The 144179-nt window shown below is 36.6% G+C and overlaps 1 long non-coding RNA gene across 1 annotated transcript; it reads left to right on the top strand.

Moving 5' to 3' along the window:
• Nucleotides 1–69821: 69821 nt before the first annotated feature.
• LOC141423063 (uncharacterized) lies at nucleotides 69822–96994 on the top strand. The gene is made up of 4 exons (XR_012447720.1): nucleotides 69822–69910; nucleotides 75614–75734; nucleotides 94226–94272; nucleotides 96876–96994. It is a non-coding gene; the product is annotated as an uncharacterized lncRNA (long non-coding RNA).
• Nucleotides 96995–144179: the final 47185 nt, after the last annotated feature.

Here is a 144179-nt window from a genome sequence, read left to right as displayed (position 1 = left end):
TGAAAGATAATTTATTTCATAAATCCCCTCATTTACAATTTAAAACTCAGTGGTTTTAATATATTTACAATGTTGTGAGATTTTCAACATACTCCAACTTTAGAACATTTTCATCACCCCCAAAAGATACCCCATACTTATTATCAGCAACTTCTCAGCCCCACCCTCTCATCTCTAGCCTGACAACCACTAGTGTACTTTCTGTTTAGATTTACCTGTGTTGGAATTTCATACAGTGTGTGCTCTTCTGTGACTGGCTTCCTTTACTTGGAATCATATTTTTGAAGTTTGCCCATGTTGTACCATGTATTCATATGTCATTCCATTTTTCTTCAATTTTTTATTATGGTAAAAGACACATGGTAAGAAATGTAATATCTTTACCATATTTAAATTTATAGTTTAAATTTAAATTTATAGTGGAATTAAGTAATCCATATTTTCATGAAAACTTTACCACCGTATCAACAGATTTTTTCATCTTGAAGCACTGAACTTCTATACACATTAAACAGTTACTTCCCGTTCTTCCCTCTTTACACCAACAACTGGCAACCTCCATTATACTTTCTTTCTCTATGAATTTGAATACTTGTGGGTACCTCATTAGAATAGAATCATAGTATTTGTCCTTTCTTGATTGACTTATTTACCTTCAAGTTTCATTCAAAATTTCCTTCCTTTTTAAGATTAATGGTATTTTATTGCATGCATATACCACATTTACCTATCTATTCATCGTCATTGGACACCTGCAATACTTCCACATTTTAGCTATTGTGAACAGTGGTATTATGAACATGAATGTTTGGATTTAAAAGTATTTTTTTTGAGATTCTGCTTTTAATCTATTTTGAGTATATACCCAGAGAGAATCACATGACTGTTCTATTTTTAATTTTTTGAGGAACAACCAAACTGCTTTTCAGAGTATGTTCACCATTTTACATTTCCACCAACAATGCACAAAGGTTTCAACTTCACTACATCTTCTTTTTTATTTTATTAAAAATATTAGCTATCCTCATGCATATGTGCTAGTACCTCACTGTGGCTTTCATTTACACTTTCCTGATGATTAATGATATTAGCATCTTTTCATGTACTTATTGGTCATTCATATATCTTCTTTGAAGAAATTTCCAATTACATTCTCACCCATTTTTAGATTAGCCTGTTTCTTTTATTGAGGTTTAGGAGTTATAAGAGTTTTAGGAGACTCCTCATATTTCATTCCTTCCGTTGGAAAATACTTTTCTATTGTATAGTTAAGTATATATTCTATTTTAGTCTTTTTAAATTAAAAGGTATTTTACAGTATTAGTAGTAACACAAAGAGATAGCCTATAACTTTCCTTCTTTAGTCATCATGAAACCACTGATTCATTCAACAAACATCTGTCAACCAACTATATGCTAAGTACTGTGCTGAGCATACAGTTTCATAAACACCAGGACTTGGGGGCCATAATATACACAACACTCAACATCTAGCGCTTGCACAAATAATGTATGCTCTACGGCCTTTGTTTTTAATACCTGCAAGTGTATACTTTAAACAATTTCAGATCAATGCAAATAGTATGCCAGATTCTTTGAATAAAATTTTTCTAAACTCTGAGCAAGATAAAATAATAGCATCTGTACAGGCATAGTATGAATCTTTTCATTATGTAGTACCTGAAAATGGATAGACAAAGGAATGGGAAAATGTCATTATAAACCTGAGGAATCTGCCCAATTAATTTTTACTAAAAAATGAGAAACCATAAAGAATGTATATATTGCTTTTGTAAAATAAAAAAAAAAGATATGAAGTACTAGGTCAGGCATGATGGCTCACGCCTGTAATTCCACTTTTTTGGGAAGCAGAGATAAGAGGATCACTGCTTGAGGTCAGGTAGAGCAAAAAAGCCAGCAAGATACTATCTCAAAGAACAAGCTAGGTGTGGTGGTACACGTCTGTAGTCCCAGCTAAACAGGAGATATAGGTAGGAGAATTGAGTCCAGGCTAGCCCAGGCAAAATGACCAAGACTTTATCTGAAAAATAAATAAAACAAAATGAACTGGAGACATGGCTTAACTGGCAGGGTACTGACCTCATAAGTGTGATGCCCTGAATTCAAAACCAGGTACTGCCAAAAAATTATGACCTACCATGAAAGATTTAAAACATCTACATAGTTTTCTGAATAGACAAGTCATATAAATGCACACTACCGTTAACAAAACTTTCACATTATTCAGACAGAATATGCAGTCCCTTTTAATAGCATGATTCAATTAAATAGTTTAAGAGAATCCAAATATAATAAACTCCCAAATCAATGTACCTATAAAGTCATACTGTCTTTAAGTCAACAAGAAAGGCAATTAATAGAACAGGAAGCTTGTCCCAAAACAAAGAAAAAAATAGAGCAACATCTCTGAAAAGGGATGGATACAGAGCAGCTCCTCTACACAAATGCATTAGGAAGCTATTCAAGTACGCAAAAACATTTGATGCCCTTCCTTCTACCACTCCCCATGTGTACCATAAGCCAGCCTCTAAACCAAGCATTACCTATTTCTACTTTTCTTTACTTCTTCTTCACTTTAGTCCAGGACCCCAATAATGCTCATGTGGAGCACAGCAAGTTCCTTAACCAACTGCTTCCTTCCACTGTTACTGTTTCCACACACTCCATTTCAGCAATAGCAGAATTATCTTCTTAAGATGTAAATTAGATCTTATAGAAGTCTTTCTATGGTCTTGCACTTCAGATCTTTTCCAAGGTTCTATATTGTCTGGCCCATGCAACAGCCTCATCTTGCTCACTAAATTCCAACCATGCTTAGCAGTTCCCATCTAGGGCTCTTGCACATGCCATCCCTTCAGCCAGGATGCCTGTCCCTACTCACCTTTCCTATTACTGGACCTTTTAGGTCTGACTTCCTCAGAAAGCCCTTACCAAATTAATCTATCCACAGTGGCATCCCAGTCCTCATTTAGGATTATTAGCACATTGTTGCTTTTCTCAAAGTTTATTCTATTTGCAATTATTTTTATTCATTTGAGTGTTAATTTCTTCATCACTTGGAATGTCCTACTAGAGTAAATGCTCCATAAAACCATCTCTTGCTCATTTGCCTTTGGATTCCAAGAGATTAGCACAATGCCTAGCATCTAAGTAATATCAATAATTTTTATTAGTGGATATTTTATGATGACTATGTTTTCTGGGTTTACCTTCAGAACTCCCTCAATATTATAGCCAATTTTTCATAACATCTAAATCATATATTATTTTCAGACATTTTACTGAATAATCCAGACAAACAAACTCTTTTGGAGAATATGTGCCATTGCTGACAACCAAATTGTTTTTGTTTCATAAGGTGTTTACTTCCTATTTTTCTGAACTTGAAGACAAATACCTATGGCTGAAAATTTGTTTGTCCTGAAAATTAAAATCAGTGACATGAAACTATTTGACAATCAGCACCATTGAATTTTGTTCCATCTCTGAACCACCACAGTAGATATGGCAAGTTAGTCATTTGAAAAGGGCTAGCCATGTGGCTCAAGTGATAGAGTATTTGTCTTATAATCACAAGGCCCTGAATTGAAACCCCAGTACGGCCAAAAAAAATAGATATTTGAAAACAACTTTTATATAAGTAATTATAGCACTGAGGCTATATTTACCAAGATCTCAAAAGAAATGGCATATTCAGGGCTTGTGACACAAACCCTACATCTTAGAGTTATTCGTCTGAGACAGTAGTACAGTTGTCAGCAGATCTTTGCACAAAGCTATCTTTTTCCTGCTTCTTGTTTACATTACAGTCTGTCATCTTAGTTATCCCACAGAAGAAATCAGTCTATTTTGTAGTAAGACCTGAAATTAAAAATATAAATGAGAACACAATAAGGTGACATAAGAAAGAAACAGGAACTAAATACAGTGATTGATCCCAGGAAGAGACCAAATTCTCTAAACATCATGGGTTTTAATCAATGATTGATTTTGTTTTCTTTTCTTTCTTCCATTTTTAATACTTTTCTGAAAATGACTTACTCATTCTAAGAGATGTTTATTAAATTAGTCAGTTTATAATTCTATTTGTAATAAAATTTGAAAACTCACAAAACTAAACTCAATTAGTGAATCTGTAACCATTATCAAAAATGACTTTTTCTCTTAGAGTTAATAGTCTAGGAGCTAACCAAGGGATATTTGTGTTTGTGTGTGTGTGTGTGTGTGAGTGTGTGTGTGTGAGTGTGCGTGAGTGTGAGTGTGAGTGTGTGCATGAGTGTGTGTGCGAGTGTGTGCATGTTATCATGAGGTAACATCCCAACAAGCCTATCACAATTTAAAAACACCAGAAGTCAAAATGCTTTTAATACACCCACCCAACTGAGCACTCTTGGATAGTAACACAGTACCTTGTGCAGAATTGGTTTTTTATCCTCACAGTTATGAGACTGACTGGGAACTGTGGCTCTCCCCACTAGCCAGCATCATGAGATCACCATGAGACTGCCTGCATATGGCTACACTGAGAAAAGTTCACCATTCCAGCTTGGAAGTGTGGTTTCTACTGACTGCTATTGCTTTTGCACCATCCTAAAGCCAAGCAATCAATCATTAAGTGGATCCACAACATGCCAAGGACTGTTTCTATATTTTACATTCCTAAACAATTCAAATGACCCATCAGTGACTATGGAAAGAAGCTATAAAAATTACAAATTTTCTTAAATTTCATTATTTCCCCAAAACTAGACATGACTCATAATGGCAGGATTTCATATACTTCTCAACTTACCGTCACCTTTGACAACTGAGACCAAATTGTACCATGATTCTTAGATTTAGCAAGTAAAATCTTCAGGTTTTCTTATGCTGTGCAATTATAGAATGATTTTCTGACACAGGTGACAGAGAAGTTCATCTTTTTGTTAAAATAAAAAAAAGTGATTCAAAGTGTTTGGGATAAAGGAGGATGCAAATCCACATGAAATGTAACACATGAAAGAAACTAAGCTTTATTACCTTCAACTGTCCAGAGACAGCTCAAATCTGAAAATGTATATCCAAGAACTGGCTCTACGAATGAATAAATTGTGACTGAGGAATGCTTTATGATGAACAATTCAAGTGCCAGCTCAAATTAGCTTTGGCTTTTCTTTATGTCTCAATTATATTTATTTATAAGTAAGCTGCCTTTCAGTTCTCTTAAATGGAAAAATCATTCCCTCAGCTAAGTGCTTGTTCTTTTCACTCCCCTTACCAGCTTAACCTCTTCATGAAGAAGAAAGTCTCCTACATGCATTCCAGTTAGTTGGAAGTTGGAGTTGATAATGCCTTTGATCCTTACCTTAGGTAAAGTACAGCAAAACTTGAATGTCTACTAGTACTCAGAATCCGAGTTAAAGCATTCTCTTGTACTTTCTATGACTAAACATTTCTCTAGTCTTTGACACAAATACTAAAATTTGCTGTTATAGTACGTTAGGAGTCATAGAACAAGGGTGAGGAAGTAGCCTGTGTGCTAATAAACCTTTATTTATAAAAATCAGGTTGTGGGCTGGAATTGCCTGGCAGGCCACAGTTTGCCTATATTTACACTTGAAGCATAACCTGTGTAGTCAGAAATGCATTTCTGACTGGAAGTGCTAACTGAATCAGCACTAACCAAATCCAAATAGGAGTCCATTATAATTTAGTCCCTGTGAAAGACTTCTTCATACACATCTCAACTTGCTACTCCTGAAGTCACTTCAGTCCATCACATGGTTTCTTCTAGGTACCTTACATATAATTGTTGGTCAATCCTACAAGATTACAGAGAATTTATGATACCTTTTATAATGTCAAGGTTCTCCTAACAATTGGAAATGCCTGTTTTCTCTTTCTCTTTATTCTTGATCATTTCCTTGAAGAGGTCTAGAACAGCCTCCGCAAAACCTGTGTGTTGCACATCACTGTAGTCCTTGCACAAGAAAAACATTAAGTATAGAGATTTTGGTGCCTATCAGAGTCTCAAACTATTGTGCAGGAGACAACAATGACGAAAAGATAAGCGAGAGCTCAGAAAACATCCATATTAATTATTGTAATTCACCTAAGGGCATTGTAGAAGTGTCCTCAGTGATTGAGAATATTTGCAATAAAATATCCTAACTTCATTAGCCAAAGGTACACAACTGTGTTGGCTTTCAGTGGCCAAGAGAAAATATAGCCATAAAATTATATATATATATATATATATATATCAATATGTGCAGTATTGTGAATGTACTTTTATATACGTATCCCATTTTTTCTCAGAAATTATTTCAGATCCAATATGATCCAATATGTTGTATTGGATCAGCGCTGTGCAAAGACAAATAAATAGACATATGTATATTTCATTTCACGGAATTCATCTAATATCAGATTTTTTAAACTTATGGTACTTGTAATATAGAAGCCTTTAAAAAGGCAGAGTATATTTAAATATATGTAAAAATATTTATTTAACACTTCAGAAGTTTGCAGTCAGTGTAAATGTAACCGTTTCAGGAAGAATCAGGTAATGTATACACAAATATGCACATCTGTTTTTTAGTAAGGGGACTGATGTTTAGATATGGAGTGTAGCACATTGATAGATTTTGCCTAAATTCAGGTGAGGTGATTTAGGTGAGGCAGGTCAGAGGTCAGTGTGCTTCCGCTAGAATTCTGTGGCACTGTTCAAGCAAAGCAGTTAAGGAGTTGTAGAGTATATAGCAAGTTTTACCTAAGGGAGGATAGATGGATGGGTCCAGTTAAGTATGATTCCCAAGGACACATACATAAAACACAAGAGTGGCCAAACTTGAATGTACAAGGAGGGAGGTGGACACACATGAATCCATTATAGCAGCTAACTTGTAAATGCAGTCATTTCTTCACACTTAAGATGAAACCTCAAGGAATCCAAAGAAAACTAAAACTTTATTTCAAAATTTGCCCCTAACTTTGAAAATAAAACAAGAAAATGTATCTCAAACTGTGAAAGAATTGTTCTAAAATGCTAGTTAGTCCTACTGTTAAAGGATGATAATATGGAATCATGATTATTCTGGTGCCCTTAATCAAACAAAGAACAGTGTGTAAATGAGCAACAGATCTCCAGCCAGTCCAGTATCTCAGAACAGAACATATGAGACTCTATTTGTCAGCCTTTCTTTTCCGTTGCTTTGCTCATCTTCCGGGCTCTTAGCTCTTTATATTTCTTGGGGATGCAGGTGCTCATTGAATGTGTGTTCACCTTTAGTTTTGGCACTGCCTACATACTCACTCTCCCTCCCTTCTTCCTCATTGTTCTGAATTTCACCTTTCCACTCCTAATTTCTTTTTTATATCACCAGCGTTCCATCCTTCTTATGTCTCTCCTTTGTCTTTTTTTCCAACTCCCTTGACCTTCTCTGAGTATTTTTCTCTTTCTAACTTTAAAGCCATACAATAAAACTGAACTATATACTATAAATTGTAATTATTCCTGGTAATTACTGAATTTATTGTCTGAACTTGGCTTCCAATTTTTTTTTTTTTTTTGCAGTACTGTTGATTAAATTCAGTTGAGACATGGCCCCATCCTTTTGCTTTTAGCTTGTTTTTCAGGTAAGGTCTTGCACTATCTTTGCCTGGACCAAAGTTGGACTGTGATCCTCCTATCACTGCCTCCTGAGAAACTGGGATTACAATGTACCCCATCATACTTGGCCCCTGGTTTCTAATTTTGAAGTAAATGATGTTGATGTTCTACATACACACACACACATACACATGTGCATTGCACATACAACCATTTTATATATATATATATATATATATATGCACATCTGTACATAATGTTATGCTGTTCTTTAGAAACAAAAGTAACAAAATGTAGTTGAGTTTATACCTGGAACATTCTTTTGTTTTTTATTTATTGTTTCATTGTTATTTCTTCTTGTGATTCTTCCCCTCACATAGCATCTTGGCTCTTCAGAAGTGGCACCTTGACCTATGAATCTGTTCCTGACCTTTCCAAAGAGCAATACATGTCTACATTAGCCTTTTTTTATCCTTTGAAATGAATGGAAACTAATGCCAAACTTTCCCTTTGCAAGCCTAAGCATTTTTGGAAGGTGAGAGGAAAGGAACTACTCAGTCTTATACTCTGCACTATTAAATAACCTGCCAACTTGGCATAGCACACTGGGAAAATATATTATGCTGCGAATAGTTTCTTTCTAATGTCATTATCTGCTCTGGCAACTCAGTGTCCAAACTCCCCCTCCGTCAGGACAGTCCAGGTCCCTGTGCACAGCATAGAGCTCTATCACGTTACACCATTTCTTATCTCACAACCTATTTCTGGGCTCATTTGTTTGTATGCAAAAGTGGGTTTCTGTCCTCTGGAGAGCTGGCAGGCCCCCTGCGGTCTGGATCCTCTTGTCCCTCAGCATTAGACACTGCTGTCAACGAAAAGCCGCCAGAGAAATCACCAGATCGACAGTCTTAGAAATTCTACTTTTATCTCAGTCTATTAGCATGTTTTTTTCCTCTTCCTACTGTCAGCACAGAAAGATGACAAGTTAAGGAAAATGTAAAGTTAATGCTGAGGGAAAGGCAACTCAGAAATAGAGAATTATACAGTTCAGTTTGCAATAGTAAAAAGACACAATTCTGACACATACAGAAGTTCAAGAAAACATTGCAGGGGAGTGAAAGTCTCTTAGACGAATCTCAGTTTTTATTGTTTTATTATGAAATAAGGGGTAGATTGCATTTGCACACTCCAAGTTCACTTCTTTTGGTGCTGAAGCTCTTAAGCTAGGGACCCATATTAACTACCTTCACATTCCCACCTCAGTACTCCTGCAGCTTGCTCCCACCCTTCCCATGCTGTTGAAGTCTTCCTCAAATGTTGCCAGTATCCTCTAGCTTATTAGAGCATAACTCTCCTCAGTTTCCATTCTCCCAGTCTCTTTGTGGCTCTGACATTGCTGAGCACCTGCCTCTTCTCTCTCAGTGTTCTTTGGTTTTCCATGGCACTGTTCTTTGTTCTATAACCTTGGTGGATGAATCTTTATCTTCATTGCTGCCTCTTCTCTCTCTTTTCATAGTCAAACTGTGGATTTCTACCAAAGTCATGACCCTAATTTTCTGCTTTTCTTCATCTACAATCATTCCATCAATTCATCATTAATATACATAATATATTTATATATAGATTATGTAGATTTATATATGTGGGATATATATATGTGTATATATATCTCACCAACACCAATGATGCTCATTCAAAATCCAGTATCTAAATTCAAATTGTTTACAAAGCATACTTACCTAGATAACTACTGACTGACATCTTAAATGTACTTTATAGTCAATGCACTCAAAGTTTATCTACTTATTTTCTCTTCTTTCTTTCCATTTGGTACACTGAGATAATTAATTTTATCTGTTGACTGTCTTGAAGACAGACAGTTATGTAATAATCAGCTATCACCTGACAATATTCAGTGATTTTTATAGGAGGTCATGTATCCTATTGGTTAAGAGCTCAGCCTTGAGAATCAGTCAGGGCTGTGATGAAACTTCTGTTCTGCTACTGCCTCGCGGTGTGATTTTGGAGAAGTTATGGACCTTCTCTAGGTTCATAACACATAAAGTGGGAAAGATAGATTACCTACCATGTAAGGTTGTTGGAGGAATACATGAAATACTGCCTATGAACAACAGCATGGAGCCCACCCCTTAAGTGCTCAATAATGTTAGCTATTGTAATTTTCAGTGCATCTGTCTTCATCATGCTGAACCCAATTTCATAGTTTGCTTAACAGATCAACCTTTGTGGAAATGAACACAACTTCAGCATGCACTGAAGACTGAAAAAGTGCTAATGCTGGATGTTAACAAGTTGCCAGCTACTGGAGGATCGTACAGGCAAAGAATGGTAGACAGATTGATGACACCACAAAGACATGCTCGCTGTCTCTCTCTCTCTGTTTTGCTTGCTGTTGTAGCCAAGCTGGAACTTAGTGACTAGAAAACAGTTGGCTCTTCATGCATGTATGTTGAATGAACTACAGAGAATCCTCAAATTTGAAATATAAGTCAAAAATTGAGTACATTTCTCAAATTAAATCTAAATAAATTTCTATAAGGTCAAATAGACCCTCTTTAGAAACTGGTCTAGGGCTCTTCCTCATTGTGGATCACAAGGAGCTCCTCCTAGGGGAGGGAGACAAAGCAGAGAGGAGGAATCAGGAAAGGTTTACAGTTTGGGATCTTCATTCACTAGCTACTAGCTTGGCCTCTACCTTCCCCTGCATATTGATAAGAGGGTCTCCTTAAAAACTAATCTAGCAGTAATGCCTTATAAATGATTATTAGTTTCAAGTAGTCAATTGCAGAAATGTTTATGATAAAGTACCAGTGGGAAGAGGAAGGTGAATACAGTGCAAACACTGTGTACACATATATGTAACTGCAAAAATAATACATCTTGAAACTATTCCAGGAATGGGGGAGTGGGGATGAAGGAGAGCAGTGAAGGGGGTAAATTCAAGTGTGATATAATTGAAACATTGTAAGAACTTTTGTAAATGCCACAATGTACCCACACCCAGTACAACAATTAAAAGAATTTTAATAATTCTATAACACTTTTTGTCCATCAAATTATCTTCAAGATTAATATAGTAATATATTTTCACTGCTTTTCTAATTGTATGTAGATAGGTATTTCATCAATATATAAACAGGTCTGTTCTCTAGATAAAATTGTGAAGAGAAACAAATTTCCTTGATATCCTCTACATAACTTTTTGGGGTCCTTTTGCACATCTTAAAAATAACTTTTTTTTCCCTTTGACTCATTCTTAACACACAACTCTTAGGAAGCACAGCCAAAGGAAGGCCACACACAGAGTCCCCCACTTCCAAAGTTTTTCAGTCCAAGATCCCAAAAATCTCTCTTTCATCCTCCCATTCTCCTTTTGCAGCTGAACAAAAAGTCATCTGATTATCTTGTTAAAACCTGTACCCATAAAACAAAAATGGAAACAAACAAAATATCCTGTGCCCACTGAGGTATGAATAGCTCAGAAACTCAGAGATTCTTTTAACATACTTATTGATTAACACACTTAAACTCTGTAGTTTGGGCTGTCAGAACCTTAGACTTGGATATTTTATATATGCTCTCAATAGTCAAATAGCTCCTCAAGGCTTCAGAGCACCTCAAGGCACAAGAAGGTTTTTATCACATATGATGCTTTGATGGGCGAGTAGATAATAGCATTAATTGTTTTCAAACATTCATTTTAATAGTCTATTTAGTGATGGGCAGTTGCGGTCACCAAGCCGCCCCTCCTCCCAGGTGCCATCTTTTTCTGCCAATTCAACGCCCTACATGTTTCTGTTCACAAAGGTATTTTTCTAAATACTATTAAACACAATTATTTTAAAAGTAATAAAAAGACAGCTCCTACTCTCAGAAACGTTAGTCAGTTTTCTACTCTCATTGTTTTATATGGTGAGAATTAGCCAACACTTTTCTTAAAAGATTCAGATTATAAATATTTCAGGTTTTGTTGACCAAGAGGCAAAACCAAAGGTATTGTGTAGGTACATATGTAATAAGAGATAAAATGAACTTCCTAACAGACTTCACTCATGAAATTAAGAACCTTATTTATGAACAGTAAAATTTGAATTTCCTATGATTTTTATATACCACAAAATATTCTATTTTCCCTGGCCATTTAAAAATGTAAAATCCATCCTTAGTTTATGGATCTTATAAAAAAAAAAAAGAGTGGGAGGGATGGATGGGAACCTGGGTGGGAATGGCTGTTTGGTTGAATTTTAACAAAATGTGTATTAAGAAATAAATTCAATGACCCAAATTTATTAATTTACATCCCTATCGTCAAAAGAACATAAAATTTACCATCAAGTGTTTTTTTTGTTTTTTTTTTTTTGTCGTCTGTGTCTGGTTTATTTATTTTTTTTCATTTTTCTTTTATTATTCATATGTGTATACAAGGCTTGGTTCATTTCTCCCCCCTGCCCCCACCCCCTCCCTTACCACCCACTCCACCCTCTCCCTCCCCCCCAATACCCAGCAGAAACTATTTTGCCCTTATCTCTAATTTTGTTGTGGAGAGAGTATAAGCAATAATAGGAAGAGACAAGGGTTTTTGCTGGTTGAGATAAGGATAGCTATACAGGGCATTGACTCACATTAATTTCCTGTGCGTGGGTGTTACCTTCTAGGTTAATTCTTTTTGATCTAACCTTTTCTCTAGTTCCTGGTCCCCTTTTCCTATTGGCCTCAGTTGCTTTAAGGTATCTGCTTTAGTTTCTCTGTGTTAAGGGCAACAAATGCTAGCTAGTTTTTTAGGTGTCTTACCTATCCTCACCCCTTCCTTGTGTGCTCTCGCTTTTATCATGTGCTCATAGTCCAATCCCATTGTTGTGTTTGCCCTTGACCTAATGTCCACATATGAGGGAGAACATACGATTTTTGGTCTTTTGGGCCAGGCTAACTTCACTCAGAATGATGTTCTCCAATTCCATCCATTTACCAGCGAATGATAACATTTCGTTCTTCTTCATGGCTGCATAAAATTCCATTGTGTATAGATACCACATTTTCTTAATCCATTCGTCAGTGGTGGGGCATCTTGGCTGTTTCCATAACTTGGCTATTGTGTTAGTGCCGCAATAAACATGGGTGTGCAGGTGTCTCTGGAGCAACCTGTGTCACAGTCTTTTGGGTATATCCCCAAGAGTGGTATTGCTGGATCAAATGGTAGATCGATGTTTAGCTTTTTAAGTAGCCTCCAAATTTTTTTCCAGAGTGGTTGTACTAGTTTACTTTCCCACCAACAGTGTAAGAGGGTTCCTTTTTCCCCGCATCCTCGCCAACACCTGTAGTTGGTGGTGTTGCTGATGATGGCTATTCTAACAGGGGTGAGGTGGAATCTTAGCATGGTTTTAATTTGCATTTCCTTTATTGCTAGAGATGGTGAGCATTTTTTCATGTGTTTTCTGGCCATTTGAATTTCTTCTTTTGAGAAAGTTCTGTTTAGTTCACTTGCCCATTTCTTTATTGGTTCATTAGTTTTGGGAGAATTTCATTTTTTAAGTTCCCTGTATATTCTGGTTATCAGTCCTTAGTCTGATGTATAGTTGGCAAATATTTTCTCCCACTCTGTGGGTGTTCTCTTCAGTTTAGAGACCATTTCTTTTGATGAACAGAAGCTTTTTAGTTTTATGAGGTCCCATTTATCTATGCTATCTCTTAGTTGCTGTGCTGCTGGGGTTTCATTGAGAAAGTTCTTACCTATACCTACTAACTCCAGAGTATTTCCTACTCTTTCTTGTATCAACTTAAGAGTTTGGGGTCTGATATTAAGATCCTTCCATCAAGTGTTTTTAAATGACCTACTAGTTTACCATTAGTAGAGATACTAATGGTAAGTAGATATACTGCATTCAAGGTCCAGGCTATCTTCAGTTGTTACAAAAAGCTAAATCAAATCAGCAGAAGCAAAAGCCAAAAAGGCAGGGTATATACATTGACTAAAAGAAAAGGAGCAGTGGTAGAACTGACGTAAAGGATGTTTTCAAACAAGACCTGAAGCCCAGTCAGGGTTTTCAATCTCTGTCTCCTCTCAACTTTTCTCTGAGTGCAAATTTCATTCTCAGCCACTGCAAAAAGGTCTTCCACACATCATGGAGCTACAGGCAACTTGAGGATCACTTCCTACCAACCTGCCCATCTCAAGAGGATGGTTTCTCCATCCCTGGTTCAGTATACAAAATCCCAGGGTGTGTGGCAGTGACAGATGCTGCTAGCGCCTCATCTCTATCCCCTTAGGGCAGGACCATTTTTCATGCATGAATCTCCCAGTGAGCTGTCACTCCCAACAGCCAGCACCTGCATTTCTTTGTTGGAGGACTTGCCCTCAGGCAGCTGGAACCAGCTTGGCTACACACACAGATTGCTAAAAGTGCCTGGAAATCTATCTTCCTGGTAGGTGTCCTTTAAATAATGACTGACAGGTGTGGAAATATAGCTGTCTTGCCCAAAAGTGAATTGTAGTCTCCATGGTTTTCAGAGCTTTCCTACAGAATGGAGCCAGAAGCACCTGTGCAGAAAAGAGTTAACCATGGCAAGATTGAAACTGCTAGCCTTAGAAAGGCTTGCTCAAGTTTGACCCTTGACTGACATTTGGGAATGTGGATTTTAGGAGAGTTTCCATCATTCTCTGATAAAGTCACTATACCTAATCCATTTGGACAAACAAAGTAGTTTATACTGAATACCTGCTTTCCTTCAGAGAGCTTGAAAATTTGGGTATTTGTTAGGCAGAAAGTGCCTATGTGACCAGCCCCCAGAAAAAACCTACAGCACTGAGCAGCTAATGTGCTTTTCTGGTTTCATGAATTGTCATAATAACTTTACAGTAGGAATTAAAGTATCCTGTGTGACTCCTCTGGTTTTGTGGTTGCTGATAAACAGAAAATCCAGATTCTTATATCCCATGTGGATGCATCTAGGCAGGATGATAAAAAAAAAAGTTTATTAAAAGTTAAGGGAAAAGTTACAAACAACCATGATAGGCCAGGTATGAGGCAGAAGCAGAGAGAGGTCTTCCTGTATCGCGGTGCTTTAAAAAACCTGTGCTAACCTATGGGAGGGGAAAAACCTGAGTAACTCTTGATCACCAATAATCAATGAGTGGGGAAGGGTTTGAGCTGTCCCTGGGCTAGGATGGAAAAATCTGCACATATTTGTCATTGAAAAGAAGGCTCAGAGAGAGAGAGAAAAATGGTCAAACTGAAATATAATATGAAGTCATATATGTTATAAGAGTTCTGAACTTTTCCTATCTTAGCCTGTCTCACTGGGAGATGGCCTTTGAAAGATTTTGCCTCATTTTCTTTGAACTTCACCTCATGTACCTTTTCTCTTTGATGATTTTACTTTGCATTTGTAAATAAAGCAGCCATAAGTACAACTGTATCTAAATCCTGTGATTCCTCCTATTGAAACACTGAACCATGAATGGTCTTGGGGACCCCTGACACAGTATTCTTAAAGGACCCTCATGATACCATACCTTTGTATGGCTTTCTCTTCTTTATATCAATGCCCTCCTCCAACTCTCCTCCAGTTTCTTGGGAACATTTCCTAATAAATCACATCCATACTACTCCCTGTAATAGATGGACTTCCACTTTCATCTCATACCATAAGCATTTTCTCAATAGATGTTTCCTTTATACCCTCACCAGCACTCCCAGAATATCTGCCTCCCCTCTTCATAACTAGAATTTCTTTCATTCTTTTATGAAGTATGATTATAAAAAATACATTCAAATTGAAAACATTTAAAAAATACAGGTATGTTCAAAGTAAAAAATCATTCATAATCTCAGCTACCAGAAGTAAGCATTATTAAGGCTTCTTAAAGAAGATATGTTTGCTTGCTACAAACAGCATCTTTTACATCACTTTTAACATTTAAAAAACATATTATGAATATAGTCCGAGGTCCTAACAATTACCAAGAAATCTACCTTACTGTGACAATGGCCACATAGCTTTCCATGTTATAATCATTGTCATTCATTGAACTATTTCTGCAGGAACAGAGCATTTAGGTGGTTTCTAATTTTTCACAACCCAAACAATTATGCAATAAAATATCATGGTAAATATTTCTCTGTGAATTTGTGAGAGTTTCTATAGAGTAAAGTTGAATAAATTCCTATAAGTTGATTGGCTGAATCAAACCATAGACATATTTAAATTTTTGAAGATAATTTTTAAATTGGGTCAAAAGAGTCTTCCCATCTTTCTCTTTGCATCATTTGATTTCTTCTTTGAAGTCTCATTTTTAAAATATGTATCCCTTATCATCAAATTCCGCTTAATCATCACTTAGTCTAGCTAAGTACATTTCTTTCCTTTCATCTTCGCTGAAAGCCAGTCTTCCATTCTCAAAAATTCCTTATCTGAATTTTACTCAATTTGCCTAATTGGTTCCTCTGTATCCTCCTAAGGCTTTAGGGAGCCAGCACACTTTTTCAGGTGCAGACTCATTAGTTACATGCGGAAGATGAGTTCTGCCCTTTTCACACAATGCTTTCCTCTCCACCTAAATTACAGGAACCATGTTTCCCACGGGATCACACAAATTCCTACTTCCCTCATGCCTCACACTTCTCCTTAAATGAATGAGGTATGCCAAAAATTAAAGCACTGACATGTTTGCACTTTCCCCTCACAGTGGGTGTTCCCTCTTGGCTTCCTTACTTGCATTAAAGGCATCTAGTTACCTGATGTATTAGTTTCCTGGGGATGCCATAGCAAAGCACGATGAAATTGAGTGGCTTAAACAATAGAAATTTATTGTCCCATAGTTCTAGAAATTACAAGTCCAAAATCAAGATGTGAGCAGAGTTGGTTCATCTGAAGGCTGTGAGACAAAAGTCTATTCCCTCCTTCCTCCTTAGCTTCTGGTGGGTTGGTGGTACTCTTTGGCTTTCTTAAGCTTCAGTAGCATCACTCCAAGTGCTACCCTCATCTTAATATGCTGTGTGTCATCTATATTCAAATTTTCTCTTCTTATAAGGAAAATAATCACATTGGATTAGGGGCCAGCTCAACTCCAGTATGACCTCATCTTAACTAAGTATACCTTCAGACACCCTATTTCAAGTAAGGCAATATTCTGAAGGAGGTTAGGACTTCAACATATGAATTTGGGGTAGGGTGGGGACACAATTCAACATATAATACCTAGGCTTCACAACTAAGATCAACATAATAGAGTTAAAATACAAAACATTTCCATTCTTTTCTATTGCTGAGTAGTATTTCATGGTGTGAATTTACTTTAGTTTGCTTACCATTCACCATATGTCTTGTTTCCAGTTTTGGCTATTATGAAAAAAACAACAATAAACAATGGTATCAAGTTTTTATGTAAACATATCTTCATTTCTCTGGGACAAATGCCTAGGTGTGAAATTGTTGGTTCATATAGTACTTACATGTTGACTTGTTTTGTTTTGTTTCATTTTTTGCTTTTGTTTTTGTTTCAGTGGGTCTGGGGTTTGAACTCAGAGCTTTGTGCTTGCAAACAGGAGCTCTTCCTCTTGAGTCACTCCTCCAGTTCATTTTGTTCTGTTTTTTTTTGGAGATGGGGGTCTCATCTTCAAAAATTTCTCTGGGCTGGGCCTTGAACCATGATCTTCCCAATCTCAGCCTCCCAGGTAACAATGATTACAGGTATGAGCCACTGGCACCTGGGTCTCAAGTTTAGTTTTTTAAGGAACTTCAAAATTGAGTGATTGTACCTTATTATATTTATACTGGAAATTAATGAATTATTCAGGCTTTTCCAAATCCTTGTGTGAATTTGGACTTCATGCAAAATTTTGCTTTAGTCATTCTGACAGGTATGTAGTGATGTCTTACTGTGGTTTTAATTTGCATTTCTATGATTGTTCATGGTGTTGTACATTTTTCCATGTTCTTATTTGCCTTATGAAAATTTTCTTTGGTAAAATATCTTTTTGTCTTCTGCTTATGTTCCAATTGTACTATTTACTTTTACACTATAGAATTTTGTGAGTTCATTATATATATTAGGCACCGCATACCCAAACATGTGATTTGAAAGATTTTCTCCTACTCTTTAGTGTGTCCTTTTATCCACTTAATAATAGGGAAGTGCAATATATATATATATATATATATATATATATACACACACACACATATATGCATACGCACACATATGAAGATAGCATAATGAAACCCAACAGACACTGTTTACAAAAGGGGGGAATAAGGGGAATGAAACTATAATAGAGGAGGTGAACTTATTCAAGGTATACTGTATGCATGTATAGAATTATCACAATGAAATTCCTTGTATTATTAATACATGATAATTCAAAAATTTTAATTTCAAATTTTAAAATAATAAGATCTATTATAGATCAAAACTTAAAATTTTTGATGAAGTACAATTAAGTTTTTTTCTTCTTTTGTGGTGCTTTGGTGTCAAATTTAAGAACACTTTGCCAAGTCCTACATAATGAAGAGGTTTTATTATATGTTTGTTTCTAAAAATGTTCTAATTTTATATTTAACATAGGACTCTGATCCATTTTTTTTCCTTTTTGAGACAGGGTCTTGCTATATATCCTAAGGTAGCCTTAAACTCACAGTCCTCCTGCCTTAAGTGCTTGGATTACAGGAGTGTTGTTAACTATGTCCATCTTTCTGATCCATTTTGAGTTAAATTTTTTATAACATGCAAGACTTAGATCAACTTCCATTTTTTTTCTTCTTGCCTCTGGATGTGTACTTGCTATATCGTCAGTTATTAAATCTTGTTTGATTTCTTTTATCAAAGTTGTATAGTTTCCATCATTCAGGTTCTACTCATGTTTTCTTAGGTTTTCACCTTAGTATATCATGTATTGAGCAAACATAAATGGTATTATGTTTTTAATTTTAGTGCTAATACATAGAAACACAATGCATGTTTGCATAGCTTGTTAGTTGTGCAATCTTGCCAAACTCATTTATTAGTTCCAAAATTCATTATTGTTTTTCTCTGTAAAGTCCTTGTGAATTTTTTACATAGAAAATCATATAATTTGCAAATAGAAATTTACTTTTTGTTTTTGTCATATTACACCAGACAGAAATTCTAGCACTCTATTATAGAGTTATAAAGAGTATACATCATTGTTCCAGATCTTAGGGACAGAACATTCTGTCTTTTCCCATGAAGTATAATGGTAATATGTCATTTTCTTATAAATGTTCTTTATTGAGAAAGCTCTTATTTGCTCGTATTTTTCTAAGTGGTTTGATTATGAATGGATGTTGAGTGAAGTCCATAACTGTAAATATTTAGTTCTTAACATGTTATACTCATTGTATACAATCACAAAAATACTTGTGAAAAATGTAGGGACAAAGTAAAGTCTCAAGGAGGAAAGATGGCAGGGAGAGATGAATAAATCCAAGTGTGAGGAAACTCTGAGCAATAATTTAGGAGAAGTAAGGCACTGAGAGGTGAAAAGAAATTTTCTTTCACTTGTTTATCTTGACTGTGCATGCATTAATCAACATTAATTTGCCAGACGCCACTGCCTGTATTATGGCCTTCAGAGTTTCCCCAAGCCAAGTGACTTTGGATGAATCATTAAAATAGAGTAATTTAATAGAGACAGAATGAATGGGGAACCCAAAGGGTAAAGTGTAGACACCACAGGTAAGACTCATGTTCCCTTGACCCACAATAATATTCTCCCTGCAGGATCCTGAAGAATATCAAATGAGACTATTTATTAGACATAGGTCATATTCTTAAAAACATTATCAGTTATTTGGTCATTTTTTCAAAATATTTTGCACTGTGTACACTCTTCTATGCTTTTCAAAATTGTTCAAATTCTATTTGTATGTTTTTTTTCTAATCTAAAACATACAAAACAAGGTTTTGAAAATAAGAGAAAAAGTATACTGCTTATTCTGCATTCTTTTCCCAGTGTTGCACTACTTATTTCAAGTTTACTTTTCAGTATTGGGAGGTGGATTTGCTCCTCCCCTCCCTTATTCAATGTTCTGTGATGCATTTATGATGAAATTAATGCTATTAGTATGAAAATAATCTAACTTTCTTTATAAAACAAAGCAATTTGTGAAAGAGGAAAGAGAAAAAGGAAGTACTCTCTATAAAATATAAATTATACCAATTTTCAATTACAAAAGGCAGCATGAGGATGGGGTGGTTTTATTCTCAGGTAGAATAAATGTTTAACACCTACCTTCTAACCAGAGACAATCTCGTCTTGTGTCAGGTTTACACTGTGTATTGACATTATAACTTCTCTTTTTGCTTCTGCCTTGTGGAAGGAAGGAATGGGTAATCTGAGAGAGGGAATTGAAACCCATGTAGAATTAAATTAACAGTGATCTACATCAACAGAATGACTGAAACCAATATATGCTCAATATGTAATATCTTATAACAGAGGAGTGTCAAGTGTTTTAGTTACCAAAATAACCTGGACTTTCACATCTACATATCTCCTCAGTATGTACCCCCATCTCTCTTTCCTCAACATTTAGAACAGTGCCTGGCAAATCATGGACTTTTTTTTTTGTTGTTTAGTATATTAATATTTCACTTGGTTTTGCTACTGGTAATACCAAAATCCTAGATCAACCATTGTTTTTTTTTCCTTTTATTATTCATATGTGCATACAAGGCTTGGTCCATTTCCCCCCCTGCCCCCACTCCCTCCCTTACCACCCACTCTGCCCACTCCCTCTCCCCCCACCCCCTCAATACCCAGCAGGAACTATTTTGCGCTTATTTCTAATTTTGTTGTAGAGAGAGTATAAGCAATAATAGGAAGGAACAAGGGTTTTTGCTGATTGAGATAAGGATAGCTATACAGGGCATTGACTCACATTGATTTCCTGTGTGTGTGTGTTACCTTCTAGGTTAATTGTTTTTGATCTAACCTTTTCTCTAGTTCCTGGTCCCCTTTTCCTATTGGCCTCAGTTGCTTTTAAGGTATCTGCTTTAGTTTCTCTGTGTTAATGGCAACAAATGCTAGCTAATTTTTTAGGTGTCTTACCTATCCTCACCCCTTCCTTGTGTGCTCTCGCTTTTATCATGTGCTCAAAGTCTAATCCCATTGTTGTGTTTGCCCTTGATCTAATGTCCACATATGAGGGAGAACATATGATTTTTGATCTTTTGGGCCAGGCTAACCTCACTCAGAATGATGTTCTCCAATTCCATCCATTTACCAGCGAATGATAACATTTCGTTCTTCTTCATGGCTGCATAAAATTCCATTGTGTATAGATACCACATTTTCTTAATCCATTCATCAGTGGTGGGGTATCTTGGCTGTTTCCATAACTTGGCTATTGTGAATAGTGCCGCAATAAACATGTGTGTGCAGGTGCCTCTGGAGTAACCTGTGTCACAGTCTTTTGGGTATATCCCAAAGAGTGGTATTGCTGGATCAAATGGTAGATCAATGTTTAGCTTTTTAAGTAGCCTCCAAATTTTTTTCCAGAGTGGTTGTACTAATTTACATTCCCACCAATAGTGTAAGAGGGTTCCTTTTTCTCTGCATCCTTGCCAACACCTGTAGTTGGTGGTGTTGCTGATGATGGCTATTCTAACAGGAGTGAGGTGGAATCTTAGCATGGTTTTAATTTGCATTTCCTTTATTGCTAGAGATGGTGAGCATTTTTTCATGTGTTTTTTGGCCATTTGAATTTCTTCTTTTGAGAAAATTCTGTTTAGTTCACTTGCCCATTTCTTTATTGGTTCATTAGTTTTGAGAGAATTTACTTTTTTAAGTTCCCTATATATTCTGGTTATCAGTCCTTTGTCTGATGTGTCGCTGGCAAATATTTTCTCCCACTCTGTGGGTGTTCTTTTCAGTTTAGAGACCATTTCTTTTGATGAACAGAAGCTTTTTGGCTTTATGAGGTCCCATTTATCTATGCTATCTCTTAGTTGCTGTGCTGCTGGGGTTTCGTTGAGAAAGTTCTTACCTATACCTACTAATTCCAGAGTATTTCCTACTCTTTCCTGTATCAACTTTAGAGTTTGTAGTCTGATATTAAGATCCTTGATCCATGTTGAGTTAATATTGGTATAGGTTGATATACATGGATCTAGTTTCAGTTTTTTGCAGACTGCTAACCAGTTTTCCCAGCAGTTTTTGTTGAAGAGGCTGCTATTTCTCCATCGTATATTTTTAGCTCCTTTGTCAAAGACAAGTTGCTTATAGTTTTGTGGCTTCATATCTGGGTCCTCTATTCTGTTCCACTGGTCTTCATGTCTGTTTTTGTGCCAGTACCATGCTGTTTTTATTGTTATTGCTTTGTAATATAGTTTGAAGTCAGGTATTGTGATACCTCCTGCATTGTTCTTTTGACTGAGTATTGCCTTGGCTATTTGTGGCTTCCTGTGTTTCCAAATAAATTTCACTGTAGATTTTTTGATCTCTTTAATGAATGTCATTGGAATTTTGATGGGAATTGCATTAAACATGTAGATTACTTTAGGGAGTATCGACATTTTTACTATGTTGATTCTACCAATCCATGAGCATGGGAGATCTCTCCACTTTCTATAGTCTTCCTCAATCTCTTTCTTCAGAAGTGTATAGTTTCCTTGTAGAGGTCTTTCACATCTTTTGTTAGGTTTACACCTAGGTATTTAATTTTTTTTGAGGCTATTGTAAATGGAATTATTTTCATGTATTCTTTTTCAGTTTGCTCATTATTAGTGTATAGAAATGCTAATGATTTTTCTATGTTGATTTTATATCCTGCTACCTTGCTATAGCTATTGATGATGTCTAGAAGCTTCTGAGTAGAGTTTTTTGGGTCTTTAAGGTATAGGATCTTGCAACCAGCGACTGGTTGCAATAATTGCTAGTTATTGGTGACTTGCTGGAAGCAGAGTGTGGACTTTTATGAAAGCAAGAAACTTCCAGAAGTTACATTTTTAAGGGGACCTTCACCCAGATCCAACACAGTAACTGTGGATTTTAGCTGAAAGAACTGTAAGATTTGGGTGTTATTTTAAAAAGAAATTTTAGGCAACCCTAAAGGGAACAGGAGAGAAAAACATAAGAACATTAGAAGCATTTGAACTTATAGCTACAGCAGATATTAACTGCTAGCTGTATATAACGACTAGCTCACGCTAACGAAAGCCTCACTCTAAAGGCCTATTTACCTCAGTTCCTAATGTATTTCCCAATATATCATGTCCACCTTGCAACACAAAAAAGGATACAACATACTAAAGGCAAGTTAAAAAGAATTTGGAAAGAGAAGGCAAGTATCTCAACCAGACTCAGATATAATACAGATTTTGGAAATACCATACAGACACAGAATTTACTACCTGTATAATTACTATGTTAAGGGTTCCAGTGGAAAAAGTAGACAACATGCAGACTGGCATATGCAAAGAGAAATGAAAACTCTAAGAAAGGATAAAACAGAACAAAACATACTGTGGAAAAAAATGACAAATGCTTTTAGATTGGAGTAGCTGAAGAAAGACTCAATGAACTGAAAAATATGTAGATAGAAACTTTCCAGATTAAAATACAAAATGGAAAAATAATTTTAACAGAATACAATATCCAAGAGCCAATGGATAATTTCAAAAGCTGTAAAAGTGCATAATTGAAATACTAAAAGGAAGAGAGAATGGAATATAAAAAAAATTTGAATTTAAAAATTTTAATGACAGACACTAAACCACAAATCCGGAAAGCTCAAAGAATATCACACAGAATACATACCCCAAAAAACTATATCCAGTAATATCATATTCAGACTGTAGAAAATCAAACAAAAAGTGTATTTTAAAAGATGCCAGGGGTATAGAATGAACATCTTACATACAAAGAAAAACAAATGATAAATATTCGATTTCAACAGAAACCATGCAAGCACAAAGAGAATGGGGGTAAAAAAGTGCTAAAATAAATGGACTCCTAACTTATAATTCTCTATCCATTGTAGTTATTCCTTGAAAGCCAAGGAAAAATAAAGCCTTTCTTAGAAAAACAAAAACTGAGGGAACTCATTGCCAGTAAATCTGCCCCACAAAAAATGTCAAAAGAAATTCTTGAAGGAGAAGAAAACTGGTATTGGTCAGAAGCCTGGATCTACACAAAGGAAAAACATAAAAGATGAAATAAGAGTATAATAAAAGCTTCTAATTTTCCTGTTCTTAATTAATCTAATTGATAACTAAAAATAATAACAAATAATATGTGAAATACAAAATATAAATTTAAAAATAAAAAATAATAATACTACAATGTATTGTGTTACTATAGAACATTAAATGGATCTAACAATTAATTTCTCAAGGTATGGGAAGGATGAATTGAGAAAACACTGTCGAAAGGTACCTGCATGACCTGTGAAGTATTATAGTGTTATTTTAAAGGTGTATTTAGTGTATTTAGAGTACTTGTAAACTTATATTGCAAACTCAGACAACTACTAAAAATTTTATATGAATTTTAGTTGATATGCTAAAAGAGGAAATATAATTATAAAAATATTTAGTTAAAACCAGAGCAATCACAAAAATAAAGAATACAAAAGAAAGAAAGAACAAGTACAAAGAATACTAAACAGTTAATCTAGATATATCAACATTTTAAACTGTGAATGGACTAAATCTATTAATTAAAGACAGAAAGTGTCAGAGTGGTTTAAAAAGTTCAGAAAGAAAAATACCATGTTTTCACTCATCTGACATGATTACAAGAGGGGAGGAGGAAAAGAGAGGGTGATGTGGGAATAAATAGATTGAAAACACTATATATGTAAGAAAATAGCACATTGAAGCCCACTGAAATGATCTAGAAGTGAGAAGGAGTGCTAAAAAGAATAATATAAGGTATGAATTTAATCAAAGTACAATATATATATATATGTGTGGAATTATCACAATAAAAAGAAAAGATAAAAACAAAATTACCAGGCCAGAATCCCTTATTATTTCTTATTCAGGCTTGAATCCTTCCAAAGGTAGCCACTATTCTAACTTCTAATACCATGGATTAGCTTCACCTCTTTTAATATTTAAAATGAAATTAAACATCATAAAAGAACTAGCTCCAACTATATATGTGTCTATAAGAAACATAATTTAAACATAAAGACACATATAAGTTTTTAAACTGATAAAAGAGTGGAGAATTTGTAGGAGAGAACTATATTAATTTCAAACAAAGCAGAACTCAGCAAAAGACTTATCAGAGATAAAATGAGGAATTGCATACGATAAAGGTCAATTCTTCAAGAAGACATAACTATCCTTAATGTATATGCTCCTAAGTGTCAAAATACACGAGGAAAGATCTGACAGAACAACAAAGAGACAAAAAATAATCCACTATTGTAAGTGGAAAGTCAACACCCTTCTTGCAGTAATTGGTAGATCAAACAGGAAAAAATCAGTTAAGGATGGAGTTGACCCAAACAGCACTATCAGCCAACTTGATCTCACTGACATTTATTGAATTCCCTATCCAACAACAGCAGAATACACACTCTTCTTAAGCTCATATGGAAAATTCATCATGATAGACCACATTCTGAGCCACAGAACACACCTTCACAGATTTAAAAGAATAGAAATGATACATAGTATGCTCTTAGATCTTAAGTGAATGAACATAGAAATCAATAACAGGAAGATGGCTGGAAAATTTCAAAATATTTGAAGATTTAGCAAAACAATTCTAAATAATACATATATCAAAAAAGATATCTTAAGAACACTTTGAAGTAAATGAAAATGAAAAAACTTACCAAAATTATATGGGATATAGTAAAGCAATGCCTAGAGGGAGATTTATGGCATTAAATCAATATTTGAAAAAGATTGCAAATGAATAGTCTAAGTTTCTACTTTAGAGAAGAAAAAGCAGAAAGAAGAAAAAGGAAGAGGGGGAAGAGGAAGGAGGAAGTAAGCAGAAGAAAAACTAATAAAAATTAGAGTAGAAATCAACAAAAATAAAAACAGGAAAAAAATAGACAAAATTAACAAAACAAAGCCTAATTATTTGAGCATATTATTAAGTTGATAAAATCTCTACTTAGTCTAACCAAGAAGAAAAGTGAGCTGAGACATGAGTTTTACTATCAGAAATGAAAGATAAAGTCATCTCTCCTGATAGCATAGATGTTATAAGGAGAATAAAGGGACACTTTAAAACATTCTATAGACACATTTGATAAGTCAGGGGAAATGGACAATTTCTTGAAAGCCACAAACAGCCAAACCTCAAAATAAATAATTCAAATCAGTATACATCTCTTAAAATATTGACTCAATAAATAATAAACTTCCTAAAGAGGAAGTCCTACATCCAGATGGTTAATGTATAAATTCTACAAAATGCTTAAGAAAGATATATTTCAGGAATCAGAAGGAGCACTTACTTCCTATTTCATGCTATACAGCTAGCATTACCCGAATACTCAAGCCAGATAAGGACATAACAAGTGTGAAAGGCCATAGACAATATAAATACAATAATTCTCAACAAAATATTATCAAATAAAATCCTACAATGTATAAAAAGAATTTTGCATCACCACCAAAAATAGTTTGCTGTAGGTATGTAATGCTTGTCAGCATTTAAAAATTGTAAATTAACAAAATCCCATTGGAAATGAAAAAAAACAGCATATCAACATGCTAATGAAAAAAGCCATATGATCATATCAATTGATAAGAAAAGACATTTGACAAAATTCAGAATGTTTTCATTATAAAAACTCTTAGCAAACCAGGAATAGAAGGGAATTTCCTCAAATTATTGAAGAACACCTATTAAAGGCCAGGGTTGTAGCTCAGGAGTAGAGTGTTTGTCTAGTATCCACAAAGCTATGGTTTGGTTCCTAGTGCCACAAAAAAATTAGAATTTGGATTCCAAAATGGCGACTAGAGGGAGGAAGCAGAAAGCGTGCTTCCTAAAGTAAACTCTTGGAGAGATGCTGGAGATATACCTGGCAGGAAAAACCACCAAGAAAAGGCAAAAATCCAACACCTCCACACCCCCAGCCCACACATAAGCATCCCAATGCCACATTAAACGGAGAAACCAGGAGGGCTCCCAAGTTGCCAGACACCAGCTTCTAATCTTCTCGGAGAAGCAGACCAACAGTACAGGAACCAGAGGAAAATGAAGAAAACAGATGCCCAGATCCAGACTTCAACAAAACAAAGATAAACTATGCCAAAGAACCCAATGAAGCCCACAAGAACAATCTGAAGAAGAACTCTGCGAAGTAATCAATGAGAATTTTCTAGAGATGATACTGGATATGGTCAACCAAAATGTACAGGAGACACTCAAGAAATTCCAAGACAACAAAAATGGAGAATTTGAGAAAGCACAAGAACAAAGAAAAGAAACTATAGAAGCACTGTATTAACATCAAAGTGAAACAAAGAACACCATAAATAGAGAGATAAATGAACTCAGGAGGAAAATAGACAATGTTGAAGAGGAAGAAACTCAGGATATGGAAAACCTCAGAAAAAAGAACAAAACAGAAATGCAAAACAAAATGGAAGGCCAATCCAGCAGACTAGAACAAGCAGAAGACAGAATTTCAGAACTCAAAGATGAAGTGGTAATTAAAGGAAAAACCAAAGAACAATTAGTTAAACAACTCAAAACCTGTGAAAAAAAAAATGCAAGAACTTACTGACTGCATCAAAAGCCTGAACCTGAGAATCATGGGCATTTCAGAAGGAGAAGAGGTGCAAGCAAAAGGAATGTGTAATATATTCAAAAAAATAATAACAGAAAATTTCCCAAATCTAGAGAAAACTATGCCCATAAAGGAACAGGAAGACTCCAGAACATCAAACAAACCTGACCAAACTAGAACTACCCCACAACATATTATCATTAAACCAACAAGTACAGAGACTAGAGAAAGAATAGTGAAGGCTGTGAGAGAGGAAAAACAAGTAACATACAATGGTAAACCCATCAAAATCAGAGCAGACTTCTCAACAGAAACATTAAAAGCAAGAAGAGCTTTGGGAGGTCTTCTGGGCACTGAATGAAAATAACTTCAACCCTAGGATACTCTACCCAGCAAAACTATCATTCAAAATAGATGGAGCAAAAAAAGTCTTCCATGATAAGCAGAAACTAAAACAATATGTGACCACAAAGCCACCACTACAAAAGATTCTTCAGGGATTCTATACACAGAAAGTGAAACCCAACACCATGAAAGGGCAGGCAGTACCAAACTACAAGAAAAGAAAAAGCAAGAAAGTAGAGAGTAACATCGATTTAGCTACACACAATTAAACCCTCAAACAACTAAGACAACTAAATGACAGGAATCACCACAAACCTATCAATACTAACACTTAATGTTAACAGACTTAACTCCCCCACCAAAAGACACTGTTTGACAAACTGGATTAAAAAGGAAGATCCAACAATTTGTTGTTTACAGGAGACCCATCTCATCGATAAAAATAAGCATAGGCTTAAGATGAAAGGCTGGAAGAAGATTTACTAAGCCAATGGCCCCCCAAAATAGGCAGGAGTAGTAATACTTATCTCTGACAAAGTAGACTTCAAACCTACATTGATCAAACGAGATAAAGAAGGACATTCCATACTAATAAAAGGGAAAATAGACCAAAAGAAAATAACCTCTGTGCACCCAATGTCAACACACCCAATTTCATCAAACATACCCTGAAGGACCTAAAAGCATATATTAACTCCAACACAGTAATAGTGGGAGACTTTAATACCCAACTATCATCAGTAGATAGGTCATCCAAATGAAAAATCAATAAAGAAATCCTAGGTCTAAAACATACCATAGATCAAATGGACCTAGTTGATGTCTACAGAACATTTCATCCAACTTCTACACAACACACATTTTTCTCAGCAGCCCATAGAACCTTCTCCAAAATAGATCATATCCTAGGGCACAAAGCAAGCCTCAGCAAATATAACAAAATGGAAATTATACCATACATTCTATCTGATCACAATGCATTAAAACTAGAACTCAACAACAAAAATAAAGACAAAAACCATGCAAACAGCTTGAAACTGAACAATTCATTACTTAATGAATAATGGGTCATTGATGAAATAAAAGGAAATTAAAAGGTTCCTGGAAGTTAATAAAAATGAAAACACAACCTACTGGAACCTATGGGACACAGCAAAGGCAGTCCTGAGAGGAAAGTTTATAGCCATGAGTGCATATATTAAAAACACTGAAAGATCCCAAATCAATGACCTAATGATACATCTCAAACTCCTAGAAAAACAAGAACAAGCAAATCCCAAAACAAATAGAAGGAGAGAAATAATAAAAATAAGAGCTGAAATCAATGAAGTAGAAACCAAAAAAAATATGCAAAGAATTAATGAAATAAAAAGTTGGTTCTTTGAAAAAATAAACAAGATCGATAGACCCTGACAAACCTGACTAAAATGAGGAGAGAAAAAACCCAAATCAGTAAAATCAGGAATGCAAAAGGGGAGATAACAACAAACACCACAGAAGTCCAGGAAATCATCAGAGACCACTTTGAGAACCTATATTCAAATAAATTTGAAAATCTTGAACAAATGAACAGATTTCTAGATACTTATGATCACTCAAAACTGAACCAAGAAGACATTAATCACCTGAATAGATCTATAACACAAAATGAAATTGAAGCAGCAATCAAGAGTCTCCCCAAAAAAGAAAATTCCAGGACCTGATGGATTCTCTGCTGAATTCTATCAGACCTTTAAAGAAGAACTAACACCAATGCTACATAAACTGTTCCATGAAATAGAAAGGGAAGGAAAAGTGCCTAACACATTTTATGAAGCCAGTATTACACTTATCCCAAAACCAGGCAAAGGCACCTCCAAAAAGGAGAACTATAGGCCAATTTCCTTAATGAACATTGATGCAAAAATCCTCAATAGATAATGGCAAACTGAATTCAACAACACATCAAAAAGATCATTCACCATGACCAAGTTGGCTTCATCTCAGGAATGCAGGGGTGGTTCAACATACAAAAATCAATAAATGTAATACACCACATTAACAGAAGCAAAGACAAAAACCACTTGATCATCTCAATAGATGCAGAAAAAGCCTTTGATAAGATTCAACACCATTTCATGATAAAAGCTCTAAGAAAACTAGGAATAGAAGGAAAGTACCTCAACATTATAAAAGCTATATATGACAAACCTACAACCAGCATTGTACTTAATGGCGAAAAACTGAAACCATTCCCTCTAAAATCAGGAACTAGAAAAGGATGCCCATTATCTCCACTCCTATTCAACATAGTACTGGAATTCCTAGCCAGAGCAATTAGGCAAGAAGAAGGAATAAAAGGAATACAAATAGGTAAAGAAACTGACAAAATATACCTATTTGCAAATGATATGATCCTATACCTTACAGACCCAAAAAACTCCACTCAAAAGCTCCTAGGCACCCATCAACAGTTATAGCAAGGTAGCAGGATATAAAATCAACATAGAAAAATCATTAGCATTTCTATACACTAATAATGAACAAACTGAAAAAGGATATATGAAAACAATTCCATTTACAATAGCCTCAAAAAAAATCAAATACCTAGGTGTAAACCTAACAAAGGATGTGAATGACCCCTATAAGAAAAACTATAAACTTCTGAAGAAAGAGATTGAGGAAGACTATAGAAAGTGGAGAGATCTCCCATGCTCATGGACTGGTAGAATCAACATAGTAAAAATGTCTATACTTCCAAAAGCAATCTACATGTTCAATGCAATTCCCATCAAAATCCCAATGACATTCATCAAAGAGACTGAAAAATCTACTGTTAAATTTATTTGGAATCACAAGAGACCAAGAATAGCCAAGGCAATACTCAGCAAAAAGAACAACGCTGGAGGTATCACGATACCTGACTTCAAACTATGTTACAAAGCAATAGCAATAAAAACAGCATGGTACTGGCACAAAAACAGACACGAAGACCAGTGGAACAGAATAGAGGACCCAGATATGAAGCCACACAACTATAACCAACTTGTCTTTGACAAAGGTGCTAAAAATATACAATGGAGAAAAGACAGCCTCTTCAACAAAAACTGCTGGGAAAACTGGTTAGCAGTCTGCCAAAAACTGAAACTAGATCCATGTATATCACCCCATACCAATATTAACTCAAAATGGATCAAGGATATTAATATCAGATCCCAAACTCTAAAGTTGATATAGGAAAGAGTAGGAAATACTCTGGAATTAGTAGGTATAGGGAAGAACTTTCTCAATGGAACCCCAGCAGCACAGCAACTAAGAGATAGCATAGATAAATGGGACTTCATAAAACTAAAAAACTTCTGCTCAACAAAAAAATGGTCTCTAAACTGAAGAGACCACCCACAGTGTGGGAGAAAATATTTGCTAGGTACACATCAGACAAAGGACTGATAACCAGAATATATAGGGAACTTAAAAAACTAAATTCTCCCAAAATTAACCAATAAAGAAATGGGCAAGTGAACTAAACAGAAGTTTCTCAAAAGAAGAAATTCAAATGGCCAAAAAACACATGAAAAAATGTTCACCATCTCTAGCCATTAAGGAAATGCTCATCAAAACCACACTAATATTCCACCTCACCCCTGTTAGAATAGCCATCATTAGCAACACCACCAACAACAGGTGTTGGCGAGGATGCAGGGAAAAAGGAACCCTCTTACACTGCTGGTGGGAATGCAAACTAGTACAACCTCTCTGGAAAAAAAATTTGGAGGCTACTTAAAAAGCTAAACATTGATCTACCATATGATCCAGCAATACCACTCTTGGGGATATACCCAAAAGACTGTGACACAGGTTACTCCAGAGGCACCTGCACACCCATGTTTATTGCAGCGCTATTCACAATAGCCAAGTTATGGAAACAGCCAAGATGCTCCATTACTGATGAATGGATTAAGAAAATGTGGTGTTTATATACAACAGAATACTACTCAGCCATGAAGAAGAATGAAATGTTATCATTTGCAGGTAACTAGGTGGAACTGGAGAACATCATGCTGAGCGAGGTTAGTCAGGCCCAGAAGACCAAAAATCATATGTTCTCCCTCATATGTGGACTTTAGATCAAGGACAAACACAACAAGGGGATTGGACTTTGATCACATGATGAGGTGAGAGCACACAAGGGAGGTATGAGGATAGGCAAGAAACACCCAAAAAACAAGATAGCATTTGATGTCCCCAATGCAAAGGAACTAATGCAGAAACTTTAAAGTGACAGAGGCCAATAGGAGAAGGGGACCAGGAACTAGAGAAAAGGTTAGTTCTAGAAGAATTAATTTAGAATGTAACACATATGTACAGGAAAGCAATGTGAGTCAAATCCCTGTATAGCTAACCTTACCTCAACTAGCAAAAACCCTTGTTTCTTCTTACTATTGCTTATACTCTCTTTTCAACAAAATTAGAGATAGTAATTAGAGATAGTTTCTGCCTGGTAGTGAGGGGGTAGGGGAAGAGGGGGAGGGGGTCGGGGAAAGGGAGGGGGTTGGGGGAAGGGGGGAGAAGTGACCCAAACATTTATGCACATATGAATAAAATAAATAAATAAACTTAATTTGGCAATCAAAAAAAATTACCAAAAATCTGCAGGTAATGTCATATTGAATAATTTAAAATTTTTAAGTTTTCTCTCTGAATGTTAAAAAATGAAAATGTTTCCTTTCACCACTCCTGTTCAACAGCATGCTGGATGTTCTAGTCAAGGCAGGCAGTAATCCAAGAAAAGAACACAGAGATGGTATACAGATTTGGAGTAAATAGACAAAATGCAGCTGCTCCCAGATGCCACCATTGTCTATGTTGAAAACCTCCAACTCTGAAAAACTAAAAGCATGGAACTAGTAATAAGGTTCAGGACACAAGTTTAATATGTAAAAGTCAACAGGTTTTCTTTGTGTCAACAATGGGCAATTGTAATTTGAAATTAAGAACATAGTATCATTTAAAATAGTAATTAAAACTGAAAGTTTTAGGTATAAACCTAGTGAAATATATACATACCTATAATTAGAAAGGTACAGAATTCTGATGAAATAAAGGTGATCTAAATGTATGGAGGTATGTTCCATGTTTATGGATTAAAAGGCTAAATATTGTTAAGACATCACTTCTTCCCAATTCATCTATGCATTCAATGCAATCCAACTCAAATTCTCAGCAAGCTATTTTGCAGGTATCAACATATTTATTTTTAAGTTTATATGGTGTCTTAGCCCATTTTGTGTGGCTATAACAGAATACACGAGACTAAGTAATTCATAACGAAATAGAAATTCATTTTCTCATAATTGTAGAGATTGGGAAGTCTAAGATTGAGACAGCAGCAATTGGTGAGGGCCTTCTTGCCGTATCATCACATCACAGATTGCAGAAAGGCAAGAGCACAATGGAACAAACCTATTCCTGTGAGCCCTTTGCTCATACCCGTGTGCAAAACTATAGACAATGAACAACATTGGTCAATAGGCGTTTGAGGGAAGAAGAAAAGGACTGATTAGAAAAGCACAGGGGAAACAATTCTTTATAATGCCAGATTAATCTATTTATGAAGGTAGAACCCTGCCTCTCAATACTGTTACATTGGATATTAAGTTTTCAACATATGAATTTTGGGAGACATATTCAAGTCATAGCACATGGAGAAGAAAAAGATCCAGCATACCCAACACAGTACTGAAAAAGAACAAAGTTTGAAGACTGACACTACCCAACTCCAAGACTCGGTATAAATCAATAGTGATCATATGCTATGGTATTGTTAAAAGAACAAAATAGATTCTCCCCTTACAAATAGTCAATTAATCTTTGACAAACACAGAAAGACAACTTAATGAAGAAAATATAGTCTATACACCAAACAATACTCAGCATTATGTTTATACCATTTGCATAAAAATTAAACAGAACTTAAGATGTTTACAATTTAATTCAATATGGAATATATCCTTAGATGTAAAATGCATAGCTATAAAACTAGGAAAAACATAAGAGAAAATTGAAATGACCTTGGGTTTAATAATAAATTTTTAAATAAAATACCAAAAACATGATTAATAAAGAAAAAATAAGTTGTCCTTTATCCAAATTATAATCTTCTGCTCTGTAAAAGACACTATTAAGAGAACTAAATGACAAGCCAGAGAATTGAAGAAAAATCCTAATAAAACACACACCAAGTATAAGTAGTGCATCCAAAATAGAAATATTAATACTCAAAATTTTAAACCTGTTGAAGTCACCAAAAGGGGACCAAGGTAGAAAGGAAAAAAATAGAGGAGATGAACCAATTTGGGTTATAATACATATATATATATGTATATATTATATATATATATATACATATATATATATATATATAAATAACCCAAATATATATATATATATATGTATATATATATATATATGTATATATATGTATGGAAATGTCACAAGGAAACTCCCTGTATAGATAATAGATAGCTTAAACAAACAAAAATGTCATTTTTTTTTCTTTTACAAAACCAGAGGAAGATAAAGCAGGTCCTATATGGGGGATTGGTACCAATGGGAGGGGGAGGATATGGGGAAAGGATGTAGGAGGGTGAATATGGTGCAAATACTGTGTACACATGTATGTAAATGGATAAATGACACCTGTTGAAATTATTCCAGGAATGGAGAGGGCGGGGGGGATAAAGGAGAATGATGGAGGAAGTGAATTCAAATATGATACATTTGATATATTGTAAGAACTTTTGCAAATGCTGCAATGTACCCCCAGAACAATAAAAGAAAAGAAACTTTAAAAAAATGTAAAAGAAAAACAACTCAATTAAAAATGAGCAAAATATTTAAAAAGACATCACATTTAAAAAAAAAAAGATATACACATGGTTTAAAGTTAGCCTGGGCAAATAGTTTGCAAGATCCTATCTCGAAAATACCCAACACAAAAAAGGTCTGGTGGAATGGGTTAAGTGATAGAGTGCCTGCTTAGAAGTTTGAGGTTCAGAGTTCAAACCCCAGTACCACACACACACACACACACACACACACACACATACACACAAAGCTCCAGAATAAGTAGATGAAGAGGCTCAACATCATGAACGTCATGTACCATCAGAGAATTGTAAAGTAAAACAACAACGAGACACTACCCTTCGCTTATTAGAATGGCTAAAATCCAAAACAACACTTAATGGTAGCAAGGATGCAGAGCAACAGGAATTCTCATTCATTGCTGATGGGAATGCAAATAGTTCAGCCATAAGAAAGACAGTTTGGCAATGTTTCACAAAGCTAAATGTAGTCTTACCATAAGATCCAGCAAATGAACTTCTACAGATTTTCCCAACTGATTTGAAAGAGTATGTGCATACAAAAATCTGCACATAAAGGTTTATAGCAGCTTTATTCATAAGTGCTAGAGAACAAATGTAACCAAGATATTCTTTAATTTTAAATTAACAAACAAGCAAGCCATACAATAGAATATTATTCAGCAATAAAAGCAAGTGAGCTATCAAGATATGAAAAGAACTTGAGAAACCTTAAATGTATATGGCCAAGTGACGACAGCCAGTGTGAAAAAGTTGCACATTAAACAATTCCAATTACATAACATTCTAGAAAAGACATCCTTGGTCAATAAGAGTTTGGGAGAAGAAGAAAAGGACTGAAAAGGTGAAGCACAGGATTTTAGCAGTGAAACCATTCTATATAATGCCAGACATAATGTTTTTTCAAAATCTGCATAACTTTCAGCACAAAGAGTACATTATTATGTAAAATTTTAAACTTTTTAAGGAAGATCTCATAAAGGAATGCAGAATGTGATTGCCTCACGAGGATTTAACTATAGCACAAGTGTATCAGAACCTTACTGAAGGGTGACCAGACTTAGTGACAGTGTACTGTATAATCCAAAAAGGAGAGGATTTTGAAAGGTTTTACCATTAGGAAATGGCAAATATTTGAGAAGGAAGACATGTTTAACCTGATTAAAACATTATACAATGTATACATGTGTTTAAATGTATCATTTTTATATATTATATATAATTTAGAAAATATTTTATATATTTATATATGATTTTTATATATTAGCTAAAAATAAATTTACAAAACTAAAGGCAAAAGGAACTGTACATAAGCACTGCACTGTACTCATGGTGGTATGGATTGAAAATTCTGAAAATGTTTTATATGTAAGCAGGTGGTAGTTGGTGGGGAACAGGTTTCTTACTGCTGGATTGTTAATTTTCACATAAATAAGAGGGAGAAACAAGAAGGATTCATGCAGTAATAGATGAGAATTGGAGTTGTACATATATTCTCAAATTTAGCTTAATAAAGATACGGATATTTACACATGGGACTATTTCAAGATAAGTACATATGCATGGGTCAAGAAACATACAAGTAATTCTTTGGTATGTCAGCAGACAGGGTCTAGAAACAACATTCCAGCAACAATGAGCAACACCTAACACTCAGATCTTGGATTCTAATACTGTTTTTTAATAAAAAGTCCTTGGACTTCTTGGAGAAAAGGTTGAGTCTGATAGAGTTGTAGCAAAGAGACCAAGGGGACAAGTGAAAGAATCCCAATCAAAGCTGGGGCAATTTGAGGAACAAAAGAAAGTAGTATCATTCTACAACACAAAATATAAAATAAATATCTATATCTATAAATGATATCTATACTTACAGATAAATTAATTGATGATAGAGAAGAAAGAAATCTCCTTTGCAGAAGGAATTCCAAAAAATTTTGTTGATACTTTGCCCTCAAGGAGAAGAACCATAAGTCCCCATTCACTAAGTGTAGGCTGCACATAGCGACTTTCTCCCAAATAATATAGTGTGGAAAGGGAACAGGGAGTAACTTAAAGATTGTGAAACCTGAAAAACAGTAACTCATAGAGGTGATCAAAGTCAACACCAACAGTGATAATTCGTATCAATACAGGTATCTTTGATATGACATATCAAAATGTCATTTTACCCATTAGATTTTCCTCCCAAAGACCCATAACTCAGTCTAACAGGGGGAACATCAGGCAAATGCCTGTAGACGAGAATTCTACAAAGAAGTTGGCCAGTACTAAAAAATGTCAAGGGTATTAAAAACAAGAGAAATTTGAGACAACCAACAAGAGCCTAAGTAGATATGAAAACTGTGATATGGCCTTATGCAAGAGACCATGGGACAGAAAAAGGTATTTGGTAGAAACAAAGGAAAACTGAATAAACTACACATTTCAGCTAACAATAATATATCAACACTGATTCACTGATTGCAGCATTTATTTATAATAATGTAAGCAGGGAAGTTAGTACAGGATATGTGGGAACTCTCTATAGTATCTTTTTAATTTCTCTGTAAACCTAAAACTGTCCTTCAAACTGAGATCTATTTTAAAAATCTGATTTTAGAACTAAATCTGTTCCACATGGATGGCATGTAATTGAGATTTTTTAATTAATTATATATTTTTGTGGAAAAAGGAACAAGCCTAGTTTGAGAGGTTTCTAACTGCTAGGAAAAGGTTTTAGACAAATAACAAAAGAACAAAATATAAGGAGAGTAGCAATCAATACAAACAGATGTAAAAAATGGGAAAGGTGATGCTTAATTTTAGGTGTCAATTGACTAAACTAAGGAATACCTAGAAAACTGATAAAGCATTTCTGGGATTGTCTGTGAGGGTGTTTCCAAAAGACATGGCTTTTATCAGGGGCTCCCACCATGTCAGGTCTTTGGCCTTAGACTAAAAATTACACCACAGGCTTTCCTTGTTCTGAAGCTTTGAAACCTGAAGTGAGCCATGCTAGTGGCATCCCAGGATCTCCATGTTCAGATAGGCTATTGTGGGAATTCTTAGCCTCCATAATCATGTGAGCCATTTTCCCCAATGCCCCTTCTTATACATCTATGTCTCTGTATATTCTATTAGTTCCATCTCTGGAGAACCCTAATATAGATGGGGATTAACAGGACAGAAGATATTCCATAGAAAACAAAGAAATGTGATCTGGAGACTAGTTTTGCTGAAGAATAGTTCTGTGTAGTGAAGGAAAAAAAGAAACTGCATAGATCATCAAGTGCCTAATTGGAAGTTCGATAATTTATCAAGACCATTGTATTTGGGCTGGGTGCAGTGGTACATCTATAATCCCAGCTACTCAGCAGCTCGAGATAGGTGCGGGTATGGTGGCCCACACCTATGGACCCAACTCCTTTTGGGAGGCAGAGGTAGGAGGATCACCATCTGTGACCAGCCCAGGCAAAGTTAGCATGATACACTAACTGAAAAACAAACAAATACTGTTTGATTCCACTGCCATGAAGTAGTGAGAACAGACAAATTCATAAAGATAGAAAGTAGAGCAACAGTTTTCAGGGGCTGGGGGAATCAGTGTTCAAAGTGTACAGAGTTTAAGCTGGGGAAGATGAAAAGTTTCCAAAGATGGATAATTTTGATGGTTGCACAGTGATGTGAATATACTTAATGCCACAGAGCTGTTCACTCAAAAAGAGATAAAGTGTGTGTTGTGCATAATTAACCATAATAAATCCACCATAAATAAATAAATACATAGGAAAAAAGATATTGTGCAGAGTGTGATTAAGGGAAGTTAAGTACACATTGATTCCAAAAATATGGGGTGATAATTTAGGTCTAAACTTGTTTTGAAAACCCAGCACCTCAGAAATAATGGGACCATGAGTGGTTTGAATTAGAGGAGATATCACACCAGATGATGCCCATGGTTTTGCTATTTTAATGTCCAGTGAAAGATCAGTGTTCCGGAACCAATGAACAATACAGAATAAAAAAAAAAAGGAGCTTTTCAGTATTATGAAAAACAGGTCATGCTAAAGAGAGGGGGAGGGTAAGAGAAGGAAGTTAAGAAGGTTAATATGGTTGATGTACTTTCTATAGAAGAATGAATACAGAATTTTTTTAAGCCTATTGAAGGCACCATAAAAAGGGGACTAAAGTAGAAGGAAGAAAAATAGAGGAGATGAACCAATTTGGGTTACATTACATATATACATGGAAATGTGACAATGAAACTCCTGGTGTAGCTATCTTAAACAAACAAAAATGTCATTTTTTTTTTCAGTTAAGAAATTGGAGAACAGGAGGGTGGAATCGGGCACATTGCTGCCTAGGGGGGTTGGTACCAGTGGGATGGAGGAGGAGGTGGGGAAAGGGCGATTATGTGAATATGGTGCAAATACTGTGTGCACATGTGTGTAAATGGAAAAATGAGACCTGCTGAAACTATTCCAGGAATGGAGGCAGGGGGATAAAGGAGAGCAGTGGAGGAGATGAATTCAAGTATGATATATTGTAAGACCTTTTACAAAAGCCACAATGTATCCCCACCAAGCACAACAATAAAAATAAATAAATAAAATAAAATAAGTAAAAAAATAAACAAGTATTTTCTGGAAAAAGAAAGAAGAGCTCTTGATATAGTACTTTAGGCTTAAACAAGATCCCTCGTTCCATATCCTCTCATTTTGACTCAATTCACCAAATACTCAGAAGATGATTCCATGCACAAAGTAAGGACAAAGGCGGGGGAGTAGTGCTGGAATGGACACTTTACATTTGTAGTTGCAGTTTACTAACCGCATGCTAATCTTATCAATGTAGGAGGGCAGAGCTACCTAGGCAATTACTACAGAGCACAAAATAGAACAGGAGGAAGCTTTGACACGGTGAAAGAATGCTCCCTATGTTAAGGAATAATGGTGAAAATAGGAAATGAAATACAGGAAACTTAGGAGAGAACTTTTTCTAAAGAGGTAATTAAAGAGATTCAATGGAATGAGTCTGAGGCAGAAGTGCTGACAACGTCTGAGTGCATGGGCACACACACATGCTGTGCCTGAGACACAAGACAACAGAGAGAAAAAAAGAACGAACAAGAAAAGAAAGAGCATGCGTAAAAGGAGACTACATTTTTTAAATTGAAGCAATAAATTATACCTGGGAATCTCCCCACAGACCTGTAAAGAGGAAACTGAAAGCATTTCCTTCTATTTATTTTATAAGTACAATAAACTTTATCAGCTTTTAGTATTGGGAGCTTGTACAATATTTATAGGCTGCTTACTTTCAATGTTATTCAGGAGATGGTATCAAGAGGCTAATGAAAAAGAAAATAGGGGTAGGGTTTGGGGTCTTTTTCCCTCATGTCCAGGATTTATCATAGTGATTTATCATTTTGCTTCCTGGCCCATTCACCAGAGCCAACAGAAGGTGCCCTGTCTAGCCTGTGATATAATTGGGTTGGCCACAGGCACACAGCTTCCTGGCTCTATAGGAGGTCATTACAGACATATTTCTTGCACTATTGCAATAACAACTGTCTTCTAGGACTCCGATGAAGAGAACTAATACAGGAAAGGCTTGAAGTGGATCTATGTCACACATAGCCAGATCAATAAGTAAAGGTTCTTTGAAAAGCCCCATCCAACAGAAATCTTTGACCACCTTGTCAATGGCACCCGTTGATGTGGTGCTCTGTACCTTAAGGGCAGACAAGGTTTAGACTTTGAAATGATAAAGGCCAGTTCATCAAGGATTTAAATTTCTTTATAATAAGCACATTGCAAATTGTGGATCAAGGGCTATAAATGAAAAACTTAGGTATTGTCAACCTTTAAAAAATTCTTTCCAGTGTCCCTACATTACTGGTGTTTCAAAAATTTTCCTACCAGCAACATGTATTTATGAGTATTTCACAGATTTCCCAAACTTTCTGCTCCCACCCACAAATCTTTATAGAATTTTTTACAGATTAATCATCTGCTTTCCCCTTTTCATCCACACATATGCTGTTGTCAAGCACAAAGCAAAATTGCTCACCATTTTGTCTCAAACTGTTCCTAATCTCACTTAATATGCTTATTTCTTATATTTTAGTAAAGATCATTGTTTTAATATGTATAATAATTATTATATAAATTTATAAATTCAAAACAACACTAAACCCTTGCTTTAACATTTTATATAACTGCCAGATATTTACAAAGACAATTCAAAAATAACACTTGGAAATCTCAATCCTTTTTTGAAGATAGCAGATTGCTGACAGTAACCACATTCCTGGGACTTCGTAAACTTGAAGAAAAAAAAAAATAAAACCTCTCAGGTTCATGGCTGCAAGGGTAGTTAAGATAGTTAGTGTCCTAAAAAAGAGGTTGCCTCTATAAGGATAGACATTAGCTAGAGTTACCACTGCTAACTTGGCCTCTAAAAGTACAGATCCACCACCCTTTCCTGGGCACCAAGTGTGACCTCTCCATCCCATATCACTGGTTAAATTTTATTCTTTGGGTTTTTGTTTTTGTCTTTTTTTTTTTTTCTGTCCAGACCTGAGTTGCTTCCCATTCACAGGGACCACCCAGCATAATAAACATCAATAGGGAGGGCTGACAGCCTGGCCTGACCCCAAGACAGTAGCTGACTGTGGATCTCCACCTCTTCAGATAGCAGCAAGATGATTCTGTAAACCAATTGGGTGAGTTAGCTGATTTCAGTCCTGTGGGCTATAGCACAGAGAAACTCAGCTCTCAAGAAATAATCCATCTGACCTCCAAGAAACCTGGTGTCTAAGCAGGCTGATCTGACTTCCACCTACCTACCTCCCCCACTGCCAGAAAGCAATTGGCTAAGCAGTCTGATTAAAGGCTCCCAGACAGTCCTGGCAGAGGTATCTAAAACCACTTAGCACATCGTCTTTATCAAAGGAGGGGCAAAGAGTGAGCAGGCTGTTTGACTAGAGCTCAGCATTCAGGTCTCTATCCCAAAACAAGAAAGGTACACAGGGGAGCTGGCCAGCTAGCTACAGCCCTTAAGCTACTGCCCAATCCAGTAGTGTACACACATACACAAGTGACGGTAATTTTGACCCCTCACTCTCCAAAGGAAACATTAAATTGGAAGTCTAGATGGAAAAGGGGAGAAATCCAAAAGAGCTCATTGGGACAAGCCTGAGCAGCCATTAATTCCCTGAACAGGGAAAAGTGCAGGCTACGAAAGCAGCAGAGTGCTTTCTCATCTACCTGCTGTGCTCAGAAAACCCATAACTGACCCACAGTGCTACCTCACACACCTGGAGCTGTCCCATCTCACTCTGGCATATGCCCTAATCTAGAATCCCCATCCCCAGGTTACACCTGGGCATTTCAGGGCACTTTGTATTTACTTTGTGAGTAAATACAACAGGAAAGTAGCAGACAAAAACCTGAGGACTGATAGAGCACAGAAAACATCCACTCTGCTCTTCAAAAAGAAAGACAAACTTTTGCTGGTGGTTCATGTCTGTAATCCTAGCTATTCATGAGACAGAGATTAGGAGGATCATGGTTTAAAGCTAGCCCAGGCAAATAGTTCCACGAGACCCTATCTCAAAAACAACCTTCACCAAAAAAGGGCTGGCAGAGTAGCTGGAGGTATAGGCCCTGAGTTCAAGCCCCAGTACCACACACACACACACACACACACACACACACACACACAAAAGAAGGAAATAAAGACTTTTAAAAAGTTTTTGTTAAAGTTTTAATTTATCTATACCTCTTACATTGTCAATTTTTCTCATTCCCTCTTCTCCATCCCCCAATTTCTTGTCTTTCCTTTTTGTCTTCTCTTTTGTTAACTCTCTCTTGTTTATATACCATTCAACTGGAGGTTCATTCTACCTCCTTCTCATATTACTATCAACCTTTCCATCACTCTGCAATTCCTGACAATAGCAACCTTCTCAACAACAATTAAACTATATCTCTACACACTACACACACTAGGGTCATGTTTACCTATAGCGCTCACACTTCACACCTCTTTTTCCCATCTTCCTTCTTCTTTATCTACTTCTCTATCTTCCACCATTTTTGCTACCTATATTTTAACTTCTAGGAAAACAAGTTTCTTTTTTTTTCATATCCCACTTTATATAGATAATACTGTCAAAGGTATTATACTTCCTATAAATATCTGGTTTGGTATTGAATGGGTGAATTTCTTATTGCTAGGTTATATTTTTAGGCAAGTGGTCAGAAATGATAACAACCTAGCCAATAACCAGTCCTGCCAGAACATAGAAATTAATTCAAATGAAAGACTTCAAGTGACTAAAACCCCCAACCAACTAATTGGCTACTGATGAGTAAATCTCAAAATAGAAGCATAAGAAATATGACAAAGTGGGGGAATATGACTTCTCAAAAGATTAACAATCACACAACAAAGGATCCTATGAATAATGAAGAGAATGAAACCTCAGTTTCTGAGCTCAAAAGAATAATGATAATAGTGATTAATGAGATGAAAGAAACATGCAAAAAAGTCAATGAAATCACAGAATATGAATAAACAGCTAAATGAATTCAATGAGAATGCAAAGAAACAACTAAGTGAACTCAAAGAGGATATATACAAACATCTAAATGAATTCCAGAAAGGTACAATGAAACAGATAAATGAAATAAGGGAGACAATACAAGACATGAAAAGGGAATTTAATAAAGATATAGAAAGCCTCAAGAAATCAAATTGAAGATCTGGAAATAAAAATCTCCTTAAGTTAAAAAAAATACACTTGAAAGTCACTGCAGTAGAATGGAAAACTGGAAGTCAGAATTTCAGAAATTGGAGACAAAGTAGATATAATAGAAAGACAGATGAATTTGTAGAAAAAAAGAAGGGAGAAATATGAATGGAATATGCAAGAACTCTGCAACTTCATTTAAAGGGCAAACATATATCATGGACATGTGAGAAAGAGAAAAGATGCAAGCAAAAGACATAGGAAACATATTCAACAAAGTGATAGCAGGAAACTTCCCAAATCTTGAAAAAGCAATTGCCGTCAGATACAAGAACACTCTAGGACACAAAACAGACACAACAAAAATAGAACCTTACCACAGCAAATTATAGTTAAAACATTAGGAACAGAGAACAAGAAAAAAATATTGAAATCTGCAAGAAAGAAATGTCAAATCACCTACAATGGCAAAACTATCAGAATAATAGATTTCTCAACAGGAGCCTTAAAAGCAAGGATGGCATGGAATGAGATATTTTAAGAGCTGAAAGAAAATAATTTCAACCCCAGATTACTCTACCCAGCAAAGCTATCATTCATTTTTTTCTCTTTTGTGGGGAGGGGTGTGGGGGGCAAGGACAGAAATGGCCCAAACAATGTATACACATGAATAAATGAATAGACAATAAAAAATTTAAAAAGAACATAATGAAAGAGAGAAAAAAAAGCTATCATTCATAATTGAATGAGAAATAAAAATCTTCTATAATAAACAGAAACTAAAGGAATTTATGACCACGAAATCATCACTTGAAAGACGCTCAAACAAATTCTACATACAGAAGATGAAGATAAACATAGCCATGAAAGTATGGGAATAAATGAATCTCACTAGAAAGGAAGATAAGTGAATGAAGAGTAGGAAAGAATCAAACACACATTCTCTCTCTCTCTCTCTCTTTCTCTCTCTGTCTCTCTCTCTCTCTTTCTCTCTCTCTCTCTCACACACACACACACACACACACACAATGGCAGGAATAACCAAATACCTTTTAATATCAACAATGAATTTTAATGATATCAACCCCCTAATCAAAAGACGTAAGTTTTTAGCTGGATTAAAAAGCAAGATCCAATGATCTGTTCTCTACAAGAAGCACATCTCAGGAACAAAAGCAAACATTGGCTTAGAATGAGAGGGTAGAAAAAAAGATTTTCAAAGCAAATGGATCTGAAAACAGGCAGGAGTAACTATACTTATATCTGGTAAAATGGACCTCAAACCTAAATTAGTCCTAAGAGACAAATAAAGTCACTTATACTAATGAAAGGAATAATATTTCAAGAGGAAATAACAATTATTATCTTATATGCACCCAATGTTGGTGCAACCAACTTCATTAAACAAATACTACTGTTCTAAAAAGCACAAATAAACTCCAACATGACATTGGGAGACTTCGGCAACCCCTTATCACCAGTAGATAGCTCATCTAAACCAAAAAAATCAACTAAGAAACCTCAAAATTAAATGGTACCATAAACCAAACAGACTTAACAGACATCTACATAGTATTTCATCTAGCAGAAGCACAATTCATATTTTTCTCAGCAGCCCATGGAATTTTCTCCAAAATATAACATGTTTTAGGACACAAAGTAAGTCTTAACAAATACAAGAAAATTGAAATTACTCCCCATATCCTATCAGATCTATCAGCAGAATAAAACTAGAATTCAACAACAAAAGAAACCACAAAATATATTCAAATACATGGAGACTGACTAACAGGTTGTTGAATGAAAAACATAAGGGGAAAATTAAAAAGTTCCTGGAATCTAGCAAAAATAAAAACACTACCGATCAGAACTTATGGGATACAAAAAAGGCAGTATTAACATTTATAGCTATGAGTGCTTACCTTAAAAACACTAAGAGATCTCAAATAAATGACCTAATGCCATACATCAAGCTCCTAGAGAAACAAGAACAAGCTAAACCCAAGAGTAGCAGAAGGAGAAAAATATTAAAAAATAAGGGCTGAAATCAACAAAATAGAGATTTAAAAAAAAAACCTAAACAAAGAACCAGTGAAGCAAAAAGTTGGTTCTTTGAAAAGATAAATAAGATTGATAAACTCTTAGCCAACAGATAAATAAGATTGGCAAACTGTTAGCTAAACTACACAAATGAGGGAAAAGACACAAATTAATAAAATTAGAAATGAAAAAGTCCTATCAAAACAAATACCAATGAAATACAGAGGATCATTAGGAAATATTTTAAAAATCTATATTCAGATAAACTAGAAAAATACAGAAGAAATGAACAAATTTATAGATGCATTTGACTAACCAAAATTGAACCAAGAGGATATAAACCACCTAGATAGATCTATAACAAACAATCTAGTTTTGAAATTCCTAGGCAGAGCAGTAAGATAGGAGGAAGAAATAAAATGGATTCAAATATGGAAGAAAGAAATCAAATTATCCCTAATTGAAGATATTATGACCTTGTCATAAAAGACTCTAAAAATTCCACCAAAAAACTTTCAGGCATAATACATACTGTCAGCAATGTATCAAGATACAATAATCAATATATAAAAGTAGCTTTTCTATATACCAACAATGAACATACTGAGTAAGCAATCAGGGAAACAATCCCATTTATAATAGCCTCAAAAAATAAAATACATAGGAATAAATTTAATTAAGAAAATGAAAGACCTCTTCAATAAAAACTATAAATCACTGAGAAAAGGTATCAAAGAAGACCTCAGAGATGGAAAGATCTCCCATGCTCGTGGATTGCCAGAATCAATATTATAAAAATGACTGTACTACCAAAAGGTTCAATGTAATCCCTATCAAAATTCCAGACATTCTTAACAGAGATAGAAATATCAATCCTAAAGTTCATATGGAATCACAAAAGACCTCAAATAGTCAAAGCAATTCTGAGCAAAAAGAGAATGCTGGAGGTATCACAATATCTACCTTCAAACTACACTACAGAGCCATAGCAGTAAAAACAGTATGGTACTGGGACAAAAACAGACACAAAGACTAATCATACAAAATAGAAGACCCAAATATAAATTCACACAGCTAGCTATCTGATTTTTGACAAAGGTCCCAAAACGTATGTTAGAGAAGAGAGACTCTTCAACAAATATTGCTGGAAAAAAAATGGATATCTGCATGTAGAGGTCTGAAAGTAAATTCCTGTCTTTACCCTGCACTAACATCAATTCAAAGTGGATCAAAGATCTTAGTACAAGGCCTAAAACTTTGAAACTATTACGGGAAAGAATAGGAAAAACACTGGAATATATAGGCATAGCTAGCAACTTCTATAGTAGGACTCCAATAGCTCAGCAATTAAGAGAAAGGATTGACAAATGGGATTACATGAAACTGAAAAGCTTCTGCACAGCAGAGGAAACAGTCACCAGACTGAAAAGAAAGCCCACAGAACAAGAGAAAATCTTTGCCAGTTATATATATGACAAGGGATTTGTACCCCTAATTACAGGGAGCTCAAAAAACTAAACTCCCCCAAAAATCAATGACCCAATGAAGAAATGGGCAAATGAACTGAACAGAACTTTTCAGAGGAAGAAGTCCAAATGGCCAATAGATACATGAAGAAATGCCCAACGTCCTGGTCATAAAGGAAATGCTATGAAAATGGCACTGAGATTCCACCTCTCATTTCAGTCAGAATGGATACCTACCATCAAGAACACAAATGACAACAAATGTTGGCAAAGATGTGGGAAAAAAGGAACCCTTGTACACTCTTGACTGAAATGTAAATTAGTACAACTATTATGGAAAGCAACATGCAGGTTCCTCAAAAAACCCCAGAATTACCATATAATTCAACAATACCACTCCTGGGCATATATCCTAAGGAATGCAGGTCAGGATACACTTCCACATCCATGTTTCTTGCCACACTATTCACAAGAGCTAAGCTATGGAAACAACCCAGATGCCCAACAACTGATGAATGGATTAAGAAAATGTGGTATATGTATACAATGGAATATTATTCAGGCATAAAGAAGAATGAAGTTATGTAGTGCAGGTAAATGAATAGAACTGGAGATCATCGTGTTAAGTGAAGTAAGCTAGGTTCAGAAAGACAAATACAGCATTTTTTTCTCTCATATGTGGAAGACAGATCAAAAAAGTAAACAAGTACACAAACACAAGCATGATCATATATATTGGAACTGTCTGGAGAGACTAGAGGGAAGAGAAAAAGAAAAAAGGAATGATAGAACACAAATAATATTGAAATACATTTCATCTGTGTAGGAAAATGGCATAATGAAACACACTGAAAGCAGTAGAATAATATGAAATGGGGGGAAAGGGTAAGGAAGAGTAATAGCGGGACTTAGACTGATTCAAGTACACCATATCCACAGATGAAGCACCATGGTTGTAACTCTGGTGTTACATAAGAAGGTAAGACAGGTCCTGTTAGGTGGAGGGTACTAGTGGGAGAGGAGGGGGTTGGAGAGGGTAAAGGAGGGTAAATATGGTCAATGTACTTTATATACTTGCATGAAAACCAAACATAGAAACCTATTGAAATCATTTTAAGTAGGGGGGAGAGGGATGAGGGAGAATGATGGTGGAGATGAACCTACCCAAGGAACATTATAAGCACCTGTGGAAATGTCACAATGAAACCCCCTGTACAATTAATATATGCCAATAAATTGTTTTATAAACAATAAAACTAAAGTGCTAAACAGAAAAACAACTAAAAACAAACCTTTGAAAGTCTCAAATCCTTTGACAGTCTTCCTTTCAGAGTCACTACGCATCAGCATAATGAATGTGTTCTATGAGTTCAATCAAGGGAGAATTACAGGCTGTGCCTATACTGAAGCCTTACCTGATGTTGTTATTGAAACAACTGGCAAGGGCTCCATGTAGCAGAAATCTACAGCCAATGGTAACTTCAGGTCATTTGATCTGCACAAGGACAGAGATTGCATGAAGAAATTGTATAAGCCACTGAATTACTCAAATCTTTTTGCAGTTTTCCAAGCATCACAGCCTGAGCAGAGTTGGGCTATGCTATCAAGCAAACTAATAGCTCCTAAGGTCCTAGGAGGCAAGGACAAAGTCCTGGCAGTACTCTTGTATTGTACCTGGAAACGTAATCAGAGACCAAAAATCGTATGTTCTCCCTCATATGTGGACATTAGATCAAGGGCAAACACAACAAGGGGATTGGACTATGAGCACATGATAAAAGCGAGAGCACACAAGGGAGGGGTGAGGATAGGTAAGACACCTAAAAAACTAGCTAGCATTTGTTGCCCTTAACGCAGAGAAACTAAAGCAGATACCTTAAAGCAACTGAGGCCAATAGGAAAAGGGGACCAGGAACTAGAGAAAAGGTTAGATCAAAAAGAATTAACCTAGAAGGTAACACACATGTACAGGAAATTAATGTGAGTCAACTCCCTGTATAGCTATCCTTATCTCAACCAGCAAAACCCCTTGTTCCTTCCTATTATTGCTTATACTCTCTCTACAACAAAATTAGAGATAAGGGCAAAATAGTTTCTGCTGGGTATTGAGGGGTGGAGCGGGAGGGGGCGGAGTGGGTGGTAAGGGAGGGGGTGGGGGCAGGGGGGAGAAATGAACCAAGCCTTGTATGCACACATGAATAATAAAAGAAAAATGAAAAAAAATAAAATAAAATAAAATAAAATATGTGTTTAAAAAAAAAAAAAAAAAAAAAGAAATACTCATTGAAAGTTTGCCTTGATCTTGCTTTGGATGCTTTGTTGCTTTTCATTAGTTTATTTTGGAAGAACAATTTCATACATCCCTCATGACCAATTTGAGTAAAGAACTTTAGTAACGGGAAGAGTAGGAGACTATACTGTGCCCTCCACCCTTGAAGCCTTGCTGTAAAGCAAGATTCCCCAACTCTAGCATCTTCCAGAGGTTTCACCTCTGGAAAATAGATCCTGGATGGGGATCAGCTGTTTTTCAAATTAATGAACTTTGCTGACAATCTTGTTCAGGCCTGTGTAGGTTCTGACCCGTCCTTGGAGGTCCATGGAATCAGGTTTCATTCAAATTCCCATCAGAATGAATGTTCCAGGAGGGCAGAGAATTTTGTACTTTACCCAGTGCTGTAGGCTCAGTGTCTCGTGCTCAATAAATATTTGTTCAATAAATCAATAAAATCCATGAACTTTCTGAGAGTTCATAGGGAGGTTTACTTACATTTACTGTTTCCTGGGTCTATTGAAAAGACTCCAAGACAATGGGGATGGTCTTGGAAGGGAATTTTGGCACATGCAGCATTATTTGATAGGGTCAGCTACAGGCATTATTAAGAAAACTATAAAAATATTACATATTCTTGAAAATGATAAATTGTCCATTTAAAACACTGAAATTTTGCCCTATACAACATGTTTGATCGATTTTGGTTTTCAACTAAGCCCAAAAACAAAGAAGGTAATGTGTCCATGCCATGTTAATAAATATTTTTCTGCCCTTCACCACTACTCATCTATTTATTTGCCATATTGGGCCAGGTAGCTAGACCTGATATGTTGGAACCATTAAAATTGGGCTTCTGCCTAAAATTCCAGTTACAACACTGGCAAGCCAGCGCCAGGGAAAAATATGCCCTCTGGGCATTAGCCACTTGCACTAAGTCCACCCCAGATAGAAAAGATTGAATGGTCCCATAAAGCTGTTGGAATTACTTTTTTTTATTCATTTATTCACATGTACATACATTGTTTGGGTTATTTCTCCCCACTGGCCCCTCATCCCCACCCTTTTCCCCCCTCCCCACTTGCTTCCAGGAAGAAGCCCTTATCTCTAATTTTGTTGAAGAGAAGACATAAGCATAATAAGACAAAGCATTTTTGCTAGTTAAGGATAGAAATACAGAGAGATTCATAGCATTACTTCCACGTACAAATGTGTTACAACCCAAGTTGATTCATCTGTAACTGATCTTTACACTAGTTCCTGATGCTCTTCTCATGTTGACCTCTGTCACTTTAAGGTTTCTGTATTAGTTCCTCTGGAGTGGGGACATCAAACACTTTCATGTTTTGGGTTTACTACCTATCCCCACCCATACCTCCCATATGTGCTCTCCCCTTGTCATGTGACCCAAGTCCAACCACATTGCTGCATTTGCCCTAGATCTAAAGTCTGCATATGAGAGAGAACATATGATTTTTGGTCTTCTGAGCCTGGCTAACCTTGCTCAGAAGGATGTGCTCCAGTTCCATCCATTGGCTTGCAAATGATAAGATTTCATTCTTCTTCATGGCTGAGTAAAATTCCATTGTGTATAAATACCACATTTTCTTAATCCATTCATCATTGGGGGGACATCTTGGTTGTTTCCATAATTTGGCTATTGTGAATAGTGCTGCAATAAACATGGGTGCACAGGTGGCTTTGGAGTAACCAGTGTTGCATTCCTTTGGGTATATCCCCAGGAGTGGGATTGCTGGTTCATATGGCAGATCTATGTTTAGATTTTTAAGAAGCCTCCATATTTTTTTCCAGAGTGGTTGCACTACCTTGCATTCCCACCAGCAGTGTACAAGGGTTCCTTTTTCCCCACATCCTCGCCAACACCTGTTGTTGGTGGTGTTTTATGATGATGGCTCTTCTATCAGGGGTGAGGTAGAACCTTAGTGGTGGTTTTGATTTGCATTTTCTTTATGGCTAGAGATGGTGAGCATTTTTTAATGTGTTTTTTTGGCCATTTGAATTTCTTCTTTTGAGAAAGTTCTGTTTAGTTCATTGCCCACTTCTTTATTGGTTCATTGATTTGGGGAGAGTTTAGTTTCTTAAGTTCCCTGTATATTCTGGTCATCAGTCCTTTGTCTGATGTATAGCTGGCAAATATTTTCTCCCACTCTGTGGGTGGTCTCTTCACTATAGAGACCATTTCTTTTGTTGTGCAGAAGCTTTTTAATTTTATGTAGTCCCATTTGTCCATTCTTTCTCTTAGTTGCTGGGCTGCTGGGGTTCTATTGAGGAAGTCCTTGCCTATACCTATTAGTTCCAGAGTGTTTCCTGCTCCTTCCTGAACTAACTGCAAAGTTTCGGGTCTGATATTAAAGTTCTTGATCCATTTTGAGTTGATACTAGTACAGGGTGATAGACATGGATCTAGTTTCAGTTTCTTGCAGATGGATAACCACTTTTCCCAGAAACATTTGTTAAAGAGGCTGTCTTTTTTCCATAATATATTTTTGGCACCTTTGTCAAAAATAAGGTGATTATAGTTGTGTGGTTCCATATCCAGGTCCTCTATTCTGTTCCACTGGTCTTCATGTCTGTTTTTGTGCCAGTACCATTCTGTTTTTATTGCTATTGCTTTGTAATATAGTTTGAAGTCAGATATTGTGATACCTCCAGCATTGTTCTTTTGACTGAGTATTGCCTTGGCTATTTGTGGTCTCTTGTGTTTCCAAATGAACTTTAGGGTACATTTTCAATCTCTGTGATGAAAGTCATTGGAATTTTGATGGGAATTGCATTAAACATGTAGATTGCTTTTCGTAATATAGCCATTTTTACTATGTTGATTTTACCAATCCATGAGCATGGGAGACTTTTCCATCTTCTATAGTCTTCCTTGATCTCTTTCTTCAGGGGTTTGTACTTCTCCTTATAGAGGTCATTCACATCCTTTGTCAAGTTTACTCCTAGGTATTTGATTTTTTTTTTGAGGCTATTGTGAATGGAATTTTTCCATATATTCCTTCTCAGTTTGTTTGTTGTTGGTGTATAGAAAAGCTAATGATTTTTGTAAGCTGATTTTGTATCCTGCCACCTTGCTATAGCTGTTTATGGTGTCTGGAATTTTTGGGTAGAGTTTTTTGGGTCTTTAAGGTATAGGATCATATCATCTACAAATAGGGATATTTTGACAATTTCTTTACCTGTTTGTATTCCTTTAAGTTCTTCTTCTTGCCTAATTGCTCTGGCTAGGAATTCCAGGACTATGTTGAATAGGAGTGGGGATAGTGGGCACCCTTGTCTCATTCCTGATTTTAGGGGAAATGGTTTCAGCTTTTCATTGCTAAGTATGATGTTGGCTGTAAGTTTGTCATATATAGCCTTTATAATGTTGAGGTACTTTCCTTCTATTCCTAGTTTTCTTAGAGCTTTTAGCATGAACTGGTGTTGGATCTTATTGAAGGCTTTTTCTGCATCTCTGAAGCCCACAAGAACACCCTAAAAGAAGAGATTCTGCCAGTAATCAATGAGTCAAACAAAATGTACAAGAGGCACTCAAATTCCAAGACAACAAAAATAAAGAATGTGAGAAAAACACATAAACAAATAAATGAAATCATAGGAACCCTAAATAAAAACCAAAGTGAAACAGAAAATACCATAAATAGAGAGATAAATGAATTAAGGACAAAAATTGACAATATTAAAGAGGAAGTGACCCATGATATGGAAAACCTCAGAAAAAAGAATGAAATAGAAATACAAAGCAAAATGGAAGGCCTCTCTAGCAGACTAGACCAAGCAGAAGACAGATTCTCAGAATTTGAAGATAAAATGGTAATGAAAGGAAAAACTGAGGAACTATTAGACAACTAAAATCCTGTGAAAGGAATATGCAAGAACTCACCAAATCCATCAAAAGAGCAAACCTGAGAATCATGGGCATTGAGGAAGGAGAAGAGGTGCGAGCGAAGGGAATTACTTTTATTCTAAGGACTTTTCCTTTTCTTTCCACTTCAGCCTTAGCTGCTTGGGGTTCGTCTGAGCTAAGTTGGGTTTCTGCTACGTGTCTGAGAGGGAAATTTGGGTTTCTTGTGGATGGAGAATCTTCTGAGACCACTCCAGTTCATTTGAACTAATTTGGGCTTTTGCCTTTGTCTAGCAGGGAAGTTTGAATAATGTAACTTTGTGTTAGTAACTAGCAGGGAAAAGATGCAAAGTATGGGGAAAAAGCAGGGTGTTTGTTTTTGAGGAGATTATCTACATAAGAATGGAAAGTACTATCTATACCTTAATATCTCCTAGGGAAAGTTCTAGCTTGACATGTCCTTTTATAGTTATGAAATTATGGTTAGTCTAAGAATGCACTCTGGATTAGTGTAACTGTTTCTCTTGCTGTTGTTATTGTTGTTTTATGATTTATTGACAGTACTGGAGCTTGAACTCAGGGCCTTGTGCTTGGGAGACCAGCGCTCCACTACTTGAGCCATGACCCCAGACCGATGTGATTGCTTTTATGTGTCATTTTGAGAATTGGTGTGTTAGTCTGTGTCTAGGATGATTGACCTAATGGAGGCTAAAAGGTTCATGGCTGTGGCAACAGTCTATTGGAGATTGACCTAAAATGCTTCCCTAATATTGACTCTTGCTTCAGCCACCAAGATAAACCACTAACAAAATCTGTTTGCTCTTTTTTTTCTGTCTCTGTCTTCTACTACTTATTCTTAAAAAAAAAAAAAAGCTATTCCTAAATCCTCATTTCAGCAAGTTCTGACTAAAATGCAGATGTTCAAGAGTTAACTCCCAAACAGTCAGGACTAAAGAAGAAATAACTTTTACAAGTTATTGTAACTATTGCCTGTTGCTAAACCTGCCTGATTAGAAGGTTACAAAAAGAATCAGGTAGACAAGTGATCTTAATCTGTTTCATTCTGTCATAAATATAATTTTGATTCAACTCTTTTTTATATAATGTACATAGGTCTATTAATAAATATGTTCTTGTAACTTGCTATTGTATAGAGAAACAGTTTAAGATTGCTTTCTTCCCAGGTCTTCATTAAAACATAAGACATTTAAAAGAAATGATTTTGTCTGAATTCAAAAATTTTGTAAAGGTTATTTCAAAATGCAACTTAGAAGAAAAAGAACAAGCAAGTAGATAAAAGATATGAAAAGATATAGAAATATAATTGCGGAGAACAATGGAAATGCTTGTGGGTGAGAATAGTTTTACAAACTAAGGCTAAGTCTTAAAGAATTATTCCAAAATAGAAAAAGAAAATAGGGACAAAACTCAGAAAGCTAATAAAGAAAGTTTCAACAGTGTCTGAGCAGACCTTAACAAGTATATAAACATGTTTATAAAAAGTTTATGTGTATTTGATTAAGTTGGTTGTAATTAAAAAGTTATCTAAATTTTTTTTTTCAGTACTGGGGTTTGAACTCAGGGCCTACACCTTGAGGCCACTCCACCAGCCCTTTTTTATGAAGGGTTTTTCAAGATAGGGTCTCATGGAACTATTTGCCTGGACTGACTTCGAACCATGATTTTCCCGATCTCTGCCTCCTGAATAGCTAAGATTACAGGCATGAGCCACCAGTGCCCAGCAATCTGAAGTATTTTTAAGGTCAAAACTTAATGCACTGAAATAAAAGTAGAGCCTAATTCTCTCTTTCTATACTAAGAAGGCTGTCTTAAAAATATTGTTCTGCTATTAGTAATATCTGCAAAATAAATCTGGCTTAAAGGACAAGATTTCATATTTCATCAAGGTGATCTCTCATGTTTTCTGCTGACCTTGTTGGACTTTTGACTTCAAAGGAAACTGAGTGTTAGCTAAATCATTAGTCATTTAAATGTCTGTTTACATCAAAGTCTTTTGAATGACTATTGTGTATCTGTTTTTAAACAGACAACTATTACTTTAGGTGATTCTAGTACATTTAATGTCCTGTATGTCTGTGACTAGAAATGTGTAAAGCTATGTATCTGGTTTATATCAATGGTATGCAAAGGTTTGCAGTTAATGTGGGTAAGTTTAATATATGCAATGATCACAAGTGCTCTTTTTTATACAATATGCAATGTAGCTGAAACTTCATCATATAAAATTGTCAATGAAACATGACATTTGTGCTATTTGTAATATGTGCCATTCAGATAGGGGAAAATTCTGCCATTTGAGTAGTCCCACTATTTAAAACAGGGTGTACATCTTTTTGCCTTGACTAAATGTTTGCATTTTGTTACTGTATATATGAGATTCCCTAAACTTGTAAAAGGTCTAAAGCTTTTATTTTTGTCAATGCTGTAGACCTATCATCTTACTAATCCAAAGATTCTAAATTTTGCTTTTAAAGTAGAAGCTAAATTAATAAATAAAGGGTTCCTGGGTGGCTGTGATGTTAATTGTTGCTGGCTCCTTTGTATGCTAAAGGTACATATATATGTTCCTCAAGTATAAGCTTCTAAACTACAAAGCTTAGAAGAGCACTTTACCAAGTTGGTGTCCTTCAAACAAAATTGCTAGTGGTGCTAGCCTTTTGCAGGCTTGTGTTCATGTACTACTAATTGTAGCATGACTATCATTTTTAAGCAAATATAAACAGACAGGACAAAAAAATGTGCACTCCAGAAAGTCCCACTCTAATAACTAAAAAGATAAGGCATTGGTCACCTACAGAATATATATAGTCATCCTTTATTACCATCTTTGAGATGGTAAGGAGAGCATGATGATCCTGACATAATGCTATCAATCATGATTATTATCCTAAAACACTGTATGCAATGGAAATAGCTAGACTTTTGTCAATTACTAAGCATTTTTTAAAATTCTAATAATAACCTTTGTCATTCATTGTTTTGATTCTTCTCTAAAGCATTTACAATAAAACTCATGGGAAATTAATATAGCAAGTACTTATTTGTTAAGTGAATTAGTCTTGTCTTAAATACTTGCTTTTGCTTGTTTTGTTTTGTATTTTCCTGGGAAAGCTTTGTAACAGTTGTCTGTTGATATTCTGCTGAAGTACAACTTTTAACAAAACAACCTGAGGAGTACTTTGAGAGGGTAAGACAACACCTACAGAGCAGACAGAATCAAATCTATAAATGGACTCTAGATAAGTGCAGCCTAAGAGCTGCTCCTCTTAGTTGCCTAAATTTAGCCAAAAAGGTCTTACTGACACTGTCTCCTAGCTATCTGTCACTTCCCCCTCAACATGGGATCAGATCAGACCAACCAGAACACACATCATCCTGGCAAGTAGGGACAAGTAACAGCTAATCACAGAAATGTTTTCAGAGGCGATTATATAGGGGGGAACTGTCAGAATCCAAATGGCCTCATGCTAGTGATAGTGACTCCTGTCTGCAATCCCAAAACACAAGAGGCTAAAGTAGGAGAATCATGAGTTCAGGGTCAGCCTGGACTACATAACCAGACTGTGCTCCCTCCTCTAAAATGACAAAAATTGAGTCATTTGTGCTATGCTTTCCCAAAGTAACTAAAGCTAATCAGTTGTGGAGAAAGGATTCTTGTGCCCTGCTAGCTGACACTAAAGCCCTTCCAAGCACTTCTGACAAAAAGTAAAGTCAAATCTTTGACATGGGTCTATCTCAGTAGAGATGAAAAGTGACTATTTCTACTAACTCCAAACTTATTTCTAGTAGTTCATACTCATTGAGTCATCTTTTTAAAGTAGACTCTTATAATATTATTTAGTTGGATAATAAGATTTTTACTTTTCAGTTTAAATAACTGGCTCTTTCAGCCATTACAAGGTGCCCCCTTCTCGTTTTAACACTAGTTTATCACCAGGCAGAAAACTTACAAAGCTGGATTTGCCAACATCCTAGACTGATCTATGTCCAAACACAGGGGAGGGGGAATTATAGCAGGTACTTAAAAGCTACTTTTTCTTAAAAAAAAAAAAAAAACCCCACAACTCCTTTGTTGGGCCTACAGTTAACTGGAATCAACATAAAAAGTGTGGCATCTCTGCTTCCATTTTATACCTGCTTTTTCTCTGAGCCTTTGTCTCCTTCAGTCCCATTGGAGCCTCCAAGGATTCTAGGAAGGACAGGACTGGTACATAAACATCTTACAACAGAAGTGGAAGCTACCCTCCAGGTAACAATGACTGTTATTATAAGTAGGCTCCACCTGACCAATTCTGAGATGATGATCAAGTGGACCACATCTTTGACCACCAGCAGGACTGTTAAATAATTACACAAACCTCACATCCCTTGCCACCATTCTTCCTCTATTTAAACCTGAAGCTCATGTCTGTACCCTGAAAATAGGCTGAAATACTTACTTTGCCTCTTTCCACTACATGCTTCTGCTAGGTTAATAAGTCTCCTTTCTCTGCCCCTCACAATAAAAAGAAATATCAAAGCATGTGAATATAAGTTCAATTTTTTAGGTGACAATTATTAGTAAATACAAACAATAAAGAGTTTTACTGGGGCACTTTTTGGATGCTTTCCCTAACTTTAGTTGTAAAGATTTCTAAGCCATGGTTGGAGACCATTTTTATTAAATTATAATAGTCTGGGTCAAAGTCAAACAAAATAAGTTGAGTAGAATGTCCCTAATAGACTACACATCAGTGTAACTGAACAGAGAAAACTATTGTTTAGGACTGACTTTTTTTTAAATAAATGTAGCCATTTCTATAAAACCAGCCAGGCATGGTAGTCCATGCCTGTAATCCAGGCAGAGATCAGGAGAATTGTGATTCAAATCCAGCCTGGGCAAAAAGATTGTAAGACCCCATCTCAGCAAACAAGGTGGACATGGTGGCACATGCCTGAAATTCCAGTTATGTGAGAGGATGTAGGTAGGAGGATCACAGTCTGAGGTCAGTCTCAAACAAAAAGTATGAAACCCTAGCCAAAAATCTAAAATAAAAAAGAGCTCGTGATGTGGCTGAAGTAGTAGAGTACCTGCCAAGCAAGCATGGAACCCTAAATTAAAACCCCAGTACTGCCAAAAAAATTAAAAAAAATAAATATACCCTTCACCATTTCACCTATCTAATAGGCTGTTTCTATTGAAATGGAATCTATTGACTGAATTATTCTCAGTGTTACCTGGAAGCATTTAACCTGAGGTGCTGACATGCTTTTTGTTTTAGCTAGTAATGAATGCGCTATTCCAATGTGAATCTTCGATTATCCATAAACCACATGTGGAAAGCATAAGAGCATTCATAAAATTACCTGCATGACCATAGTAATCTACCAGAGTGACATAAAAATACATGGTAAACAAGGACACTTTAAGAACTTTCTTCCAGATATTTGCTCTTTCTACCATAACTTGTGACTCATGAAGGTTCCATATAGTTGGTGGCATCATGGTTAAAAAGAAACCCTCAGGAATATGTAGGTCTTAAGTTTTCTTTCCTGGGGCACTTTCAAATGTTATACAGCAAACCTGGAATTAGCAGAAGCCTAAAATATATCTACATGCACAAAGTTCTGTAGCATCATTACTATAGGTCTTACATCTAAGTTCTTTTTTTACATCAAATTACTGTATATAATATTATGGCTTTGTAATTTTCTAAATCAACAAAGGATTATATTAAATCTGAACATAGTTTGATGAATTAACTTAGAGAATAGGATTTTTAAAAGTCTGTGTATTTATGTATGTATCTACATGATCAAATCATAAGAGTTACTGTGTAGATATAAAGCCTGTATAGAATTTAGGTCATAAGTATAGTAAAATGTTCAGCAATAGAAAGAAAATGAAGGAGGAGTTCCAGCCTAAACAGTGTTTAACTGGCATGAAGCTGACTGAGTAAAATGATAAATTCAGGGAGAAAGTTAATGCTTGGTTATTTGATGCCAAATAGCAATTTAGAAGCAAATGAATAGTTGTCTAATTTTTTTCTAATGACTAAAAATTTGTACCTATGAATACAAACATTTGACTTTCTGACAGCATATTAGCTGTTAGTCAGCTTTCTGTTACTGCAACAAATACCTGTGATAACCAGCTTATAAAGAGAAAATGTTTATTTTGGCTCACAGTTTTGTAGGTTTCATTCACCCCATGGTCAGATTGCTCCATTGCTTTTGGATCTGTAGCAACATAGTATATTATGGTGAAAATGTGCAGCACAGAAAGCTACTCACCTAATGGAAGCTGGAAAGAGGAAAAGGGAGGCAGAAAAAGAAGGGCCTGGATCCCAATATTTTCTCAAGGGCACACACCCAATGACTTAACTTCCTTCCACTAGGTCCCACCTCTTAAAGGTTCTACCACCTCCCAATAGTGTCACAGGATGGGGACCAAGCCCTCAACACATGGGCTTTGGGGAACACTCAATACTTAACTATAGCATTAGCATTTCAATAGTTATTGATAGCTTTATATAGAAGTAGTCTAAACAAAAGTTAAGACTTCAAAATGAAATGATAACATTGAAGCCAATGCAAAGTTATTGGAAATGCTGTCAGGGTATATGTTTAGTCTTGTTTTGCCCACCATGTGGGACCTTGGAGCAGTTATTCTCATCAGAGCTCTCAGCTTCAAGCAACCCTTTGGCATGAATACTTTAAAGCATTCTCATTTCATCAAGGGGAAATAAATTAGGTGAGATCCTAAGAAGGACTTGGGAGTTTGGGGCCATTTGGACAGTGAATATGCAAATGTAACTACCTAGTCACATTCTGAAAGGGATATGCCTCAGAGCCAACTGTGTATGACTCAGCCCATTTTATTAAGCAGAATTTCTTTTTCATCCATATTTGATTAAATAAGAATCCAAACAGCTGTTCCTTTCTTTGGCTCAGATAAGGTGCCATATTTCTTTATACTCAGTCTCTACACTCCCAGGAAATCATTCCACCTAATCTTTGATTCTATCTACTCTTATTCAGTCTTTTTTTAAAAATGTTGGACAGAAACTGCCAAACTAACTTTTCAATTACTCAGAGAAGCATTTGCTATATTCCCTAGGAAAATAAATGAAAGATGTATTTTAGAAGCCAGTGAGTAGATCACGGAGATGCACGCAATCATCAAAACTTTTTATTTATTATTTGCAAAATAGCAGGTACTTGGTGCTGGGATAGACTTTGAAAAAGGCATAGATCTAAGTCAGGAAGTTAATGACCTACTTTAGACAGACAGAGCAGTTTAGTCATAAAATGCATGTGCAAAAAAGATGCATTTTAAGACAGAATAGAGTAGTGTCTTAGAGTTTTTCCAAGTTGGAAACATATCTATGAGGCTATTTGCCAAGAAACTGAGGAATTGAGTTATCCAGAGAGATAGGAAACTCTTTCATGGCTGTATGCATTTATTTAATACACAGAATTTATCACATTTTTCCTGATGATATGATGATTATATCATCTCTTTCTATCTTGCTTCAGGGTATAGATATTATATGTGAATTTTCTTAAAATTAAAGACCAGTGCTCATTTCTATCAGAGTACATAATACATAGTATATATACACTTAGTAAATTTTTATTGAATAAATAAATGAATGAATGCTTAGTTATTCCAAGGATAGTCTGTACTCTGGGAAACTTGGTAAGTCCTAAAATGTTTTGAAAAACATTTGAGTATGCAGATTTAGACTATGGAGAGAAAGCTAGAAAACAGAGCCCCAGCAAGATACAGGGAAAGTGTATATTGCTGTATGCCTTTAAATGATGCCTTATTTTGGAGAGATTCCAACAAAAGCTAAATTCTTTTTTTCAGATTATGTTCATACTGGCTTTGGGTTCCTTATAAAGCAGAGACTGGACATGAAAGAGTTGTCTTATTTGGGTCATACATATGCAAATAAATTTGCATTCTGCAATATTCTTTAAAGATTATATGATGATATTTGTACAGCTACAGAAATGTTTCTTCATTTTCATAATTCAATAAGAGTAGGACAGTATATGGTTCACCCTGGGAAGATTATGGGCAAGAGTGGGGAAAGAGAAGTAAAGACAAAAGAGGGAATACAAAAAGAAGAAAATGAGACAAAGATAAAAATTAAATTCTCTGTCTTTTCAATAGGTCTCTATGCAAGTAGAAATGAGGTAAAAGAGTAAAGCATGTGTCTAAGTGGTATGGTTACCTTCTCTGTCCTATGCCAGCACAGCCAGATCCCCATGTACTCATTGAATGTCAAACATTAGGCATAGTTCATTTGTTTTCTGGGGTAAACTTACAAATGAGGCTGTAGAGGTATAGTCATCTGTAATTTTATTCCTATTCCCAGTATGGAACTGAAAGAATAAGAAGCTTAAGGAATCTACAGCTTGATGTGTAGAAAGATGAGGACATGGTAACAATCAGCATGCCAGGATCCCCCTGGTGGGAAGCAAAGAAAGATTGGATTGATTTCACTGGGATCATCCTTATTGAGCAAACATATTGGTAACTCCTTTCATTTATTTCCTACCATGTAATTTTTCACGATTCTGGAGTTCAACCCTAAATATGTCTTCCTATCCACCTCTCCAACTAATTTGCTGAATGAGGCAAGAAGCTGATTTGTGGAAATCCATCAGTATTTTCATAGTATGTCAAGGGAATCTTGACTTCCTAAGATGCCAAATTCAGGTTTCTCCTCAACAGGATTCTGACTAGCAGTAACATGGTAACCATAGAAACACCTATTCAATGAATGGCCACAGGAGGAATGACAGCACAATTACATTTGAACAAGAAAAAAACTAGGGAGAATTCTCTGCCAAATTTTTGTTATGGAGAAGGCTCTTTTCTTTTCTCAACACAAAACCACGCTATAATATTCAGATAGGAAGGTTAAGGGTTTTTGTTTTGTTTCTTTTTGTTTTTCTGACTCTCACATACCTTCCATCCATTCAACAAATATGTTTTAACTGCAAGTATCTCTTTGGGCCCTGCAGTAAACAAAGCAGACCGCATTTCTGTCATTTCATGGAAGACAAAAACAGTAAGTAGACACTTAATATATGAAAAAGTGATAGAAGCAAAGGTGAATACAACAGGAAAAGGAGGAACTGCGTGATGATCATAAATAACATGATGATGTTTATTAAGAGATGAACAAGAGAGACCACCATGAAAAGTTGACAATTGAGCTGACACCTGAAGGAAGTGAGGACACAAAGCAGATTTCTTATATGGAACAGAAATAGCAAAGGCCCTGCAGAAGCAATATGTTTGGGTGATGGAGTAAATGTGAGGAAGACTGCAGCATGGGATAGTGTAAAGGAGGATGAGAATTGGGTGACAAGAGTGAGTTAATTCAATCAGATCATGTAGGAATACACAGTTCATGAAAAGGACTGGGATTTATACTTTTGAGTTTTAGAAACATCGTACTAGCAGGAATATGGAGATTAAATTGTTCTAGGGATTAAGGGAGATTTTGGGAGCCAGTTAAGAAAACTGCCTGATAATCAGGCAGGAGAAGGTGGTGACTTGAGGCAGTATCATAACAGTAAAAACAGCAAGGACTAGCAGGATCCTCCATGTTTTTAAAGGCGAAACTAATAGAATTTACCAATGACGTAATTAGAGTGGCTAGTACTGTACATTAGTGACCCATGAGCAAAGAAATATTGATCAAGATTCTAAAATCAGTCCAATCAAAGTTGCTTGCTTTTTCCAAAGAAAATTGAAGCTTAGAGAAGGAAAATTACTGCTCTTTTTCATAACAATGATACATTTTGAATTTAAATAGTAACTCTTCCTTGGTGCTTTTGTTGATTTTCTGATGTGTCAACTTGTCTAGGCTACAGTGCCAAATCAGTTGCTGACATAGGTTCTGCTGGGAAGGTATCTTGCAGGTGTCATTAAGCCCTGTAATAAATTGGTTTAAATAAAGGAGAATATCCTAGATAATCCAAGGAGGCCTGACTCAATCAGTTGAGAAGAAATGAAGCAGAGTTGAAGCTTTGCTAATGAAGATACCATGCCGGTGGAATAGCAGAGCTCTGCTGTGGTAAAAAGGTGTTCCCCAAAGGTCTATGCATTCGAAGATTTCCTAAGTATTTTGTTTTGCAGTCAAAACTTCTCAATATTCTCTCATTGAATCTGTATCATAAGCCCTACTAGAACCATAAATATAAATGCTTTAATAGCTAAGATTCCTAGAGAAATGTTTTTAAATAATGGCCTATTTTTTAAAATTTTCATTATGCTGAGAACAATATAAAATTTCTGGGGATAATGAGGTAACTATTGGCCACTTTCAGAAGCTTCTTTGTGACTTCTTGAAGATGGTGGCTAGAGGGAGGAAGCAGAAAGTTTGCCTCCTAAAGTGAAATCTTGGAGAGAAGCTGGAGGCACACCTTGCAGGCAAGGCCACCGAGAAGAAGCAAAACTTTGACCCCTCCACACCTCTAGCCTGTGCAGAGCATCTCCACTTCACGTTGAATGGAGAAACCAGGAGGGCCCCCGGGCCGCTGCCAGTCGCCCACACCCAGATGGCTTGGGAAGACATGGACCACAACGAGCAGCAGCACACGCCCAGCAGTCAGGAGCAGGAAAGCTTGTAAAAGCGGCAGTGGGAGGAAAACTCCACAGGAGAGGGGGGAAGACCCACTTCCCACATGAACTGTAAATAAACATGCAGGCCTGAGAAAGTGGGTGCAGTGTCACCTCCTCCAGTGTGCTTGGAAAGGGGAAAGCTTGTAGCAGTGGCTTCATCGCACACAGAACTCTGAGTAAACAAAGCCTGCAGGGCCAGGTGAGTGCTAAGCTCACCCCTGAGATCTGCATAAATAATGCCACCAGCAACAGCAGGCTGAGAGCAGCAGGCAGGTGAGCCACAGCCTCAGATACCATTCTCAGAACTGTCTCCAGACTCTTTTCTTTTCTCTTTCCCTACCTTTGATGAGAAAACAAACAAACTACACCTGCATGCTGAAAAACTAAGTAAAACTGTATTGCCTTTGAACTTGGGACACTTTGTGGGTTTTTTTTTTTTCTTGTTTTGTGCGGCTTTGTTCTATTTTATGTTACCACTTTGACGAGACAACTACAGAGCAACATCTGAGGCAGCATCTCCAGGATTGGAGGCTGAGGGACGAACACCAAAATTATTAAGACTGAAACTTCATTGCATTTGAACTTGGGGGGTTTTTTTTAGTTCTATATTTTATTATATATATATATACTTTTTGCTTTCATTTACTTATTTTTTATTTTTATTCTTATCTTTATTCTTTTTATTTTTTATTTTCAATCCTCTGTCTCTCTAATGCCTTTTCAGCTTACGGTTAATTAGTACACTGTCTCTCCCTGTTTATATCTTTGAAACTTTTTTTGTTTGTTTCTTTGTTTTGTTTTGTTTTTTCTACTTGATTATTTGTTTTTCCCTTTTCCTTTAACTTCTTTGCTTTCCATCCCCTCTCACCCTTCCATTCTAAATATCACTAGTACTATTATTACAGCCAGAAAATACTTAATTGCACACAGTACAGGGACAACAACAACACCAAGGGTAATGATGGGAAGACAGAAAAAACAGGGAAACCAGTTTCCCCACAGCAAAAAATTAGTACAGGAACCAAAGGGGAATGAAGAAAACAGATACCCAGATCCAGACTCCAATAAAATGAGGATAAACTATGCCAAAGAACCCAATGAAGCCCAAAAGAACAACTTAAAAGAAGACATACTACAGGTACTCATTGAGAATTTTATAGAAATGATACTGGATATGGTCAACCAAAATGTACAGGAGACACTCAAGAAATTCCAAGGCAACAAAAATACAGAATTTGAAAAAGCAAAAGAAGAAATAAAGGAAACAACAGAAGCACTGTATAAACACCAAAGTAAAACAAAGAAAACGATTAATAAAGAGATAAATGAACTCAGGACAAAAATAGACAATATTAAAGAGGAAACCACCCAGGATATGGAAAACCTCAGAAAAAAGAATGAAACAGAATTGCAAAACAAAACGGAAGGCCAATCCAGCAGAACAGAACAAACAGAAGACAGAATCTCAGAACTCAACGATGAAATGGTAATTAAAGGAAAAACTGAAGAACTATTAATTAAACAACTCAAAACCTGTGAAAAGAAAATGCAAGAACTCACCAACTCCATCAAAAGACCAAACTTGAGAATCATGGGCATCGAAGAAGGAGAAGAGATGCAAGCGAAGGGAATGTATAACATATTCAACAAATTAATAACAGAAAATTTCCCAAACCTAGAGAAAGATATTCCCATACAGATGCAAGAAGCCTCCAGGACACCAAACAGACCAGATCAAAATAGAACTACTCCATGACATATCATCATTAAAACAACAAGTTCAGAAACTAGGGAAAGAATATTGAAGGCTATAAGAGAGAAAAAACAAGTAACATACAAAGGTAAACCCATCAAAATCACAACAGACTTCTCAACAGAAACATTAAAAGCAAGAAGATCGTGGGGTGAGATCTTCCGGGCAGTGAATGAAAATAACTTCAACCCCAGGATACTCTACCCAGCAAAACAATCATTCAAAATAGATGGAGCAATAAAAGTCATCCATGATAAGCAGAAACTAAAACAATATGTGACCACAAAGCCACCACTACAAAAGATTCTTAAAGAGATTCTGCACACAGAAAGTGAAACCCAACATAACCATGAAAGGACAGGCAGCACCAAACTACAGGAAAAGAAAAAGCAAGAAAGTAGAGAGTAACCTCAACTTAGGTACACACAATTAAAACTTCAAACAACTAAGACAACTAAATGACAGGAATCACCACATACCTATCAGTACTAACACTTAATGTTAACAGACTTAACAAAAAAAAAAGCACCATCAAAAAGCACCATTTGACGAAATGAATTAAAAAGGAAGATCCAACAATTTGTTGCTTAAAGGAGACCCATCTCACCAAGAGAAATAAGCATAGGCTTAGGATGAAAGGCTGGAAGATTTACCAAGCCAATGGCCCCTGAAAACAGGCAGGAGTAGGAATACTTATCTCTGACAAAGTAGACTTCAAACCTACATTGATCAAATGAGATAAAGAAGGACAGTCCATACTAATAAAAGGGGAAATAGAACAAAAGGAAATAATAATTATCAACCTATATGCACCCAATGTCAATGCACCCAATTTCATCAAACATACCCTAAAAGACCTAAGAGCATATATTCACTCCAACACAGTGGTTGTGGGAGACTTTAACACCCCATTATCATCAATAGATAGGTCATCCAAACAAAAAATCAATAAAGAAATCCAAGATCTAAAATAGTCAATAGATCAAATGGACCTACTTGATGTCTACAGAACATTTCATCCAACTTCTACACAATATACATTCTTCTCAGCAGCCCATAGAACCTTCTCCAAAACAGATCATATCCTAGGGCACAAAGCATGCTTCAGCAAATATAAGAAAATAGAAATTATACCATGCATACTATCTGATCACAATGCAATAAAACTAGAACTCAACAACAAAAATAGAGACAAAAAATATGCAAACAGCTGGAAATTAAATAACTCTTTACTTAATAAACAATGGGTCATTGATGAAATAAAAGAGGAAATTAAAAAGTTCCTGGAAGTCAATAAAAATGAAAACACAACCTACCGGAACCTATGGGACACAGCAAAGGCAGTCCTGAGAGGAAAGTTTATAGCCATGAGTGCATTTATTAAAAAGACTGAAAGATCCCAAATCAATGACCTAATGATACATCTCAAACTCCTAGAAAAACAAGAACAAGCAAATCCCAAAACAAATAGAAGGAGAGAAATAATAAAAATAAGAGCTGAAATCAACGAAATAGAAACCAAAAAAAACCATACCAAGAATTAATGAAACAAAAAGTTGGTTCTATGAAAAAATAAACAAGATCGACAGACCCCAGGCAAACCTGTCTAAAATGAGGAGAGAAAAAACCCAAATTAGTAGAATCAGGAATGCAAAAGGGGCAATAACAACAAACACCATGGAAGTCCAGGAAATCATCAGAGACTACTTTGAGAAGCTATATTCAAATAAATTTGAAAATCTTAAAGAAATAGACAGATTTCTAGATACATATGATCATCCAAAACTGAACCAAGAGGAAATTAATCACCTGAATAGATCTATAACACAAAATGAAATTGAAGCAGCAATCAAGAGTCTCCCCAAAAAGAAAAGTCCAGGACATGATGGATTCTCTGCTGAATTCTAGCAGACCTTTAAAGAAGAACTGATACCAACCCTCCTTAAATTGTTCCATGATATCGAAAGAGAAGGAAAACTGCCTAACACATTTTATGAAGCCAGTATTACAGTTATCCCAAAACCAGGCAAAGACACCTCCAAAAAGGAGAACAACAGCCCAATCTCCTTAATGAACATTGATGCAAAAATCCTCAACAAAATAATGGCACCGAATTCAACAACACATCAAAAAGATTATTCACCACGACCAAGTAGGCTTCATCCCAGGAATGCAGGGATGGTTCAACATACAAAAATCAATAAATGTAATAAACCACATTAACAGAAACAAAGACAAAAACCACTTGATCATCTCAATAGATACAGAAAAAGCCTTTGATAAGATCCAACACCATTTCATGGAATAAGCTCTAAGAAAACTAGGAATAGAAGGAAAGTACCTCAACATTACATATATATATATATATATATATATATAAATCCCCAAAGTAATCTACATGTTTAATGCAATTCCCATCAAAATTTCAATGACATTCATTAAAGAGATTGAAAAATCTACTGTGAAATTTATATGGAAACACCAGAGGCCACAAATAGCCAAGGCAATACTCAGTCAAAAGAACAATGCTGGAGGTATCACGATACCTGACTTCAAACTATATTACAAAGCAGTAACAATAAAAACAGCATGGTACTGGCACAAAAACAGACATGAAGACCAGTGGAACAGAATAGAGGACCCAGATATGAAGCCACACAACTATAACCAACTTGTCTTTGACAAAGGCACTAAAAACATACGATGGAGAAAAAGTAGCCTCTTGAACAAAAACTGCTGGGAAAACTGGTTAGCAGTCAGCAAAATCTGAAACTAGATCCATGTATATCACCCTATACCAAGATTAACTCAAAATGGATCAAGGATCTTAATATCAGACCACAAACTCTAAAGTTGGTACAGGAAAGAGTAGGGAATACTCTGGAGTTAGTAGGTATAAGTAAGAACTTGATCTCAATGGAAACCCAGCAGCACCACTACTAAGAGATAGCATAGATAAATGGGACCTCATAAAACTAAAAAGCTTCATTCATCAAAAGAAATGGTTTCTAAACTGAAGAGAACACCCACAGAGTGGGAGAAAATATTTGCCAGCTACACATCAGACAAAGGACTGATAACCAGAATATACAGGGAACTTAAAAAATTAAATTCTCCCAAAACTAATGAACCAATAAAGAAATGGGCAAGTGAACTAAACAGAACTTTCTCAAAAGAAGAAATTCAAATGGCCAAAAAACACATGAAAAAATGCTCACCATCTCTAGCAATAAAGGAAATGCAAATTAAAACCACACTAAGATTCCACCTCACCCCTGTTAGAATAGCCATCATCAGCAACACCACCAACAACAGGTGTTGGCGAGGATGTGGGGAAAAAGGAACCCTCTTACACTGTTGGTGGGAATGTAAACTAGTACAACCACTCTGGAAAAAAATTTGGAGGCTACTTAAAAAGCTAAACATTGATCTACCATTTGATCCAGCACTACCACTCTTGGGGAGATACCCAAAAGACTGTGACACAGGTTGCTCCAGAGACACCTGCACACCCATGTTTATTGCAGCACTATTCACAATAGCCAAGTTATGGAAACAGCCAAGATGCCCCACCACTGACGAATGGATCAAGAAAATGTGATATCTATACACAATGGAATTTTATGCAGCCATGAAGAAGAACGAAATGTTATCATTCGCTGGTAAATGGATGGAATTGGAGAACATCATTCTGAGTGAGGTTAGCCTGGCCCAAAAGACCAAAAATTGTATGTTCTCCCTCATATGTGGACATTAGATCAAGGGCAAACACAACAATGGGATTGGACTATGAGCACATGATAAAAGCAAGAGCACACAAGGGAGGGGTGAGAATAGGTAAGACACCTAAAAAATTAGCTAGCATTTGTTGCCCTTAAAGCAGAGAAAGTAAAGTATATACCTTAAAAGCAACTGAGGCCAATAGGAGAAGGGGAACTGGAACTAGAGAAAAGGTGAGATCAAAAGGAATTAACCTAGAAGGTAACACCCACGCACAGGAAATCAATGTGAGTCAATGCCCTGTATAACTATCCTTATCTCAACCAGCAAATCCCTTGTTCCTTCCTATTATTGTTTATACTCTCTCTACAACAAAATTAGAAATAAGGGCAAAATAGTTTCTGCTGGGTATCGAGGGGGTGGGGGGAGAAGGAGGGGGCGGAGTGGGTGGTAAGGGAGGGGGTTGGGCTGGGGGGAGAAATGACCCAAGCATTGTATGCACTTATGAATAAAAAAAATTAAAATTAAAAAAAAAAGAACTAGAAACTAGAAAATTACACTAATAAAACATCAGATTCTAAGGTGAAAAAAAAAAAAAAGTCTATGAATTCAAGGCTTGGCCACTAGCCTGTAGCACGGTTTAGAGGTGGCACCTTTAAGAGGTGGTGCCCAGTGGGAAGAAATTAGGTCATTTTAGGTGTGCCCATGAAGCGGATATAGGACTCCAATCCCTTCCTGTCTCTCTTTGCTTCCTAGCTACCATGAGATGACCCCTCCATGCTATGCTGCCTCACCTCATCTCAAACCAATAGCACCAAGTGTTGATGGCCTGAAATCTCTGATAATGTGAGCCAAAATTTAATTTTCCTCTTTTTCAAGTTGATTATCTCAGTTTTTTTTGTTTTTTTTTTTTTTTTTGTCATAGTGACAGAAAGCTGGCTAGCATAGCCCAGCCTGCCCTTACTAATCTCCTGCCTTAGGGATTTCAGAATTTTCTAGGCAAGCCCCACAATAACATAAGCTCAACTTTTTAAAGAAGTGCATAAAATCCATTAATGTCCTGGTTCTACTTCTCTGGTTGAATCCTGGTGCTGTTGAAGTCTTCCTCTGTAAGCGCTCACAGGAAAATAAGCTATCAGTCACCTGTTAGAGGTAACACTCACTCCTGTAGTCTCCTGTACATGATCAGACATGTATAAGACACACAGTCAGAAAGAACCACATCCCTGCAACAGGTTTATTCACTAGCCTAGTCGCCAGGGGTCAAGTGAATTTTTTAAAAGTGACAGAGTCAGCAACATGTCATGTTTGAGAAAATCCTTTTCATAATAGAAGGAATTGGATCTTAGGGAATACTGTTTCTCCTCACCCCAAATGCAGGTTGAATAAGGAAAAGTGGTGAGGAGAAGGTGATAGAAGGCCAAGGCCAGTGCAAAAGCCAATGGACACCAGGAAGACAGCACTGAATTGGGAAACCTGAGTTCTTCCTTTGGTGTTTGTTTTTGTTAGGTTCTTTTAATCACAAGAATAAAGGTCTCATTCAGATTATCTGGGAAAAAGAGAAGTTTGTTGTCATAACAAAGAAATTGTCTGGTACTGGAACCAGAACTGGAGAAAGAAGGAATCCTCCATCATACTTGCTGAATTTTTCATGGACCACTCAAATCTCTCTTGCACTGGTCCTCTGCTTGGCCTGTCCTCTTAAATCTTCTCTCCAAACCACATGCTTACTTTTTGGTCTAACAAATCACAGCCACTTGCTGATTTGTTGGACTTAATTTAAATGATTCATAGACTTTCCTTTCATTGCTTCATCGCAGGTGCAATCTCTTTCAGCTTTGCTCTACTGTTAACTCTCCCATTTCCTAACTCAAATTCTCAAGAGAGGAGACAATTTAATTGCCCCAATATTCAGAGAGAATATTGGTGAAGGTCATAACACAGTTATTAGGGACCCATTCCTTTTTTTAAAGGCTGTGGTTGAGGTAAGGAAAGGAAGAAAATTAAAATGAGAAAACCATGGTAAAAACTATTGTTATCTGAGCATTAGCAGCTTAACATCCCCTCCTCTCTTGGTTATAAATATTTTAAGAGATCTTTTCTTATTTCAGGCCCATCATTCTCTATGTTTTGTATCACCTTTTTTTCTACTTACTCTTATGTATTTATGTATTTCCATTCTTCCTTTAGAGATATTCTTGGGACTATCTCTGTGTTAAAAGAAGTTCTCAAACCAGGTATTATGGTACATGCCTATAATCCCTGCTACTCAGAAGGCATAAGTAGGAAGATGGTGGTCCAGGGCCAATCCTAAGGAAAAATATGATACCTTATCTGAAAAATAGTTAAAACAAAAAAGGGCTAGAGGTATGGCTCTACTGGTAGTATGTCTGCCTAGCAAGCAGGAGGCCATGAGTTCAAATCCCAATACTGCCAAAAAATAAAAATAAAAAAGACATTCTTAAAATCATATGTTCATCAAGCATTGTCAGAAAAATTATTTGTACTACATTCCATACATACATATTTTAATTGTTTTAAATATATGCTATAATTAATCATTAATGGTGAAAAGCAGTGTTCCTATGTAAAATGACTGACAATTACACATTTTTCCATGGTAATTTCACCTTCGTTCCTAGATTTATTACCATCTTCATGCCAGTGATTCCCAAATCTGCATGTAATTTACTAATATATACATTAATTTATTAGTATATATTATTAGAGAGAGAGAAATATGTACAAACATAGGATTATTCATTGCAGCTACCATAGTCATTAAGATACAATATGTCGCTCCTGAAGTTCAGAGTCAAGTAGACAAATGACCAGTAAACAGGCAATTACAGTAGAGTATAACAAGCCCCAAAACAGAAGTAAGTACAGAGGGTTGCTACTATCTAAACCTTAAGGGGTTACACAGTAGCTAATTTCTCAGAAGAAATGAGAGCTGGCTGACACCAAATTGGTGAGCAACCATTGGTAAAGTCAGTAGATTTTAGTCATCATTATGTATCAAAAACATGAGGAAAATCTTTCAGACATACAGATGTTAGGACTCCATTCCCAGAGATTCTGATTCCTGATTCTATTATTATGAGACAGGTTTTTAGCATTGTTAATTTTTGAAAGCAAAATAACCTAATGAGTAGGCAGGATTGAGGTAAAGCTGAGAATGGGCAAGGACACCCCTGAGTTATTAGTGTATTCAAAAACATGGTCACAGAGAAGCACTTACCTTAGGAAAAAATGTCTGGAGAGTAAATTCTGAGGTAGATATTTGCTTGCAGATAGTTTATTAGGAAGGGCTTTCCAGAAAACACCTATGAAATAATTAGGGGAAACACAATTAGGTAAAGAAAGAAATTGACAGAAACTGATGGGAGCTCTGGAGGTCAGCTCTATTGGAGGTCTGAAACTGGAATATTCCTTCAGATGCATCCACACCAAGACAAGGAAGCTGGATCTCTGTAGTCAAGTCAGTCCAATAACATTAAGTTATTGGATTGGATGATCCCTGGGAAGGGTATGGAATTGGACAAGTCAGCTCCCTTTATTTATTTTTTTTTTTGACATCAGATCTGTAAGTTTATTTGCTCAATGTACGACAGCTACATAATGAGTCACGTTCATGATATTCCATCACTGAGGAAAACTGCTAAGAATGGTCCGTGTGCGAAATAATTCCTTGGAGAAACACAGAGTTGGAGAAAATAATCACTGATCAGACCTTAAAAATAGTTCACTGCATAACATGACAAAAAGCACAAAGGCTCATTCAGAGAACAGAGTCGGTGTTCTCCTTCACTGCAATAGTTATAATTTCACCATGACAAACACCAGACATTAAGATTAAGCTAACACTGGTGTTTCTTTTGCCCCCCCCTCCCCACCCCTAAAAACAAAATATATAACTGCATGTCATATAGCAACATCCAAACGGATCAATTGTTACATCACTATTTGGTAGAGCAAACTTTACCCCCAAAAGGAAAAAAAAAAAATTAAATTAAAAAACTTTAAAAAATTTGAAGACTTAAGGTTTTTTTTTTTCTTTTTTTGTTTTTTGTCATAGGAGTACATAACGCCTACAGTATAAGTTAATTTCAAGCTACTGCATAGGAAACACAACACTAGCATGCACGGTACGTAGCTAGAGTGATGGAGAAGTACTCAGTTCACAGGACAGACCGCATCATAGGCAAGTGCAGTTCTTTAGAGATGAAGAAAAGAAAAGGAACCATTCAAGCTGCTTAAATACCAAGTCTCCCATCCACTCCCTCTTCAGTTCCAGCCCTCTGTTGTGATTCTACCTTGGAATTGGACAAGTCAGCTCCCTTTAACCAAAGACAATTGCCAGACACTGCATCATCAAAAACTGTCATCAACCGACAAGTTGGTATTGCCACACCTGTCCATTTCTTGACAAAATCAGGAGAGTACTAATAGATGGTCTAGTAGATCACCTGACTACCAAATTTTTTATTCCTGTACTTCACTGCATAATAGCAGCCTAATCTCCAACTCAACAGTGTTGGAAGATGGAATCTAATAGGAGATGTGGGTCATTAGGGCTCCACCTTTGTGAAGGAAATAAATACAAATTGAAAAGGGACTTGAAGCTATGAGTTTCATCTATTTCTCTCTCTCTCTCTCTCTCTCTCTCTCTCTCTCTCTCTCTCTCTCTTTCTCCCTCTTTCTCTCTCTCTCTCATGTTGGTCTCTTGCCTTCTGTTTTCTGCCATGGGATGTTGCTACAAGAAAGTCCTTCATCATCACAAAAAAGGGCGGGTAGAATGGCTCAAAGTGTAGGCCCTGAGTTCAAACTCCAGTACCACCAAAAAAAAAAGAAAGAAAGTCCCTCATAAGATGCCAGTACTTTCATATTGGATTTACAGATTCCAAAAGCATGAGAAATAAATTTCTTTTCCTTATAAATTTCCCAGTCTGTGGTATTTTATCATAGCAACACAAACTAGACTAAGATATTATTCTACCTCCTGATGATCAGGGTCAATTATTCCTGTCAATATTGTGTTTCCTTTCCTTGCTTGCTGGATTCTTGGCTTGAAGAAACTTTAGTTATCATGGATTAACCATAGCTTAACACTTAGTGAAATTCTTGAGATGCTGGTAAAATTACCCCATTTAGGATCCAAGGCCTAGTTTAGAACCCACAGAGCCTAAATATGCAGAGTTGAGACAAACACAGTCATGCAATGAGTCCCTTGGAGTGATGATAAATGGAGCCATCTTGGACCCATCAAAGAACAGAGCCATAAAGTGGTCATCGATCCTGAAACATGGTACCCACCACATAGGATATCCTCTGTAAGCTAGAATCTCAGTTGCTCTTTCTGAAGTCAATTCCATCATCTCTCAGATATGCAACTTCCAACTGCTGCAGAACATAATAAATTCAACGGATGCACGGTTACACATGCACTGTTGCAATATCCATCACCTTTGATCTGAGGCTATGTTATATAACATTTGGTGTGAAGAGATATTCTGTAATATTTCTGTGAGTCTTCTGACAATGGTGCTGGCGTAGATCCTGCAGCAAGGAAAAGTAAATTGATAGCACAATATGCATCTTTCCCAGTCAAGATGAATCACTGCCATTTCTAGAATAGAAAGATTCCAATGTAAGCATCTCGCCACACCAAGTGGCTGTTTGGTGTCCTTGAGGGATGGAATTATATCAGAGACTTAGCAATGATCTTTGTTGCTGGTAAGTTGGCAAATCATTGGCCAAAGTAAGTTGGAGAACAGTAGTTAGGACAGCATTGGTTAGTGAGGACCAAGGCCATTGAGTCACCATAGGCAATGACTTAATTTAATCTATCCATAATGCCAACAGCAGGGTGACCAGTACCAGAATCAGGATAACATCAATTGGCTGAATCATTTTGTCTACTTGGCTGCTTAATACCTCTTCCTTGACGAACATTTTCTAGCAGGAATTACTATAAAGATACAAAGATACTTAAACTTTGGCCTTATTATATGTTCCTATTGAGTCTTACCTCTAGTCATTTTTTTTTCTCTTTTCCAGAAAAAGGAAAAGCAGCTATGACCATAAGACACTACTCACTGGGAATACTGGAGACTAGAGTAGCAGCAGTACTTTCCCAGTTTAGAGCCAACCTATCTATGAACAAGGCTTGTCGTTTTTCTTCTTTGTCAGTTGGTCAAAGGAGAATTCCACAGGGCCATAAGTATGAGCTGAAGGAAAGGCTCTAGTGTAACAGTGGTAGAAGACATAAGAGTCCTGTGTCCACTGCAACTTACTTGTGCTTTCTGGCTGTCTTCATTCTCAAACCCAGATGTAACACCTTCATTTTATGGTGACTTGCTATTGGTTCAGCTCAAACATATGACTTAATGGGTCAGATGGTTTATGATGAGCAACTCTGGCTGCATGGTCAATTGCTACCCTATGTTTTTCTTCTATCAAGTTCCAGTAGCATAACAAGAGTTGTGTTGTGGATTTCCTTAGAGGTAGAAAATATGAGATGTAGTAATCTCTTCTTTTCTTTTGAAGGATTTTCCTGGCATGTCTTGAAGAACTATATTCCTAAAAACAGATGTGACTCCTATATCAAGCAGATAGACTGAGAACTAACTCAGTTTCCTGAGACTGGACAAGGGATTTTGACTTTGAAGTAAGTACCATCAAGATCCTGATTATCCACCTTTCATTGACTTGAATGCATTTATCATATATATCCTACTTGGCTACCTGTTGAAACACTGTGTTCCATTAATAATCTCCATGGACGAGTAGGCCAGGCTTCTCTGACTATTACTCAGATTGACTACTTGTGATAATTGTGACATCTGACATCTGAAAGTTAATTGACATTGCTTGTCCTCTATTATTTTGGTATCCTAATCATTTCCATCAGGGTTTCACTGTCATCTCTAGCCTACTGAGAAAGCCACCACTAAGCTTCTCATTTATGTCGGTCCCCCTCTCACTAGGGCATTCTTTATCATGCTGGTAAATGGGGTGCCCTGTGGACCGTTAAGTTAAACATGATTAACACATGGATTCTCTGCTTTACATGGTATATCCACTGAAACTTTTGATTCCTTCTTTCATCACACACCAAGAAAATTCTGAAACTTTTAGTTAATGAGACCCATAACTTTTTCCAAACTTCTAGGAGCCATTTTGGCAAAATTTTAGCACTTTTCATTGGGTCATTTACAGAGTATTATATGCTGCATTAATACTAAGATTTCCCATATCAATAAATCTCCCCCTTATCCAAGTTTATGCTTTACCTCCCCACAACCCTATATATTCGCTCCTGGTTTTTGCTGGTCCATCTTAACCAGAGCCTGCAGCTTTGGGGTATTATAGCTTCTTTCCTCCCTAAGTAGATAAGCAAAACACTTTCCTAGAAATTATACTGTGACATGACCCTAGTTACTGGTCTGGTGGCCAGAAGAGAGAGTGGAGACAAGAAGGGGGAAAAGTAAAGAGAAGGAGAATGTGTGTTGTATTGCAATATTGTGAGCAAAGGGGGAGAGATAGCTTTATACAGCAGGAAGGAATAGAGCAGAGCACTTTTGTGAGCTCAGAGGAAATTGTGTACTCAAGATTTTCAAGGACATCAACCCAGATGACTACTGAAGTGTCACAGATTAACACCTTTCCAATTAAGGCCAGATCTTGATGAAGTAGATTTGCCATAGTTGATATTTACATCTTCTCTGGGACTTTGCTACACTTAAAATCACATCTAGGTTTGGTCTTTGGCTTTTCTACATCAGGAACTTTGGATCTCAAAATTTGCCTTAAATTTAAGAGTAATCAATATCAATCCTTTCCTTTTCCAGTGCCTTAATAGCAGTACACAGTCAAAGCCTTCTGAACCCATGGTCTTTGTAATTTTGACTTTCCTAGACCCTCTCAGTGCCTGCGAAAGTGCACTTGTCAGTACATTCCCTGTCCCTGTTTCATCCCAGTTTACTACTGATGGAAGATTTAATGGTTGCCATATGACAGCATTCCATGGGGCATTAAAGTTTCACCCACCACCAGTAATAGAGTCCAGATAGCCAGATAGCCAAAGGGTAATATAGTTCCAAAATCTCATTTTGGAGCTGCTTCCTAGGACCGCTCTTAGTAGCAACTATTTTAGGCCAGGATTCTCAGGAAACAGACTTAAGTAGAGAATTGAATGCAGATTTATGGAAAAGATTTCAATTCATATTTATGGCTACAGATTTTCTTCTTTGGAAGACAACATTTGTAGGAGAGTAAAGGAATATGATTAAGCATAGAAAAAGCTGAAAAGCAATGCAATTTGACAGAGGACTCTGCCAATCCTATGGGAGGAGCTGGAGTGGCCTCAGAATTGTCCCATTTTGAGACAAGGGAGCTGGGCCTTTTACCCTTACACTGATCAATCATGGGATACAGACCACTTCTGAGGTAGAAATATAACAGTATATGGTAACACCCTTGGTAGAGGAAATTCCTTTAAATGTTCTCAGCTATGTATGACATACTGACTACTATATGCCAGTAAGCAATCCTGACAGCTGTGGAAATGTATGCCTTGATCTCAAAGGATAGATATAGATGGGGTACCATGAAATCTATTATGCATGTATTTTTGCTGAACTGTAAATAATTCAGTAGTACTCAATTACAGAATATGCAAGGGAGAGAAGGGTATGATAATGCCAGATAGGTAAGCAGTTACCAGATCAGGAAGGACCTTTTCTTACAATGGTAACCTTCAAAGAGTAGCAATATCCAATAAGTATTTTGATATATAAATTTGGAGTTCAAGAGAAACTTTTTAACAAAGAATTTTCTTATGTCTGAGACATATAGCTGAGAGTCATCAGGGAAAGCCAGGTTACTTGAGTTTGAATTACAGCTCCACATATATCAGAGGTGAGAAATTACTTTGAGTTCTCTGAACCTAACTTTTTTCTGCAAAACCTTCCCAGGGTTGTTATGAGTAATGAATGTGAAGGTTCAAGTATAGCATTCAGATAGAATCTGGCATACTGTAAGGAATAAGATTTACCTATTATTTTCATTAGTTTATGAATGGGAATTGATAAGTGAATGAAAGAATAAAGGATAATTTGTTAAGGAAAAAGAGAAAAAATAGTAGTAGAACATTGTCAATGACTTATAAGGTAATGAGGGGTAACTACAGACCAGACCTTTGACTCTTTATCATCTTTTTCCTCAATATTCTCACCTTTGGATGTCTAAGAAGTACTTGAACCTTCTAATCAGAAGTCCAAATTCATGCTGAGCATTGGTAGTACATGTCTGTAACCTCAGCTACTCAGGAGGTAGAGGTAAGGGGCTTATGGTCCCAGGACAGCACAGGCAAACAGCAGGAGACCTAAATGAAAAATAACTAAAACAAAAAGGGTTCAGGGTATAACTCAAGTAGTAGAGCAATTGCCTAGTAAGCATGAGGCCCTGGGTTTAAACCCCAGTACCACCAAGAAGGGAAAAAAAAGAAAACTAAATTCATTACCTTTTCCTAGAAATTTATTGCTCCTTGGTGTTCTACTTAGTGAATGGCACCATTACCTTCCTGCCTACAACCACTAAGTCCAACTGGTATTTTAGTGCTATGTCCTAGGAGCTAAGAATTATCCTTATGTTACTTTTTTCACCTACAAATGATCTCCAATTCAACCACTAAATCATGTTATGTCACCTCCAAACTACCTTACAAATGTTGTAGTTTCTGTGAACTTCAACATTGGTCATTAATCAGTTTCTTTCCCTCCACTTTCATCTTATCCAGCACTGTTAATATCACACTTTTAAAAAAATGTTATCATTTGGATATGAAATGTCCCCAAAGACTCAAGAGTTGAAAGCTTAATCCCCATCTGGGAACATTATTGAAAGGTGATAGTATCCTGAGGACACTAACCTTATCAATAATTAGTTCATTAATGAGTTCATAGCTGAATATGCTATTAGGAGGTGGGACCTGGTGGGAAGAAGTAGGTCATGCCCTTAAAGGGTATTATGGAACTCCAGTCTTTCTCTCTCTCTCTCTCTCTCTCTCTCCTTCCCACCTGTGATGACACATCCTCCCTTCACCATGGCTTAAAAACAATGGTGTGTCTAGTGACATGAACTGCCACCATGAATGAGACAAAATTGGCTCATTTCCTCCTTTAAATTGGCTTTGTCAGGAATTTTGTTACAGTAACAAGATGCTAATACAAATGTACAGATTATAAATAAGCACAGATGTATAAGCATGCCATTTTCATGCTCAGGGTGAAAACCCTGTTGTGGCTTTCTGTTGAGTTCAAGATTCTTTGTATCTTGCAAAACCCTTGATGATCTGTCACACACAGGCTTTCCTCCTGCTGTCCCTTCACATTCACCCAACATTTTTGGCATGTGGAACCACTACAAGTCCCTTAAACTAGTTTTAGGTCCCCAAGCTTGATCTTATCTCTGGAGCTTTGCAGAAGCAATTTCTTAGGTTCACAACACCATTTTTACCCTCTTGTTTTCCCTCAGCAAAATTATATTCATCTTTTCACTATCTAATTCAGCTAACTTCCAGACAAACTTAATTTTCCTCTTCTCTTACTATATACATAATTGCAATTGTCATTTTGCTTATTATTCTCCTCTCTATCAGAAGTGGTTTTTTTATAATTTCTGTATGTTTGTCTCATAACAAAAGGAACACAGATCATTGAACAAAATATAGAACTTCTCCAACAGAGAAGACTGCTAGCCATATGTGACTATTGAGGCCTTAAAATGCAGCTTTCCTAAAATAAATATGTGCTAACTCAAAATGCACATCTTATTTTAAAGACTTAGTATAAAAAAGAAAGTAAATGTCTCTTCCATAAAGTTTATATTGGTTATATGGTGAAGTAATATTTTGGATATATTGGGTTAAATATAATATAAAAATTAATTTCTTCCTTTTACTTTTTAAAGTATAACCATAGAAAAATTTAACTGACTTATATATAGTGCATTATTTTTCTATTGAACAGCACTACTCTAGAAGACAAAAATTTCCAAAGTGAAGAAAACTGAATATAATTTATAATTTCACCACTTGGGAATAAATGTTATTCATATCATGATTTATGTATTTCCAATGGATTTTTGGCTATGATAATACTGTACATATTGTTTTATACTTTTTTTTTTTGGCAGTACTGGGGTTTGAACTCAGGGTGTTCACATTGATCTATGCTACCAGCCCTTTTTTGTGATGGGTTTTTTTGAGATAGGGGCTCTTGAACTATTTGCCCCGGCTGACTTTCAACTGTGATCCTCCTGACTTCTGCCTCCTCCTGAGAAGCTAAAATTACAGACATGAGCCATGGGCACCCACTTGTTTTATACTTTTTAAACCTCATATATAATTTGTGTCTTTTGTATCATTAGAAAAAAATCCCTGTAGCAGTAATGCCATTGATGCTTAGTATTTAACCAATTAGTATAATTTCAAAAAAAATTTTCAAAGTGGCCACATACTGTATACTTATTGCATGAGGCTCCTTTTCTGTCTCCCTAACTAGTCTATGAGCCCCTGATAGATGGGATTCTTCTTGTTTATTTGTGTATCTGAAATAAATACAGTAAATAGATAATCAGTGAAATAATGAATGGATAGACAAATCAACGACTACATATAAGAATATCTTATGACTATAATTACACTATATTATAATTCAGTTATTACAAAAAGAGGCTCCCCAGCTCTGGAGATATGATTATGACTTTTTTTCTTTAAGGAATAATTGTCCTCTTACACACTGTGCAATCATGTGCAAGTGTAGGTATCACAGCTGGGCCAATTGTTGCCTAACAAACAATGGCAACTATTGGAAAAGCACATTGATCGATGCTGAATGCAGTGTATAATATTCTATATTTGAACTTAACAATTGCATGAAATTAGGAGAAAAGCAATTCCAGTGAGAGTTGAGCTCCTAAGGAGATGGAAACTTCAAAAATATGGTCCTTGGCAAATCCCAAGGACAGCAATCAAAAAGATCAGGTTTGGGAGATTAAAAAAGCAAAGTTTAAATAGGAAATTAGGAACCTTCACCTGGAATGTATCAAGGTCAAGTTACCAACGACTAAGCTCTGTGACCCCAGTGCCTGCTCCAGATCAGGGAATTTAGTGGATGCTATGTGAATATCCAATGCTTGAAAGAATAAACAAATACATCACTCAATGAATTCCAGTGTCATGTGACAAAGATCAAGTCTGTGCAGGATCCCAGTGCTTTGCTTAGTGCCTAACAGAAAATACGTGCTTAAAGTAATTAGAGGAATAAATGAATGAATGAATAAATGAAACAAAAGAGAGAGAGAGAAGAAGGAAGAAAATGAAAAAGACAGAGAGAAGAGATTTTAGGTTAAGCTATGATTCCCCCAGGTTAAAGAAGTGATATAAACTAATAACTTAATTAACTGTACTCTGTTTTTACCATGGGATATATCACACTGTGATAAAGTAATTTTTTACTATAAAGAACTCAATGAGTGAAAGTGCCAGGTGGTCTTATCTGAGAAAGATCAGTGGAGTGATACCAAAGAACACTTACACAAGGTCAAATTTGTGCAGTCTGAAAATTAGTCAAGTTGATTCTTATAAAACAGGATTACTATATGGTAGAATTTCCTTTTAAAAGTGACTATTTCTGAGCAGTTTTATGTTTAAAGCAAAACTGAGAGGCAGATACAGAGATATTCCATACAGTCCCTGCTCCCACATATGCATAGCCACCCACATTGCCATCATTAATATTCTTTTATTAGCCTTGGCCTTTTTTATTTGACGTCTGTTAAGTCCACAGTTCCCTAACTATGTGGTAAGGGTCTCTAAGGCACCACAGCAAAAACTCGTTAGCGTTGAGGAACTTGATCCTTTCAGTGATTTAGCTGTGCAAGGCTGTGATGAACAGAAGTGTTCATGTGAAAATCAATGTGGAATAGGACACAAGGGTTGTAATGTCCAGCTTGAATTCCAGGATTGCAAAACTGTAACAATATCCCAGAGGACCATACCTTGGTAATAATTGTGGTTACTTAAGGATGAAATTTTTAAAAAGTCTTCTTTCTTTCTTTCTAGTTATGCACTTTGCTTTTTAAAACAGCCACTAAGCTTTTAGGACATTAATACATTTTAAGCTGTTTAAACCTAACTACTTAATAAACAGAAGTATTTGGTATTTCTTTTGACCAAGACCATGAAAAATATACTGAAATACAAGAGAATTTGGGAAATCTTGGTTAAACTCTCTCTGGTACTATATTTAAAGCAAATCTCCTCAATAAATAAGAATGTGGAAACAATTTGAAAGGATTTTAATGGAGAAATGCCTTATTATTAAGGTATTTAGTAAAAAGTAGAAAAAAGTGGAATTGCATCCTTTCACATCCAAATCCTCTAGCTGGAATTAATCAGTTCCCCTCTTTGCATCCATATTCCCCTTTCCTATAATTTTCCAGACTGTATTTGAACTATTATGGTACCTATATTATTACTATTGTGGGTGGAATCATGTTTTATTTACTTGGCACCCAGTACTTAATCAATGCTCAGAGAATAGGAAAAAGCCAAGGGATAACATAGCAATGGTGTCTGACCTGTAAGAGAGACATTTATGCCAGAAATTGTGAGCAGCCATTCTTCATTTATTATGAAGATAGACCAAGAAAACATAAATGTAAGGGGTTGGCTGAAGGATTTGGTTGAGATAAAATAATTTCATTTTGGCTAGAATGGTTTACTATGGAAGATAAAAGTGTTCAGAAATAGCAAGGATTTTCAGCTGTGTTTGATAGCTTTGGTAGGGCACCACTCCTGCTAGTGATGAAAAGACCAGGTGCAACATCTGCGCTCTGAAAATCCTAAACCTTTACATGGTATACTAAACAATTCCAACATTGTTCTCAGGTCAACCAAAGGATTAGTCCAGAATTGGCAAAACTAATATCCTCATTTATCCTTTACACACATCCTTGAAATAAGTGTGTTTGTGTTGGGGAAGGTGGGGTCATTATGCTACTGTTTGTCTTTCATGACGAGAAAATTGAAGGCTAAACTACAAAGATCCTTGGCTGAAGACCCACAGCAGGTTTAGCCAGGACATTCAAGTCAGACACTTAAATTCTTTATGCCACCGAGCTCTGTAACCACCAAACTCATTACCTCCTGGGAAAGGAAAAAGACACTGATGTATAAGGATAATCCTGTAACAGACAAAAGGAACTTCAGGGTCATCTTTCTGAGATCATTGCTTAGGGACAAGGCCCCAGGTGTTGAGAAGAGTTGACATTACAAGGTTTATGGAGAAGAATATGACAAGCAGTCTCCAGTGACAGAGTGATGAGGTGGTTGGAGGACTGCACCTGGGCTCTGAGGTCAGCCTCAGGGTGAAGGAGGCAGTGTGTTTGATTCTATGGTAGGGGTGCAGCTTTTTCAGCCACTTTTCCAAGGGAGCTAATGAGCTTCCAGTCTCAGGCAGGGTCTGATCAGTCCCTTTCATTTCCTGCCTTCTTTTAGTCCATTTTATGTAAATAGTATTTCAGGAAGGGAGGGTGGGGAAGCAGTTCTGGAAATCCCACCTTTGTTATTTATGTTCAAAATGAAACTACAGATAATAACACAGATGAGAAAGAGTGAATATTTACCTAGTGTTGTGGGGAGATGGATAGATGCTGCAGAAAGACATGGGTAGGCCAGAGGAAGAAGGGAAGGGGGAAAGGTTTGACTGGCAGTGACTATCAATCAGAAAGACGTATGTGTTTGCTAAGAAGGGGGAAAGGATGCAAGGTGAAAGCAAAGCTTGCTAGATATAAACATTAGCTACAGGCTGAAACCATAGAGCAGTGAAAATAGCCCTTAATAAAAAAGAAAAAAATTGTCACCAAACTCCCTTTTATTCCCATCAGAGTTTTTAATTCTCCTAATTTTTTATTTGTAATAGAGAAGGAGAAATTGCTCGATAAATTTAGGCTCCTCCACCTCAAGAGCCAGGAATAAAATATTTAGGAGCACATTATTGATAAGCGTTCTCTGGAGAGGTTATTGGATATTCAGATTTGTGTGCCCATCTATAAATATTCACGTATTCTAATCCAATAGATCTGGAGAGGGATCCAAGACTATGCATTTTCAGCTAATTCCTTATGAGATGCCAATGTGAGTGGTCCAAAGACTGTACTTTGAGAAATACCATTCTGTATGGTCAGTACTCCTCTAAACTTTAACCTAGTGCTCAGAGGCATCTTGGATGATTAAATGGATGTTTACTTGTCAGATCCAACTAAGAAATCAGGATAATGACACTATATTGGTATAAACTCTTCTTTTCCCTCAAGTTTCTTCTAACTAGGACTCTTTGAAGGACAGCAAAGAAGTCATAAAAATGCCACACATTTTGGAGCTACCTACACAATTTACTGGCTGTTGACTTAAGTATAAATGTTAATTAGAAGTAATATATTAGGCATAACTACAATATACTGCTTGAGAATTCTTGAATAGTTTGAAGAGAGGTGGATGAAGCAGTTCCTCTCAAGGCCCTGCGTGGAATTGCTTTTAATCTTCTGATCTTTCTTTATTTCTGATCCTGCCTCTGACCTTGTTAGTGAAAGTCTGAGGCAATATGTTGCAGGGAGTAGAGGATGAGGAGCTGGACTGACGTGGTATTGAATCCTTTCATGAAGCTCTGAGAAAGTCACTTAACATCCTTGAAGCACAGTTTGTCTTAAGATAGTGACATTTCTGTATGAATGATCTAAAAACAATAAATATGAAGTACTTAGCCCAGTATTCAATAAATAATTGTTATTATTCTGTCACAGTAGCAAAGCTGAGAAATTTCTGTAGGGAGTTTATAGCCTGTCTTTGATGTAAATACTATCTGCCTCAATTACACAAAGTGAATTAATTCTTTCTATTGCACTTGCTATTTCTATTTCTGCTCCTCATGCCTACTGCACAAATCTAAGCAATATGGGGACTTCAAGACATCATACACACACACACACACACACACACACACACACACACACACACCCCTCATTCTAGCCAATGGATATCTACTCCATACGGTTATGAAAGGTTTTAAGCAGAAAAGAATATCTTATGAGCCAACTGCTTCCTGGAAGATGTATGCTTGTTACTGTAAAGCCTTTCTTTTACTGATTGGCTGTGTCTACTGATCTCTCTACTGCAAGGGCATGTCTGTGTTAGGGATTAAATTTAGCCTAACAAAAGATTATCTATTCAAAGTTTTAATAACTATGTAAAATTATATTTATTTTTCCAATAATTAGATGTATTTATATTCATCTTTAGCAAAACTCTATTGAACATCCATTAAGAATAAAGAGGTTGATTATATCTGCTGATAAAGACATGAAGGGTGCTACCATAAGTGAGTGAACCAAAGTTTGAGGGCTAGGAGAGATGAACTGAGGGCTGACTGAAAAAATGGAAGGGCTGAATGAAAAAATGTTGGCCCTTATGTGGATTATTGCAAAAACTGCTGGGTATTGAGGGGGTGGGGGGGAAAGGGAGGGAGCGGAGTGGGTGGTAAGGGAGGGGGTGGGGACAGGGAGGAGAAATGACCCAAGCCTTGTATGCACATATGAATAATAAAATTAAAAAAAAAAAAACCCAGTCCCACCCACCCAAACAACAACAACAAAAAGATTCTACCAAAAAATAAAAATAAAACAAAAAGAACCTCTTAGATTCGATAAACACTTTCAACAAAGTAGCAGGCTACAAATCAACATACAAAAATCAGTAGCTTTTCAATATACCAATAACAAGCCGAGAAAGAGATCAGGAAAACAATCCCATTCATAATAGTCTCATAAAAAAACCTAGGAATAAACTTAAAAGATAAAAGACCTCTACAATGAAAAGTATAAAAAATTAAAGAAATTGAAGGAGACACTAAGAGATGGAAAGACATCCCATGTTCATGTATAGGCAGAATTAATATTGCGAAATGGCTATACTGCCAAAAGCAATCTATGATTCAATGCAATACCCATTAAAATCCTAATGTAATTCTTCATAGAAATTCATAATGGGAGCATAAAAGATCCTGAATAACCAAAGCAATCCTGAGCAAAAAGAACAATGCTATAACAATACTTGACTTCAAATTATACTACAGAGCCATAGTAAGAAAAACAGGATGGTACTGGCATGAAAACAGATGCATAGAGCAATGAAATAAAATACCTTGGCATCAACCCACCCAGCTAGAGCCATGTGATTTTTGACAACAGAGCCAAAAGTATACATTGAAGGAAAGACAGTTTCTTCAATGTATGGTAGTGGGAAAACTGGATATCCACATGTAAGGAACTGAAACTAGACCCCCATCTCTTCCCCTGTGCAGAAATCAAGTCAAACTGGATCAAATACCTTAACGTAAGACTTGAAACTCTACAGGAAACTGCTACAGGAAAAACACTTGACAATACAAGCATAAGCAACTAGTTTCTTGACAGGACTCCAGTAGCTCAAGAAATAAGAGCAAAAATTGACAAATGGAAGTGCATCAAATTAAAAAGCTTCTGCGCAGCAAAGGAAACAATTGCCAAGAATCAGAAGACAGCCTACAGAATGGAAGAAAGTCTTTGCCAGCAACTCATTGGATAAGAAATTAGTGTCCAGAATATGGAAAGACCTTTAAAAAAATAAATACCAAAAAGACCAAATAATTCAATTAATAAATGCACAAATGAATTGAACAGACAGTTCTCAAAAGAAGTACAAGTGCTGGTGGGATGGTTCAAGCGGTAGAGTGCCTGCCTAGCAAGCACGAAGCCCTGAGTTGAAACCCAGGTACCACACAAAGAAAAAGTACAAATGGCTAATAATTACATGAAGAAATGTCTAACATTCTTAGTCATAAAGAAATGTAAATCAAAATGACGTTGAGATTCCATTTCACTCCAGTCATGGCAATCATCAAGAAAACAAACAAGAGCCAGGCACTAGTGGCTCACCCCTGTAATCCTAGCTATGTGGGAGGCAGAAATCAGGAGGATATCAGTTTGAGACCAGCCCAGGCAAATAGTCTGAGAGGGCCTATCTCAAAAATACCCAACACAGAAAAGGGCTGTCGAAGTGGCTCAAGTGGTAGAGCACTAGTAAGTGTGAGGCACTAAATTCAATCTCCAGTACCATAGGAGAAAAACAACAACAAAAACACCCTGCTGAGGATGCAAGGGAACAGGGATCCTATACGTTGTGGTGGGAATGTAAATTAGCACAGCCGCTATGGAAATCAGGTTCCTCTGCATAGCCAAAGGAACACAAGTCAGTGTACAACAGAGACACCTGCCTACCCTTGTGTATTGCAGCACTACTCACAACAGCCAAGAGATGGAAACAGACTAAGTGCCCATCAGCTCATGAATGGGTAAAGAAAATGGGTGTATATACCTGACGGATCAATGCTCAGCCATAAAGAAGAATGAGACCGTCATTTGCAGGAAAATGGCTGGAACTGGAGATCGTCATGTTTACCAAAATAAGCCAGGCTCAGAAAAGACAAATATTGCATGTTTTCTCTCCTATGCAGAATCTAGACTTAAAAAATAAAATGGGGTTTGGTAGAGTGCCTGCCTGGCAAGCACAAGGCTCTGAGTTCAAACTCCAGTACTGCCAAAATAATAATAATAATAATAGTAATATGGGGAAAAAATGAATGTAAAAGGGGAACTGTTTGGGGGGAGCCAGCAGGAAGGGGAAGGGTGAAAGGAGAGGGTTATAAGGGGGGTAAATATGATCAAAGTACATTATAAACATGTATGGAAGCATCAAAATAAATCCCATTGTATAATTACTACATGCTAATAAAATATTTTTCAAATGTCAAAAAAAAAAGATTATCTATTCAAAGTTTTAATAACTATGTAAAATTATATTTATTTTTCCAATAATTAGATGTATTTATATTCATCTTTAGCAAAACTCTATTGAGCATCCATTAAGAATAAAGAGGTTATATCTGCTGATAAAGGCATGAAGGGTGCTACCATAAGTGAGTGAACCAAAGTTTGAGGGCTAGGAGAGATGAACTGAGGGCTGACTGAAAAAATGGAAGGGCTGAATGAAAAAATGTTGGCCCTTATGTGGATTATTGCAAAAACTGCCCAACTGGTTTCCTAGCTTTGTCCTTATTCCCTATAGTCCATTTTCTAGTTCTCTTTTAAAATGTAAACTAGATTATGTTACCTTGCTGAAAGTGCCCTGCCATCTTATTCAGAGCAATATCCAAAGTCCTTATTGAGACCTACCTAAAAGTTTTCCTTGCTTTACAGACCTATCTTACTGGTCTCTCTTTCACTGACTATGCTCCCCTCTTTACTATTCCTCAAACACAGTGCTATGGTTTGAATGAATGTGTCTCTCCAAAATTCATATGTGGGAACATAAATCCCAATGTGATAGCATTAAGATATAGGGCCTTTGGGGAGTGATTAAGTCTTGAGGGTTGAGCCTCACAAATGGGATTAATAACTTTATAAAAGGGCTGGAGGAAACTAACAAAGCCCTTTTGTCCTTCTGTACCTCCCACCATTTTGAATACAACATTTGTCTCCTCTGAAGGACATAGCAAGATGCAGCACAAATCAGGCCCTCATCAGACAATGCAGCTACCATTGTCTTGATCTTGGACTTCCAGGCTCAAGAACTGTGAGAAATAAATTTCTATTTTTTTCAGTCTATGGTATTTGTTATAATGGCACAGACTGACTAAGACACACAGTAATAATGCCCCTACTTTAGGGTCTTAGCTATTGCTGCTGTCTCTGCCTAGAATGTTCTGTGGATATCCACATGGCTTGTTCCATCATTTCTTCTACATTTGTACTTAAAAAAAAAAATCGCTTTTCAAAATGCCATACACACACCCAAACACTCGATAGCTCCTTACCCTCATTTTTTCCCACAGTATATATCTCATGGAACATGAAATCTAATGAAGGATGACATTTAATAAAATAAAGAAATAAGTAAACAATTAAATATTATATAAGGTGTAATAAGGAACTCTATCAATCTTGCTCATTTCCAGTGTGTTAGGAGCATGACTTAACCATAGTGGATACTCAATGCATGTTTTTAAATAAAGAAACAAATGACAACTTCCCTCAACTGCATCCTATTATCCCTTTCCCTATAGCATAGCTGAGACTAGGCTATAATTTTTAACAGGACTTAACTGATGGCGTAGAGATAATGGAGAGACTGTGCACTTGCTATAGAAGTGGTTTGTCTTAGAGTCACAGATTCAGATTTGATCTCAGGATACCTCTGCTCAAGTCCTGGTTAATCTCTATGTGGCTTGGCTCAGTTGACTAACTCCCAGATGTTTTCATTTGTCAAGCTGTGGTCAATTGACTCCTTAGAAATACGAGAAAATTTGTTCATCTCCCAATTCTAAGGTCTTCTTTCCAAATTCTCATTCTAGCTTTTCCACAGGATGATTGAAAAAGTGCATGCCCATTTATTTCAGGGGAAAATCCTTTTAATTTTAGGGATGGAATTTAACTCCATATTCCCCATAAGAAAAAAAAAACTCCATAATTCAATACAGCATTTCTTCAATAAAACATTTAACCTTAAACAAAACCATTGCCAGGGCACCATTAATGTAGTACAGGTTTGTGTGCCAAACACAGTCTGTATTTTTTACAGTGTTTCCTTTAGGGGATGTGATGAGTATTCAGGTCATAAATTCCTGTAGTGCTCCTTTTCTTCCAAGAAATTGTTGAAGGGATAACACATGTGATTCCATGAGAAAATATAATAATGGATAGGCATAGGGAAGTGTAAATATGGATTTAGAAAACACTAAGCATTTCTCTTAGGAAAACCATCCAGAGGAGTGAGTTCCCTAAAATATGCCCTTGGTTTGCTATTCTACAGGAGTTTTACCATCTGAAGCTTCTGTATTCAGTCTTCTTTTGCTCATATTCACATAAATGAAAAAGCATGCTAAATGGCTCTTCCCAGAGTAAAGCGTAGTCTGCCTCAAAGACAGTTCTCATTTCTATCTAGGAAGGCAGAAACTACTGATAACTTTTTACATAAGAGGTTTATTTTTTACCCTCAAAAGTACTAAAACTTATTCTATACTGTTACAATAATATGAAGGTCTAGCCCCAAGATAGGTTTCCTTATTTCTAAAACCCTGAAGCTGTCACATCTCTCCACAAAGAAAACAGTATTTTTATTTGACAATAATGGGAAATGGTTGGATTAAATAGTGATTGCTTTAGCAGGGATTGCTTGTTTTTGTCATCTTTGCTGTTTTGTTTCTACTAAAATAATAAGATTAGGATAAGTTAATATTTTTGATTTACAATTACCCAGAAAACTTACTATTAATTCTTATTTTTTTGGTCACTAGAACTTATATTGCATGAGCAGCTGGAGTTGCAAATGTTAGGCAGTAACAGACCAAAATATAAATATCTACAGGAACATATCATTGAGACTCAGACCTAAGAGCCTTAAAGTTGTTCTCAGAGAGTCTCTATTTTTGTGCAGCCCAGATTCAAATCTGGGCTCTTCAAATCTTGACCAGGCATTAGAAAGCTCATGCTAAATCATTCCATTTCACATTCAGAACTGCTCAAGGTATCTCTCATCTTTGGAGTAGGGAAACCTCTTGAGTCCCAATCCTCTTTCAAATACTATGTCATTTTTTCTTTCTTCTATAGCAAAATTTCTTGAATGAATTACCTTTGATTGTTCTCTCTCTTTATTGTTACCTTTTTAGTCTTCAATTCAGTCCAGACTATTTCTTTAGAACTCCTGTTATTAAAGTCACCAGTGTAGTCAAATCCAGTGGCTGCAGCTCTCAACACATCTATCTTGACCTCTCAGCCACATTCAGTACTGATTCAGTTTACTGTCCCCTTCTCTGATTGATACCAGGCTGCCTTTCTACTCCCCCCTCCAACATGGATTTCTTTTTTTGAGTTTCTTGGGTTTTCTTTTTTTTTTTTTTATTCATATGTGCATACAAGGCTTGGTTCATTTCCCCCCCTGCCCCCACCCACTCCCTTACCACCCACTCCGCCCCCTCCCTCTCCCCCCCCACCCCCTCAATACCCAGCAGAAACTATTTTGCCCTTATTTCTAATTTTGTTGTAGAGAGAGTATAAGCAATAATAGGAAGGAACAAGGGTTTTTGCTGGTTGAGATAAGGATAGCTATACAGGGCATTGACTCACACTGATTTCCTGTGCGTGGGTGTTACCTTCTAGGTTAATTCTTTTTGATCTAACCTTTTCTCTAGTTCCTGGTCCCCTTTTCCTATTGGCCTCAGTTGCTTTTAAGGTATCTGCTTTAGTTTCTCCGTGTTAAGAGCAACAAATGCTAGCTAATTTTTTAGGTGTCTTACCTATCCTCACCCCTCCCTTGTGTGCTCTCGCTTTTATCATGTGCTCATAGTCCAATCCCCTTGTTGTGTTTGCCCTTGATCTAATGTCCACATATGAGGGAGAACATACAATTTTTGGTCTTTTGGGCCAGGCTAACCTCACTCAGAATGATGGTCTCCAATTCCATCCATTTACCAGCGAATGATAACATTTCGTTCTTCTTCATGGCTGCATAAAATTCCATTGTGTATAGATACATTTTCTTAATCCAACATGGATTTCTTTATCAGATTCCTATATTTTGCATCTGCTATTCTACTTGGGTTCCTCTAAATGAGAGGCTTCTTTAATTTGCTGTTTGTCTATCTACATTTTCCCCACATGAGCTCATCTAGCCCTATAATTACAGATTATTATACCTAAAATTTATGCTACCACATCTAACTCCTTCCCTGTGTAACAACTTAATGTATTCAACTTCCTACTTAAATATAATATATCTAAGTGGGACTCTTAATCCCCGCACATATTATATTCCTGTGTCCTCTCTCCATATGACACTCCCATTCCCTCAGAAGGTCAAGTCCAAAAACAGTTGAAATCCTTGCTTCTTCTTTCTTTTATCATTGCCCATATCCAGTCTATCCAACTCTGCTGCCTCTCCCTAAATCAAACTACCAGCACTTGTCAACTATGTTACTTCAATAATCTCTCGTCATATCATTTTGCTTGCATTCTTGCTTCCACTATAATCTGTTTTCCAGCAGCTTAGTGACTTTTTAAATCAGTAGTGGTTTCTTGCTTTGTACTATATTTCAAGTGCCTCTTCATAGTCTTCAACATCTTGAGTAATTCTGTTCTTTCCATAGCCCCTGTTCTTCCTTTGCTTCAATTATACTGATGTTTTTATTTTTTTCCCCAAAATGTTAAACTTTTCCTATCTTAGGGTTTTCAGTCTTTGTTTATTCTATTTAGAACAAACTCAACGTTTCTCTTTACATCACTGGTTTCTTCTCATCATTTAGATCTTGGTTCAGTTTTCATTCCAAGATGCTTGCCTGGCCACCCCAGCTAAGATGGACCTTTGACATCCCAGACACCCTGGTATATAATCCTGCTTTGTATTTTGTGTAGCATTTATCATGACATGGAATGTTATTCACTTGTTTATGCTCTATCTACTTTTCAACTTCCTACTTTATACTTGTAGGCAGCTTCCTAGTGTCCATGAAAGTAGTAACCAGTACTGAAGTAAGTGCCTGATAGATAGTAGAGGCATAAAAATATTAGGCTACAAATTTTATGATGAGTATCTGAAGCACATGGTAGAGTCAAAGCCACAGAAGGTTAGCAATGAATGATCCCTCTAGAGTTTCCTTCATTTAACCTGTAGTGTGGTCCTAGTCAAACCCTACTGAAATGCAAACACATTTAAATGATTATAAGTTGGGTGCAGACAGCTTCTTGTTATCTGTTTCTTGATTTACATTAATGGAAGAGATTTTTAGAAGAAAACTTATTAGAAAATCCAAAGAATTCAAGATCTGATATAGAAAGGAGAGTAATGATTAATAGAAGGAAGACTCTGAGTGTCTCTCAAGCAAATCCCAAGCAGTAGGAACAAGTTACACAGAATGAAGCTACTGGAAGAAGTAAACATAGATGGGTATTTGTTTATCAGAAACATGGTAATGCAGAAATATACAAGCAACACCCAAATATAAAAGTGAGACACTGTACTGGAAAAGGATCATCTCAGAATCTCTGTGCACCTATGGCTTCAGTATAGTGTGGGGTTCAGGTGATGGAGGTCACTGTGGCATTTTAAGGGTTTGTAGCTTTGAGAGATAGTGTTTTGAGCAGAAAGAGTTCTCACTGCTTGGACCTGCTTCTTTAGGATTAACCCTTACCTCAGGCCACCATGCTCACAAGTGGCTATAGAAAAACCAGATACTCTCTCATTCACATCCAATGGGAAGAAAGTGAGAAAAGTTCTCACTCTAGCTCATCAGTCATAGACCTATTTTTTAATCAATCACAATGGTGAGGGGAGATGCTCTGATGATGAGCTGAATCCTGGTGTTTCCCACTCAGAAAGCTCAGAAAGTCAGGGCTAGGCATGTATTAAATTAAAATTGGAAACAGTGAGGTGAGATTTCCTAGAAAGTTGGAATGATTTTTTTTATTCATTCATCAGCACTTACTGAGCATCACCATATTCCTAGTGCTTTTCTTGGTGCTGGAGATACCATGGTGAACAACACACAAAATCTCTCAAGTTGTGGGAAAATGCCCAAGATTTCAAAGCCACATAAGTGCTTTATGGTTCTATCTGGGATAACATACCTGCTTTCTGGAAATAGAGGATATGCCCAGGTTGACTCTTTTCCACCCCCAGGAAGAGAGGCACCATTCTGCAAAGCTGCTGGTTCTTCTTATTTGTTAATCTTACATGATATAGCTCTCCTGCCACAAAGAATTACTATCACCCAGAGCAATCACAACCTTTCCCTTAAACTCAGAGGATGTCAGCTGCTTAAACTGTTTGTCCTCACCCGATATCCAAGCATATGCACAGGCTGAAAAGAGACTGTGAGGTCAGAAGCATGGATGACAGGGTCATAGCTTCTCCTACACACCAGAGAAATTTATTCTTTGCCCTCCTGGGAGAGAACCATCCACTGAATTTTAATATACTGCTTCTCACTGAAGATATTTCCATTTCAGGGTACAGTGGAAAAAATGAGGCAACAGAAGAAAGAACACTGATGAAGGTTGGTGGTTGATTAATAGCTAATAAACATTTTCATTCTGAGGCAATATGAAAACACCCATATTAAAGATAAGTTGCATGTTTGAGAAAATTTAAAATCAAAATGATGTATGAATAACTGATTTTAGTAAGCCAGAAATTAGCATTGTACTTTTACCCCTACCCTGTGCCCTCTAATTTTGATGGTAACTCCATAACCACTTTCATTTCAATAAGTCTTCCCTTCAAATACTACCCAATACTTTATCTTCCTTTTTATTCTCATTCCCCCCTTCTTATTTTCCTCCTCTTTAATTCTCTCAAATCCCTCTTGCTCTCTTTTTCTCCCTCTCTTTTCCCTCCTTTTGGCTTTAGGCTGTATCTTAGCAACAGCTATTTCAATTGAAAGATGATGGGAAGGGCTACCAGTGTTGCCAAGGTTACCAGTATTTTTTGCTGCCACTGGAGGAAGTAACCTGTGAGTTGAGCTACAACAGATTCCTTCTTGGGCTACTCTGCTTTTCTTCACCATCCAAACAAGGTTTTACCAAAAGTCTCATAGTCTCATAAGATGCTATCATTTAGTGAGAAACTACTTTATCACCCAGATGTTCATAGAAAAATTGAGGAAAACACAAAATGATAATAAGTAGGTTTTTATATTATTTCAAAGGGCTATGAATATATTCCTTTTTGTATACTGTAGATTTTAAATAACAATAGATGACAGTAATGTAGTTGGCCAACAGAACCCACACTGTCATACTGATCTGCCTTTTAAAAATATAAGCGTAGTAATTTGTGCCTCTCTCATTTAGTTTCTATACTCAACTTAAAATATAAAAATATTTTTTAATTTCTCCATGTTATCCTTACTATAATAAAAAAATAGAAATTAATTCAGCAAGATCTTTTCTGTTTATCTTAAATAGATAGTCATTAGTGTCTTAAAATTAGTTCAAAAACCAGCCGACATCAGGTATAGAGCAATAATGTGGGATGCAGAGGACCTAACACCAGCCTTCATGTGTGGCCCCAGTTCCAAACTCATTTCTTAGGCCAATCAGTTTTAAAAACTTATAATTTTCCTAATGTCCTAGCACCTTACTTTGGCATACCACCTGACAAAACCCTTATTCTTCCTTACTTCATTCCCCTAATGGCTCTGTAAGCATGTACTTTCCACATTGTATACATGATCAAACTGAAAACAGGGACTTTGGATTACAAGTGACAGAAGGCTAGGGTCAGACTTTTTGACTTAGATTCATTACTAGCTCATTGCACAGCAACTTCCTTCTACCAGGTGCTGATGCAGTGGTACCCACACATGGCTTCTTTTCTTTCCTTGCTTCCCTTACTTCCTTGAGAATTTCTCTTGGGAGCACTTCCTGAATTAAGCCACCCTCATATAAATCCTTCTCTCACAATTTACTTTTGCTCCTAAGAAAGGCAACAGCTCCTATTGGGGTTCTCTTTATCCCTAGCTCCAGGTTCCACTATTTCCTCCCTTTAACTCTTCATGCCTGTAATTGTTCCCAATTGCTTTATTAGGTCTTTTAGCCCTGGTCATACTTACTCTATAACTAGTCCTTCGATTAAAGTCTCATGAGATGCCTTAACTGGTTTTCTCTTTCATGTAGATACAATGTGGATACCATGATTGATACTGATTTACCCTTTCTTCCCCTCTATATATTCTCTGTACAGTGGCTAGAGAGATAGTTCAAAAATACTGATTAGATCAAATCACTCCTTACTTAAAAATATCAGTGAATCACCCACCATGTATAGACAAGGTCCACATTCTCTGCCATGACACAGGATACTTTTCCTCCTCCAACTGGTATTTCTAGCCACAACACTGATCATTTCCTAATACTCCACTACTGTAGTAACACCAGGTTACATGTAACTTCCATCTCAGACCAGACTGCTTTTCACCTCTGTGCTTTTAACTCAACTAATGCTGCTCCTCAACTGTGACATCCCCTCTGCTCCTCCCACCACTAACTCACCTTCCAGCTCCAGTGTCACCTCACTAGAGGAAGGACAGGAGTTACCTATTTTAATTGTTCTGCTCTCAGTTTCAGCCTCACACAGAACCTAAAAGGTTTTGAATGGCCTTTTCAAAGAGTGAAAATATCTGCTACTATCCTAAAGCACTTTGACAAATCCTTAATTATTACTAGAGATATCTTCGAAAAGTGAGCCAATGATGTTAATAATTGCCATTCATTTGTGCCAACATACTTAGCACTTAATATATGATACTTCTTAATCTTCACAATAAAAACAAAGTATTACACTTTTTAAATAATAAGAAAAATAAGACTCAGTAAAATAAAAATGTCCCAAAGACCCACAGGAAATAAGGATGGATTTGGGATTTGAATCCTTCCGTATCTTTCTTCATTCTGAGGACTGTGCTCTCTACTTTATAGAGAAGCAGCTATACCATGATATAAAGTAGACTAGTACTTCTCACCTTATGAAGGCAAGAATACTTACTCAACTTTAATTCCTAGCTTGTCAACATGAAGAATGGGATACACATTGGTTTCACATTACATTCACAAAAGTTCCATTGCATGGTCAATATTTTATATGTGTATTTATTTCCAGCTTTTTATAGAAAAAGGCCTTTGGTTTGGTGGTACCACATCTGAAGAGATGACAGAACTAGAGACAGCCAGATATTTACCCAGGGAAAATACCTTAAAATATGCTACATACAATAAAATACTCATGGAACATTGCTTCCCTACAAGAGCTCCCACTACAGCCGGTGAGTGTATGAATGTCCTTCACCAATTCTCTTTAGGACTCAGCAAGGCCCTGATCACATGCTGATCACACACACAGAGCTAGATTCAGGCAATTAACATTAACTTGATAACTTAATGGTAGCAGTAGTTAATGTGGCATTTTATAAGCACCAATGAATTACCCCTGGTTAGTGACTAACAATAAATTAGTGTGGTTATACTCACCACAGAAAAAGGTCTGAAAATGGGAGTTTCATGCTGCAACCATATGAAAAAGAGAAAATTTGAATCAGGTTACACAAAACTGTGGGATAAGTCACTCAGAAAGACAGACATACCTCCTTTTCACTTCACTTCTTCCCAGGTCTCTAGCTTAGTTCCAGAGTCTCTTTCACCACTGCATGAAGTTACCTCCACACAACAATATCAGTTGTCTCTGTACTTCACCACTCTAATTAATGGGTCAACTTGTCCTGGTTTTACTCAGGAATTTCCTGGTTTTAATACTGAAAGTCCTTCATCTCAGGCTTCCCTTTATGCTAACTGTAGTAAGCAGAATAAAGGCTTTCCAAAGACTCTGTACCGTACCCTATCCCCAGAACTGTAATTGGAAAAAAATATCTTTACAGAAGCAATTAAGTTCAAGATTCTTTTTTTGTTGTTATTTTTGATAGTACTTGGGTTGATCTCAAGGCCTTGCACAAGGTAATAACACTATTTCTTGCAGGAGGAGAGCCTTGTCTGACTATGGTCAGAGAGAGATGTGACTACAGAATAGTCACTGAGATGTACTGTTGCTGGCTTTGAAGATGAAAGAAGGTAGCCCCTGGAAAATATAAAAGCAAGTAAATAAATTCTCCCCTAGAGTCTCTAGAAGGAAACACATCCCTGCTGTCACTTTGATATTTTCATTGGATTTTTGATCTATTGAACTGTAAGACCATAAATGTATTGTTTTAATCTTTTAAATTTGTGCATTTATTATAATACCTATAGAAAAATAATACAAAAACCAATTCAGTCTGGCTTGCCTAGGACTGTTACACATTAAAAACTGCAAACTCATATCCTAGGAATCCCTTCATTATGGGGCAAACCAGGACCATTAACTGCTCTACCCCTGATTCTTATTCCCTAGCACTGGGCTCTCTAGAATTCCACGGTGGTATCAGGAGTCATAGCTGAAACAACTTGGCTACACAAAGATGTCTTAAAGTGGTTACTTTCAAATATTAGGAAGCCTCAGAATCTTTTGGAAGGCTCATTAAAAGTATAGATTTCTGAGCCTTACCCAGAGTTTCTGACTCAAAAGAACAAAAACAGGGCCTGAAAGTTTGCATTTCTGACATGTTCTCAGGAGATGCTGATGTGTTAGTCTGGGAACCATACTTTGAACCACCATGCAGATACAAAAACTGCTGAGTTGAATTTCACCTGTTAATCTACAATCCAGGCATAAATGAAAATGAGGTAAATTTGTGGTCAAGAAGCAACTATTAGACCTCATCCAAACAGAATTAAAGAAATCCCCACCTTGATCTGGTAGAGCACTTGAGAGAAAAACCAGAAGGTAGTGGTAAGGGTTCTGAGCCCATACCTGTCTTTGAAAGCATCAGAGCCCTGGGCAAGCAAGTTATTACTATTTCAAGTCTCAGAATTAGAGCTAACCCCTATAAGATACATACCATAGTATTTGGCATATATTCTGCGATATCCAGAAAAGAAGCCTTTCTGAAATATTATTCATAAACTTCATGCAAGGTATGAACATGTAGCTAGAGAACAAGGACTTTTGCCTTTGAATCTTGGTGTGAGACTTGACGTCTTGATTATACCACTCAAGCTCAGCCATGTTTCTAGCATATTCTAACAGTATTAATTTCCTGGGTTAGCCTGAATTTTTTAAATTATAAACATGTTGGAAGCATCTCTTAAATACAAATAGCCATGTTAAATGCTGTAGTCCTGTCTACATCTTGGATTCATTCATTCAATTATTTATTTAACAAACATGTATTAAGGACCTACACAGGGTGACAGATGTTATTGTGGGGGCTGGAACTATGGCAAGCAAGAAAACAGAAAATATGTCTGTTTCCATAAAACATAAGTTTTAGAGAAGTGAAAAAAGGATAATAAAAATGTTGGTAGTAATAAGCACTATTACAAAATAAAACTGGATAAATAAAATAAAACATGGTTAAAGAACATGTGGTAAGAGAAGTCCTCTACCATCTCAACTCATTTGAGTTGAGATCTGAATGATTGGAGAAAGCCATTGCAAATAGAATGGCTGGTACAGGGTAAGAAGGAATCAGCTCAGTACATATGAGAAGTAACCAAAGGAAGGATAATGTGGTTGATTATAGAAAGCAATAAGGAGAGTTTGAGATGGATTCTGTGATTCTATGAAGTTGTACATCTCATGTTGGCTTGGATTAGCTTCTAGACAAGCAGGAAACTTTGTAAGACGGAGGGGGATAAAAAAGCACCTCATTTTGGGTATCTTTTTCACGTGTGGTTAATTTCTTATTCCTGTTATTCTGTTGGCCAAAATAGTTTCTGCTTGCAAACAGACATTTATTATCATTAATTCCACATCACTTTTTCCTTTTTTTTTTTTTTCCTAAAAGAGGAAATAGTTCTCTCCCCCATTCTCACCATATGGTTCATTGGCATGAGGTTCCAATTAAAGTGTTCTTGTAGTAAGGTAGGTAAGTAATCTAGGCAAAACTGGGGACTGAGGATATGGCTTAGTGACAGAGCATTTTCCAAGCTTGAGTGAGACTCTGGGTTTGATCCCCAGCACCACAAAATATAAAACAAAAATTATGTAGGCAAAACCAATGAGAAATTCTTCTTGGGATTTTTCTAACTGAAATTTATGGAGAACAGCTCTCACCAGCAGCACAGCTTTAAAGACAAAATTCTGAGTTAGCTAATAGCCTTGGGATCAGCCTCATAGGGAGAATTGGTCTCAATTACAAGTGAAAAAATGAGCAAACCAGAGATAAAAGGTGGGAAGAAAGAGACAGGCAGATATAGCTGAGGTCTTAGTTTCCCTAGATCAAGGCTATTGGACCAACTGTGCTCCCACAGTTTCCACAATTTGGTTTTCTAAACCAAAAAAAAAAAAAATCTGTGGTTTATGATAACTTGAGTTGGACTGTGGTCTTCACTGTTATACAATCCATGACCTCATTTTAAAGGGGAAAATGGCATAGTCATTAAGGACATGTACTTAAAGAAGCAGGTTGTGGCTGAACTCCAGCTCACCTCAAACTAACTACCTGGCCTAAGCCAAATTATTAACCAATCAGAGTCCTAGGTCCTCTGCCTATAAAGAAATGAGAGTAATTGGAGTGCTCTTCCAACGTAAGTACAACCCTCCTCAGTTTGAAGGGGGCTTAAAGGAGATTGTGAAAGTAAGGTGCTCAGGACCATGCTTGCACACTCAGTCCGTCATAGATGGCAGCCTCTGTTACAACTCAGCATTCCAATGCTGCTAGGATCCTCAAACTTCCTGTGGGGATTTGCTTTCTTCTGCTGGTTAAATGGAATAAAATCACTTCACTCATTTTTAACTCATTGCTGTCTCATTAACTATTTTACAGAGCAGAATCTATAAAACAAAAATTAAGGCTAAGTGCCCCCACAGATCTAAATAAAATTAAGCTGTATGACTCCAGTACTGAGTTGGATACTTCTGATTACTGTTATGACATGAGAAAATGTAAGATTGGCTGCACACAGTTTTATATTCTGAAAGATTTTTGGAACTCAGCTATAAAGCTGTTCTGCTATTGGGAGTGTTGACAAGATAATGTATGCAAAGCATTTGGTTTCCTTAGAAGACAGGTATAAGCAAAATACAAAGTAGGATTAATTATTGATTGTCTATGGAAATGAGAAATGGACAAGCAAAGATGCATTCTTCTCTTTTGGCACATTTTAGACTCTGTCTTGTCTTGCAGTTATTTCTCCAACCAGACCATAAGCACCTCAAGAGCAGGGATCTTGACTTGTGAATCACTGCATCCCCTGTAATCCCTGGCAAGTAAAAGGTTTCCAACAAATGTTGGTTAAATGATTGTTGAGTGAGTAATTGGAATCCATGGTTCATAACAAAAGAATATTTATCTGTGTGTAGAATAAAGAATAAGCAAGGAGACAATGTGATTTTGTGAAATGAGAACAGGCTTTGGGTGAAAATACGACCTCTTTTTCAATCAGTTTTGTAAATTAGGCAAACACTTGATAAATTCAATAAATTTTTAATCTAAGTAATAAGAATCACAATATCCATTTAATACTGTTATAGAAATAATTAAATATAATACCAAGAAGTGCCAAATAAATAAAGGTATAATTATCAGTAGAATGTTAATGATTCATGTTATGCCTTAGGTAGATCTGTTTGCTTCCCTCTAGTGGGTAACCTCAGAGGTTACCTCTTTGAACTACTTAGTTATATGCCTTCTTAAAGTGACCAGTTTCCCTCAATTACAAGTGGAGGACATTGTTTCTTAAGGCATTTTTATTTTTCTCTTTTAAAAAATATATAATTAAATCAATATTATAGGCCAAATAAGAAAAAAAGACTTCACACTGTACTACAACCAGTCATGTCTCATTTCGGTCAACCATTCCAGATGGTTACTTCATTCCTTTAGTTTTTCCTTTGCTTGACATGTTTCTGAAATTGAACTGTGTTTTTCTTGGTTTGTCTTTTTTTTTTAAGGCATCAAAGTCCCTTAATGCAACATGGAAGGGGTTCTTTAAATTTATTATTCAGTTTAAAAATTCCTAGGAGATGAATTGTTTGTGGGTCTAATTCAAGAGGAAACTGGAGTGACAATACAGATAATTCATCCATAAATTGCTTACCAGGCCCAACAAACTTTAAACCATCCAATATTTTTGCTTTGCTTTGACTTGTGGAGGGGGGGGCATGTGTTGCTGCCCCCACTTACCATAACAAATGTTCCATGCAATAATCCAATAACGTGAAGTTTTACTTGCAGCCAATTTCTGAGAATTTTTCGTGGTCCTTAGATGGAAGCTTCACAAGTTAGGTAAGTGAATAGGTAAGAGACAGAGGGTCTCTAGTAGCCTGGACTCTGGGTATAGCGCCTAAAAAAAAACAATCATGTATCATTGGAAGGTCAAACTTTTCAGCAAAACATCTTTCCTCCACCTCATTATGGTCTAAGCACACAAAAGCCTCCTTCTATACTCTTAGTGCCCCAGGTACAAGGTAGACTTCAGGGGAGAAAGGAAACTGATTATTCTATAAATCAAACACACCATAGCAGACTTGATCTGGATGAAATGGGAAAGAGGACTTTGGATGCTACTTCCAGATCAATTCTCCAAAACTCAGTCTCTCCTAAGTGAACCATGACCAGCCCACTGCCTATTTAAAAGAATGAACTTGTCTGGCTTTCATTTTGTCTTCATAACAATTTTTTATAAATTGTTCATTTGGTCTCTAACCTTGCTCCCTTCTACTGCAGCTGCAGACAGCAGAGAGCAGAAGCATTTGGAAGCCTTTGTGAGCTAAAGAAGTGACAAAGGGCTTTTCTTATAGTCAGGAGCTCTGTGACCTGAGCTACAACAGTCCTTGGCACAAGGATCAAGGGCACAACTGCTCCAATCTTGGCAATAGATATCTGTTTTCAGTGCAGGATGTGGGTACCCCTCCCTTCTAGTTTAGTCACCTCCCATTCCCAGGCTTCTAAGGGTCTTTACTACCTTCTAGCTACAGAACCAGAAATGTCTACCTGGCTTTGACCTGCCTGCTATACCCACCCATTTTCTTATGCCACTTCCCCCTAACTCTCTTTTTTCTTTATCCCATTCCTTGGACACTCACTAACTCTTTTCCAAGATGAAAGCTAGTTAAACTGACAAACAAAGGGTATTACTCCACTCAGGAGGCCTATTCATGTTTTAGTGTGTGGCTTATGGAGAAATAGTCTCAGAATGCTAAAATAATAAATAGCCCTAACCTGCTGTACATCTAATACACCTTAGGCTCCTAGAAGCACTTTCTGTCCTTTATTTCTACTGTATACCAGAATCATACAAGTGATGTATTAGATTGCCATTTTACAGGATAAAGAATGTGAAGCAATTTTTCCTAAGGTCTTAGACCTGGTAATAGATAAACCTAGAGTATAATTCTGGGTCTATCTGGTTCACTCTGAGTGTTTTTAATTCAGGACTTTAAGTCCTAAGAATAACAAACAGCAATCACAAAATACTTTCAATGCCATAACAGGAGAGCCATTTGTGGGTAGATACAACTCTTGATAACCTTTACCCAACACTTGGTCATAGTTCCCTTCTCCACTACTGCGTATAAGCAGCTCTGCCTGTCAGAAAGACCCTCATCTTACAATCATCTGTCCCAAGGTAAGCACATCTACAGGGGTCTCTTAATCAGTTTCTTACAGGTTTTGAACATAGCAATAGATAGAAATGGGGACTGTTCGTAGAAGATAAAAGAGTCCATTGGAAGGGAGGAAGGAGAGAGAGAAAAAAAGGGAGAGATCCATTGAAGATAAGAATAAAGCCTGCTGTTCTTGACCACAGCAATGGCCAGTGAACCCCTGAAGTTCCAGCTTCATCTACTAAGAAGAGAATGGTAAGAATGTAGACTCAATGAAAGCTGTCCATTGTAGTACCTTTACTCAAGAGGTAAAGGTAGGAGGATCATGAGTTTTAGGCCAACCCAGGCAAGGTTAATAAGACCCTATCTCAAAAATGAAGCAAAAAGAAAAGGCAGGGAGCATAACTCAGGCAAGTACTCAGATAAAGCACTTGAAGTGTGAGGCCCTAGGTTCAATAATCAGTATAACAACAAAAAAAAAAAGAATGTGAACTCAATGAATAATCTATAGAGGATGAGGGTGGGCCAGGAAGAGCAGAAAAGACTAATCAGAAATGATTAGTCTTTAATCTTCAAAGTTGAACAAAGTTGGAAGTTGTATATTTAGGTAACTTCTTATCTCTATTATTATGAATGCAGGTTCTCATAGCCCTAGTAAAGTCAAGTTTATTATAACTAAAATAATAAACAGGACAGTCAAAAATGTATTCTGAAGTCAATATTACACAGCAAAGATATTGAGAACGAAAAGGATCGTGCCCCAAAAGGCAAAGCTATAAAGAAAGACCTCTAAGATCTTGTAGTGGTGTGGTCAGAAAAAGGGGCACATTCCCACCTATTCTATCCTCATTTTCTCATCCTTTACACACACAGACACACACACATACCATATTCCCTTTCCCCACCTCAGCCTTGTCAACTGTCATTCACGGAGTACCTTATCCATGTAATGTCCTGTGGTTGTTAACTATGAGGATATATAAAATATAGCTTTGGCTTTTAAGAGGCTTATTCCTAGCCCCATAAAGTCACAGAGGTAGGAGTCAAAGACTTTAGGTTGAATTGCATTTAAATTTCTTTGAATTCTTACAAGCTTTTCAAAGTCAATTCTTTCCTTCAAGGGTCACTGCAAAGTCTATTCACCTACCAATAGTTCACTAAATTTCTAGGACCCAGGAATCTACTGACCACCACATTCATTCTTTAACTCTCACAGTGATTCTCAAGAGAGCTATTAGTATCCCTAGTTTAGAAAGGGTAAATTGAGTCATCAGATGATTAAATAATCCATAGTAAGGCTGGCATATGTACTGCAGTCTGACTCCAAACACCATGCTAATATCTACATCTCTTACAGCCTCTTGCTTACTGTATTCTGTATGTAGTACCTGGGAGCATCTTCACAATATCCCTGCAAAGCAGACAGCCTGCACTTCCACTAAAATTGCAGTGGCTATAAAATTTGGCATTGCACCTTCTGTCTCTCTACATCCTCTTAGGATTGTCTGGAGAAATTATGGTCTTTAGGAAGTCAAACAATATGATAACAACCAAGGGTATGACCAAGCATTGCAAGATGGAGGGGAGTCCATTTTCAACAGGTAATAGTAAAATAAATCTCTGAAGCAGGTAGAGTTGTCATATAGAACATGGCAACAGCTCATTTTTGGAGAGCTACCACAGTGGGGGGTAGGAGGACAGCAGAATACCTTTTATTGAGTCCCAAATCTGCAACTTACTAATTGTGTGAACCTGGACAAGTCATATTCTCTCAGAGCTGCAGTCTTGTCATCTATGAATTGGCCGTTGCACTGCCTAGGAGAAGGCCTATTATAGGACTCAATAGAATAAAAAAATGCAAAGCAAGCATAAAACTGAGCACTTTTGAAAAATAGGCTATTCTAAGTTATTTCCAGTTCCATGGAAATTCCTGTAAGTAAAATTATGCATCCCTATTCTAGCTCCTTGCCTCACACTCTGCCATTTTCTCAGAAAGCCAGTTTTGAGTGTTCAAAGATTGAATGTGATTTCTTCATGATAAATCATTCAAGCAAGTGGGTAAAAAGTTTGATGAAAAAGAAACTAGGATGCTCACGTCACAGTAGTGGCATCCGTGAGATAGTCAGAATACTACCCTGTCAGCATACGCTTCAGGAATCCTGGGGGATGGCAGGCCAATCTGCTGTTTCCTCCTGGTTTTTATCTCTGCTGGCTGGCACTAAGGGAAAACAAGCTCCTCCCATTTGCCTGAGGAGGGAGATGCCTAATTATCATGCTTCTGATTTCCCTCTGGAAGGCTGGCGCCAGGGCCTGAACTCATCCTCCCTTCCCCAAGTCCCCTGAGACACATGCTCCTGGAAAGCCTCAGCCATTGCCTTCCGCATCACACACACACACACACACACACACGCCTGAGAACACAGGAACACAGACAGACAATGGCTGTCAGCATTGACCCTGCCCCACCCAGCACCACCACTCTGAGACCAGAGTGGAGACAAGAATATAGCAGGTGGCTGGCAGCACTCTGCACAGAATACCTCATGAGGCTTTGACCCCGCTGTTTTAAATATTCCATTCACATGTATATTCCACCTCTGCATTGACTGTTTCCTGGTGAGCAGTCTCTGATTTTCGTATTTCCTCTCATTGCTTTTAGAGAGCTTGCCATATGGGAAAAGTAGCCCTTCCCCCAACCCTGCCTAGTATCAAGCCCAAGAACATTCCTAACTAAGGGGGTTTGCAGGGCTCATTCCCTGCCCCCTCTTTCTATTGCTTGGAGAAGCCACACCACGAAAACTCAGAAAATACTTCATCCCTCTTGGGAAAAAGCAATTTGAATGTTTTAGCAGGGAAATCATTTCAAAAGCATCTGTTTCCACCCACCCCCTCCACCAGTCTGAGAATCCAGGAAATGAAGTATTCTACAGTACAGACACCATGAAGGAGTAAACCAATACCCCAGAGACTGTAGTGAGGAGGTACTCTGCTGTGTAAATACCAAAGTCATAGTCCATTAAATGGAGCTGGTTTAACAGGATCCCGGGGTTTTCCTCTGGGCTTCTAAGCCCAAAGGCTTCTTTTACTCTGGATCCCTGTCTGCAGCACTTTCCCTCTTGGTGTCTGCAGATTCCATCTATATGGTTTCCTCTTCTCTTTCACAAAAAGAGTATCGACCCTGCTAAATAGAAGAGAATCCAAACCAATGTTGGGTATGTGCAACTAGCATCATGCATACCTATAGTGTGGTTGGTTCTGGGCACATACTACATCACCTACCTGGTTTACATCTTTCTCTCTTTCTTGTTCTTCTATTCCTTTCCTTTCTGCCTTGCCACTCTCCTTCCTTCCTTTCTTCCTTAAAAAGGTGGAAGTTGGGAAACTGTGAATATAGGGACCTATTTCTCATGACCTATTTCTTTCAGATCATTGGCTCCAATTAACCTTCACAGCAAGGACCTATCCTGGGTTCCTTTTATGGAAGTTTATGGATTTCTGTTGCTGGGGCATTCGGAACCTGCAACAGCATCACCTGGCCACCTAATTAGAATAAAGACTCAGGCCCCATCATACATCTACTGAAATAGAGGCTGCATTTTAACAAGATTTCCCGGAGATTCAACCACAAAACACTAGTCTGTGGCATGGTCACATATTATATTCACTTGCCAGGACTTCTCTTGACCATGAATCCACCAAGTCACAGAGATGCTCTGTGTATGAAATTATCAAGTTCAGTAAGTCAATACACCTGTTAATACACAGGATTATGCAAGGTTTAGTGAGCTATAGGCTGAAACATAGGAAACTGAAATACTCAGAGAGGCGCCTCTAGCCTCCATGTCTCTGGAAGTCAGTGTATCCCCATAGCTCAGCTTTAGCTAAAGACAGACTACCTACAGATGCAGGCCGTCCCAAGTCTCAGTCTTATCAGCTACAGAGAGCCCATCAGACCCTGCTGACTCTGGCACAATGGGAGCAACCCTGGACCAGAAATCAACAGAATTTGGGTCAAAGTATACCTGTCACCCTGCCTTCATAACTTTGGACAAGTTACTAAACTGACTTCCTAATTCCTCATCTCTATAGTGAGACTGTTGATATCAGCTTAGCACATAAGGTAGCTGTGAAAATTAAATAAAATGACAAATATTTAAATACTATGTAAACCACAGAGCATTATTCAATTACTGTTAGTATAGAATTACAGAATAGAAATCACTTCAGATTGGAAGGGAATTAATAAATTTCATCTTCTACCTTAACAGGGATCCTCTGAAAAGGAAAAAAAATCATGAAAGAATGGATGGATGGATGGAAGGATAGATGGATGGATGGGAAAATGAGCATTTACTGAGCATGGGAACAGTGTTAGGTGTTTTCACATATATTCTACTGATGCTTACAGACTGTGAGAGCTCACAGATATTCTACAATGGGCACTCATATCATCCCTCAGAACTGAAGGACCCTTCCAGCCATAGGGAGTGCTTCTGGTAGAAAACCTTTAACTGTTAGCTGCCTTTGGGGATTGATTCAGCTAAAGAGAACCACTTCATCTCAGGCTGTTTCCAATGATGGCTCAGCATAAAGGCAGCATGTCCCAGCCCTCTCTCTCCCAACTCAGAACAGGTCTGAACAGTCATCAGGGGTTTTCCATTGATGATATATGCAGCTTTACTTGTCCTTTTGCTCAGTCTGCTTTAGTTCCTTCTTTTTCATAGAAATCCATCCCTAGAGCATTCCCTTATAAAGTACCTGCTTGCCAGTCCCCATGTCAGAGTTTGCTTCCAAGAGAACTCACCCTGGGAAACACCCTCATACTAATTTCTTATGCATTGAACCTATGTTGCCAAGCCCAGGCACTCACTGAATACCCTCAGGGTGACTCACAGAGGAACACAGGCTCTCAGTGCTAAGAGGAATCCTGGGGAACATTTCATCCAACCACTTCATTTAATGGAAAATATTCTGAGCTCAAGAAATTTAGCTAAGCTTACTTTGCTAGTTAATGGCAGAGCTAAAACCAGATTCCAATTCTCTTGGATAATGATCCAGACTTTTTTCTATTATGCAATGACATTATCCTAAGAAAAAGGAAAGGCCTATATCTATATCTGAGGATGAATGTGGCACCCTACATCAATTCACAAGGTCAAGGGGTAATAAATCATTCAATAACAGATTTCCCTACCATGGTTTTTGATTTGTCTTCAAAAGCAGATACTATGTTAAAAAAGCAGCACTATTTTAAAAGAGCACTGGTTTTCCTATTCTTCCTTAAGATAAGTAACTAGATACATCAATTTGGTTGAGCAGCCTGCATTTTTGATGATAGATTAGGTTGAAAAATATCATAAGACAGATTCAACAGGCTCAGCTTGGGGATCCTGCAATGCCTAATGTATTTAAACATAAACATCAAAGTGCTTTAAATAATTTCTGTAAATAATCACCCTTATGTTAGGCAAAATAATCATAATTAAGACCTGGGGTTAAGACACAGAGTAGGACAAGAAGTTGAAAAATGAAGGCTCCAAGGGGGAGCCACCCATTGTGTGGAGACACACATTGTTCTTCTTAGCTTACACACAGGGTGTGGCACCTTTTTTCATGTAATATACTTATGGTCTCTTCTCTATATGTCCGTAATTCTTTGTATGGATCTTGATTTTGTTGTGATCACAGTGAATTATGATTATCCATTATGAGTTTCTTGCATCCAGGCATGGTGCTTAGTCACCCATAAGCCTGCATCTGATTACACTGATTGAACGTTCATCAAATGCATCACGCAGTGAATGAGTAATGAGCATTGTGGTCTCCCCCTCATTCTCTCCTCAAAATATCTTGTCCATAGAAACTTCATGGCTCCTGAGGGTCTCATTGCAGTCAGGACCAGAGAAGGATTTTAAGAATTACTTTGTGTTGTGCATGGAAGCGAAGCTAGGAATCTCTCTGTATAGCTTTCTTTATCTCAAACTAGCAAAAACACTATGTCTTTCTTATTATTTCTTATGTTTTCTCTTCAACAAAATCAGAGAACAAGAGGGCAGAACAGGTTCTGCCTGGAAGGGGGGTGGGAAGAGGTGGCCCAAACAATGTGTACATTTGTGAGTAAATGTAAAAATGGTAAAATAAAGAAAAGGAGAAAAAAAGAATTATTTTGTGTCATCTCAATACATTTTGCCTATCAGGGAAAGAAGCCAAAGGGCTGAAGAGCTAGAAGGATAGTGATCTTATTCTGTCAAAAAAAATAATGTTTTGTTTGGGCTAAATGCTTAGAAGAAGTAAGATTCAAAGATCTATTGATCCCTAACTTTGTCACCTCCCCTAGGTAATATCTTCAGTCTTTTCTTCTTATGTTTTAAGCTTCCCATATTGAATCCTGCAAATATTTCTTCTGGCCTGTGCCTCATGATCAAGCTGGAGAAACAGGCCCCAAAGTTCCATATATTGGCTCCATTCTGCCAAATACAGGCCTTCAAGACCCATTGATCTTTCTATTTGAGTGAAATGGGATGGAGGGCAGCTGCCTACCTACCTCAAGTCTTATTAAACAGGAAGTTAATCTGATCAGAGGTCCAGCTAAACTGAGGCTGACTATATTTCCTCAGGGTTTTTGCTGTCCCTGAAGAGGAGTGAAGATACAGATCAGAAATATAAGCTCTTTCACTGAGGCAGGCTTACATTTGCAATTCAATTCAGTAAGAGGGAGGGGAAAAAAAAAAAAAGAGGAATTGTCTCCCAGGTTAAAGTTAAATGCCATCAGGTCACTGGGTTCCTTAGTAGCAGTGACTGTTCAAAGGGATAGGAGATCGTGGATCTAGGGCACAGTAAGAAGCACAAAATGTATTCCTTGTCACTATGGAGAGAGAGAGGCCTTCTGGGATATGGGGAAGATTGCATCACCAATTCGATTAGCAGAAGGAGAGAGGCTAGGATGATTGAGGTAATCCTATGCACTGTGATTTTTTCAGACACCTCCACCTTCTACTATTGTTGCTATTGCTGCTTTTTATTAAACAGGATATCAAATCCAAGGTAGGAAGAACTGGATAATTATAGAAATATCACCAGGTTGGTTTTTTTTTTTTGTAATGTTAACAGTTTCCTAAAAAGTGCTTTATTTTGCATGAAAATATTTTTCAGTTAGGATTAGTAGCACAGTTCCAAGAAATACAAAAGATAAAGACAGCATAGAATTAGCAGTGGGAGAACTGAAGATAAAGCTCAAAGAACAGATGAGCTTAAAATATAGCAGAGGTCAGGCAATTCAAGGGAGTGTGAGCCCTCAGCATTGCAAAATGAGAAATTAAGAAACTGGAGGTGAGAGAGAACTAATAGAGAAGTTACAAGAAAACTGCTTTTGGATTAAATCCATTGTGAGAAACAATTTATATGATTTATATCCAAATTGTCATTTGGTGAAAAATGAAACAGCGTAACATTACTTGATTACTAAACCCAAGAGATTAAACATTTTCTATACAAGACCAAATGCAAATCACATCATAAAACTGGAGCACCCAGTGTTAAAAATCCCTCTGCCTAGTATCCTAATCTCATAAGGTATACTTTAACTGTATGTACCCAAAGGAGCCAAATGCCATAAACTACAATGATACCATTTTATTTAGGCAGGATACAATACCAGAATATCCATCTAAATATGACAAAGCAAGTACAGTAAACTTAATTATGCCTAGCATTTGAGTAGCCCTTTATTCTTCAAAATGCCTTTGTGGAGCTCTTGACTTCTTGCAGTAACGAAGACAGGTATAGCAGTCTATTATGTCCATTTTGCCATCTTATCTTGTTTCCCTTACTGTCACATTAATTAGTGGGAAAAGTCTAGGATGCAGATTTACTAATTAGTTCTATGGTCCTGGTTTCATTGTAACAGAAATTACAAATTTCCATTTTAGACATGTACTTTTGGTATCCAAACCAGAATCTATGCATAATGGAGAATCTATTCACCATGACAGCTAATCCTAGGATATGAAGACTCTCAGGACATCTGCCTCCTGTCACCATTGATCAGTTCAAGCAGATCACTGCAATTGAATGCAGCCATTGAAGCCAAAGAGGACAATTAGTGTTCCAGTCCAGAAGTCACAATACAACTACCAGGTAATTCATACCATGTTGAAGCAGTCAAAATGGAGCACATTGTACAATCAAATGACAGGTTCCGATGAAAAGATAAGGAGCTACAAAGGGAAGAGCAAAGCTGCCCTCACTCTATTTCCATTTCATGTGCCACTAGACAGAACAGATTTCTAAGAAAATCAATTTACAGGGTCATCAGTCTCTGGACCACCCAGAATGACTCCTGTATTTTTAGAAAGATCTCTAAAACTCTTCTGTAAGGCAACTTTCCTTATATCCTTAGAATAAGAAAAAAAAAAAAAACAACTCAATTTGACCCTAAATGTATGCCAAATATGTTTATTATTGGCTATGTCTAGAGAGTATACTTATGGGGGTAGTTTTCCTTGCTACATATTATACGGTTCATAGTGCTCAATTTTAAAGATTATGTATAAGTTTATAATCAGAAAATACCTATGAAGACTAAAGAAACAGACCTTCTAGATTCCAAACTAATGCTATTATTTTGAAACTAGAACTCAAAGGCAGAGAGATATAATTTGGTTCATCAGAATTTACCTGGCTAGTTTTTGGCAAAACTAAAGTGTGTTGTTGACCAAAGTTATTACAGCTTTTCCTCAGTGTCTATGTAGTTAGAGTCGATAAATGACTCTAAAGTCTCTTCTTGCTCTAATAGCCATAGTTGTAAAAGTTGAAGGTGCTTTGACCAATCTCAACAGGGTGGTTGTGTTATTTATTGTCCAAAGTATGACATCTTTGTAGCTAAAGGGGAATACTATTAATAATTATTCCCAGACACAGATATAAACCAGAACTCTCTGGGAACACTGAGTTTTATGATGACTCTGTCCTTAGTAGACAATAGATTTCTGCACCCACATTGAAACATCAAACTTTTAACTTATAGCCAGCTGCCAATATTTCTGAAAGTAAAAGATAGGTGACAGTAAGAAATAAGCTTTAGCCATTAGCCCTCCTAGCCTTTCAACACTTTTGGAGATTTTATAACATAGAAGAGCAAAATTTAAGCAGTTCAGTCTTTCTGTTAAATGACTAATTGAGTACAGAATTAGAGCAAAATAATAAATGAGCTCTAGACTATTTTTAAATGAAGCAAGGCTTGAAGAAGCAAAAACAATGGTAGGGAAAAAATACAGGCGGAAGAGAGAAGATGGAGAAGTGATCTATGACAGGTGATCTGATTCTACCAGAAATAGCATTTAAATTAACAGAATCACAAAACCAAGAGGTCAGGCAACAGAGCAAGTGAGTAACATTGATGAAATATTATCAAAGTAAATATCACTCCTTACTGTGACAAAACAAATGATGAAATATAAAGATTCTTAGCAGATATTACTTCCATATTTCCTGGCTTATGGGCTATTAAATTCCCAGCCATGATAATGCATATTAATGGGAGGTTGAAAGCTAAATAAATATAATTTGAGCAAGCCAATTCTCTGTGGTATACTTTCTGTAATGGATAAAAAGCTAACTGAAATGATTAGACATTGTAGAAATAGTCATTCATCAAAGAATGATAACAGGAGTAAACTTCCAAACATCCCATACAGTGTGAAGCACTATACAAAAGTAATAAAAGATGTATCATTTGGTTCTCAGCAGCAAGAGACACAGGAATTATATTACTACTCTAGTTCTAAAGGTAAGATGACTGTGGTCCTGGATAATTAAATGACTTGCTTATCTTTATTGGAAAAATTAGAAGTAGAACTCACTCTCCTGATCTCCTACTCTTCTCCTTAATCCAGTGTTCATTGCACTTGAATGCTTAGAAAAAGAGTTGACCTTCAGAAAGCTACATTGTTAGTGACTTCTGAACATCCAGTTAAGCCAAAGTCTATCTATGGTTTTCATAGCCTCCCCCAACAGGAGTAATCCATCTCACTCAGCCCCTACCCCATTCACCATCTGACCTGCCATGCTCTCTGAAAATTGCAAGTATGTTTTACCTTTGGAGTAACCAAATTCAATTATAGTTTCTGCCTTTGTGTTTCCTCAGCCTTTTTTCCTGCACAAATTGATGGTGACAGCAGTGATACCAATTCAATTACATACCATCTTCTGGTTCCCAGTAATGGTTCTGAGTAGGTCAACAGGGACCAGCTAGAAACAAGAATGACCATGAATTATAAGGAAAGGATAAAGAACCAAAGCCTGAATTAGAAATCTATTTTAACTTACTGGGAAATTTTAAGCTACCTTTTTTCATAAAATAAGCAGGACAAGTCATGGAAAGGGAAAGGAAAACAGTATATTGGTCACAGTATAAAAGATTTCTAACCAGGATTATAATATGACAATTATAGTTTCCAGATGAGCAAAACATGAGGGGCACCAAATAAAAAAGCTTCCAAATAGCTGGTTTTTGTATCAACATGTCAGAGAAGAGTCAAATAGTTTTGTCATTTTAATTCACAAAACAAATATTAATATATTGAGCTGTTAATATGCAACAGGTTATTCTAGATTAGAGTGGTGATACTGAAAAGACCAAAATAACAAAGTCCTTCTGCTGTGATGGTTTCATTCCACAGAAGAAGACAGGTAGAAATTGTAAATATAGTGAAGAAAAATAAGGAAAGGTAAAGGACTGTTAGTAATATGACAGTTACATACTATTTATGCAGGGTTTCTCTAAGGAGATGACATTTGAAAAAAATGAATGATTGAGGCACATGCATGTAAAACACCCTACCAACTTCACTGAGGGCCAAAACAATTAAATTTAGTTGCTTAGTATTTTTTTATGTGTATTACTAGCAAAAACTGTAAAGGCTTTGAATTTATAACTGTAGCTTATCCTGGAAATGACTATAATTATTGTCTCCCAAATACCAAACTGAATCCCTTGGAAAAAAAAGAACCCGGTTTGCAAAGTCTTGAGAAAACCGAGTCCTAAATACCCGTCTTCTCTTGTTGCTCTACTACTTGTTACCTGGTTGGCCACTCAGTCATCTTCTTAGCTTTCACCTGGTACAGACTATTTTTGTGATTTCTGTGTCTTGTGTACATAGAAAAAAATTTTAAATAAGCAATGATTTATTCTGTTTTCCCTCTCTAAATCAGACTTTTGCTTTGCATTTAATATGAGTTTATGGTAAGATTTAAATCAATTCCACAAATATTTGTGATGTAACTACTATTAGCAAGACAGTACATTTAGCACAAATGGTAGGAACAGATGACTAAAATATTAGCCTTGCTCCTAGACAATATATAATGTAGTACATATAGCAAATAGTACACAAATAACTTTTAAAGTATTCTATTTAAATTAAATAGAAATCTTTTGTTAAGAGAGGTGTAGATGAAGAACATAAATGATTTCAGGGAGAGAGTAAAATTTGAGATGAGCCTTAGAAACAGGGTAAGATTTCAAATTGAAAACAAACCCAGAAGGTATTTCAGTCTAAAGTGACACTGTAAGTACATGAATGAAGGCAGAAGTACTGGAGGAAGGACAGTCTGATCCAAATGCAGCTCATCAAGAGGAAAGCAGTGAAATAAAGAAGATAGTGATAGATCAGTCTAGGTCAGTATAAAGAATCTATAATGTCAGGAGGTAATGGGAGCCAACAAAGGGTCCAGAACTGAAATCTCTAAAGGTACCTATTATGCATTGAGGAGAAGTAAACGTGAGATGGGAGATGAGCAAGCAATGTATTTCTAAGTTACAGAACAGAAGTAATGAAAGTCTGAAGTAGAGTGTTGGCATTAGGAATGATAATTTTTTAAAAGAAATACAAACTTGTGTCAGTATAATTGATGACACTAGGCAATTGATTAAATGTGGAGCAAGACAAATAAACAAGTAAATATTACTTTGAAAAATTAATCGCACATTTTTAGGAGAAATTAAGAAGAGAAAAAGAAGAATACTGGGTTCTGGTTTACAATTATTAAAATATCTCTAGAATGTTTTTATTATTTAGATGTGAAATGTCCTCTGCAGGCTTATGTGTTAAAGGCCTGGTCCCCAGCTAGTGGAACTATTGAATAGTTAGTGGATCATAAGAGTGCTAACTTCATCAATGGATTAAACCATTGATGTACTTATAGGTGAACAGGCAATTAGCCAGTTAGAAATGGGTCACTGGGGGCTCCCACTGTCATGATGTTCTGCCTTACCACAAACCCGTAAAAATAGAATGATCAGAAATCAGTAATGGTAGGATCACATTGACCATGGAAAGAAACATATGAAACCATGAGCCAAAATAAATCTTTTCTTTTTTTAAGATGGTTTTCACAAGTATTTTGTCACAGTAATGCAAAGCTAACACAGAAAGTTGGTACTGAGAAGTGGGATTATTGCTGTAACAATACTTGATCATGTGGTTCAGAAGTTTTTAGAACTGGGTTGCAAGAACAGTTTGGAAAAATTTGTAGAAGCAAGCTAGAGAAGCTCTAGAATGTGGTAAGCAGAGTTTACTGGGTAATTCTGGTGAGAGCACAGAAGACCAAAAGGCCAGTAGGAATAAGGACAGTGAGAGTTATGCTCATGAGGTTTCAGATAGGAATGAGGACTCTATCAGGAACTGTACTAGAGGCTATCCATGTTGTGTTCCGGAAAAGAATTTACTATGTTTTGTTCATGCCCCAAGACTTTGTGTGAGGCTCAGTTTAAAGGTAATGTACTAATTAGTCTATTGGAAGAAATTTCAAGGCAGTAAAGCATTCAGACTGTGGCATGGGAACTGCTGGAAGATTTTAACCAGATTTACAGTGAGAATCAGTAGCAAAAAGCAGAGCAGAAAGACTTGAAAATTTTTTGGTTTGCCCTGAAAAGAAGTGTGTGTGAAGTTGGGGTCAAAAAAGGCATGGCTAATGAAAGAATGAAAATAAGTCAAGCACTTTGCACCAGGACAATAAGAAAGATGCCTTGAGAGTATCCGAGGAATTGGCCAAAACAAAAGCAACCCTCACAGGCTCAAAAAATAAACCTATCTGTAGGACTTTCCCTTCAGAAGAGAGAACCTCCAGGAAACCCTGTGAGGAAGGGCCAATACTTAGCCACCAGATACTCAAAGGTCACTGCAGCTATGGTGCATGTAGTTCCAGTCACTGCTCAAACAACTGCCAGTCCTTGGTGTCATCCACGTAATACTGGTTTTGCAGACATGCGAAATCCCAGAATTGAAGAGTCACGATGACGTCTGCTCAGATTTCAAAGAAAGATCTGGGAGGCTAGGCAATGGGTAGCAGAGTTGGAGTTGATGAAGACAACTCCTGAGAAGAGCAACGCATGAAGCTATGAGAGTGAAGCAGAGGCTCCAATGGAGACCCCAGAAAGTTAGAGATACCAGGAATATGGAACACCTGCTATGGAGAGCCACAAACAGTGATCAGTAAGCCCAGGGGAGAGTCCCTGTGGACTGCAGCTGACATAGCCATAGGGGTGGGCCTGCCCAAGCCTTCTGTTGCTCACAATGTACCACCATGTGTCTCAGACATCAGACATGGAGCTACAGGATTTCATGTTTGTCTTGCTGGGCTTCAGTCTCACTTCGGTCCAATTCCTCCTTGCTTTTTTCCTATTTGGAGTGGTAATATTTATTATTTGCCACTACATCATAGATGTGTAATGTTCTTTTTGATTTAATAAGGGCTCACAACTAGAAGAGACTTCGAACTTGGACTTTTGACCAATACCAGAGGTGTTGAGACTTTGGGGACACATAGAGATAGACCAAATGCATTTTGCATCATGAGAGGGACATGAATCCTTGGGGGTCAAATTCAGAATTTGTGTTTTGGATCTGTGGTTTGGATCTGAAATGTCTCCCACAGGTTCATGTGTTGAAGACCTGGTCCCCAACTGGTGGCACTATTAAAAGGTAAGTGAGAAATGAGAATGCTAATCTCATCAATGCATTAATTCACTGATGAGTTCATAGTTGAATGGACTATTAAGAGGTGGGGCCCAGTTTAAGGGAGTGGTCACTGAGGGCCTGCCTTTGAATAATATTCTTATTCTCTCTCTCCTTTCTTTCTCCATTCTTTATAGCTGCTATGAAGTAAGTGACCTCCTCTATGACATGCTTCTGCCATCATGATTTTCTGCTTCACCACAGGTCCACAGAAATGGAGTAAACTGACTATGGACTGAAACCATAAACCAAAATTAGTCTTTTCTCCTTTAAGTTTATTTCTTGCAGGCAGTTTTTCACAGTAACATAAAACTGACTAACGCAGACACACAGGTTGAGATAAATAAGTAGAAATCTGGGATTAGAACTTGGGGAACAGTTTGGTAAATAATAATAATAATAATCATTTCAGAACAATCATTTCAGAGATGAGAACTGTGACCTGGGAGAAAATCAGAACACTGACCAAAAAATTGTCAAAAAAAGAGCAAAAAGCAATCATAAGGTATTTTTTGTTGTAATCAAAAGGAAAAAGAACCCAAGAAGGAAAGAAATAGGAACAATTAGAAGTAGGATAGCAACTTCTTATGGAAACCAAAGGAGGTGACATATTCATAAAAACAAGGTGATCAATAGTACCAAATATAATTTGGAGATCCATGAAACCTAGAAGTAAGAAAAGCCTGGGTAAATTACCAGTTAGCAATGAAGAAAAACTTGTTTAGAGCAAAGCAGTTTTAAGCACACATGTAGACAAAGCAAAAGGAACTAGACAGCCCACATAGAAGTTTGAAACAAATTAATAATTCTTAACACAACAGCAGGCAGAGGGTAAAAATGAATGCTTACACACTGTTTACTTTGTCCCAACACTAAAAGATAATTTATGCTTTATTTTGTTTTCATTATGAACACTGTGAGAGAAAAGTATTATTATTTTCCATTAAATGAAAATCTAAGGTGTAGGGAGGTTAAACAAGTCACCTAGGACTTCTAATTCTGAAGCAGTGCTAGAATCCTAAACCTTGTGAGACTGGGGCTGAAGGCCATGCTTTCTTCATGACATTGTGACACTGTGCTAAGGCAGGAGATCTAGGACCAAGATCAATGGTTGCAACTGGAAGGAAAAGCACACCTCCTCAGAAATAAAAACAAAGGAAGAGGATGGTAAAATACACGTACTAAAACTGAAGTCATCTGCTGAAAGTAATTTGACAGAAAACATAGAATAAAAAGTAGTTAGGTAATTACCAGGGACAGACTGCAAGACATTCCTTAATGTTACCCATTGCATGGATCATAGGCTAAAAAAGAGAGGCATATTTGAGTTTTTAGCTAAAGAAAGAGTTAAGGGCCTGGAAGACATAGGGACAAAGAACAGATGATGGGAATGGGGTCAAAGAAAGGAAGCGTCAAAGTTGGGAACGTAGAGATCAAGATTATGAAACCGTGAGCCAAAATATATCTTTTGGAGCCACTTACAGTGAGATAACAAGAGTTGAAGAAATTAAAATATGGCACAAAGGTATTTATTATAAAGTTCAAACACATGAATGACTAAATCTTATAAATAACTAAATGACAAGAAATGTGCTAACAGGTTTTATATATATATATATATATATATATATATATATATATATATACACACATATATATGGATGGCTAAATGAAAAAGTAACTGTGAATTTCATATTAAACTTAGAGGTAGAAGGGTTTGCTGGATATGAGCAGGTTTCTGTCACAGAGAAAGAAAGAAAATAGCATAACTGCATGGAGGAAACTTCATAAAAGAAGATGCCATCATGAGAAAGTGGACTGCAAGTAGCCACAAGGAAACAAAGATATAGTGACCTCTCCTCCTGGTCATGAGAGACAGGGGAGTGAAAAATTGATGTAGTTCTATCAGGGAGGGTTGAAAGAGAAATAGTATCCCTGATAAAATAGCAAAAGTTTGACAAACTCCTTGAGAGAAAGTTTGAAGATAAAGAGAAACTTAGCCGCAATCAAAAGGGTGGTATGGGAAGGAACTGGTGTGGGAAGTCATAGAACATATGGGGACTTTTAGATGCCTCTGCTGAACCAAATAGGGAGGCAGATTTGCATGCAGGTCTAGGTCCCAAAGAAAAACTAGAGGAGCAGGTACAGGAGGCATGTTAAATAGACTTCTTACCAGCAGAGTAGGATAGTGCCAAGTAAATAGTGATTTATGTAGGCAATTGTAGCAGAAAATAGCACCAGTTTTCTAATAGAAGTGGTAAAGTAATAGGAGAAGAAGTAGGAACTGGTGTTTTATAAACCTGCCTCTCCAAGCAGTTTATCATATTGAAAAGGATTCACACTCCCTACTGAGGTAAGAAGGTGGACACACCTTACACAGAGAGAACAGGAGAAAAGAGGAAAAGACAGAGAGAGCCACACCACGCTACTGTTTGATGTCTCATAGTGGTTGTGTTAACAGGAACAAGACAAATGTTCACACTTGGTCTAGTTCAAACAATGTCACTATTAATATGTTTCCTCATGAGCTGATCACACCTTGCATTTTATTTACATTTTTTGTTCCCTTATTTTCTAAGCTAAGCAAAGTCAGTAACTTTGATAAATTTGCTACCTAATTCTCAGCTCCTGGCACAGAGCCTAGTATAGAGCATTTGATAAATATTGATTGGCAATCAATAGAATGAATAAATGCATCAGTAGTACCCAAACATTAGATGCTATTAATTTTAAAAATTAATTTTAAGTCCCTGTTTAAAATGTCTTAGGATCCAAAAGAAACAGGTCCACGAATGACATACCATGATACAGGCATAAAGGAAAGCATAACCAATCCAGCTCCAATGGGGATCATCACAGAGAACATTATAGATTTGAGAAACATTTCTATCAAATTCAGTGCTCTTATCCCAAGAGACATAAGCCAGTTAGTGAGAGTAAAAATAAAACTTCACTTCCTTTTTAAATTTTAAATAAGGTTTTAAATGTATATATAAAATGTACATGCAATAGTAAAAGTATATGTTTGAATAAATTAGCATACCTGAAGAACATGGGCTATATACTCTTAAATTTTGGGCTCATGTGGTACATAACTAAAATGATGATTCACAACTGCACTAATAGATTGGAGTCTTCAACTGTGTCTTGAAGGATAACTAAGAATGTTCCTTCTGAGTAGGAGGGAGGCAGGGCATTCCAAAATGAAGGTAACAGCACGGATCTATGAAAAAACACAGGGTATTCTGGGAAGTACAAGACATTTCATATACCTGGGCAATATAATGAGCACAAGTAATTCATAGGAAATTAACTGGAAAGCTGCTCTATAAGAAAAGGGAGATTATTAATAAAGTATAAACAAAGGAATGGCAAAATGAGGTTTTTACTTCTATTACTCAGATCAATGGAGGGTGTGAATGTGAAAGGCACAGAATTAGAGATTTGAGCACCAGTTAGGAAGTGTTTTAGTAATTTCACAGAGATGATTAGGGTCTAAACAAAGACTGGATCACAGTCCATGGAAGAAAAGAAATAGATTTGCAACTGTTAAATGAAATTTGCCTTAAAGCTGCCTCCATATATACTTTATGTTTGGCTTAAATATTTCTCCATACACAATTAACTGTAACCTAACTTGGTTTGTTAGCAGACTGTAAAGTACTCTTATACTGAGTAGCTGAGATTCAGCCAATCACAACAGCCAAACTTCAGTCAACCACAGGCAGCCAACTGTTCAAAGGAGGTTCAAATAAGGCGAATGCTAAACTTTAACCAATCAAGCTATCTCTGTACCTCACTTCCACTTTCCATATGTCACTTCCTTTTCTCTGGCTATAAATATAATCTGCACATGTGGTGGGGTGGAGCATTCTGAACCATTTTTGGTCCAAAAATGCTGCCCAATTCTTAAACCTCAATTAAAAGCCAATTAAGATCTGTAAAACTGGATTTGTTGCAACTTTCTTCTTTAACTGAACATATTTTGGGGTAAAATCAGTAAGTCTTCATGATAATTAGATATGGATTTTATAACTTAGGATAAATTCAACTGTGAGAACAAAAGATCTGAAAAATAATTACAAGCATGGAGTTTAATTCTCTCACATAATAGAAGTCAGTCAAGCACTGGCCCCACCCTCTCAGGGACCCAATTTCTTCCACCTCACCACTATGTCATATCTGGTATGGAACTTATTCCTCTTGAAGAAGATACCTTTAGAGCCTGAATCATCGCTTCCAGGTTACAGACAGACAAATGAAGGAAGACCAAAAAACAGTGTATGCTCCTGTTTTGAGAGAAGACTTCTGCCTACATTTCTGGGCCAAAACAGAAACACATAGCTAGGCCTGGTTGAGGTAGGCTAGGAAACGTAGGCTTCATTCCAAGTCCTAGAGCAAACATTTTGTCTATTAAAGAAGAGGAAAGTAAATACTGGATGGCCACTGGCACTTCCCACTAGAGAGAAAAAGAAGAATCAGGAGAAAATTCCAAGTTTCTTTCGAGCTTGGGTGGACTACGTTGATGATAATGATGCTAACTTAAAGACTGTAAAGGAGGAAGTTTAGAGGGAACAGTGATGAGTTAAATTTTTTTGAACGTTGAGTTTCCAATGCCTGGAATACATTTATAAATGTATCCCAAACAATTAGACACCAGAGGATGATGTAGATTTAGATGCCATCAATACTTGAGCCAAGACCAAAAAAGAGTTTAAAATGAGCACTGTGAGCTGCGGACAGAACCCCAGGCAAGGTGGTAGGAGGTTACCAACATTGTGGCTCAAAAGGTGAAATACAGGCCATGTGTGGTAGCAAACACCTATAATCCTATCTATGTGGGAGCCAGAGATCAGGAGGATCATGGTTTGGGGCCAACTCAAGCACAAGTTTGCAAGATTTCATCTCAACCAAGAGCTGGGCACAGTGGCATCCACCTACCATCCCAGCTAGATGGATCATGATACAGGCTGGCCTGGGCAAAAAGTCCCAGAAGATCCCCTAAAAAATAACTAAAGCAAAAAGAAATGGGAGCATGGCTCAAGTGGAGGAGCACCTGCCTAGCAAGTGCAAGGCCCTGTGTTCAAAACCCTAGTACCACCAGAAAACAGAGTGTTATACATCTATGAAGGAGATAAGCAATAATCAAAGTTCTCAGAAAAATATGCTGTGCATATCCAAGCAAGAGAATGAGCAGCTGTGTGAAATGCAATAGGGAAGTGCAGTGAAATGTGAAGACTGACAGAAAAATAGCTGTTGGGTGCCATGATTTGAAGTCATTGCTAGCATTACTGAGAGCACTGCATGGAGTTGAAGCAGCCACAGGCAGGTGGTTATAAACCAAACTTGAGGAAGTGGGACCATGACTATAGACAAGTGTTTCAAAAACTTTAACGGCCATAACAGTTATCTGGGGATCTGGTTAAAAATGCAGACCGTGAGGAGATGCTCCAGATTCTTTGTTTCTTGCACCTTCTAATGATTCTCCTGCTGCTGGTTGGCAAACCACAGCCTTAACAGCAAGTTGCAGAGCAGTGGTTTTCAAACAAGATCATCTAGAGAGTCCTCCCGATGTTACCCGGACCCCACCCCAAGAGTATCTGATTCAGCAGGACTGGAGTGGAGCCAGAACACTTATATTTCTAAAAAAGTCCTGAGGGATTCCTATGTAAGGCGATCACACACGGAGAATCGCTTCTTACTTAGATAATAGGTCAGAAAGAAGCCGGCCCACAGCTAGAAATACATGTCCTCAAGAGAGGGGGGGGGACTTGCTGGTGTTTCTATCTTCATTTTATTTTTGGTAATAGCAGTGCCGCAATGCATTCACACTCTCATTGGGTGAAACGCAAACATCCACTATAGGCTCGTCTAATATATGCTCTCAAGTTTTCCCCCTCCCTATTTTCTCCACATTAGCTTGCATCATAGACATACTGCAATTCCTACTCAGCCAACCATCTGTACCTAGTTTCACAGTCTGTGAGTAAAATCAATATGTAATACAAAGAAATCAAAATACCCTAGTAGCTCTAGCCAGAATAGTTTCCCTACTGAAAGGTGATGTTTTCTTCTTAGTTGGAAAAATCAACCTTCTCCACTCTTGTTTGTTTTCTATGTTAAAATTATTGGATTACCTACTGATTATCAGACTTGAACAATTAGCCTAATTATCTCATCACATAGTTTCAACTTCTCCAGCTGTGAGTTACTTTTTACATTGACTCATTCAACAAAGAACTCCTGTAGCTAAGACAAATGATGAAAAGTGATAACCACTTACCACCAATTTAACCTGAATACTTACTCAGAGTAACATAAATGGTACAACTGAACCATGAGGTAGAAATCAGGGAATGAACTGTGGTGCTGTATTTTGAGGCTCGGAGGAAGTCCATAGCTCCTGGGGTACATACAGATGAATTTGGTGCTATTTTCAAATTAAATATACCATGCAATAGTAATGAGGTTCAATTCAAAATTACCACTATCTATGTAGGTGTATGTGTGTATGATATATATGACATATATGATATATATATATGTCAAGTGTTACCCTTACAGATTTATTGGTTTCTTTCCTGGAGGGGTAGAAATGAGAATGAGAATAAGTTGTCAAAGAAACAGTATACAGAGCTAAATCAGCCCTTGCAGACAAATGTATAATGTAACATTGTTTTTCCCTCATTCCTACCTTCTCAAAGAAGGAGTGACTTAGATGAGATGCAGGTATTTTTACATACTCAGTGAGCAGCAGAGAAGAGGACATGTCAAAAAAAACCTTACAGTTCCAGCTTGTTTCATGTATTTTCCTAGTCATTAATGGACAAAGTGGTTATGTTGCAAAAAGTCTTCCATATAGCAAGAACTTAGCCTGCCATTAAGCCACTCTTTTATTATCACCCACACCCTCCTCCAAAGCCACCTTTGAAGTTCCATGGAAAAAGAATATTCTTAGGATGGATTGAAAAGCTTTAAGTATCTTGATCATTGAGACCATGCTCATATTAACAAGACAGTTGGCAACCACCCTACAATCTTGTTCAAAGCCTGCCATCTCTTCAGGCCTCCAACCTGTCCCCTCCAGCTTGCTCTCTGATCAGTAAGATTCTCTGTTTCTTTGTGTAAAGGTCACAAAATCCTAACAGCTGCAAAACATACTGAAGGGGGATTAACTAGCTTGATTCCATCCTACTCTGTGAAATGCATGACTCAGAATAAGAATCTCAGATTAGTGCTACAGATCACTGCACCAGGCACTAGGAAATTCAGACACCCTGTAACCTCTCCTGGAAAATGGGCTATCTCAAAGCTCCTGGGAAGAATAAATAAACACTGGCAAAGTGCTCAAAATTCCTTGATGGAAGTGTTCAATTTCAGCCACAGGAGTGTTCCAAAGACAATTACCAGTACCACAATCCACTCAGTGACACAATCTCTCTTAATTTTCTGCACAATACAGTAAAGATCAATGTAGGAAGAGACTGCTTATGGACAAAATTATAAAAACAAAAACATGGTGGTGTGCAAATTAACTGATGAATTAGAATAAATGTATAAACTACAACTGGTTTACAGTAATTTGGAGAAGTTTGTGAGTAGGGTTGGATCTGGCAATTTGATGTGTGGTGTAGATGTAAGGGCTTGGGAGCAGCAGTGTGTTTGTTTGTGCCTAAATAGAAACACAGATAGCTAGTCCAAGCAAGAACTTCCTCCACAGAAAGAAACTACAAATAACCCATTCCCTGGCTGCCAACTAAAGCTTATTTTAGAAGGAGTAAGTAGGAACAGGCTGCCTGGCCAGTGCAGGAGATTTGAGGTGTGCCTCCCACACACCAGGCATTCATTAGCACGTCTACTCAGCTTCTCAACCATTAACAGCTGCAAACAGACAATAGTGGGAAACTGTCACAGAGAAGGGAAAAATACTGGAAAAGGTTATTAATTAAGAAAAGATGGAGGAGAATGATTTCTTTACAAAGAAATGCAACTCTTGGACAGAAGAAAAGATTTCATAATAGAGAGCTTTCAGAGAAAATGACTCAAGGAAAGTGATCACAGCCAAATATAATTCTGCTCACAAAGTCAAAACCACAGTCCCTCGATCCTCATGCATTTATTGAGCACTTGCTGAATACAATGCACTGTGCTGAATCCTATGGGGGAGGGAGGAATAGAAATGTATCCAGACAATTCCTGGCCTTAGACAATTGGCATTTAGTTGTGAAAACAAAACACTTACCCAGCAATGGCTATGCATAATGATGAGCTGCAGCCACTTCAGAAATGGAATATATTGCATTCAAACTGTTGTCTTACACAGCACATTTCCAGATACCTTAAAAGGATGACAACTTAAGATGATTTTGGAAGGAAAGGGATGTAAACAATTGAATTAAGTTGCTTGTCTTTTTTCACTTTCCTTAAGCTCAGGAAAGTGCTCTTCAATTTGTTGGCAGCTCACTTTCACCAGCAGCTAGATGTCATTTGCTCAGAAGAGAGTTCAACACCACTGTCTTCAATGGCAATATGGGGAACACTAAGGAATAGAGGCTTGAAAACTGCCAAAGAAGCCTGATAAAAGCCAATTCAAAGCAAATAGAATACAACCAGGACTCCCAGGATATGAAAAAGAAAAGAAAAAAAAGTTGTTTTGTTTAAGAAAATAAAAATCAATCCAGAGTTAAGAATCAGATCACATTTAATAAGAAATGGAAAATAAAAACAATTTACAGTTGAATCAATATTATCATCGATCATGGCATTATGAAGGGGCCACAGTAGTCCCATTTTAAAAAATAACTGAGACATGAACAGATTGGTAAATTTGCTATAGAGCAGAGAAACAGCTAATTGCACAACCAGAATTCAAACTTATCCAGTGCAATATTAGCAGAAGAATGATCAGAAATGTACTAGTAGAATGCTTTAATAAAAGTATATTAAACTTTACATTCTCCCATATCCCCCAAAATACCCTTAGCTAATGATTTAACCACTTAGGCAATGTGGACTCCCACTTTATGGATCTGCACAATGAAAGCAATGGGTCCCTGGATTTCTATCCTATATTCAAGCTGTTTCTATTACCATAGGATTTTGGTTGGGCCATATGCATCAAGCTCTCTGGGCAAAGAACAGCCTAAAGTCTTAAGTGAGTGGCATGTTCTGTCCACAGAAGAGAGCAGACACTGCAGTGCTTCATCATCTTCTCCCCACCTAATACCATTATATCCTTCCCCTAGGAGTGTCACTCCAGAGACTTTGTTCTGAGTAGGCCAGACTTGAGAAGAATGAATCTTAGCAATCACAGGTAATGCCTGCATGTGCAGAGAACTAAGCACACATCTTCAAGAACAGAGTCGCTTCTTCAGAGCTGCTTTAGCACATCTAGCCCATAGCTGCCTACCCCTTGGCCCTCAATCCATGTGAATGGCTATCCCAGAGGGAGGGGTGAGGAATGCAACATTGAATTGAGTCCTTAGCACAGGGGCCAATGACTAACTCCAATCTGTTAAGAAAATCAAGTTTGTGCCCTGAGTAAAAAGCATGATGAAAAATATCCTAGGTTCCCACATTTCTTATGACTGGCTCTGAAATGGATCTTCTTAGCACGTGGATGTGCATAAATTTTAATTGTTTGAAAAAGTAACTCCTGGAATTGCAGCTCAGTTTATTTTTCCGTTGTTGCTTTCAATCTGCATGCTGAGTTTTCCTTCTAACATACCCAGGGAGTGCATCCAAGTAAGAGTCTGAGAAGGAGGATGCCAATGGAGCAGAGATGTACAGACGCCATTAATAAATCACCGGTAGTTAAAATATAGATTGGATGATGGGTGGCAGATGGGAAGGAGGTACATCAAATTGCTTTTCTCATATAGATTATTGGATTAACAAGGAAGCAGCAGGCAAGTGGCAAACTAGTGTAACAAATTACTATCATAAAAAAATGAACATATCCCAGGATAGTAATAAGGCTCTGTTGGCCATTAGCCCTCTGGAGATGTGCTTGAGGCAGGAGTGTACCTCTGACATGGTAATATAGGGAACACATCATTGCTATCATACCTAAGAACATCTTGGTGAGGAGTAGGGGATGGGAGAAACCCCAACTGAACTGTAGAGAGGCTAATTAGTTAATGAATGTGGCTATTAGCGACTCCTATCCATCACAATAAGTGATAAACCAAGGTGTCTATTGCACCATTATGGCAACCAATACTGGTTTCATCTTGCACTCTCCTTTTTATTTTGAAAAAATTCAAACATAACAAAAAGTTGTTCTCTCATCATCTTTCTATACTTTTGATGAACTATTGAGTGGCAGGCATCAAAATGCTTCATTCCTAAATATTATACTATAATATTATAGTATAATATTTCTATAATTTCTATATTATAGTATAATATTTCTACAATATTATAGTATAATATTTCCTGAGAATAAAGTTTTTTCCTTCATGTCTTCAGTAGAATTTATCATTTTTAGAAAATTTTAACCTTGATATATACTGTAATACATGTTCCCTGATCAAATTTCCACAACTGACATAAGAATGTATTTTGATAATATATGGTCAATCAATAATTATACATTGCACTTAGTTATCTTTTTAGTAACCTTACACCTAGAATAGTGCCTTAGCTGTTTGATTTATTTTTTAAAACTCTTAAAACACTGATAAATTTGAAGTTAACACCATTTCTTTTGCAGACTGTTTCTCAATTTGAATTTATTTGATTGCTTCATTGTGACTAGAATAAGATTAAACATTTTTAGCAAGATGTTATGTCCTTCCTAGTATATCAGGAGGCATATGTTGTCAGTTTGACAAACTTGGTGATTGTAATTTGATCATTTAGTTAAAGTGATGCTGCCAGATTTCTCCACTATAAATGTTCCATGTTCTCTGTAATTAATAAATAGTTCTAAAGCTGGGTGGTTATAAAGACCCCTTTTTTTTTCTTGTTTTTTTGTTGTTGTTGTTGTTTTGTTTTTTTTTTTTGGTGCTGGTTAGCACTCTACCACTGAGCTATGTCCCCCACCAGACCAATATTCTACAAAAATAATTTTAGCATGCTTTGATGATTTTTCTTGAATTAATTATTACAATTTTGTTTGACAGCCTTAGAAAAATCATCATTTTACATCATGTCTGCATTATGATTTGCTATTCTTCTAGAAATGAATTTTTCTTTTTTGTCTCCATCCATCTCCATTATTGTTGGCACTGTTACGGACTTGCACAGTTTTAAAAGTGAATCTGCTGTAATATTCCTACTATTACTTACTTTGATATTCTGATTGTCCCAAATGGGCCAGTAGAACACCCTTCAAACTAGTGTCTGCTTTTTGACATTTTTATCAGTGTTTGAGCACATTTTTACATTTTGGTATGACTCAATGTTTAAGCTCACTCTGTACTTCATTGCAGAGTGAGCAATGAAAATCAATTTTTCAGGGAGCACTTGATCCTTTGAATGGGAAATAGCAGTTATAAACCAGGAGCAGGAGGATAGATGTTGGAGACCAGGCATGAACCCTGGACTGGGATACAATGGAGTTTGCACAGCTTCTCCATGGTAGAAGTTTGCACAGCCTCTTCTACCATATTTTTCCCAGTACCTACTTGGTGTCGACCTTTGTTCTCACATCTCCTTCAAGAGTACAACATGCTGTGTCCGCATACCAGCCCCCTGATGCAAAACTAGATAAAGTACCAGAACTGGTAGGAGACTCCCTGATGCCAGATTAATCAATACCTTAGATAAGGTATCCTGCGTGCCTTGATGATTCCAGAACTGATGTGTTATAATGAAGCTTCATTAGCCTTAGGAAAATTAGCCCACTAAATCTCATTCCTTTCACCTTGCATCAAGAATTGTTAAAGCTTGATTTTTACCTGAGTTATTTTCTTGTAATGACCTAATAAAATAAACACTCTGGCTCAGGTAGGCGCTCACATTTCCCATCAGGAACGTGCAGCCCTCCTGATCCCAGCTTTCTGTTTTATGTTTTATGTCTGTATGTCTGTGTCTGTTTTATTTCTCATTCCCCACCGCTCCTAGTCAGGTTCACACAGCATACCCACACAGGTCGCGGGCAGGTAGGTACATATGTTGCTACTGAAGTGATTGGTTCTGAGCCCTTTCAATATACCCAGCAATTAGATGTATGCTTTTCTAAAATCATGAGTCCCTAACTGATCCTTTTAATTCTAATTCAATACAACTGAGCTCTTTGCGTTCCCCTTTCCATCTTTGCTTCTCCACTCTTCTACAATGAGATCTCTACTCTCCAAAAGTACCAACATATTGTTCAATTCTCTAATATATACAAAATAGTTTCAAACTATTTCACTACAAACAACAGTTTTTATCTTTAGACAATATCCCTCTGAAAATAAGATACAGTTCCAAATTTGCTTGAATTTATTTTTGATTGACTTTTTTGTAATCATAGTATCACTTCAATAGAAAGCTTGTTTCATGTGTTTCTATTTGTATTGAATTCTAGGCATTTACAACTGCTGAATTAATAAATTAAATTTGAATATGTAAAATATTCAAAGACATACAAAATTTTCATTCCCTTTATTATTGCTTCTACTTTGAATCTACCCACCTTCAATATTCTTTCAAGGAAGGGTTAAATTCAACTATTGTAAGAACTTTTGTAAATGTACCCCCAGTACAACAATAAAAAAAAATTGTTAGTTTTTGTGCTTCCTTTTACAGATATTTATGTGTATGTAATATGTATGTAAGTTCTTATTTCTTTTGAAAATGGTAGCATACTATTTGTACCTTGTTTTTATCAGTCAATATATTTTGACTGTATAACTTGTTTTCTGAATGCATTGGTTCTGCTTTATTCAGCTTCTCAGGCAATAAAATTATATCTTAGATCTAGGCAAAATGAGTGGTCCACACACACACATACATACACACACACACACACACATACACACACGAAATAGTTAAAAAATATAAAAGCGAGGTGGGTTGTTTAAACTTTGTAACTGACATCATGATTTATGTGCCAGTATGTCACTTACTATATTTCAAATGACCATAATTCTGAATCAGATATAGGTGCTCATTAAAAATTTTTATTTTAGGGCCCCACTTCTGACCTACTACATCTGACTTTCCCAGATGTCTCCATGAACCTTCAAAAGAACGTAAGCTGTTATGCATAAAATAAGTGACTGGAAAAACCACATGAGTAGCTTCCTATCAGAACCAAGATTCTTAATCCGAGTGCCTGAGATGGCTTTTTTTTTTTTTTTTTTTTTTTTAGAACACATTTTTTCTTAAATGAGAAGTGTTTCATTTGGGCATAAGTTCTGAGCCTATGTCCTCTGCTGGGATAAGGTAAGTAAATAAATTCTATATCTCTTGGATCATTAAGGTGAATCAAAGAGTTAAATAACATTTTAGAACCACGGAGTTGCTTCTCTAAGTTCCAAATCTCAGATTGCATTTCCAGGGAACCCTGAGGTCTTCAAATACTCAGTTTCCATTTCTTGCTATATTTCAGCCAATGGAATCTCAGGACATCTCAAGGGAAACAGGCAGGGTTTAACAATCACAAAATCCTAACATTTCTATTGCTCTCATCTTTTCTAAACCCTTCAGACTCTCCAAAGATACTATAATTTGAAGATAACCAAGAACACATTGTCTCATCTAAGATTAACTGTCTTATATTTATTTTTAAAAATGAGATGTTCCTGCAAGGAAGGTATGGGAAATGAATCATCAAATTCATTTTGAAGCTATGAAAATGGAGATGCAGAGAAACAGTGGTGATGAGAAGATGCTGGTTAGAGCAACATCCCACACATTGAGAGAGCCCTTCACAACACTGTGAAGTAGGGAAACCTTGTATTCAATAGCCTGGCTTTTAGTAGTCTTTGTTTATCATGTTCCTACTGTGAGCCAGGGACTTTGTTATGTGCTCTAATACTTCAGCTCATTTAATCTTCATAGTTCTGTGAATTTTACCATCTGCCTCTTACAGATGAATTAATTGCTACTTAAAGATATTGTTACTTGCTCAATTCACACAATGAGACAAAAGCCAAATCTATAATGCTCTAATCAGAACCCAGGTCCTTAACTCCTATACAACTAAAAAAGGCCTCAGAAACATGGTCTTGGTGAGTCTAAGTTAAGTGCTCAGTGTGTAAGTCTGTTACCAGACTGCCTAAGGACTTCCACTTAACCCTTAATGGGATCTATCCCTCAAATTCCAGAGGGGCAGGGATTCATAGCTTGGTGTGACTGCGGTCAAGCCCCTTTGCTTTCTGAGGGATCATGTTCTCATTCTGTAAAACCAAGAGGAAAGGATAAAAACTAGTACACACATACATGCACACACACACACACACACACACTCATGAGAGAGAGCGAGAGAGAACCCTTTCCTTTCTGATAATCTATAATCCAAAAGCCAAGTATATGAATACCTGATTCACATTTTCACACAAGAGATTTTTAGCATTTTGTTTTCTCCTTCTTTATTGTTTAGATATTTTAATATACCCCTCTTTATTACCCTCGGAATTCCAAAAGAGACTAATGTATTCACTTAAAGAAATAAGTCACTAATAGTAGAAATCTCCAGACCAAAAGTCCAATGATTATTGGGAAAATGCTATATAAATTTCTTTCCCCGTGTTAAGAATGATTGTGTTCAGGGAGTGCACTCTGAGATAAGGCTGGATAAAGTAGGAATCAGACCCAGCTCTCTGAAACAGAGTTGGCAGAAATGTGGTGAGAAAACAGGGCCCACGAGCCAGCTGGCATATATGGCAGAAGTCCCTCCCATGCATTAAAGATTCAGGGGAACCATAGAAACCATATGGGAGAGAAACCCTGGCAGAGGAAGGATAGCATATAAAAATCCTCTCTGCATGGGGTAAATCCCAGTAGCTACAAAGTGATGGTGGTTTCCAAAATTCCTGTTTTTCAGTATGGGAGAGCAGAAACTCCTCCACACCCTATAAGCTAACAAGACAAAACTACTATTCTTTCCTCACCCCTGTTTGACCTCTCCTAATTCAGAAGCCCCCTTATCTAGCAGTGGGCTGATGAGTCATGACTTGTGTTAGTGTTCTTCCCAATTGTAAGCTTCATGAGGACTGGATAAACAGTTTGTTACTTCTCACAATTCGTGGTTTTTCTACAGAGCAAGCACTGACTGTATGTTGTATTGAAGAAAGAGAGAGAGAATGAAGCCAACTTGGACAAAATTTGTAATCCAAGTGAAATGTGGATCAGTAATGTATTCCTAATACTTTAGAATGTTGGTTGCAATTTATTCATTCAATAAATTTTTACTGAGCACTTACAAGGTACCAGGAATTCTACTGTCAGCTATACATACAATAGTAAATAAGGGACAAGTCCTGCAGCCTTGGAATTAGTTATATAATAGGAGAAGTCACAAAATGAACATAAAAACACTATCACAGATGGTGAAAGTTGTTAGAAATAAAATAAAATACCTTAATTAGTTAAAAAAACAATAACATAGGGCAGAAGAGGCCATATGTGGCAGTATACACCTATAATCCCAGCTACTTGGGAGGTAGAGATAGGAGGATTGGAGTTAGGGGCCAGCCCAGCAAAAGTTAGAATGGCCTTTTCTCAAAAAAGGCAGAGTTAGGAGAATCATGATCAAGGCCTGCCGGGCAAATGTGTCGGACCCTATCTGAAAAACAAACTACAAGCAAAAGGACTGGAACATGGCTCAAGTGGTACAGCACCAGTCCCTGAGTTCAAGAAAAAGCTAAAACAGATAAAGGAAGATGAAGGAATAAGTAATTCAAAACATGCTAGATATGACCTCTGAATAGGAAGGATTCAGTAATGCTTACAAACTAAATTTATCACCCACTTTTGATAGTAATTATAAAAGTAATACGTGCACTTGCTAAAATATTTTTATAGTATACTAGGATATAAAAAGTAGTATACACCTGCAAACTCTACTACTCAAAGCAATACTGTTGCTCATTTTTTTATGTTTTCTCCTAAATATTTTTCTGTGTTGATGTATATATGTATATTCATTTATGTAAATGGAATTATATAGCTTACTCTTCTGAACCACTCAGATTCCCCTTCAAGAAGGAACTTGAAGAGATGGGATGAGCTGACAGCCTCTACCTTCTAAGGTTTGTCTCAAGTTTTGAGTCAAGGTTAAGAGTGAACCCAACCAATGACTGACCAGTAAGATTTCTACCCAAGTAAGATTTCTACCCAAGTAAGATTTCTAAATTAACTCACATCAGGTTGTACCTGTTTTTTCTTCACTTTGCTTTGTTTTGCTGTTAAACAGGATGCAATAAGTAGCATCCTTAAGTATGTCTCTTTTTCTCTACCCTCTATCTCAATACCAATTAATAGCTAACTTTTGATCTATCCCAAACTGATAGAAGAAAAATGTATCTTCATTAAATTTTAATTTTCAATTTACTAATTATAAGTAGGTTGAAAACTATATCTTTATTCACTATTTTTACTTATATATGAATATCCTACTTGTGTTCTATCTGTTTTTCTAGCAGGGTTTTGGTCCTATTCCTATTGATTTGATGAAATATTTTAAAAAGGAAATGAACTCTCATCCAAAAATGTTGAAAATATGTCTATTTGTGGCCTTGATTTAAAAGTGTTTAATGTATCTTCCCATTAAATAGTTTTAACTTACATATACTCAAACTTATCATCTTTTTCAGTATAGCTCTGAGTTTCATGTCCTATCTAGTCAGCTCTTCTCCACTCTTGTAATTTTCTCAAAATAAGTCCTTTTTCTAATACCTTTAGTTTTATTTTATTTTTTGAAATTTGGGTTGCATCTGCAATTTACTTTGTTACAAATACTGAGATAAGATTTCAGCACTTTTTGTTAACCAAAGAGTCATCATTTTTAGATATTTCATCTTCACCCCACTAATTCTAAGTTTCCCTTTTATAGTAAACTAAAACCATATATATGTATTTGGCTTTATTGCTGGACCCTATTTTTTAGTCTACTGATCTATTTGGTATTCTTCACCAATGTCAAACCATTTTATTTATTACCATAAATTCACAATCTTTTGACAGCTAGGTGGAACTAAACAGTTAAGTTTTTAATCATTTTAAATTATCCTGTTTCTGTAGGATCTTCCCAACTTTCAGTCATGTTTATTACCAATATTACTTTTTTAACATTATTTTCTACAGATATTCCTTGCTTTTGGGTGAGTAGCTAAAATGTAAATCTAAAGTTTAATTCAATTTTACCTTTGACTTATTTTTCCAGGTAAAAAATTAGCAAGACTTCTATATTATAGTATAGTTCAAGAAGATTTCCATACTATGCTATAGTTTAATAAGATAATGTCATGGGGGGGTAGAAACAAGTCAAAGGTATATGGCACACATATTTCCTTGCAACTGTATATGAATCTCAAAATGGAAAATTACTTATTTTAAATTAACTACTTCAATGTCTGATGCATCATAAATGCTTAGTAAGTGTCACTTTCCTGTCTCCTTCTCCATTTCCTTCAATAAAATTTATTTCATATATTCCTCAATTTATGAGGAGGTACTCATAAATATGCCTCTTAAGGCAAATTGAATTTAGGTTTGAACTAAACTACAAAATTGGTTTTATGCTCCCACATCTCCAGGAGACTGATACAAAAAATAACTACAGAAATTAAGAAGAGAATGTGCACTCAATCATAATAAGCAGTTTCTGGGTTGTGGACTCTTTCCCAATATGTTTATTTTTTTAATCTTTGTGACAATTCCTATTGTCAATCTTTTTCCTCACTTCGAATTTTTCCACAATCCACTATCATCCTTTTCCCTTCCCAAGCTAGAGCATATACATGTGTGCATGTAGCTCTGCCCCTACGTTTTTTAGAACAGAAAATGGTTTTACTTCACACTTTTAATAAAGACGGATTGCTGACAGGGATGGTTCTAAGAAAAACTGGAATGTGAATAAAACTTGCCTTGAATTCCAACCTTATTCTCTTCCCCATGCTTCTCCTTCCTGAGTCCCCAGGAATTCCTGGTGGGGATTAAGGTGGTCGCAATTTCTGATTTTGTCCAGAATCCCTTATACTGTCAATTCATTCAAACCAGATGTGGTTCCATGTTTCACATTATCTCCCCGCCTTCATATTGCCAAAACTTACTTTTCTCTGCCTACAAACATCTCATTTGCAAATTCATGTTTAATTTTCTTGTTCAAAATAGTCCATGTGAGACATAAGGGGCCCTTGAAATGAAGCAGTATAAATGTGAAACTAGCTACTATTAGCAACAGTCTGATTGGTAAGTTAGTGGTCATTCTATTACTGTTTGTAAATCAATTTAGGCATGTTCTAGCTAAAGGACAAAAAAGTTGCCCTTCTGCAACTGTGGAGGGTAAAAAAGGGTAAGAAATAAATTCAGCAGAAATACACATTTGGAAATATTTCATAGTTGACTACAGTTTGGGAATTTACAAGATCAGTAGTTATTCAACAAAAACAGCAGTTGTTCCTGCTCCTTCCCAGGAGGAAAGAGAGAGCTGAAACAAAAACAAAAACCCCTAAGATCAGCCATTAAACAAGAAAGCCAATGGCTAGTCATGGCAACTTTTTAATGCAGAAGAAGCCTGCCCAGCCCAGAGATAGAGATGGAGAAGATACAATCACTTTTAAAGCTGAATATTCAAAGATAAATTTATCAAATTTCAATAGATTCAGATCCAAAGGAACATCCTAGTCAATCCTATGCACTGGGTCAGGAGTAGATTACACCTACAAAGAGTTACAGAAAATGCAGGAAAAGTACTATTTTGCTTAACTGGCATTTATTTCTACCTTTAAAGAACTCATACTTTTTTTTTGTTTTAAAACTAACTGAAGTATTAAAAATCCAAACCTTGGGCCCTGGGAAAATATGGCAAAACAAAATGCTATTTCAAGTAAAAAAAAAAAAAACTGTGTTTAAATCAGTTTGGCTATTAACTAACTCTGTGATTCCAAGCAATTTACCTAAACTTTCATAGTCTGTCTCTTAATTTTAAATACATATAATTTTACAAAATATATTACTAATAAATAAGATCACTAGGGAAATCAGAGATAATATATGCAAAATGGCTAACACAACACTAGACAAAGACACATTCATAACGAATGGTCATAACCTTCACAATTCTGGCACATTCCATCCCCTAAGGTCAGAAATTTATTTCCAAGTTTTGTTTCTATGAATCATAAATAAACCTATTTTCAAAACTGGTTATAAGAATCAAGTGTTAGGCATCGTGCTAACTGCTAGAGACAAGAGTTCCTGCCTCCAGAACTATTAAAATCTGCTTGAGGAGACCAAACAGCAGATTGTGACACTGTCTGAAGCTTTTTTGAGGAAGGTATTAAACAAGCAAGCAGGAGAGAGATTTAATCCAAACCAAATGTTGACCTTCAGTTGAATCTTAGGCATTTAAGAGGAACAGCAGAAAGAAAAGAAAGGTAACAGGAGGTCATTCTGAGTTGCAGGAATAGTGTGTGCACAGGTTAGTACATGAAAGGAAATTGCTCTCTGTCCCTACTAGGACAGGCATGAAGCCAAGGCAGAGATCACAATGTATGTCTGGATGTTTTCAACTGCAATTAAGAATTTCCTGGTTAACAACATTTTTAAAGCACTATTATTGCACATAGCAAGAAATCCAAAAGAAACCAGTTCCAGAATTGGTTAATTAGGCAGCATAACAATTTCAGGGCTCCTCCCTTGTGATTCTTACAAAGAGTTTCCTTCTTTGTAATTCTCTAACCTCAAGCATCAGATCTTCAACACAGTGTCTAAAAGAGACAAAAAGGGGGCAGGCCTTTTTCCTTATACATCTCACATCTCTCCTTTTCTAATCAGGGAAGATCATCTTCCCAACAACCGCTGTAGTAGCCTGGGTTTCCTAAAAAAAAAAAAGATACAGAGTAAGTGTCTACATAGAGGTAATTTGGGGGAATGCAAGGAGACTGAAGAAGGGAAAATCAATGCAATATTCAGGTGGCTATCACTGTTAGGGAGATGGATGGCAAATTCTTGGTCTTGCCAAAAAAAGAATTCACTATGGACACATAGAGGAGTTTTTAACAGAGCAGATTTATTTAAGCAAAAGCTAGATTTTATTAAAGCAGAAGTGATTATAGTAACTTATAGTACATCCCCAAAGGAAATTGAGGGCAGGCAGCTTGGCCTGGCAGTTAAGTGCTCCAGCTGTCTGTCTTAGATGCTTTTATGGATAGGGTTTAATAATAATGCTAAAGATATGTCTATATTTGTGGAGTTTTCTAAGAAATGGGAGGGCATTTCCAAGAATAGGTAGTGGTTTACCTAACAAGGTATGCTTTGAGTCAAGAATAGTCAGGCCTTCAGGCTTCTCAGTCTAAGACAAACAAGGTAATATTTGTCTTCTAGCTCCTGTCCCCTATTAAAGGGGAGGCTAACTCTCTTCTACCTTCAGTTACAGGGATGCATGCATGTGGCTGAGTATTTTCCCAAAGTTGGAGATGTAAGGGGTAGAGAAGAAAGCAAGAAATTCAGGGAGGCAAAATGCAGTGCATGGCCTTTGGATATATATTTGCTTGTTGCAGCAATGATCAAAGCAAAGATGTGGGCTAAGAGAAAATGAGGTACTGCCTATGATGCCAGCCACATCTCCCAGAAGACCTTTCCTCAGGCTCCACTGTTGAGAATTGACCTACTTCATAACTAAAAACGTGGTAGAAAGTAGTGATACAAGAGAATTGTAGACTCATCTTCCAAAGTACTAGATCAATAGATAATGCTAAAAACTTAAAAGAAAGAAAAAGCAGCAACAATTTAGGTGTGGAAGAAATATAGGTAAATTTTAAGAGAAACAGTTAAAAACTGTTGAAAGAATTTGCCTCTGCAGAGCAGGAAATGGGTGAAAAGAGCATTGCCAATTTTTTAATGTTAGAATCTTTGACTCCTTAAACAAAGTTTATATTTAACAAATTAAATTTAAAAGTCACACATGGAAACTAACAGACATTGTGTTAGCTTACATAATTCTACTTTATGACTTCAGACCCTGTGGGTGGTCCTTGAGACATCTGAGCTAAGAAAGGGAACACTGCTGGAGCAAAATAGATGCTTAAGAAACAAAATAGAAAGGATAGAGGAAAAGAAGCATGCTGAGAAGGACAACTTTTGGAATAGAAAATCCTGAAGAGCACCACCACCATGACACCAAACACAGCAACATCAACCTGGACTTTTCAGTTTAGAGATCTTACTAAGAAATATCTTTGACATACTAACAATAAGGACAAGAAGGGAAGCCTTGGCCCGACTTAATCTTATCTTTCTGATGAGATTAAATAATGGCATCATGCTGGAATCTTAAATGTCAATGTTGTGCTGGGCACCTAAGGAGCTCCTCTGATAAATATTTATTGTCCAGGCAAGAGAACAAAAGCAATCATCCTTTCCAGACCTTAGTTATTTCATCCTCAAATGTTGCTACAAAACTCTCTTCACTTTCATCATTAAATGAAAGTGAAAAAGTTGCTAATTCTCTCCAATAAAGAGAAAATAGTCAATGAATTTCTGAATTAAATAGACTGGAATACATTATCTAATACAAAATGTTAAATTCCATCTTGCTATTCCTGGTGCTTACTATAATCCCATGCATGTAGGAAGTACTTAATTATTTTCAAACTGAATTGAACTGCATTGATTATTTAATATATTTTCTATCTCATATTTACCTTTGTCTTTTATTTATCATATATACTTGTGGGTAGATGGGCAAAATTTTTGAGTCCTATTGTAAAACTTAGCAGTGCGGGAGAAAAGAAAGAAGAAAAAAAAGGAAAGATAAAAGGAGAGTAGAGAAAGAGAAAAAAGAAAGAGATAGGAAGAAGAAAGAAGGAAAGGGAATTGAAGCTTGAATGGGGTCCCTGAGGAAGAACTGGGGGTAGGAGATAATGAACCAAGAGCGATTAAAAGTGCTCTCTCCACTTTCCTTAAGTAGTGAGTTGAACCACACTATTTCATTCCTCTTTCACAACTTCTTACTACATCCAATTCCCCACCCTCCTCATACTCATTTTTAAAATATTTTTCACTTTGAGATGTTACCTAAATTTTACTTCCAATTCTATTCTTTAAGTGCACATATCTCCACTCCTAATTTGCTTTATTATTTTTCTTATTCTTAAGACTTTCAGCATCAAAGAAATTGGTTTAGACACTGGGGAACAAGGTTGTACTTCCCAAACCTGATTGACGATTAGAATGCTGTCCTCAAAGCAAGTTAAATAATGGCTCAGCGACAGGATGCTGTGAGCAAAACAATGTTACGCTTCAGAGACTGACGCATCAGATATTGGATTGAATTTGAATCTCCTATTTTTAATATTTGGCAATCTTTAATAGGAGAACTGTTTGAATTTTGAACAAGTGAGCTGGGGTCCTTAAAGAAATTCCAGATGAGTAACACAAAAATGATTCTAGAATAATGGAATAAGTGCCAGTATGCAATTCCAAAAGAACTGGGATTATGTGTCTTAAAGAAGAGGAAGAAAAAGAAAGGAAGATACAATTAGGTTTTTAGATATTATTCCATAAAATAGGACTGATAGTGGGAAATAATTTTCTATTCCTATTAAAGAAAGAACAAGTGGAAATAAGCTTTAGTATTAACCAAAATTATATAAATTGGAAAGAATCTCTTTACTCTAGGTGAATGAAACCCTAGATTGCATTACTATCTCAAAGCCATCAGTCACTCAGTCCCAAATAAAAGGACACGTGGTGCATTTTGCCACAAATGTCCAAGAAAACAAATTTACTTTGGGATCACAATCCATTTGATGTGTCATTGCTCTGAGGTAGCATGTTGGCACATAACCTTCTTATTTAGCCATGGTATATAGAACTCTGCCTCTCTGTAGTGAGGAAGAGCATCTAAGTGCATTATCTGTGGTATGCAGCTAAGTGATTGCATTCAGCTCTAGCACAATTCAGAACAATGAATTACATAAATCCAGTCTCTTTCATTCTCAGGTTGGTTAGCCAATTCATAACCTAGGTTCTCAGGGATACTGCATGTTGCTAAGCTCCTGGTATAATTCCAGTTCCCACTGACAGCTGAACCTTGAGTTATACGTTTCCCTGAATTTCATAGACTTTTTAACTAGTCTACCTTGAGTCGATTTTTTAAACTCAGCTCTTCCACCATACTCATTATCTTCCTGCTCACACATATGGGTTATCATCATATTCATTCACCCTTTCCTTTTGTGTTCTAATGCTAATCAGGCTCATCACAAAACTCACATTTAGAAACCCAAATTTTCATCAGCACATTTTAGATAATTCAATGGCCAGGAGAGAAATTCAGGACTAATAGGAACATAGGAGAGTTCATCATAGTGGTTGTCATCCTTCCGAATCTCCATTTTGGGACTGCTATTATGTTAGTCCCTCTTGTTTGTTGTTCTTTTCCAGTTTTAATAAGGTATAATTGACAGGTAATATTTCATAGATTTAAGGTACATAGTGTGATGAGTTTATATTTGTATATTTTATGAAATAACTACCACAATCAAGTTATTTAACACATCCATTGCCTTACATAATTACTAATTGTGTGTATGTGTGTGTGAGAGATGAGAACACTTTAAGAGTCAAAGGTCTTTTTTTGGATGGGGGTTATGTTAAGTTGATGAGTTCCTTATGTATTTTGGATATTAACCCCTTATCAGATATATGGTTTGCAAATATTTTTTCCCATCCATAGACTGCTTTTTTATTTCATTGATTGTTGCTTTTTCTGTGCAAAGATTTTAGTTTGATGTAGTTCCTCTTGTTTATTTTTGCTTTTCATAACTATGTTTTCCTAGCCAAAATTCATTGCTAAGATCAAAATTAAGAAGCTTTTCCCGTATTTTTTTCTAGTATTTTTATGGCATTAGTTCTCATAGTTAAGGCTTTGCACCAGTTTTAGTTAATTTTTGTTAGTGGTACATTGTAGAGATACAATTTCATTATTTTAAGTGCAGAAACATCCAGTTTTCTTACTAAAGAAACTATCCTATTTGGTATTCTTGGAACATTTGTCAAATATTAGTTGATCACATGATATTAGATTTAATTTGAATCTTAATTCTGTCTCACTGGTCTATGTGTCTGCTTTAATGCCAGTACCATGTTTTGATTATTATAGCTTTGTAATATAATTTATAACTTTTAAAAAATTTGGGCAGTACTGCAGTTTGAACTCCAGGCCTTGCTAGGCAGGTGCTCTACCACTCCCGCCACACCATCAGCCAAAATGCACTTTCAAATAATAACATCTGCTTCACGAGCAGAGCATTAGTATGTTCCACACCCCATATTTAATTTTTATTTAATTTTTCATATCATAAGCTATGATCACCTAATCCATATTGACACTGCAGTGACTGAGCAAACATTTTCTGTGAATACAAGTAGGGAAGAAGAAAGTCAAGAATTTTTGTACATCCATTTGATAATTTGTCAACACCCTTTATGTAGTCTAAGTTCTTAGCTTAAAACTCTTTGCTTCTCTCTAGAGAAATCCTTTTGAAATTGGAGTTTGGGACCCAAGGCCCAAACTCCTGAGATTCCACATGTCAGATCTGGCCACTCACCCCTAAATGCCAAAAAAGCGGCATGGTGAAGGTAGAAAAAGGAGGTTTATTACACGGCTCGGGACATGCCACAGGAAAGGCACAGTAAGCACTCAGCCCATCTTCAGCCATCTTCAGGCTATAGACGTGAGCTATAGGTTTAAATAGGCAGAGAACAAGGGTCGGGGACAAAACGTATGCATAAACAGCTCAGTCAAGGTGTGGTTTGGCTGGTCGTTATCTCAATCCTTGTTCTGGGAGATGTTCTAGGAGAAGTGGTTGTTATTTGAATTCATTGTCTACTGGCGGGTGGTCCATCCTGAGGAAGGTCTACTGTTGGGGGTAATTTCTGTCCCTTGTTATGAAGATGTTATCATCTGTCTTTCCTGGAATCCAGGGTGATTGCAAAGTGACTGAAAAGAGAACAGCTTAGAGCAAAGACAGGTACAAAACTCAAGGAGAGATGCCATGCTTTCTCCTGCTGCTAGTTAATTCGTAGGCCCAAAGAGGAGCCAGTGCTTTTCAGCAAAAGCAGTTTGAGTGCACTTTCAACAATTTACACAATTTACACAATTCAGATGCTAGTGACACAGTCTGAATTTTACTGTTTTCTTTTCCCTTTATATTGATTATTTGTTCTTGTTGCTCTAGACCACTGTTGGAGCATTTATAGTGATGGTTTCATTGAACATGTTTCACATACATCTACATAATTTCTATACAATCTTTTTGATGATAGCTAAGTCTTTATTGATGTATAATTTTTCTACTTTCCTGTTTTTCACCATAGTTGCTGTTAGACTGTAAAAAGGCATGGAAGAATAGGCAGAGTATAGTTTAGCACATCAGCACAGACTTTACGTGGGAGAAGAAACCTGGAAAGGAGTACTCAATTATTGTGGCATCCAGATGTGCTCTTTTTCTCAAGATTGCTTTGGTTATTGGGGTTCCATATGAATGTTAGGATTTATTTTTCTACTTCTTGGAAAAACATCATTGAAATTTTAATAGAAACTGCATGGAATTTATAGTATGATTTGGGTAGTATGGGCATGTTAACAGTATTAATTCTTCCAATTCATGAACATTCCTTTCCATTTATTTATTCTTCAATTTTTTTTTGGACTCGGGGCCTATACCTTGAGCTACTCCATCAGCCCTTCTCTTTTTTTGTGAAAGTTTTTTTTTTCGAGATAAGGTCTCATTGAACTAACTATTTGCCTGGGCTGGCTCTGAACCACAATCCTCCTGATCTCCGCCTCCTCAGTAGCTAGATTACAAGTATGAGCCACCGGCGCCCAGCTTCAATTTCTTTCAATGTTATAAATAAATTTGATTCAGTAAAATAAATTTAATTAAATTTGCTACAAAGTATTTTATTGATTTTTGCACTATTACAAATGAGTTTTTAAATTTTCTTTTTTTTTTTTTTTTCATTTTTCTTTTATTATTCATATGTGCATACAAGGCTTGGTTTATTTCTCCCCCCTGCCCCCACCCCCTCCCGAGTTTTTAAATTTTCTTTTTCAGAGTTTTTAAATTTTTCTTTCTCAGATTTTTCTTTTTCAGTTTTTAAATTTTCTTTTTCAGGTGCATTTGATGTAAAATAATGCACCAGATTTTTATGTTGATTTTGTTCTACTGAATTTGTTAATTTTTACAATTTTTTATGGGATTTGAAATTTTTCTATATAAAAAATCAGGTCATTACAAACAGAAACAATTTTGCTTTTTCTTTTCTAATTTGAATGCCTATTTTTCCATTTTCTTTCCTAATTGCTCTGGGTAGGATTCTATGTTGACAAGAGATAGTGAGGCAGGTTCCCTTGTCTTATTGCTGATGTTGAGAAAAGGTTTCAGTGTCTCATCACTAAGTGTGATACTGGCTGTAGGCTTGCCTTATATGATCTTTATTATGTTAAGGTACAATCTTTCTTTACCGAATTTTCTCAGTTTTTATTATGAAAGGACATTAATTTTGTCAGTTGTCTTTCCTACATTTACTGAGATGATCATAAGGTTTTTCTTTTTCATTCTGTCAGTGTGGCATATCTCTTTAC

This window comes from Castor canadensis, chromosome 5 (genome assembly GCF_047511655.1).
Source record: "Castor canadensis chromosome 5, mCasCan1.hap1v2, whole genome shotgun sequence".
In the NCBI taxonomy this organism is placed as follows: Eukaryota; Metazoa; Chordata; class Mammalia; order Rodentia; family Castoridae; genus Castor; species Castor canadensis.
The sequence above is the reverse complement of the archived record's forward strand: the minus strand, read 5'-3'. Positions and strand labels throughout refer to the sequence as shown.